We start from the raw sequence: 144179 nt of genomic DNA, 5'->3' as shown, positions 1-144179 counted from the left end.
CCCCCAAATTTTATATATATATATATATACATATATTTTTTTTTTTTTTTAATGAAAAGTTGTTAAATTTTCCCAAACAAAATGTAAGCATTGTACATTGTTCAGATCTCTTCAGGACCTAGCCTAGTTGAAGACCACTGGACTCTCACCTTCTGCATGTGATCACGTCACATGTTCTTTGCAAAAGTCCATTGTACACTCCATGAGAGAATGAGAGTGGAAAGAACCATGATACCTTAGAATTATTGTGGAAGTAGTCTTGACCTCATGGACCCCATGAAAGGATGAGGTCCCCAGACCGCACTATGAGAACCACTGCCGTAACCCAGCCCCAGCACACCTCTCCAGTCTAGCCCAGGAGTGCAGGATGGACTCCCCGTTTTTCCCCAATTATAACCAACATGTTTTCCCCTTGCACCATTGTACCTTCTTTCCTCCTGATCTCAGGGTCTGAAAAATAATGCCAGACACTTAACCTGGGCAGCCCTGAGAGGAGAGCATCCCACACAGAGCTCTGTCCGGGAGGCAGCCCTGCTCTCTCGCTCCCTCTTAGAGCTGCATGTAAGGCCCAGAACATGGCGGCTCAGGTCCCTGCTCCCTGCCCCGCCTTTCCGGGGCCCCTTTTGGAGTCGGGGCACTATCGTCCCCGAGGAATGGGAGCACACCAAGCTGAGAAGCTGAAGGCTTTAAGGCACTCTGCACTGCTCACAGTGGAGTCTCTGGAATTGGCACCTTCACCTCAATGCTCATCCGTGTGGGTACAGCAGGGCCAAGCCACCAGGAGCCTCCAGAACAGTGAGCTCACTGCTGTGTATTCTGACACCTTAAATATACTCTGATGGAGGGAGAAAATTCTGTGTTGGGTCCCTCTTGTTTGCATCGCTCGTGCTCCCTTGTTCAGCTCCATGAAGGCGTGGGCTGGCTCCACGGGGCAGCTCAGGAACCCATTGTCACAGGGTTTGTCACAGGCTCGTCACAGACTCCGTTGGTAGACATTTCAGGGTGGCATTTGCAGGGCTGACCGCTGCCTTTTTCCCAACACGCACCTTGGCTTCCACCCCCACTGCTGTGTGCTTTGCTCATTGAGGTTCATGCCCCTGCCTAGAACACATCCCTTTCCCCACCGCCCTCACATACCTGTCCTCACCTCCTTCGTTCAGGCCATAGACGTCTCCCACTCTGCTCAAAGCAGACATTTTTGTTGTATGCAGTAGGGTTGGTCATACCCTAAATCCTTCGGGCAGGAAACAACCGTATCCTGCTATGAACCACCCCTCCCCCGCTGGGATGCAGCTTCTGGCCTTTTGCACTTGGCAAGGCATCCTTTTAAGCTAAAATTGGATTGTAAGTAGAAAATGCCTCTGACTTTGCTTCCTTTCCTTCCAGGTTACTGCTGGACTGCCTCTCCCCAAGGCTTACATAGAGGAGGTAACTTCAGTCATTTCTAATCGCTTGTCCTAGAGGGCACCCCACCCTGAATCACCATTTCTCAACCCAGTCCGTGTGGACATGAGTGGGCGTGTGGCTGCTGGGGGCAAGGGCGCCAACAGGCCTGCAGTGTGCTGAAAAATTGCAGTGGATAAAGTTGGGAAGAAGTGCTTCATGAAACAGCCGCTCCACAGAGGCTGCCATGAAGCCGCTGCCCCAGACCAGTGGTTGGTTCTAGTCGGGGGACATTTGGCAATGTCTAGAGACATTTGTGATTGTTTCGACTTCAGGTAGAGAGAGCTGGTGCCGAGTAAAGGCCAGGGATGCTGCTAAACAGCCCACAGCCCACAGGACGGCCCCCATGACAGACTCATTTGGCCCCAAATGTCAGGAGTGCTGAGGTTAAGAAACCGTGCCCTAGACTAATGACGTTTCTTTCCATTGTTGTCCCTGCATTGGCTGCTTCATTACAAAATGCCAATTGAGTGTGAAGCAAATAGGGACTTTTTTTTTTTTGAAATGTCTTTTCTTCTGTAGATTTAAATCTATGTTAAAGGGCCAGTATACAGTCAGGATCCTGTTACTTTGCTAGCTAAGGTTTCCCTGATCTGATTTGGTAGATAGCAATCAAGGAGGAGCTCAAAGAAGAACCAGGAGCTTGAATCGTTTCATATTTAGATCATTTCCTCTCAAACATCGCTAGAGCCTGTTTGGCGTGGTTATGTGAGAGACAGACCCTCGCATGAGATGGTGAGGTCAGCTGCCGCCACTGTTCATTCCGTTTTTCGGCCTTTTTGGGGAGACTTTTAAATTGTCGGGCAATAGGGCGCCTGGGTGGCTCAATTGGTTAAGCGACTGCCTTCGGCTCAGGTCATGATCCTGGAGTCCCAGGATCGAGTCCCGCATCGGGCTCCCTGCTCAGCGGGGAGTCTGCTTCTCCCTCTGACCCTCCTCCCTCTCATGCTCTCTGTCTCTCATTCTCTCTCTCTCAAATAAATAAATAAAATCTTAAAAAAAAAAAAATTTAAATTGTCGGGCAATATAGTGCCACTGTTCAAGCCCTAAATGAAGTATTTCAGAAGCAGCTAGAAAAGAATTGTTGGTGCCTTGAGTCTGCCTGTCTTCTGAGTTATGATTTGCCTTTTATGGTCATTTGTCTGATTCACACGTAGGAGGGGAATTCACAGTTCTGGCCCTCCTGCCACCCCACAGCCTTTCCTGTGTCTAATTAGAGTTACTGCCCCTGACTGGCCCAGCTGGTGTCTTCATTTAAGAAATTCTCCTTTTTAAAAACTGTTCTCAATCAGTCTTACATATTAATTGGGTTTCATGTGATTAGAGGTAAAGAATTAGCAGGGCCTTTAGAATATCAATTAAATCCTAATTTTAGTTTTCAGCCATTAAGGGGAAAAAGGCGTAAGTCATGTTTATAATCTCAGTTGTTTTCTATCCTTATCTTATTACCCCCTTTTTCTGCTGTTTTATTGAGTCCACAGACCAAGGGCTGTTAACTGCTGGGGTTTGCTCATGATCCAGTGTATTTATTTTTATATAAGACTATTATATTTTTATCTTAAAAAGATTTAATGTATTTTTAAGCTTATAATAGTAACATCCTTTTTGTAAAAAAAAAGTTAGACAATGTAAGGATATAATACATGATTTGAGTCCCCTGAACAGTTTGGTAGATATTTTTCAACATTTAAAATATTTCCTGAATATATACATGTTTTTTTGTATTTGTCCAAAAATGGAATTAAGCTGTCCATAGTTTTGCAACTTTGGTACACTGTAGTACATCTTTGATAGGTTCCATGTTAATACAGATTATTTCACTTTTCGTAACGCCTGTATGATACGAATTTATTGAGTGTATATGTCATAATTCACTGGCCCCATCCCCCATTGAAGGAGGTTTGTGTTTGCAGTTTTCCAAGGCTGTGAGCAACGCTGCCATTAACATTTAACATATTTGAAGGTATGTTTCCTTCATTACTTTCCTTTAAATGTCTCAGTATTTGGTTCTTAAACATGGCATTTCTCTTGTTTTCTTTGTCCCCACTGAAGGCTCACGGTCGAGTTCCTTAGAACCTTTGAAAGCACCACTGATCACTGCATATTTTCCGACAGCACTTTGGCAGCTGTGTCATGCCCACCAGGCACTGTGCTAGGCGCGGTCTTCGGGCGGAAGGGTCCGAGCGCCGCTGTGTAGAGGCAGTTTATACCCTCGTACCATATGAGTACATAGAATCTACCGAACACAAGGTTGTCCGTATAATTTACTTAAGAGCAGCTAATCCCCTGCAGACAGCAAATACGCCATTAAGATGTGATGTGATGACAGCAGCCATACCAGCCCTCATGCCTTCAGTTCAGCCGGGAAGCTAGCCTGGCCCCACTGCAGCGCGGCTGCGGCGCGGCAGGCTGGTTCAGGGTCAGGGCCCCGCGGCGCTCCCTCACCACGGCGGGAGAGACGCATGCGCAGACCTGCCGTGGGCCGGTTCTGACAGTGAGGGACACGTTCCCTTTTAAGAACCTGCTGCTGACCTCGTGGACCCTTCCCTGTTGTTCTGACAGAACCTGGAGCTGGTTGAAAAAGGCTTCAGTAACTTAAGGAAACAAATTGAAAATGCCAGAATGTTTGGAGTCCCAGTGGTAGTGGCCGTGAACGCATTCAAGTAAGTACAAAGAGTAGGAGGCGGGGCAGGGGGCGGGGGGAGGACTGAAAAAGGGCCAGAAACCATCTCCCGGAGCTAACTGTGTAGCACTGCGGTTAGCTTTATTTTGTTCTTCGGTTACTGGTACTGGTTATTAAGCCTCTGCTGTGGCGAGAGCCTGCGGGGCGACAGGCACCACAGATGCCTCCGCAAAGCCGTCCCTTCTCCCGCCGAGGGCCCAGGGTCAGATGTGGCTCCCAAGGGCCCCCTTCGCCACTGGAGGACACACAGACCTGAAGTAAAATGTTCTTTTTTGTTCTCAAGAGGCCTTTTATGCTGACAGGAGGTCATAGCCCTACAGAGTTCCCTTATTTCCGTAGGTCTAGTGCGATGGTATCCTGACAAAGAGTCGAACATGTTGAGCCAGAAATGTTCATGAAAGAGAGAACTTGTATAGGTTGTTTAGGTATTGCAGTGCTGGTTTTGGTCTTGTTATAATGGCCAAACCATAGCAGAATGGGAGACAAAAGTTTTTTAAAAGCTAGTATTTATTGATTCCTGTGATGTGCCTGGAATGTTCAAGTATTTCGCATGTACTGGTCATCTAAGCCTCATGACTTCCCGGGAAGTAAGCGCTACGGTTATTCCCGTTTTACTACGTGGAAACCAAAGCACATAAGGATTCAATAACTGGCCAAGGGTCACCCAGATAGTAAGTTGTGGAGCCAGGAGTCAAACCCAGTCAGTATTATTGGATTTGTCTCCATTCATCAGTGACTAATTCACTAGAGTTCTCATGGCCAACATAAGACACAGTGTCCTCTGCGAACATCCTCATTGCTTTAACACGAATCGCTGCCTTTCCAGGACAGATTCGGAGGCCGAGCTGGACCTCGTCAGCCGCCTTGCCAAAGATCATGGGGCTTTTGATGCAGTGAAATGCACACACTGGGCAGAAGGGGGCAAGGGCGCCTTAGCCCTGGCTCAGGCCGTCCAGAGAGCAGCTCAGGCACCCAGCAGCTTCCAGCTCCTTTATGACCTCAAGGTGAGTTATTCTCTGTATGGAAAAAAAAACAAAACACAATGAGGTTTCTGTGTGGCTACCTCTCTTTAGAACCTGTATTTAGCATCTTCAGCCCTGTGGGTTGGATTCCCACGTAGGTGAGTTACACCACCACAGCCAGGGCTGTCAACCCCAGACAGCTGTCTTACCAACACACGTTGCTACTTACAGAGTGGCGGGTCCCCACAAGAACGCTCTGGGAGGTTGGCTCCCGGCCTCACTTTTGAAAAGACTCACGGTACATTCCCTTTGCCGGCAGGAGAAAGGGTTAAATGTAGGACCAGGAGTGTAAATCACCACAGCCTTGAATCCGAGGCACCAGCCTTGTTGTGGCAGATTGGCAAGGGGCTAGCTACAACAAGCCCAGAAAAGTTTTCTGACCACTTCCCAGTGACAGGGGAAAGCCTCATGCTCCTCAACTCACTTACTGGTTTGGGACTGCTTCAAGTTCAGAGAAGCTCTCGGGTGCAAAGCCAGAGCACCCCGGCAGGGCTTAGCATTCTTTCCATCACTGGGTAACTCTAAGAAGCACTGCTTATTCTGGGCTCTAGTAAAGTGAGTTTGGAGAGAGGTTGTTCTTACCGTAGGGTTGTATTTTGTTTTCAGTTCTCTGCGCATGCATTTCAGGATGTTGTTGGGCATTAAGTAAATATGCCCACAACAACTGGAAACTTCATTAGGAACATGGGACGAGTGTGGTATATAATTGTGCTTATATTTTCCAGACTGATTCGTGGCTTGGTTTCTAAAAGGTAAGCATAGACTTTCAAAATCAGCCATAAAAAGGTAGAAGGAGGAAACCCCAGTATTCTTGAATTAACGTTCTCTTGTTTCTGTTTGCCCTTTGCAGGTAAAATACACTGACATTTCGTTAACATTGTCCTATTGACAGTGACATTTTCTTATCGAGCTTTAGTTTTAGACTGGTTTGAATATCTCTTCAACGAATCATATTTTTAGGAAATGCCATAAACACAAATCTGCCCCCAAATGCAATGAAAGCATTTATAGGTGCTCTCTCTAAGCCCTGCCCATGGTGCCTGTGTTAGGAACCCCAGTCCTAGAAGGCCAGCAGGAGGCCCCAAGGAAGTGGCATCATGAGGACTTGATCTCTCATTTCTACTTGGAACTTTGCTCCGTTCCGACAAACAGGAGGCTGCCACTTTTTGTCTTGTTTAGCATCTGATGGTCTTCAGTCACCCCTCAACGGAAATACTTTCGCTTCAGAAGTTCTGAACGTGCCTTGGCATTTCTGAAGCTCCAGAGATAAGATGCACATGAAAGCAATCTCTGTCGCATTTTTATAAAACCATAGCTGAATAGACACTTTATTTTTGTCCATTATCCAAAGCTTCTTCATAAATTATCACTGTTTAGCTCAGAAGGGATCTTTATCTTTATAGATTGTTGCTCCTTTCAGAAAACAACATTCTCCCCATATGTCCTCTTGGCCTTAGTTGCTGGGGAGCTTAGAGGCAGATGTGTTGCCTAATTTCAGTACTTTGCTCATCCAAATAGCTTGCCTTCCCATTTCCCTTAGGCAGTCTCTCCTTATGCTGTTTGCTCTGCACCTTAGCGCCCCTCGGAGCAGCACATGGGGTGGAGACTCTCACTGGGCGGGACACCCCTGGCCTCCGTGCACTGTTTGCTTTTGTAGCCTTCCACAGCACTCCCCATGCTTGGTGATCACGGAAGTCACGGTTGGGTTTTTTTAATTATGTAGATGATTTATTTTTTATGACTATTTTTAAGCAACAGCAAACCGCAATCAATATGTTGTGTTAAAAATAACATCTGCCTCTCCTATACAAACGGAGGTTATTGGATGGATATTGGTTGTCTTCATCAGTAGTATCCCAGGTCTGGTTTGACATCATTCTGATCTCCAGCATTGGAACATTTCTTTGTATTTATGAGGAAATAATTCTTGGGTGGTCAGTAGTATTGTTGATGATGTACCTAAGGACGTCCTAAATATGCACGCATGTGTGCGTATACACACACACACACACACACACACACAATAACTTTACCTCTATGGGACAATTTCTACTTACAAAATCTGGAGCTTGGTATTTTTTTTTATTATGTTATATTAATCACCATACATTACATCATTAGTTTTTGATGTAGTGTTCCATGATTCATTGTTTGCAGAAAACACCCAGTGCTCCATGCAATACGTGCCCTCCTTAATACCCATCACCAGGCTAACCCATCCCCCCACTCCCCTCTCCTCTAGATCCCTCAGTTTGTTTCTCAGAGTCCATAGTCTCTCATGGTTTGTCTCCCCCCCCAATTCCCCCCCTTCCTTTTTCCCTTCCTCCTTTCTTTTTTTTTTTTTTTTTGTATTATATGTTTCAGAGGTACAGGTCTGTGATTCAACAGTCTTACAGAATTCACAGCACTCACCATAGCACATACTGTCCCCAATGTCTATCACCCAGCCACCCCATCCCTCCCACCCCCCCACCACTCCAGCAACCCTCAGTTTGTTTCCTGAGATTAAGAATTCCTCATATCGGGACACCTGGGTGGCTCAGTCGGTTAAGCGTCTGCCTTCAGCTCAGGTCATGATCCCAGGGTCCTGGGATTGAGTCCCGCATCAGGCTCCATGCTCAGCAGGGAGCCTGCTTCTCCCTCTGCTGTGCTCTCTCTCTCTCTGACAAATGAATAAATAAAAAATCTTTAAAAAAAAAAAAAGAATTCCTCATATCAGTGAGATCATATGATACATGTCTTTCTCTGATTGACTTATTTCGCTCAGCATAATACCCTCCAGGTCCATCCACGTCATTGCAAATGGCAAGATTTCATTCCTTTTGATGGCTGCATACTCCATTGTATATATATACCACATCTTCTTTATCCATTCATCTGTCGATGGACATCTTGGCTCTTTCCATTGTTTGGCTATTGTGGACGTTGCTGATATAAACATCGGGGTGCACATACCCCTTCATATCACTACATTTGTATCTCTGGGGTAGATACCCAGTAGTGCAATTACTGGGTCGTAGGGTAGCTCTATTTTCAACTTTTTGAGGAACCTCCGTACTGTTTTCCAGAGTGGCTGCACCAGCTTGCATTCCCACCAACAGTGTAGGAGGGTTCCCCTTTCTCTACATCCCCGCCAACATCTGTCATTTCCTAACTTGTTAATTTTAGCCATTCTGACTGGTGTGAGTTGGTATCTCATTGAGGTTTTGATTTGGATTTCCCTGATACCGAGCGATGTTGAACACTTTTTCATGTGTCTGTTGGCCATTTGGATGCCTTCTTTGGAAAAATGTCTGTTCATGTCTTCTGCCCATTTCTTGATTGGATTCTTTGTTCTTTGGGTGTTGAGTTTGATAAGGTCTTTATAGATTTTGGATACTAGCCCTTTATCTGATATGTCATTTGCAAATATCTTCTCCCATTCTGTCGGTTGTCTTTTGGTTTTGTTGACTGTTTCTGTTGCTGTGCAAAAGCTTTTTATCTTGATGAAGTCCCAATAGTTCATTTTTGCCCCTGCTTCCCTTGCCTTTGGTGATGTTTCTAGGAAGAAGTTGCTGCGGCTGAGGTCAAAGAGATTGCTGCGTGTGTTCTCCTTTAGGATTTGGATGGACTCCTTTCTCACATTGAGGTCTTTCAACCATTTTGAGTCTATTTTTGTGTGTGGTGTAAGGAAATGGTCCAGTTTCATTCTTCTGCATGTGGCTATCCAATTTTCCCAACACCATTTGTTGAAGAGACCGTCTTTTTTCCATTGGACATTTTTTCCTGCTTTGTCAAAGATTAGTTGACCATAGAGTTGAGAGTCCATTTCTGGACTCTCTATTCTGTTCCATTGATCTATGTGTCTGTTTTTGTGCCAGTACCATACTGTCTTAATGATGACAGCTTTGTAATAGAGCTTGAAGTCTGGAATTGTGATGCCGCCAGTTTTGCTTTTCTTTTTCAACATTCCTCTGGCTATTCAGGGTCTTTTCTGGTTCCATACAAATTTTAGGATAATTTGTTGCATTTCTTTAAAAGAAGTTGATGGTATTTTGATAGGGATTGCATTAAATGTGTAGATTGCTCTAGGTAGCATTGACATCTTCACAATATTTGTTTTTCAAATCCATGAGCATGGAACGTTTTTCCATTTCTTTGTGTCTTCCTCAATTTTTTCTGAGTACAGATTCTTTGCCTCTTTGTTGGATTTATTCCTAGGTATCTTATGGTTTTGGGTGCAATTGTAAATGGGATCGACTCCTTAATTTCTCTTTTTTTCTGTCTTGTTGTTGGTGTATAGGAATGCCACTGATTTCTGTGCATTGATTTTATATCCTGCCACTTTACTGAATTCCTGTATGAGTTCTAGCTGTTTTGGGATGGAGTCTTTTGGGTTTTCCACATAAAGTATCATATCATCTGCAAAGAGTGAGAGTTTGACTTCCTCTTTGCCAATTCAGATGCTTTTTATTTCTTTTTGTTGTCTGATTGCTGTGGCTAGGACTTCTAATACTATGTTGAATAGCAGTGGTGATAGTGGACATCCCTGCCGTGTTCCTGACCTTAGGGGGAAAGCTCTCGGTTTTTCCCCATTGAGAATGATATGCGCTGTGGGTTTTTCATAGATGGCTTTTATGATATTGAGGTATGTACCCTCTATCCCTATACTCTGAAGAGTTTTGATCAAGAAAGGATACTGTACTTTGTCAAATGCTTTTTCTGCATCTATTGAGAGGATCATATGGTTCTTGTTCTTTCTTTTATTAATGTATTGTATCACATTGATTGATTTGCGGATGTTGAACCAACCTTGCAGCCCAGGGATAAATCCCACTTGGTCGTGGTGAATAATCGTTTTAATGTACTGTTGGATCCTATTGGCTAGTATTTTGGTGAGAATTTTTGCATCCATGTTCATCAGGGATATTGGTCTGTAATTCTCCTTTTTGATGGGGTCTTTGGTTTGGGGATCAAGGTAATGGTGGCCTCATAAAATGAGTTTGGAAGTTTTCCTTCCATTTCTATCTTTTGGAACAGTTTCAGAAGAATAGGTATTAATTCTTCTTGAGATGTTTGGTAGAATTCCCCTAGGAAGCCCTCTGGCCCTGGGCTCTTGTTTGTTGGGAGATTTTTGATTACTGCTTCAGTTTCCTTAGTGGTTATAGGTCTGTTCAGGTTTTCTGTTTCTTCCTGGTTCAGTTTTGGTAGTTTATACATCTCTGGGAATGTATCTATTTCTTCCAGGTTATCTAATTTGCTGGCATATAGTTGCTCATAATATGTTCTTATAATTGTTTGTGTTTCTTTGGTGTTGGTTGTGATCTCTCCTCTTTCATTCATGATTTTATTTATTTGGATCATTTCTCTTTTCTTTTTGATAAGTCTGGCCAGGGGTTTATCCATCGTATTAATTCTTTCAGAGAACCAGCTCCTAGTTTTGTTGATCTGTTCTACTGTTCTTTTGGTTTCTATTTCATTGATTTCTGCTCTGATCTTTATTATTTCTCTTCTCCTGCTGGGTTTAGGTTTTATTTGCTGTTCTTTCTCTAGCTCCTTTAGGTGTAGGGTTAGGTTGTGTATTTGAGACCTTTTTTGTTTCTTGAGAAAGGCTTGTATTGCTATATACTTGCCTCTTAGGACTGCCTTTGCTGCATCCCAAAGATTTTAACAGTTGTGTTTTCATTTTCATTTGTTTCCATGAATTTTTTTAGTTCTTTAATTTCCTGGTTGACCCATTCATTCTTTAGTAGGATGCTCTTTAGCCTCCATGTATTTGAGTTCTTTCCGACTTTCCTCTTGTGATTGAGTTTCAAAGCATTGTGTCCGAAAATATGCAGGGAATGATCCCAGTCTTTTGGTACCGGTTGAGACCTGATTTGTGACCTAGGATGTGATCTATTCTGGAGAATGTTCCACGGGCACTAGAGAAGAATGTGTATTCTGTTGCTTTGGGATGGAATGTTCTGAATATATCTGTGAAGTCCATTTGGTCCAGAGTGTCATTTAAAGTCTTTATTTCCTTGCTGATCTTTTGCTTAGATGAACTATCCATTTCAGTGAGGGGGGTGTTAAAGTCCCCTACTATTATTGTATTGTTGTCGATGTGTTTCTTTGCTTTTGTTATTAATTGGCTTATATAATTGGCTGCTCCCATGTTAGGGGCATAGATATTTATAATTGTTAGATCTTCTTGTTGGATAGACCCTTTAAGTAGGATATAGTGTCCTTCCTCATCTCTTACTATCGTCTTTGTTTTAAAATCTAATTTGTCTAATATAAGGATTGCCACCCCAGCTTTCTTTTGGTGTCCATTAGCATGGTAAATGGTTTTCCACCCTCTCACTTTCAATCTGGAGGTGTCCTTGGGTCTAAAATAAGTCTCTTGCAGACAGCATATCGATGGGTCTTGTTTTTTTATCCAATCTGATAGTCTGTGTTTTGTTTGGGGCATTTAGCCCATTTACATTCAGGGTAACTATTGAAAGATATGAATTTAGTGCCATTGTATTGCCTGTAAGGTGACTGTTACTGTATATTGTCTCTGTTCCTTTCTGGTCTATGTTACTTTTAGGCTCTCTCTTTGCTTAGAGGAACCCTTTCAGTATTTCTTGTAGGGCTGGTTTTGTGTTTGCAAATTCCTTTAGTTTTTGTGTGTCCTGGAAGCTTTTTATCTCTCCTTCTATTTTCAATGACAGTCTAGCTGGATACAGTATTTTTGGTTGCATATTTTTCTCATTTAGTACTCTGAATATATCATACCAGTCCTTTCTGGCCTGCCAGGTCTCTGTTGATAGGTCTGTTGCCAATCTAATGTTTCTACCATTGTAGGTTTACAGATCTCTTCTCCCGAGCTGCTTCCAGGATTTTCTCTTTGTCTCTGAGACTTGTAAGTTTTACTATTAGATGTCAGGGGTATTTTTATTGATTTTGAGGGGGGTTCTCTGTGCCTCCTGGATTTTGATGCCTGTTTCCTTCTCAAAATTAGGGAAGTTCTCTGCTATAATTTGCTCCAATATACCTTCTGCCCCTCTCTCTCTTTCTTCTTCTTCTGGGATCCCAATTATTCTAATATTGTTTCATCTTATGGTATCACTTATCTCTTGAATTCTGTCCTTGTGATCCAGTAGTTGTTTCTTTTTCTCAGCTTCTTTATTTTCCATCATTTGGTCTTCTATATCACTGATTCTCTCTTCTGCCTCATTTATCCTAGCAGTTAGAACCTCCATTTTTTATTGCACCTCATTAATAGCCTTTTTGATTTCGACTTGGTTAGATTTTAGTTCTTTTATTTCTCCAGAAAGGGTTTGGTTTCTCTAATAACTTCCATGCTTTTTTCAAGCCCAGCTAGTATCTTTATAATCATCATTCTGAACTCTAGTTCCGAGATCTTACTAATGTCCGTATTGATTAGGTCCCTGGCAGTTGGTACTGCCTCTTGTTCTTTTTTTTGAGGGGATTTTTTCCGTGTTGTCATTTTGTCCAGAGGAGAATAGATGAATGAGAGAACAAAATGCTAACAGCATAACAACGACCCCAGAAAAATATACAGTAAACCAATCATTAGAGACTGAAACCGGGGGAAAAGAAAGGGAAAGAAAGAAAAAAGAAAAAAAAGAAAAAGATAATAAAGAAAAAAGAACATGATCAAATATGATCAGGCTGGTGAATAGATCAGTGCCATACACTAGATTTTGGGCGTATTTTGGACTGTTAGAAGAAACTGCCTCCCAAAATTTTACAGAAAGAAAAACGTATATATGTACAAAAATAAGGGTAAATACAATGAAGGGATGGAATATGACTGTAAAGATGAAAATTATAAAAGATTTTATAAAAGGAATTGATAAGTTGGTTGAAAAAAGAAAGAAGAGAAATTAAAAAAAAAAGGGGGGGAGGAGAAAAAATCAGGCAGGAGACTAGAACAAAGCCATACACTAGAGATTTAGGGTATATTTTGGTCTATTAGAAGAAACTGTATCCCAAAATTTTAAAGAGAGAACAACTTATATATATATGCCAAAAATAAGGTTAACTACAATGAAGGGATAGAATATGACTCTAAAAATGAAAAATAAAAAAGATTTTTTAAAAAGGGATTGATAAGATGTTGGTTGAAAAAGGAAAAAAGGATGGGGCGCCTGGGTGGCTCAGTTGGTTAAGCGACTGCCTTCGGCTCAGGTCATGATCCTGGAGTCCCGGGATCGAGTCCCGCATCGGGCTCCCTGCTCGGCAGGGAGCCTGCTTCTCCCTCTGACCCTCCCCCCTCTCGTGTGCTCTCTGTCTCTCTCATTCTCTCTGTCTCAAATAAATAAATAAAATCTTAAAAAAAAAAAGAAAAGAAAAAGGAAAATTAAAAAAAAAAAGAAAATTAAAAAAATTAACTTTGAAAGACTAAAGAATCATGGAAAAAAAGCCATGAATTCTATGTGCAGTATTCCCCTAGCGCTGGAGTTCTGCCGTTCTCATTGATCGGTAAACTTGGTCTTGGCTGGCTGTTCTCGCTGATCTTCTGGGGGAGGGGCCTGTTGCCGTGGTTCCCAAGTGTCTTTGCTGGAGGCGGAATTGCCCCGCCCTTGCCCGGTGCGGGCTAAGTAATCTGCTCGGGTTTGCTCTCGGGAGCTTTTGTTCCCTGCAAGCTTTCCGTACAGCTTTGGAGGATGGGAATGAAAATGGGGGCCTCCCAGTCTCCGCCCCGGAGGAGCCGAGAACTCAGGGCCCCACTCCTCAGTGTGCCCTCAGAGTAAAGCAGTCAGTCACTCCCGTCTCCCCCTCTCCTCTGGCCGCACTCCATGCTCACCCGGGCTGTGACCGAGCACTTCCATCTCTGGCACATGACCCCGTGTGGAGTCTCCAAACGTAGCAGATCCCTGCGGTGCGCTCCCACGCCGCTCCTCCCAGGGGAGGAACGTGAGTCTCCCCGGATCTGCCGCTTGTTGGGTCCCTGCTGGAAGAGCGGTGGCCCAGCTGTGCCGCGGATCACGGTTTATGGCAACCCCGAGCTGAGAGCCCACTCCTCGGCTCCTTCACTGCAGCCCGCTTCCCTGCTCCCATACCTGGGAGCTCTGCCGCACTCAGGCACCTCCGGTCTTTCTGTGACCCCAACAGACCTGTGACCACACTGCCCCGGCGAGGGTTCCACCCCCCGCTTAGCCACTGGAGTGACGTCCCTCAGCGGAGCCGACTTCTAAAAGTTCCGATTTTGTGCTCCGCGGCTCTATCACTTGCCAGAAGCGGCCGACAAAGGCCCCCCTCCCCGGCCATCTATCCTCCCAAATACCGCCTCGGATTCACTTCTCCGCACGTCCTACCTTCCAGAAAGTGGTCGCTTTTCTGTTCAGAGAGTTGCTGCTATTCTTTTCTTTGATCTCCTGTTGAGTTCGTAGGTGTTCAGAACGGTTTGATCCCTATCCAGCTGAATTCCTGGGACCAGACGAAATTTAGGTCTCCTACTCCTCCACCATCTTGCTCCTCCCCCTGGAGCTTGGTATTAAAAGAAAATGTTTCTAATCCAAATATACCTCAAACTATCTGCATATCTATTTGTGTATGTAGGGACGCCTGGGTGGCTCTGTCAGTTAAGCGTCTGCCTTCAGCTCAGGTCATGATCCCAGGGTCCTGGGATTGAGCCCCAGCCTGCTGCTCCTCTCCCTCTGCCTGCTGCTTCCCCTGCTTGTGTGAGCGCTCTTTCTCTCTCTGACAAATAAAATCTTTAAAAATGCGTGCGTGTGTGTGTGTGTAAAAGCATCTTCTCACCCTCTTGGGAACTCTGACCTGGAACGTGGCCCTGTCCCAGTTCAGCATCGTCATGTGCACCCAGTCATGGATTTCCCCTTCTCTCTGCTGTCTATTAGCTCCCTATTGAGGATAAAATCAGGATCATTGCGCAGAAGATCTATGGGGCTGATGACATTGAACTGCTTCCTGAAGCTCAACACAAAGTTGAAGTCTACACAAAACAGGTAGATATTCGGTTGTTCTGTCACTTCTTTACAGAGCAGCCTGGGAGCAGAGCCCCCGAGTTCTCCTAGCCCTGCTGGGTGCCCACTGCCTCGCTTTTCTGGGTATTAACCCTCTCCCCTCTGAATACTGTGTTTGGATGAGGTGGTCCAGGCCTTTATCGGCCCAGGGGTGGTATATGAATGTGTGGAAAAGCCAAGAAAAATAGGAGTGTCTTCCTCCCTATTTTTAATTGGTTATGTAGATGAAAATACAATACTCACTTTTGGAATATGGTTGTGGGTCCTTGCTTCTCTCACCCAACAGAGATTTGATTTTTTTTTTTTTTTTTGGATCTCTAATAACTGAGCTCGGGGTCAGTGAGGTCCAGGTGGGTATAAAGGGAATTGGATGTTTTAAATAAATGGAAGAATCGGTATCATCACAGTGCCCAGGTGCACTTGGTTGCACTGTCAGCTTTTCACTGGTCCTGCTTCTTCCCTTTTCTCCTCAGGGCTTTGGGCACCTGCCCATCTGCATGGCCAAGACACACTTGTCCTTGTCTCATAACCCAGAGCAGAAGGGTGTGCCCACAGGCTTTGTCCTGCCCATCCGTGACATCCGTGCCAGTGTTGGGGCCGGTTTTCTGTACCCCTTGGTAGGCACGGTAAGTGAGTGCTACAGGCGGAGAGCGGGCTGGTTCATTGGGGCTTCGCGTCTGAGATGGGCCACCAAAGCTGCCGGGCAAGCGCTGCCAGAGCGGAGCTCCTCACTGAGCAGCAAGCTGGCATCAGGCCCGTTAGGATTGGTCCTCTGGCTGTGGACCATCTGGGTGTCGGTTCAAGGATGAAGCCATGACTGCTTGTCACAAATAATAGTTCTGCTTCCCAGGAGCAGTATGACCTTGACTGAATCTGGGACGGGCCTCATTGATCATCTGCGATAGTGCTAACGGATAATCATGGCTGACATTCACTGGGCGCCTTTCGCAGATGAACTCAGTCCTGCCAAGCGTCCTTTGAAGTAGGGACAGAGGCTCTCCCTGTCCCGGGTCTTCTTGACAGGCCTGGAGCTTAGGCCTGAAACTCATTGGGAATTCATTGTTTCTGAATAAAGAAAATGCCCTTAAAATGCAAGTGAACCCTGTAGATGTGAAAAGTGAGGTCGCCTATTTCCACTTCAAGATGCATTCATTATCAGATGCTTCTTTATCTTAGGAATCGTATGCATATGGAGAGAGGAGCTGACCATCCCAGGTTAACAGCTGCCCTGTGCCTGGCTTACCCCCTTTGATACCCCCTTTGATCTGCCCGGTGTCCTACACCTGCAGCTTGTACTTACCTGCAGTACAAGACTGACCTATCAAACAGCCAATTCACGATGAAAAAGAAGCCAGTAGATCTCCTAATGGAGCTATATCCCTCTTTCAGGATTTTAAGAAAGTGGTAGGAAGCGGCATTTAGAGTCAAAAGTATGTAACGTGAAAGCCACATACAGTTTTCGCTGCTGGTTCTGGCCTTGGGCAAGTTATTAACGATCTGTGCCCTGCTCCCCTCAGCTCTCAGCGTGGGGCAATATCATCATGGAACAACAACGGTCAGACAAGTGCCAGTGTTTACGGCAGAGGGGACGGGGGGATTCCTCTTTGGGAAGGAGTAAAAATACGAAAATCTGAATCACTGTTTTGGGAGCCATCTCTAGGGTTTTCTACACCATGCACATCTGTGTCTGTATCAGTGGGCACACGCTCAGTATCTTTAATGTCATCTTCAGGCTTCTCTGCTAGGTCTCAGAAACAATCCCTTCCTTTTCCCCCTTCTTGTTCCCACACCCAGCACTTGCTTACAGAGTTCACGAATAGAGACTAATATCAGATCCCTGTAGAATGTTCTGGTAAGTTATAGTTAAGTTGTAGAAGTTGAGCTTAAATTCTCCTGTCTGGATCTGATTGGGAACTTGTATTTATTCGTTTTACAAGACACTGTTACAGGTGAAAGTGTACTGAGCTTTTACTTACAAGCCTTATGGATCTGCAGCTAAGTAGATATTTGTCAAAGCCCAGTCTTGAGAAAAGAAGTAAGTACAAATGTAATCTATGGCATTACAAGCTCAGTTTTAGAAGACCAAACTGGACCAGTCAGAATAGTGGTTATAAAGCTATCTAGACTTTGTACAGAAATGTCTTGGCCCAAGTTAAAGGACGCTAATTTCTAATGTGTTCCTGAAGCAAAATAATACAGGCATTGATGCAAGACTTGTTAAAACAAAATTAAAAAGCAGACAAGCCTTGTACCTCCTTTTGGTCTCATGAGAGGGGAGGAGGTGACTCAGCCTCTCCAGCCCCTCCCCTAGACCATGAAGGTGGAAGGACCTCCTGCTACTTCTTGTTACAACTGTCAGTGTGGAGGACGGTAGTGAAGCCTGGCATTTGGCGTGCTGAAGGACATGAGGGTTTCTCTTTGGGGTCATAACAGGATCAGTGACTTGGTTTTCAGTGTGTAACAAGAAGAGTACCAATTTATTTAAAACTATGAAATAATATTCTGTTTTGTGCCTCGGGCTTCTTATCTGAAGGGAAGGTGGAAACAAAGATCACTTTATTTTTCATGCTATTTCACATCTCCTAGATGAGCACGATGCCTGGACTCCCCACACGGCCCTGTTTCTATGATATTGATTTGGACCCTGAAACTGAACAGGTTAATGGGTTGTTCTAAAACAGGTGAGTTGTTACTGGTAAGAGTTTTGCTTTTTTCCTTTGGGGTATATTTATGAATTACGGGATTCCAGCAAAAGCTCTGAAAATGCAAATTCGAATGCTTTCAAAACTTTCTTTCCAAACATCATTGAGGGGAGAGTTGGCAGTAACCAATGAAGGAAATATTCCAATTTTGGAAGAAGAGCCTGGCTTGTTACGGAGCAGCGCAGGGGAGAAAGCCGCCGTCTAGTGAACTCTGGAGGGACTGCCACGGAGGCTGGGCTAAGGGTCTGTGTACTTTGAGTAGATAGCAGGCAGGAGTTGAGTAAATGTCCCTGAAAATAGAAAAGAAAAGGAAGCAGGACCAGTCCGGGAATACTTGGGATCTTAAGGGAAACATCCCCAAGTACTCTTCACAATGAACAAGCCTTCCCTAGACACATCCAGTTGAAATTTCAAAAACATTAAAAATGTAATTGTAAAAAGTCTTCTCCAGAAAAGAAAAAAATGGCTTGTCTATGAGAAAACGGGAATTAGAGTGAACACCTGTCTTCTTATCAGAGTAAGGGGCTTTTCGACAATGGAGGAACCCCCTCGAGCTGACTTTGCACCTGCACTTACACCCACCAGATCTTCCAAAGGCTTTCAGACGTGCAGGTTTGCCGCCCCACCTCGCTTCCTAGGAAGGTATTTAGCAGTGTCCTCCGGCAAGATGGGGAATCAACCAAGAAAAAGGAAGACATGGTTTTCAGGAAACCGAATCCTGATCTGGGCAGTCACGAAGGAGAATCCTGACAGCTGCAAGAGACCTAGAGTTATAAGTCTAGGAGGGAGGAATTGAGAACCGCTAGAAAAGACAAGGGTATCAGAGGGCAATAATGCAAAACTGAAGCTCTCACATTGTTTACCAAAGTAAAGGTCCAGGTGGAAGCAAACTAGTCCTCTTCTGAGCAACCAGAGGATGGCTGCTTACAGAAGTAACTGCTTACAGAGAAGAGACGGTGTGCTTGCTGCCCGGGAACACCGTTCTTCCTTCAGGAGGGCTTCTGTGACGCTGGGAGTGTCCCTCTGGCTCAGGCCTGGCCTGGCCTCGGACAGTCTTCACGTTGCCAGGATGCAAGTGCCGCATGTTGTTTTCAGGCCCTCGGGCCAGCCCGACAGAGGTGGTCGTGGAAAGGCTGGAAATGTCAGGGGCTTTGGCAGCACCAGAGGGGAGTGCTGCGGCGGGGCAGGGGAGAGGCGAGGTTTCAACTCTTCGAGGAACATTTACTTCTCGTTTCTTTTTCCTTCTAGATTGCCCCTCTTCAAGAAGCTGCTCCAAATATTTGGCCGGTGTCCATTCAGGCTGACTGTTGGTTAGGAAGTGTGGGGAAGTCGAGAGAAGTCAGCCCCTGCCCTGAAGATCTTAGGCAATCAAGAGCAGGCGTTTCCCCAGTAGCCTTCCTTTGGTCTTAATTCCCACCATCATGTATAAATTAACATAAATCATGCGCAAGTCTGCTTACTTTACTGAAGTTCCACAGAATAAAAGGAAATGGATTTTGCGATCTGGATGTTTAAACATAAATTCTAGCATTCACAGACGGTGCTGCAGTATGTCTGCCATCCTGTGGGAGCCCATTTTGCCGGCAGAGCCCAGGGCCGGAGACGCAAGTTGCGAGTTGTCCTTTATGACACTGTCATGTTTAAAGGGGTAAATGGTGCATGCTTGCAGATTTCTGGGAGGACACATCATCAGGAGACCTCCTGATAGGGTTGAGGGGGAAGTAGGGTATAGAGAATGTGCCTTTTTATCATACACCTTTCTATATTATTCCTTTTTTTTTTTTTTTAACCTGAGAAAGGATTGCTCATACAGGTTTTTGCCCTGAACTTCCCTGGAATTTCCATTTCTGTCACATCTTTAGCACCATTCATTTTTAAGTTCTCAGGAAAGATGGTCATAAAGCACTGACTATAGGCGAACCCTATCTGCTATGTTGGTTCAGCAGATATTTATGGAGCTGTGCCTGGGCTCCACCCCTCCCTCCGGAATGTTTTTTTTCCCCTGAAATGTTTTCCCTTTTCTCCTTGTTCTTTAGCTTCTGTCTCGGTTCCCCCTTGTCTTCCTGCACTGGATCCTTCCAGAAGATGTTGCGTCCCCACTGATGCCAGTGTAAACCCTGCTGGCATTGGCAGAGCAGTATTTTCCCTGGTGGCCTTGGTTTCATTATCTTTAAGTCCCTAGGTTCACATCAGTGTTGTAACACAGTTCTGCCATCCAGAGAAGTGATGGCGGTGCTTTGGGGGCATATTGCCAAGGAGTCATGCGCGCAGAGCCCCAGCTTCACCATGCTTTGTATGGCGCCTGGCACATTGTACACAATGATGTCGTCGGTTCCTGTTCCAAAGCATCATGCGGGTCCCGTCTGCTCAGAGTTCACGGTTTTTGATGATTTTTTTAAATGTCCTGTAAGACCTCATCTGGAATGGGACATAATGACTTAAAGATCATCTTAAAGGATTGAGGCTTCCTCATATCCCCAAAAGCCATGTGGGTTTACATCCTTAAGATTGATAGGAATATTGGGGCACCTTGGTGGCTCAGTCGTTAAGCATCTGCCTTCGGCTCGGGTCATGATCCCGGGGTCCTTGGGATCAAGCCCCGCATCGGGCTCCCTGCTCAGCAGGAAGCCTGCTTCTCCCTCTCCCACTCCCCCTGCTTGTGTTCCCTCTCTCGCTGTCCCTGTCTCTATCAAAAAATAAATAAAATCTTTAAGAAAAAAAAATATTGATAGGAATAGTGAACACAATTGGTCGGAGAGGGTGAGTGGAGTTTCATAAGCCAAAGATGATAAAGCCCTAATAAGGAATGCAAATTGTTTTTACCAGATATTGCTTGGAATGAATGGACTATCACTAATGCAAGAATTTTCTTAAGTAGGAGTAAAATATGTCTTCAGTAAAAATTCAAATGGTATAAGTTCCTTTTTTCCACCTGGCAGTATATCTTGATGATCTTACTACGTCAGCAGTTTGAGATTCACCTTGTTTGTTATCGCTGTGTAGTATTTAAATAGTCCTCTGTCGATGGACACTTACCATTGTTTCATGGGTTTTGCTATTACAAATGAGAGAGCACAGAATATTCTCTTATGTATCAATGCATTTTGTGTAGAAGCATCTGTTGGATAAATTGTTAGCAGTGGAATTGCTCAAAAGTGACTTTAGCTTCAAAATGAGAGCTGGCCTTTGGCTAGAAACGTGTAGAGAGAAATTATACAAGAACGAATTTGTAAATTAGGTTTATATCTCCATTTTTCAGAAAGGCAAACTTCAAAATTTCACTGCTGTTGCCTACCAGATGAACCTGTTAAAGTCCTCTGACTCTAAAGCCTTCTCTCTTTACCAGCATTCAGTCTATCAGAGCTGTTCCTAGAAGCCAGCCCCTGCCAGGCGACACAGAAATGGACTTCCTGTTTGTGACAGGCAGAAAGCTGTGCCCATTTCACTTCCCTCCAGAAGGAAGGGATGATAAAAGGTGGCAGAAACAGAGGGAAGAAATAAAGAGGTTAAGAACGCTGCTGAGCAATTATTGATAGCATGGGTTTTGTGGAATTGATTCTTCAGTGTGTGATTAAGAAGTGTGATAAAGAGGGGCACCTGGCTGGCTGAGTTGGTGGAGCATATGACTCTTGGTCTCAGGGTCAGGAGTTCGAGCCCCACATTGGGGGTAGAGATTACTTAAAAAAATAAAACTGATAAAAAGAGACAGCATGAAGGATTAAAAAAAAAAATTGGCAGGCCAGTTGAAGACGTGAATTCAAGACCTACAGAAGCATTAGTGCTTGGGGTACATATTAGTATGTATTGCCAGACAAGATCCAGTGCTTTACCTTGGGGCTAGGACCCCTTCCAGATATTGTTCTTAACCCTTCTCTGGGCCACTAATGCTTTCCCATCCCATATTTGTTTTTTGTTTTTTGGGTTTTTTTTTTTTAGATTTTATTTATTTGAGAGAGCATGAAAGGGGAGAGGGTCAGAGGGAGAAGCAGACTCCCCACTGAGCGGGGAGCCTGATGTGGGACTCAGTCCTGGGACTCCAGGATCATGACCTGAGCTGAAGGCAGTCACCTAACCAGCTGAGCCACCCAGGCGCCCTCCCATCCCATATTTGTAATGTTACTGATAAAACAGACTGGACCCGGGGCACCTGGGTAGCTCAGTTGGTTAAGCGACTGCCTTCAGCTCAGGTCATGATCCTGGAGTCCTGAGATCAAGTCCCGCATCGGGCTCCCTGCTCAATAGGGAGTCTGCTTCTCCCTCTGACCCTCCCCCATCTCATGCTCTCTCTCTATCTCATTCTCTCTCTCAAATAAATAAATCTTAAAAAAAAAAAAACCAGATTGGACCCTCTATTCTGCACTTCAGAGACTTGCCATGCACCAAAGATGTATGTATACTCCTAATTCAGAAGAGGCAGCATTTGTGTGCCGTCAAGCAAAGCAGATTACAACAGAACTACTGTTTGTGTTCACTGGTACAACCCTGATGGTGCCTAGAAACAAATCAGAATACCAGAAAACAAGCCACAGGTTCATTTAATGGTGCACCAGGAAAGGGGATGGAAGGCTTATTCCCAGAAGGTTTCTAAAATGTAAGAATTATTCCTAAGGAGTTATAAATCTTTTGGTAGCTATAGGCCCAGGCCATGGGTGGATGGGGACCAAGATGGAGAAATGCTATGATCAGTTGAGATTAGATAAATATGAGTTCAGACAAATATGCAAGCTATTCTATTGGCACACTGTGTCTGGTGATATTAACAAGATAAGCTGTAGGTAGAATAATTTCTCATCAGATTGGAGAAATATATTTATAGCCTGCTTCTCATTATATAATCAACAGCTACTAATGGAGTAGCAGACAGTGATATGGGTAATAGCTTACTGTCACTTAAGTGAGTTCAGGGATGACAGGTTTCTTTCATGCATGAAGTACTGGATACATTTCTTAAAACTCAGATGTGGCATCAGATTCTAGTCATCCTAAAGAAAAATCACAGTGCAGTATTTATAGTACTATATTCTTTGTGAGTGTGTGAGTGTGTGTGTGTGTGTGTGTGGTGGAGGTTGGGCATGAGTTTTTTGAAATACACCTTTAAAAAAATCTTCCCTTCAAATACAAAATCAATTTACCTCTTACCGCCCTTCAGTTCCCTTTCATTAGTACCCCCCCTTTTTTTAAGAAAAGTGGAATAAGATCTACAAGTCATTTAGGGGGCCTTTATTGTTTTAACCTATCCCTTGTCTCACTTCCACCTCCTTCTAATAAGACAGCTGTTCTACCCTGTCTTCATCTGGATAAGCTCATCTTTTTTTTTTTAAGATTTTATTTATTTATTTGACAGAGACACAGTGAGAGAGGGAACACAAGCAGGGGGAGTGGGAGAGGGAGAAGCAGGGTTTCCGCAGAGCATGGAGCCCGACCTGAAGCGGGGCTGGATCCCAGGACCCTGGGATCATGACCTGAGCAGAAGGCAGACGCTTAATGACTGAGCCACCCAGGCACCCCAAGCTCATCTTATTTTTGCTTGAAATTGTTGCAAACACCTAGATCTAGTAGATTTGGGAAAAGTTGGGTCTCAGCGAGTAATAGCATCTCAATTAGTAATGAGTGGCATGGATTTCTTTTGGTTTGTTTAAAGTTCAAAAGTGTCAGTAAGCAGGGTTAGCAGCCCATCTGGGGATATAAATACATTTTCACAGACTGGTGTTTGCTGACTGCACAAAGATAGACTGAATTCTTAATTACAACTAAGGCAGATGCTTAGGAATTTTCCTGTTTTACAGCTCTTGTCTCTAATTTTACCTGTAAATTTAAGACCCTGACAACTTAGATTCAGCTTTGCTATTGTGTCCTAATGGTTCTTTCTTAAGTCTCAGTGAGAGCTACAGAATCTTACAAAGGTAAAATATATTCCTGGAAAAACAACCAAAAGCAGATAACTGAGATTGACTTCCCTAAAGATCATGATCCTATCAAAGAAAGGAGGTAAGTACAACTGCTTTTCAGTAATTCTTTACTCCACCTTAATAGGGTCTTCATCTGGATGGTACACCTGGGAGGGCCCAGGAGGAGCCAACCCTCGGGAGGACCTCACAGCTGGAACTCCCAGCAATGCCTCGGTAGGTAATGTTAAATCCGTAGCATGTCACCTAAGCTCTCACAGGAACACCTTTCATTGGTTAATGAAACCAGTGCGTTATGTGTACAAATAAAATAAATGCTTGCGGTGCTTTTCACTAAGGCTAGCAACTTGTTTAGATAAAGACCCAGAAAATGTATGAAAATATGCAACCTAGGCATCCAGTCAGGCTGGAAGGTAGATGTTGCCTGTGCCCTTTGCTCTGATTGGGACTGGAATTGTGAGGGAAGCCATCTCCCGTTCCCCAGCCCCGCTTAACCGAGAGGGACAAGATTAAGCAGACATTGGAAATACATAAGGTGTAAAGGATGGGGCTGGGTTCCTGTGCCCTTCTGACCTCCTTCGCACGCATATCGGATCACCTCTATCTGCCGCCTAGACTAGGGAGACAAGGGTCTGCGGTCTTGGGCCTCTTGAGAGTATTTAGCAATGAACCATAACAACACCATTACACCCAAAGTCACTCCTAGGAAAGTTTTTTTTTTTCTGTTTCAATTCATATATGTAATTTTTTCCCCCAAACAAGCTTTCACTCTGCAGTTTTTAACCCTACTTTTTAAATGTAATATCCGCCGTGTCTTTAAATACTCGGTGTGTGTGTGTGGGGGGGTGCTTAAATGGAAGTGCCCCTCATTTAAAACCAAATGTTGCTACTTTGCGTCTCAGAAAATGCGGGGCTCACTCCCCCGTCCCCACCCCATCTGCCGCCGCGGGGACTCGCGCGGGGGCTGGGGGGCGGCCGCGGGGTCCAGGTGCGCTCCCACGCCGCTGGGCAAGCCGCTCGCAGGCGGAGCCCCCGCGCCCGCGCCCCCGCCGCCCGCCCCGCGCCCTGGCCCCGCCCCGCGCCCGCCCGCCCGCCCTCCAGGCGCGCATTGGAGCCGCGGGCTGTCGCTCCCCGCGCTCTGGGGAGGGGGCGCCGCGAGCTGCGGTCCCACGGCAGAGGGCTGCTCGCTGCTGGTGCGAGCCGGGCTTCCCCGCTGTCTGGGCGCCCGGCCCCGCGAGCGGCCCCCCCGACCTCGGCAGCAGCGTCGCCGGAAACCCCGGCGCCGTCGGTAAGTGAAGGAGGGCGAGGGGGTGGCGGGGACCGGGGCCGGGGCCCGTGTCAGGTCCGCTGGCCGCCTGCGCGGCGGGGTGGGCGGAAGGTCCCCGCTGGACACCCGCAGTCCCGGCCGGGGTAAGAACCGGGAGGGGTCGTTTGTCCGCCGGAGCCTCCAGCCAGCGCGATCCTCGTCAGCTGTGCCCGCCCACCCTCAGCTCATCCTGGCCGCATGGGTTGCGGGTACCGCTCTTCCGTCCTTACCCTTATTTGAGGGAACTGTGATTTCGGGTTCCTGGCCATTATAATTGTGCCGATAGCCTGAAGCTGGGCTCTCTGTTCCACGCCCCCGGCACTTCCCTTTTTGAGGACTTGGTCCTGCGCTCCGGCTCCGGCCGCGGGGCGCATCCAGTCGGAACGAGCCGCCTTCCTCCGGGTGGCGGGTCGGGGGTCCGCACCGGCCCTGAGAGAGAGTCACAGCTTTCCCCCCGAAGGGCTTGCTCTTGGCCTCCGGCTTCTCTGCTCAAGGGGAAAAGTGGCGTTAGACTTGCGATTCTGTCAGGAAATGACAACGGGGACTTGAAGATTACCGCGGCGATAAAAGTACCCTGCAGGTTAAGGAGAATCGTTTGCACACTAACATTCTGCGAAGTCTGAACGTCTCCAGATTGCATTTTCCCCATTTCAGTTAGGCTTTTATTTGGGTATTTGTTTGATTTCTACTGTAATATACATTCAAGTGAGCTTCATGGGCAGTTGTCTTTGGGCAATCCAGGTTAACTTCAAATTGTACCATCTTAAACATGATCTAATTTCAATACTTCTGTTGTACATCCTCTGGTTGGTAAAAACTCTCAGGTGCTGAGATCTCCAAGACGTGAGAGGACTTAAAGAGAGCTGTAGTCAGCTGTGGTTCTAGGGCTTATGGAAGCATTGTGTGAGGAGGGACACTGCACAATGTTCATATTTTAGTTCCATCGCTGTTCTAGGATGACTTTGTCTTTCTGTCAGGGACATAGAGTATGTAACTCCCAACCTAAGGGAATATTTACTTAGATCATAAACTGATTTCCTGAGTTCCAGTTCCTTTTGTGGTTCATAGACTCAAGAGCTACCCAAATAAACCATCAGTGCTGAAGGATTTACAGAAAAACAGTACAAGGAAAGAGTTCCCTTGCTTATTTTAGGACATCCATCAACAAAAATTAATACAGCTTTTGTCAGATCATCACCTCACATCTGTGTTCATTGGTGCTGTCATACATACTATTCTGTGGATTAATTTTATGTTTATATATAACTAATCAGTTTGCCAATTGCAGAGCCTATCAATTATATTTGGCTTTCAAATTAGTTCCAGAACCAAGAAAACAAAATATAAAGAATTTCAAAAGCTTGGGGCACCTGGGTGGCTCAGTCATTGGGTGTCTGCCTTTGGCTTGGGTCATGATCCCAGGGTCCTGGGATCGAGCCCCACATCGGGCTTCCTGCTCGGCGGGAAGCCTGCTTCTCCCTTTCCCACTCCCCCTGCTTGTGTTCCCTCTCTCACTGTGTCTCTCTCTGTCAAATAAATAAAATCTTTAGAAAAAAATTTTTTAAAAAGCTTGATTTTAAAATAGCAAGAATTAAGTCTAGTCTTGGTTCAATTATGAATTGATGGGCTGACTTATGGTTAAATAAAACAATTAAAAATTTTTTGACTAGTGAATCTAGCGCAGATTAGTATCTCCAAACAATTCATCTTTCGGATAAAACTCTAATGGCCCACCTTCCGAGCATGGGCTTCAGAAACAGGCAATCTGGTTGAATCTGATCTCTGTTACCTACTAGCTGTGTAATCTCAGGCAGATTGTTCAACTTCCTATGCCTCAGTTTCTTCCTCTGTAGATAGTGATACCACCACCTACTCATTTTGTAATGTGGGGAAGATTAGAGATGTATGTAAAAGGGCTTAGCGTATCCTAAAGCACAGAGTTGCTCAATAAATGTCAGCTATTATTATCATTCACTCTTACTGACCTTCGACTATGTGCTCATGATGGAAACATTTGAACAGTAGATACTTAGGGGGAAAAATGTCAAAATTATATAACTTAAATTTAAAAGGGGAGAATGACAGTGATGTTAAATTTCCCAAGAGTGTGTATGAAAAGTAGCACCTCTCCGATGGAACATACATTTTTAGAACAGAAACCTTATGGTATAATGGAAAGAACATTGGAGAGTCAGAGTCTTCAGTTCTAACTCTGGCTATGACCTTATCTAATGGTATGGCTTTCAGCACTCCAACTACCCACTCTGGAGCTCATTTTCTTCATCTGGCTGGACTTGAATGATCTCTAAAATCCTTTGCAGCTGCAGAATTCTTTATTGCATGTAATAAAAATTACCCTAGCTTTCTTATCACTTTGCCCTTCATTGTTTTGTTATTGTCATCTGTTAACTTGGATTTGAGTCATAAACATCCATAAAGATAGCACAACGAAAGAATTGATATCAGATCTGCAAATAATCCAAGTTGAAGTTTTAACAAAGAGAACAGAGCAGAATAGATTCACATTGTAATCTTTTTGGTACTTTTTATTCTCCAGTCATTTCAGAAGATTATTAGATGGGAAACGTGCCTGGTAGAATCATATACATTCAACTGAAATATTTCTATAGGAAACGATAGGCTGATGGTGAAATAAAATACCACTCTTTTTTCTCTCATCAGGTTGATCCTTAAATAAAACAAAAATCTATCCAGTAAAGGGCTTTCATGAAGAAATTAGAGAGAAATTACAAGTAAGAGAGAAACCAAGAATTATACACCAGAGAAACCACCTAAAACAACTGTATGGAGTAAGACAAAAGGAGTGAATACATCTGGAAGAAATATTACTTAGTATATTTTTGCCCACCTTTTTGTCCTAAAGGCTGCTAAGGAAGAGAGAATATAGTTTTCTAGAGAAAGAACGAGTGTGATATAAAAATGGAAACCACGGTTTCCGAAATTCAAGTTGAAAGCAAGGATGAGAAGAGACCCACAGAAGTTAGTCCTCAAGATGAGAGGCAGGAGGAAAGAGCATCGATGCTTTGCTTCAAGAGAAGAAAGAAAGCAAGCAAAGCAATGAAGCCCAAAGCTAGCTCTGAAGCTGCTGGTAGAGCAAGAAAGTGTCCCCCAGAAGCAGGAGCTTCTGAGCAGCCACGGCCCCCAGGGGGGGGCCTGGGCCTCAATCAAACGTCTTGTAACACGCAGGAAAAGGTCAGAATCTTCAAAGCAGCAAAAGCCCTTTGAGGCCAAAGTGCAACCTGAAATCAGTGCTGAGGATGCTGATCTTTCTAAGAAAAAGGCAAAATCCGGACTGAAGATTCCCTGCATAAAATTCTCAAAAGGAGAGAAACGAAGTAATCATTCCAAAATTATAGAAGACTCAGACTGCAGCATCAGAGTCCAGGGAGAGGCTGAACATTTGGATACAAAAGCTCCAGCCCAATCAGATGACCAGACAATAAAGACCAAGTTGCCCCAGGATATAAGTAAAGATGTCTCACGGAAAGTGGGTGATGAGGTCTGTGAACCAAATGTGAGCAACAGCACAACTACAGCTGGAGAAAAAGTGATTTCAGTAGAACTTGGGTTAGATACGGGGCATTCTGCCATTCACCCAGGAACACTAATCCTTGAAAGAGATACTGAAATGACTGAGGAAAAACAAAGTGTCCAACCCCAGGAAGCAAGCCCACTTGAAACTTCAGAAACAGAACATCAGCCACCAGTGGTTTCTGGTGTTCCTCCCTCACCTGCCATCCCAGATCAGCAAATTGTGGAAGAAGCCAGAAGCAATATCCTAGCAAGTGGACCAAACTGGGAAGAGCATGAAAGTAGAGAGATTGTAGCTGAAGAGAGTGAGCAGAAAGATACTGAATTGAGCCAGGAATCAGAGCTGAGAGAAAATGAGGTCACTGCAGAGAAACCCAAACCAGAAGAAAGCAAAAGAATGGAGCCAATTGCTATTATTATTACAGACACTGAAATCAGTGAATTTGATGTTAAGAAATCTAAAAATGTCCCTAAGCAATTCTTAATTTCAATTGAAAATGAGCAAGTAGGGGTTTTTGCTAATGATAGTGGTTTTGAGGGTAGAACTTCAGAACAATACGAAACACTCTTAATAGAAACAGCTTCTTCTCTTGTCAAGAATGCTATCCAATTGTCTATAGAACAGCTGGTTAATGAAATGGCCTCTGATGATAATAAAAAGAACAATCTTCTACAGTGACTTAATTTCCAGATCATGGAAGGAAAAAAAAAAAAAAAAGCTTCATGTTAAATTATTTTGCATATTTGTGGCATTTCTTATTCAGTTACAAATGAGAGGTTTATCATCCATGGAATTTACAGGTACAGTTCCAGCCCAGAAGTGCTAAAAATTTAGTTTATAAAACTCTCCTACCATTGAAATGCAGTCATTTCTGGATTTTGGAGGAAGGTAGTGCAGATCGCAATGCAAGTGACATACAGGGAATTGCTAAAATGACATGCGGAAGTTGGGGTGCTTGGGGGGAGGAAGCTGTATTTATTGAGCACTTATGGTATGCCAGAAACTCTTTAATATTCTCTGATGTCACAAAGCCTGGTTTCCTTTTGATAGTTCAATCCTGTGTATAGGTTAACATCACGTTCGATTTTCAAAAAAAATTTTTTACAGTGCACTTTTTTGTTTAAAATGGTGAATAAGGTGAGCTGTTTTTGTGAATGTGTGATTTACAGTTGTTACACTCATAGGCAGTAGTCTTACCTCAAAAAAAAATATTGCCTTTTCCTAATTTCAGCAGAATGTGCATATTTGAATTAAACATGAATGTTTTTCTCGTCTTGCTTAAATATCGTACAAAAGCCATTCACAATTTATTTCAAATAGGCAAATAATTACCAAGTGCGAGGGTGTGGAAATAGGCAATGCATTTTCCCTGTCCATCTTTTTTCTGCCTCAAACAGACCCGTCTAAACCCATTTCTGCATGGGGGTATCTGCTGAAAAGTGAGAAACAAAACCCAAAAAACTAAACAACAGCAACAGCAAAAACAAGAAGAGTGAAATACTGTGTTCCATCCAGGAGAAGGCAAACTGCCCAAGTAACAAATGATCACAGAAAACGTAGGACTCATCTTGCAGGATTGTGCCTCTAGAGACCACTTTCCTCCACCTCCCCCCAGAGAGGGAATTCACAGCCAGCCTGGCAGTAAAAGTCCCAGGAAATCGTAATAACTTACTGAACATATTACTCACTTTTGATCAAGAATGAGCCAAGTTCATGGTTGAATAGAAAGTGAAAAGTTATTGCTAAAGCACATTGTATTTTAAATGTCTGTATTCTCATTGTGCCTGTGTCAAGAGGCACTAGTAACAAACACTTTACATGGATTTTGAAAATTAACTTTTTCATCAGTATGTTCAATCCAGCTAATCCCTTACCAAAAAAAAAAAAAAAAAAAAAACTCAATGTAACGAGAAGGGCTTATCTGCATTTTATCTGGTTATTTAAATCGTCGATCTCATCAATAATTGCCATATTTTTTGAAAAAGTAATTCCATTTCAATCTTCCCTTGTGTGAAATGGCCATAATACTGCAACACACTTCCCTACCTCACAGGTAAAGGTCCAAATTGTATAGTCCCCACTGACTAAACTGAGGGACAGCGTTACTCTGACAGTAGATGAAGTATAAAGAGCTTTCCACTCGAGTTGCAAAGTATTTGTTAAAGAGGATTTGTACATTCCTGGAGAAAAGAGTGTACTTTAGATGAGTGTAAATGATCTGGTGACTTCTTGCATTATTTATGGCTTACGTATAGAAAGTATGTGCTAATTTGTCCTATAGAACCTTCTTTGTTTCTTGCTGTGAGTACATCTTGAGACCTCTGGCAGAAAAACCTAATCTGACATTGGAACTGAACCAAATAATGGATATTATTAGCAAGATTCTTTGCTGAAGTGCAAAATTATTCCCCCAGACTTTCTTACCTTCATGCCTGTAATCTTGAGAGGAGAAACCCACAAAAATCCTTCAATTTAGCAACACAAAAGTGGATTTTCAAAACATATGACCCAAGAAATGAATTTCTTTTAGTTGTACAATTTTTAAACATTAAAAAAAGACTGCTAAGTCATTCTCCCTAAAAATACTCTTTTTAATTCACTATATGTGGTGCTAATGGACTTGGATGGCTACCAGCGAATATCATATCATATTTAGAAGTAAACAATTTTTAAAAATCTGATCAAAGTTGGTGCATTTTACAGTGTTTTAAGGAATCCTGTCTTCATTTATTGCAAAAATAGCTCAAGCCAATATATACTTGCATTGCTAGGTTTTTTAGTAATCTCTAATGAATGAACACAAAGTATAACACCTACAAGTGATTGAAAATATTTTGGAAGGCTTAGGCATATTTGGGAGTTTTAAAAACAGGTATGAGGTAAATATGTGTAACTAATTATTTTTGTTAAGAAAATAACACTTCTCTAGTCCTGGGTTTCTACTTTTTTTTTTCCTACTATAGTTTGATATATATTTTTGGTTAGAATGTATTATAATTGATTGTTTTTGTGATAAGATGTGTACTCTACCTGCATCCATTCTTAAGTGGTTCCTCCTTAATCTTTTCTATTGAGAATATCTGGTGAATTAAATAAATAGGGTTCCAGTCTGAAAAATGAATCCAGAAATTAATTGGTCTCAATCTGAGTATACCTGCCACATGGCCAAATCGTATTAAAATGAATTCTAAGATGATCCAAATTGTTTTGTTATAGAAATAAGCAGGGATCAGATAACTTGGAAGTCTCTTATAAAATATGTTTCATTTCAATAGTATTTATTTTAAGCAATTGGACCTTATATGCAAGATATTAAATGTATATAAATAGGTCCCTATTCAGTTCATACCTACATTTGACGTGATTAAAATGATCATTTAGAAGACAATTTAATAATAGCACATTTTCATTTACATTTGCTGTGATAAATGCTGCTTTTAATGAACATTTTATTAATTAGCTGGGATTCAGTTTCCCTTTGAACTCAGAATTTTACAAGGTGGGTTGGTTTATTGGATACTTGTTAGTTTTTTCAGCATATTATCTTCTCCCTTTTAAGAGTCAAGTATTACTCACTTTGCTTTACAACCCAGTGAATATGAAAACCCTCTTCTATTTTATGTAGCACTATTCACTTAACATTTTCTCAAAGTGCTTTATAGGCTATAAAAATAGTACTGGGTAACATTTAAGTAAAGATAGCAGAAAACAAAAGAACTTTCAAACCGAAATTATGTTCCCTGACACCACCTCCACCTGAAAGAAGAATAAGCATGTGGCACAAATGGGATTCTTCAGAAAAGCTGCATAATTTTCTTTCAAGGTAATGCATTTGACAGCACGAAGTTTGTGACGATCTTAATTGGTGTACTATTTAGTGGAATCTAAGAAACTCTCTGATTTATTTCTGAGAGAGAATCTTATTTCACCAGTGTCTGTGAAAAGCCATACTGCTAAAGGTCAGGTTAGAGATGTGGGTCATGGGAGGGCACCAGCCAAATCTGGCTTCTGCATGCAATCCAGAGTTAACTTCATCAATGTGCTCTGCTGACTGGGGATTGGACAGACTTTACAATGACAAGTTGCCTTATTTTTTATGGTTAAAGAGTTAATTTGCAGGGGGTGGGGGGATAGAGCAGAATTTTTTAAATAATTGTTAGGCTTTAGAAAGATCCTTTTAATGTTAACTTTATTCAGATATGTGAAGTCTTCTAATTTCATCTGATACTCAGTACATCAGGGGTTGACTTTTCTGCCTGCCATTTCTACGTTTTTCACAAGTCCTTGTTTATGGTTTCAGGTTCTTTAGGTTCAAATTCCTGTGATGTTTTATTGTGTAACATAAAGTTTCTTATTATACAGAATTCAAAATTTCAGTCAATAGTACATTTTGTGGTACATTTTTGAAAAAAAGTTCTTGTAATCCTTATTTAGTTACAAAAATTAAACAGAAGGAAGCTACATAAAATTTAGATGTCCTGATTAAATTCAGTTTGGCTCAACATGTGTTGGGTATAACATATGCCCAACGCTGTAAAGGAGACAGGCTCCCAGCCCTCCAAAAGCTCAAGCTAGGGAACAGCAACCAGAGGAACTGGGACAGGGATTAAGGCAAAGAGCCACAGGCAAGGAACATCATGAGTGCCATAGACAAGAGAATAAAGAGAACGTGGTTAATTTGTCCAGTGTGGGGAGGTGGTCATCTAAATACAGGGACAGTTTGAAAGCCTTCCATTTCTAAATATTTAAACAGTTATATTCATTATGATTTGTGAACAGGTGCAGAAAAAAAGCCTGCATAATGTTACATATTTATAGTAGTTCTTTGTCTGTAAAAATGTTAAGTGGATGAGCTATTATGAAAGTAAAAATTCCATATTGTAATTTCTCGTTAAAATCAGTACTATAGGACTGTGGATCAGATGCTAATATTTAAGAAATACTCTGTAGAAAAAGGTTTCAACCTGAATTAATATATGTATGACTCTTAATATAGAATAAATGTTATAGTGGCTCATGTTTATTTTATTTACATCTCTTAAGAGAAAGGCAGTATATTATGTTTATTTCCTAAAAGTATAAAGATCACACTGATGGAACTGTTGAGTTAGCACTACCAAGAGTTGTGCTCTGGTGATTGGGAGGTGGACAGACTTTACAATGACAAGCCTAAAAGAGCCCACCTCCAGCACAGAGAAACACAAACACCTCGAACGTGAACTCAATTTCAGTGAACTCTCTATCCATCTAAAGGGCATATCTGACTTTGATGCCATCTGTAAATTTGACAAAAGTGTACTTGTTTCATCATCTCTTGCTATATTCATTAGTTGCCTTTTCTACATTATATTAACCTATGAATTGTTAATAATCTTCACGGCTTTCCAAATAAGCAATCTTGGTATGAAATGCTTCAATTATTCAGATGTTGCCTGCTAAAGCTGGGTGTTTCAAAAGCTAGGTTTATGAAGACACTGATCTTATTCCCCTAACATTAACAACGCTGTTTTTCCTAAAGCACAGAGCAATGGTAATAACTGGACTCTATGAAAGAATGTACTTTCCAAATCTCGGGACCAATTTAAAGTTGATAGTGTCTGGGGCACTTGTCTGGCTCAGTCAGTAGAGCATGCGGCTTTTGATCTTAGGCTTGTGAGTTTGTGCCCCACGTTGGGCGTGGAGATGACTTAAAAAAGAAAATAAACCGGATAGTGTCCTAAGACTAAAATTTGTTCCAAAGCAAACTGTTTTACTAATGTACAAACCCTGTACATAAGCTCATTTAATATTTCACATCTTGCAGAGTTTGAAAATTCTTATTAAATCACATCTTTCTAATAGATAACACTACCTTTTGCAAAACCTGTCCTCACAGACAGTTCTGCTAACCCTTTAGACCCACCATTACTGCTGAAGTCTGGAGTCCCTGACCCGCTGGTGAGTGCCTACTTTGTTTTTTCTCCAAAAGCTTGAGAACACCAGGGGTTGAGTTTCTGAGCTTAGGAAAGAGTGACCCCAGACAGTCCCCAACTTACAGTGTTCAACTAGTGATTTTTTGATTTTAGGATCGTGCGAAAGCAATATGCACTCAGTAGAAACTGTACTTGGAATTTGGGGTTTTGAGCTTTCCCAGACTCCCACTGTGCGGCACGATACCGTGTCCTGTGCTGAAGCAGTGTCAGCCGCGACAGCTCACGCAACCACGGGTCACCAGGGCAAGAATCGACATACTTACAACTGCTCCGGACGCACACAACCCTCTGTTCTTCACTTTCAGTACGGCAGTCAATAAATTACATGAAATGTTCAATACCTTACTATAAAATAGGCTTTGTGTTAGACGACTTTGCCCAGAATAGGCTAATGTAAGTGTTCTGAGCTATACTTAAAGTAGATAGGCTAAGCTATGATGTTCGGTGGATTAAGTGTCTTCAGTGCATTTTCAACTTACGATATTTTCATTATGCAATGGGTTTATTAGGACATAACCCCATCACAAATGGAGGGAGATTATCTGTGTTTGTACGTGGCAGGCAACACTACACATCCGCAGAAAATCCTCCGCGAAGCTGGACCCAGGTGCCATGAGCAATTAAGGGAAACCTAGGTAAGGGGAGGATGGTGTGCTGGCCCCAGCGTAGAAAAATCCCAAACTAAAAATGGTCTCTGTCAATTCCAACTCATCGTAACAGCAGTGGTAGCAGTGTTCAGTTTCTCCACATTAGCAAGATAAGATGCACTTTTCCTATGACTCATTTTGTGGCTAAATTCAAATAGGACTTTCAGCCTTGATTTTTATTACAGTGCAATTATGGGGTAGAGATTTAGCCTTTCACAGCTATCCTGTGGCCATAAAACCCAGACCTTCCACTTTGGCACTCCTGGAGATGGGGAGCCCAGGGTGACACAAAAGCAGGTGCAATGATTTGTATACTTGTCCTCGAAGCTTTTATTCCCAAATCCTTACTGTGACATGTGTACCTTCGGAGCACAGGAAGGTCTAGTCAGTATGGCTACAAGTGGGGTCTCTGGACCACGTCTGTGATGAGTCACAACGAATGCAGCTGCCGGCATGCACGCTCACATCAATCACACATGCTTGTACATAAATCACAGTGCAGAGGTTCCATGTAGAGCAGCTGTTTGTGACCTAAAAACTTGAATATTGCCTCTCTTTAAAGACATCATCCAAAACCGGAGTACTTCCATCCTCCTGATTGGAACTAGTTAGAGGGGCGCCTGGGTGGCTCAGTGGGTTAAGCATCTGCCTTCGGCTCAGGCCATGATCCCAGGGTCCTGGGATCGAGCCCTGCGTGGGGCTCCCGGCTCAGCAGAAAGTCTGCGTCTCCCTCTGCCCCTGCTTGTGTTCTCTCTCTCAAATAAATCAAATCTTTAAAAAAAAGAACTAGTTAGAACTGTCCTTGTACTCTGGGTAAGGCTGAGATGTACAGAATGCCAAAACAATTGGTCACCATTCAAGTGAAAAAAGTCAAGCTAACTTGGGTGCCTGGGTGGCTCAGTTGGTTAAGCGACTGCCTTCAGCTCAGGTCATGATCCTGGAGTCCCGGGATCGAGTCCCACATCGGGCTCCCTGCTCAGCAGGGAGTCTGCTTCTCCCTCTGACCCTCCCCCTCTCATGCTCTCTCTGTGCCTCATTCTTTCTCTCTCAAATAAATAAATAAAATCTTAAAAAAAAAAAAAAAGTCAAGCTAACTTTCTGATCTTTTATCCAGGTGTGCCACAGACAACCTTATCAGCAACTTCACTGATTTCAGAGTGAACTTACTTAGATTTATCTTTTTAGTTTTATGGGTTTCTCCTGTACCCTTAATGTCTGGCTGATGTGTTCTTTCTGACCTGTGGAGGTTTAATAGTGAATGATAATCATTATGGTTCATTAAACTCTAAGACTTTTTTATATCTAGGTGATCTTAACCTTTTTTAAAAATTAAGGTATAATTTATATACGGTAAAGTCCACCCTTTCCTGTCCACAGTTCTACAGATTTTGACAAACACATATAGTTGTGTCACCTAGGGAGTTTTTTCTTATTTTGATTTCATTATTCTCTATACCATCTGTGTATTTTAATTTCTTAATTGCATCAGTGAAAACTGCTACTTGTGCAGATATTTAAAATAAGGGCTTCTTAAATTCAACGTTTAAACCAGGAAGAAAAAACAAGGCTGCCATGCACAGCTGTGCAAACTGGACAGCCCAACTGCCGAAGTCTTCATGCGGGGAGTGGCGCCCCCTAGTGTTGATTGTGCGTAATCTGCATGGCCATCCGTGGCGGCTCTGAATATAGCCACCAGTTTGAGAGATATGCAAAACTGTGGTGGTGTTAACAGTGAAACAGGAGATGTTTAAAATAAAAAAAGGAGGCTTCCACTTATATGCCTTTCCTCCCACACTTTAAAAGATTGTGATGGAAAGAGAAGACAGGAACCACTGAGCTTAGAGCACCAGACTTTGCACATATGTGAAAGAAGGGCAGTTGCAAAATGAGAACTGGTCTGGTAAAAACAAAAAACAAAAAGACTTGGAGACTCTGCTGAAATCTCTAGTCTGCATTTTTTAATGTTTATTTTTTTAAAAGATGTATTTATTTATTTTTTATTTTTTTTACTTTTTAAAGATTTTATTTATTTGACAGAGATTGAACAAGTAGGTGGAGGGGCAGAGGGAGAAGGAGAAGCAGGCTCCATGCTGAGCAGGGAGCCTCATGCGGGGCTCGATCCCAGAACCCTGGGATCATGACCTGAGCCGAAGGCAGATGCTTAACGACTGAGCCACCCAGGCGCCCCAAAAAAGATGTATTTATTTGAGAGAGAGAGAGACACGCGTGCACACAGGGTGGGGGTGGGGCAAAGGGAGAGGGAGACAGAATCTCAAGGAGACTCCCCGCTAGACGGGGAGCCCAACGTGGAGCTTGAGCTCGATCTCAGGACCCTGAGATCATGACCTGAGCCAAAACCAAGAGTTGGACATTTAACCAACTGAGTCACCCAGGCGCCCCTCTGGTCTGCATTTTAAAACCTTTTCTCTCACCTTTGCAAATATTATATCCTTCTTCTAAAGAACCACTATAGGTTCTTTAGATATTCTTCCTTACAAGGCACTTAGAACAAATGCCAGTTGCCAAAAAAACCCTTTTTTTTTTTTTTTTAATATTTTATTTATTTGACAGAGAGACACAGTGAGAGAGGGAACACAAGCAGGGGGAGTGGGAGAGGGAGAAGCAGGCTTCCCTCCGAGTAGGGAGCCCGATGTGGGGCTCAGTCCCAGGACCCCGGGATCATGACCTGAGCCAAAGCAGACGCTTAACGACTGAGCCACCCAGGTGCCCCCCAAAGCCTCTTTTTTAATTAGATATTTCCCTACATATGGTTTGAACTAAGTCCCATACGGCTCCCACTACAGAAAAATGTGGCAAAACTAAATTCACAAGACTTCATTCTGCCAGGGCCTATTTGGTCCACACAAATCTAACATGGACCATCCAGAAATTCAAACCAGACAAGGAGTAACAACTACAGCTGATGAGGGCCTCCTTCTCAGGCTTCCTTCCCACACAAGTCTCTCTTCCAGTCCCCAAGAGAGCAAGGACCAATTCAGTTGTGCAGACAACTTTTCCCAGAGTACTACTATTCCTTCAGATTTCTGGCATGAAAGGACATCATAGTTTTCTAATAGTTAGGGGAAGGTATTTTATTTCTGTTATTTTGATACAATATCACCAAGTTGTTTCAATGAAAAAAGTTACAACGTTGTATAAACAATGGATGATAATTTATGTGAGAGGAGATGGGCTTATTCTCCACATTGGCTACTCAGCTATAAATGAATTTAAGAGAAGCATTTAGTGATTAGGTACAAAGTTCTAGGGTATTAATAATAATAATATTGCAAGCAGTGGGGCACCTGGGTGGCTCAGTTGGTTAAGCGGCTGCCTTTGGCTCAGGTCATGATCCCAGGATCCTGAGATGGAGCCCCTGCTCAGCGGGGAGTCTGCTTCTCCCTCTCCCTCTGTGCCCCCGCCCCCGCTCGTGGGCGTGCTCTCTTTCTCTCTCTCTCTCTCTCTCTCAAACAAATAAAATTTAAAAAAAAAAAAGAGGGATGTCAAAACACAGAGGTACCCAACACACTATGGAATTCTAGGAAAAATCTTGTCATGACTAAATAAAACAAGATCCAGGAGTAGCTAAGTACTAAATAAATAGTGAATTAAACAGTGATGCCAAATTTGAGCATATGTAAAATAGATTTTTAAAAGATACATTGGTGCCACCTTTTGGCCAGATTAAAAATTTACATGAATTATAACCTACGATCACATTTTAATTTCACAAGAGGATCTTGTTAGAGACACAGTTGTTAAATTCAAACATTATGTGAATAGATTTAAAACTTCCTTGCCGCTTAATACAGCTGATTTTTAATCCTATTTTTTATTTTTTAAGAGCTGGGATAGAAGATAATACAAATAGAGTTTAATTCTGAACTAACCCATCTCATACTCTGTATGTACTCCTTTAGCCCTTGACAACCATCACAAAACTTATTTTAAGCTTTTGGACCAGGATTAGTCAACTTTAGCACTACCGATGTTTTGGGCTGGATAATTCTTTCTTGTGGGCAGGGAAGGTGGGGGGACAGTCTCCTGCACTGTGAGATGTTTAGCAGCATCCCTGACCTCTACCCACTAGATGCCAGGAGCAACATTCCCCCCCGCCCCCGCCAGTTGTGACAACTGAAAACATCTGTGTTACAAAATGTCCCTATGGTGAGAGGGATCACCCTGTGTATGGTTAAGTGTCACCTGGCCACGGGTGCTCAGATATTTGGATAAACATTCTGGGTGTGACTGTGAAGGTGTTTTTGGATGAGATAAACATTTGTTTGAATCAGTAGACTGAGTAAAGCAGATTGCCCTCCCTAAAGTGAGTGGCCCTCATCCAATCAGTGGAAGGCCTGAATAGAACAAAAAGGCTGACCCTCTGAGAGCAAAGGGAACTCTTCCTGCCCTTGTGAGTCTTGAGCCTACTGGCTTTTGGACTGGAATTACACCATCAGCTCTCTTGGGTCTCCAGCTTGCCAGCTGTAGATCTTGGGACATTTCAGCCTCCATGTTTGTGTGAGCCAATTCCCTATAATCAATCAACCTCTCTGTGCACATACACACTGTTGGTTGTTTCTCTGGAGAACACTGACTAACATATGCTGGTTGAGAACCACTGTTGTTGATTACATTACAAGAGAAAATACAGTAAATAGGGAAGAAGAAAGCAAAGCAGGGAACTACTTGGCAGTGGCTAGATGTTACCTTTCTTTCCAGAGATGGCAGTTGGAAGGCACCTGAGTAGGAAGCCAATTTTCTATTCACACAGATTACGGTTGATAAGAACGGGCTCAGTGATGCATTTTTGCCTCACACGTCCAAGATGTTGCCTGGCACAGAGATGTACTGACCCCGGTGCTAGGAGGACAACATCGGGCAGACCCTGCTGTAAAATGAGAACACAGTCTATAAGCTGGACTAAAAAAAGGTTTTGTTTATAATCAAGTCACATTAATTTATTTGCCATGATAAAATACATGAAATGCACTGTTTTCATTCCAAACAGAGGATACCAAACTTTCTAAAATAATGTTTCTGAAGCAAACTCAAAGTCCATAAGGTGGAAGAGCTCAGCCATACAGTGCACTGCTCACCAGTCTCCGGATTCGCCATGTGTTACTTGTACGTGGAAGATTTCTTCACTGGGCCTTTTTTATTGCACACATTTTTGAAATCCAAGTTTCTCTGAAACGAGTTTAAGTTGATATCTGATCTAGTCTGACTAAATGACTTTATTTGGCACAAAACAGAAGAGTTGATGGCAGTTCATGTCCAATGCGTTGGAGCAGTATCTACTAAGTAATCGAATGTAGCACAGATGCACACTGACGCACAACAGATTCTTCCAGGTCTCGAAGACAGAAATCAGTCTGTGATTCCTTGTATTTAAGACATCCAGACTTGGGACTGTATAATCCTACCAGTTTTCAAAAAGTCCAACCATACAAACATGGCAATACAGCAGAGAACAATCAGTTCTAGGTTTCACTCGTAGAAATTTAAAAATTATAATAAAATACCACAGAGCTACATTTAGTTGAAAACATACAAAGACACAAATTACATTATAGAAACTCTTCATGTGGCTTATTTTACCTCAACTACTACTAAAAAATTACACTTATCAAGGATCTGGGTTACAAAGTAAGAATTTGCCTGTGCAGATAAACATTAATGGAATTGTACCATCTTCCAGACTCTCTTTTTCCATGATTAATATGTATTTCCTTCCGTTTAAAGTGAGACCTTTCCTCGGGTGCCTGGGTGGCTCAGTCGTTAAGTGTCTGCCTTTGGCTCAGGTCACGATCCCAGGGTCCTGGGATCGAGCCCTGCAACGGGCTCCCTGCTCAGCGGGAAGCCTGCTTCTCCCTCTCCCACTCCCCCTGCTTGTGTTCCCTCTCTCGCTCTGTCTCTGTCAAATAAATAAAATCTTTAAAAAAAATAAATAAAGTGAGGCCTTTCCATTATGAATTCCTTCCAATAATGAATCACTATGTTATTATCCCCACTCTATTTCTTGTCCCTATTTACTTTTTAGGTATCTACATCAAAGAAATGAAAACGATACTTTCTCCATTGCTTTTGTTCCTTTTCCCATATGTAAACAATATGTTTGGGGGAACTTTCCAGGAGGCTGAAACTGGCAAGGTTTTATTCCCTGTAATACCAAAGAACTAATATCCTTCTTCCTAAAGGCTAAAGAGAAGTACGGGTGGTTAAACTACAGTAGAAAAGGAATTCCAGCAACATTACTGTCTAAACAATATGTTTAGAATATTTCTAAAAAATAAGAATTGTGTCAATTAATTACTGAGTATTAAATAATATATGACTGCTTCTAAGACATTCTAGAGTTTACAGGTTGGAATCCTGAAGTTAATAGGCTTAGCTATAGAACACATATAGTTTTCTTTATATGGTTGGTTTTTATTGAGAATACTAAGAGAGGGGCACCTGGGTGGCTCAGTCGTTAAGCGTCTGCCTTCGGCTCAGGTCATGATCCCAGGGTCCTGGGATCGAGCCCCACATCGGGCTCTCTGCTCGGCAGGAGGCCTGCTTCTCCCCCTCCCACTCCCCCTGCTTATGTTCCCTCTCTCGCTGTGTCTCTTTTTGTCAAATAGATAAATAATAAAATCTTAAAAAAAAAATACTAAAGAGAACCTAACACAATTTTTTTGTTGTTAGAGAAGGGGGTAGAGGGGCAGGGGGAGAGGGAGAGAGAATCTTAAGCAGGCTCCACTCCCAGCATGGAGCCCAACGTGGGGCTCGATCTCAGGACCTTGATATCATAACCTGAGCTGAAATCAAGAGACGCACACCTAACCGAGCCACCCAGGTGCCCCAAACTTAACAAAATTTTAATACAAATCCTCACAACACCCCTGTGAGGTAGGTATTACTAATATCCACTTTACAAATGGGAAATCAGAAAAGCAGAGCATGAAATAATAATCTCAAGATACATAAATCAAGAAATTTTGGTTTTCGGGGCGCCTGGGTGGCTCAGATGGTTAAGCGTCTGCCTTTGGCTCAGGTCATGATCTCAGGGTCCTGGGATGGAGCCCCACATCCGGCTCCCTGCTCAGCAGGAAGCCTGCTTCTCCCTCTCCCTCTACTGCTCCCCCTGCTTGTACTCTCTCGCTCTCTCTGTTGAATAAATAAATAAAATCTTTAAGAAAAAAATAGCTTTATTAAAGAAAGTTTGGTTTTCTTATAAGGCAGACTTCACTTTATGAGTTCCAGAGTTGTGACAATATGCTAATAGTGACAAATACTGAAACAAGTCTGTTTTTCTCCAGAAAAGAACTATATGTAGGATCTGGAAAGAAGGGAAAATTCTAAGCTGATCCAAGAAGAAAATGCCTGTTTAGTATTTGCCTAATACATTGATTAAGGTGCATATAGCATTTCCCGTTTGAAGAGCTTGGTAACCATTATGCAAACTGTATTATATGGTTAAGATTTTGGCTCCATTTTGCAGATGACATGGTCAAAACTAAAGGGTTTAGCTGGAAGAAACTTTTTTTATCCAAAACAGATTTTCTTAGTAAGGAATCACGTCTTAAAAAAATACACTCAGGGCACAGCATTCATTAATCATATAACAGTTATTTTATTTTATTTTATTTTTAAGATTTTATTTATTTATTTGACAGAGAGAGATAGCAAGAGCAGGAACACAAGAGGGGCCGTGGGAGAGGGAGAGGCAGGCTCTCCGCGGAGCAGGGAGCCCGATGCGGGGCTCGATCCCAGGGTGCTGGAATTGAGCTCCACATCGGGCTCCCTGCTCAGAGTGGAGTCTGCTAGTCCCTCACCCACTGACCCTCCCTCCACTCGTGTTCCCTCTCTCTCTCAAAGAAATAAAATCTTAAAAAAAAAAAAGACTAAAGAAAGAAAATTTGCTTTGAACTTCTAATATCAAAAGGAACTATATGAATGATAATAAAAATACAGTTAACCATTACATTCTTAACACCCAACAAATGGAGGTATATTTCAGCTTTAAATTAATGTTGTCTGCCATGGCTAATCAGCCACAGCAAACTCTTAACAATTTCTTCAGACTCTGCCCTGAAGTGCTGCACTACCCCTCAACTCATATGCACCCTTAATCCACCCTTTAGCTACACATTTCCTGTGTCAAGGACTAACGACTGGGGAGGAAGGAAAGAACAGAGAAGAAAGAAATCAGAAAAATTGTTATCCTAATGAGAAAAATAAAATTTTACTTGAAGAAGGCTAGGGAATATATCCTGAATAGCCTAAAATACGAAATCAATGTTAATATTTGTGTTCATTCTATGAGATGAAATCTTTGAGGGTAGTGTAAATTTGAAAAATTGCTTAAATGACTTAAGACTAGATGAAGTTCTGTCCCCAAAGAGCAACACATTTGTTTTTAACCACTCCCAATATAATTGATCCTATATCAATAGCTAGTTAGATTTCTTTCTCAACACATTTCAATCTCGACCCCAGGAAGCTTTAGTCATTTGTCTGAGACGGAAACTCATCTGCCTTAGACAATGCCCAGTGGTTTCTTCATTCAGCCTTCAAGAAAAACTTATCATTTCATAATTCACCTAACCTCACTGTTTACCCACAGAAAACCTTTTGTGCCCTCAGAATGAGCTAGAGGCTCCCTTCTGACTGAACCCTGACACTGTCAGGAGGTGTCCTCAGAAGGACGCCGTCATAAAGGAGCTCAGAGTTTCTGTATACACTTAATTTCTAAGCCTCACAAACCAGATCTACTAACATGTCTGTGAGGCTTTGAACCGGGCAGCATACAAAAAAGATGGGGCTGTTTCAAAGCCTCTCTCTTTTGTTATTCTGGACTATCTAATCTTTGAAATGTAAACATTTCAGAAACAATTTAGGTCCATCCTTTGTGATGAAGTTTGACCAGCTCTCCCCCAGCTACAGAAAGAAGGAGAATCTATCGTTTAGTCCATCAGTTTTAATTTTTCTGATGTTATAGCTTTGTAAGTTTCACTGCTATAAAAGGGAGCTAAGTTTATTCACAAAGGGAAAGCTATCATGGATTTTAGACATACTTCAAGGACATTGACTGTATCTACTCTGCTAGCTATGGATCAGAAAGAAATGAAAACTGTGTCATTGAAGAATTACTTTTTCAAGTGACACTTAGAAAATCAACATCAACTTGGGCAGCCTAGAAAATCCTCTGACACTGAGAGTAGAAAGATAATTTATATTTTATCATTTTCTTTAAAAACTGATGTAAACCTCTGGTCATAAAAAAATCTCAAATTGTTCTTATGGTCTTTAAGAAAATGCTTTAGGTGAAGGTAACAACACTGGGTGTTGGTCAGTGTAGATCTATCTGGATCTGTCTCTATGTTTGTCTGCATATATGAATCTTCCTATTTCTCTCCGTAGGATTTTATTGTCTGAATCTTCTCCCTTTCTCTCTTTTCACTAGAATATTTTTTATTAAAAATGAGGTATGCTCAATATCAAAAAATAAAAGCCAGGTAAGATGTTGCAGAGCTAATAAGTGAAAAGTGATTTTAAGGTACGCCTGGGTGGCTCAGTCATTAGACGTCTGCCTTCGGCTCAGGTCATGATCCCGGGGTCCTGGGATGGAGCCCCACATCGGGCTCCCTGCTCAGTGGGAAGCCTGCTTCTCCCTCTCCCACTCCCCCTGCTTGTGTTCCCTCTCTTGTTATCTCTGTCAAAAAAAAAAAAATTTAAAAAAAAAGTGATTTTAAAACTACTTATGATTATAGCTATGCCTTAAAGCAAAATTTGTATAGATTATAACATATAGTTATGCATTAGAATAACTTTAACTTCCTATATGGCAGAAAATATTTTTAAATAGTCTTCATAGTGGCGTATTCATGTGAAAAATTAGCCAAAAGTGATAGTCTACAATGTTCTTTAAAAAATATTTCATTTACTTCATTTTCAATTTGGTTTTACTGATTCACTACAACTTAGAAATTCTATAAATATTTAAAGTTCCATAGTTCCTACATTGATTTCTGATTTCTAAATTGTGATTTACGAATGTTCATAGCTCTACTTAAAGGCTACACTTTAATAGCCATATGTATATCTTACAATAAGAAGACCTCATATATACAACCTTAAAACTGTGAATCAATGGTAAAGAAAAAAAGTTAATAGAAGTGGAGGAGGAAAATAATTCATGAATAAAAATGCATGTGAATTTTCTTTTTCCAAATGGGTATAAACATCATGAAGGAGAAACTGCTACTCCACAAGGATAGTGTCTGCATTTTCTTGCGTGAGCTCTGACTCTAAGGCACAAGGTGAATCTAACTGCTCTTGTGACAAGCGAGAACTTTTCAGGGGGACATCAGACCAACTGTCACAATATGGCTGAAATCTCTGGGCTAACGCATTGCCAAACCTTTGGCATCGGTTATATCTGTAAGATTTACCTTTGTGTGTATACATGTGTTCTAGCAACTGGCTTTTTCGGAGAAATTTATGACCACAGATGGAACAGCTGATTTTTCTTTTCCTTGAGAAAGAAAAATTACAGTTTAATTCTACTGGCTCTGTGTCTTTGGAGATCAAAGCCACTTGACTGATCTGCAGAGGCTCTGTGGCACCCTGGTTTGAGTGGTCACGCTGCTGCTCATTCTCCGTGACAATGAAGGAGCTGAGCCTGTGGCATTCAAGGGCCTCACTATTTTCATTAAGTGGATGCACTTCACCAAGGTCATTGCTTTCCAGAATGGAAGCAGGGACACCAAATGGGAGGGATCCAGACACATGGGTATGGAGATGTTGCCGTAGGTTACTACGGGAATCAAAACGTTCCCCACAGTAATGGCACAAGTGTGTTTTGATGCTGCTTTCAGTGAAAGTGGGGCCTGTCACCTCGGATGAGGGTGAGGGGTGGCTCTGGGAGAGCGCAGACTCTGGGTCATATGTCTCCTGCTTGATGGACACTGGGGGCTCCTGGCGCCCCTCCAAGGCCTGGGCGGCAGGACGGGCCCTCTGCTGTTCTGCAGTGCCGTCATCCAGCCCGATAGCCAGAGAGAGCTGCAACTGGTGGTGGTCACCCTGGACAGCAGCTCTGTTGCCACTGTTACTGGAAGGAGCTTCCTTGACCTCCAGCCCAGGCTTGACAGCTGTCTTTTGGGTCGTTGAGATCTGAATGCCATACAAATTTGAGGACTGCACAGTCTCTGGTGAGAACGCTTGATTCATTTCAGTCGCAATGTGAGAAAGGTAGTCGGCGTGAAGAAATCGAATCCCTTCCTCCAAACGACTGTGATCCACAATCTGTTTTGGCCCTTTCCCCGTGTACATAATGTGCAACAAATAGCTGAATATGTCAGGCTGGATGTCAGTTGGTTGTATTTTTATGCATTCACTGTTAAAAACAAACAAACAAAAAAAACAGACCCACACAAGATAAAATGACCAGTTGGTCTTTTGGTTAGCACTATACAGTCTTAGGCTAATGCAATTTCTTCCTAAGAAGTTCAGACTCAGCGATCTGCCTTGATGAAATACATCAACAGAAAATTAAACATTCACAGTACACCAGCTTTATGGCCCAGCAACAAGTCTTCACGTATTCAACCTACCGCCGAAAGCTGGGAAACACACACAGGTATTCTGGTTAGTTGAACAATTAGTGACTCCTAAGTGGTAGGCACTATACTAGGTGCCAGGGAGGAAAAACATAATGAATGAAACAGATACCTCCCGCTTAAGGAACTTAACAGTCTTTTGAATACATAACCAAAAGAACTGAAAACACGGACCCAAAAGACGCCTGTACGCCAGTGTTCATCACAGCATTACTCACATTAGCCCAAAGGTGGAAACAACCCAAGTGTCCATCAACAGATGAATGGATAAGCGAAGTGTGGCATATACATACAGTGGCATATTATTCAGCCAAAGAAAGGAATGAAGTTCTGAATGATGTTACAACATGGGTGAACCTGGAAAACGTTTGGTAAGTGAAATAAGCCAGACTCAAAAGGACAGATTTTGTATGGTGCCACTTATAATAGGCAAATTCATGGAGGCAGAAAGTAGAGTTTACCAGGAGCTTGGGGTCAGGTGGGGGAGATGAGGAGTTATTGCTTAATGGGTACAGAGTTGATGTTTAGGGTGACGCAAAATTTTGGAAATGGTTAAGTGGTGATGGTTGCACAACACTGTGAATGTACCTAACGCCAGTGAATTTTATGATTAAAATGGTCAAAATGGCAAATTTTATGTTGTACATATTTTACCAAAATAAAAAATATTTAAAATTTTAAAAGGATCTATTAAAATTGGTAATATTTAGAATTTAAATTATACTAATCTTATTTTGGCTTCCAAACTATAGTAATATATCTACTCTTCAAATCACAAATGAATATAGGTATAACTTTGAAAAACTTTAAAAATAACCGCAAGCTCAATTTTTAAATATGAATCTACAATTCAGATAATAGAAATAACAGCATAACAAGAAATCAGCAAACGCCCTGCAAAATTAGGATAAAGAGAACGTGAGGGAAGTGTTGGACGTCAGGGAACAATGGCTCCAGTCAATGGACTTACCTTCCCTGAAGCAAACGTTCCTGTCTGCTTCAGAATGCACAGGGTATCAGATGCTGGCAATCCATTTCTTTAATTCCCTTATCTCAGGATTCCCTCTTGGGTTTCAATCTTAGCTCTCACCCACCCACTTCCAGGGTCTGTGGCAGGGATTTTTTATATCAGCACAGAGCTGTTAACTGAGGATTTTTAGTTGCTCAACAGAGATACCACGTAGCAGGCCTGACACCTTTGTATCTCTTGGATTTAGTTTAGCATGGTGCCTGGCTCACAACAGGCGCTTTGGGAGCTGAACCAACTCATAGCTTTTAGACGAGACTGATGTGAAGGCACTGTTCCTAATCTAGTTTCTACATTGACACCACCCATTACATGTCCCCCACTCCAACCTCCTCCCCACTTTGTGTCATGCATTCCAACCATTCTGGTCTATTCTGTTTCCTGAATGTACTAGCCCGGTTCATATCTGCCTATGTTTTCACGCAATTTTCCCTCTGCCTGCAATGTACTTTCTTGCATTCCTTTACAATATCCAAAAAACTCCTCCTGATCCTTCAAGATCCAGGGCTTCTGTAAAGCCTATTCCAACCTCCTCAAAATAGGGCTGCTGACACTCCACTCTACCTTGTACAACACTTCTGTTATAGACGTATCACAGTAGTTATTGATAACAGTAGCTGACAGGGCAAAGCTCTGTTCTAAGCATTTTAATATTATTAATCCATTTAATCTTCTCAACACCATGGGGTGAGTATACATACTATGCCAGTGTTTTACAGAGAAGGAAACTGAGGCACAGACAGATCAATTACACCACAATTTTTTTCTTTACATGTGTTCTCTATTAAACTATGAACTAACTAACTCCTTGAGGATAGGGAGCATTACTAGCCTGTTACTGGGGTCTAATACAGTGCTTATATGTAAGTACCCAACAAATATTTAAATGAATGAACAGGTAAATGAAAATGTGTGATTGAGGCTAGACTACTAGGTATTTCATGCAAGGTCATTTAAAAAAAACAGAGAGAATTCTATCTCTTTCAACCTAGGGTGAATTAAAACTATTCTTTAAGAGCTCAGAATCTGAATACGACTTTCCTGCCCACTCCCTACATACCCATCATGTTGGGATAATCCACATTCAAAAAATCAAAACACTTTTTGAAAAAAAGTATTTGAAACAAATGTCTTCTGAACTGTAATATGGAATATAAGGTGTGTAGAATTATGACATTATACTCTTGTTATGAAAGTGTTATAGAATAGATATCAACAATTCAGTGAGTCAGAACATAGATCGTTAAAAGCACAGATCTGCATTTGAGGATAACTTACTAGCTGTATAATCCTGGATGGGCCAGTTACTTGACTCAGTCTCAGTTTCCTTTTCTCTAAAATAGTATGGATAATAGTAGAATGTACATTAGGTAAATACTTACGGGCTAAGCCTTCAGTAACTTTTAGCTATTATTGTTTTCATTTTTACCTTCCACCATGGATCCTACACACTGAGATGAATTACTGGATGTGTGTAAAAAAAAAAAAAAAAAAAAACATATATATATACTTCTTAAGGTGACCCCATAACAAAGAATCCCCCAAATGATGTTATAATAAGGCTTAGCTATATCACAACATTAAAAACTCTTCTGATTTACAAAAGCACATCCTTACCTTGTTTGGTGAATAAATATCATCTTGAAATAGTTAGAAAAAGCAGCAAGCACTGCTCTGTGGGCTTTGAAGTAAACATCTCCAATGGCAACTGTGCAATCACACAGAAAACCAAATTCTCGCTGCATGTTCAGCTGCTGCAGAAGGACAAGGCTATGGCTAGCTGTGTCCATTGTGGCTCTGAGAAAAAGGACAATTTTTTTTTTTTTTTTTTTTTACAAAATTAGCTACAGTTCACACAAACCTACAGAGTACAAGGAGGCCTAAATTTAAATGAGATTACTTAATAGTTTTTAATACTGTTAATTTCACCCCAAACCTAGCTAACATTAAATCCACTCATTAAAACTGCAAAATATGGTCTTCTTTCATCTAAGAAGGTAGCTTGGTATGAGTAACACAGAAGCAAAAGGAAGGCTGTCTTTTTTTATCTATGTGACCGTGCTTCTAGTCATACTGACCCCTTCCTCAGAGCTACAGGAGTTAAGTTATGTGAAAAGCACCTTGTAATGGAAACTGCTATTCAGGTGTTAGCTAGAACTGTCCATATCACTGTCCTGGCTGGGCTAGAGCTGTCAGTGCTCTGTAGGGAGCCCTGTGAGCTCAGGGGACACTGGCCCTCTAACTATCATACGGTACGTTTGGGAAACATGATCAGTCACAGTATGTGCAGGAGCCCTTAAAATAGATACCAAGCCACATCCTATGATTTACATGGGGCCCGGGAACCCAATGGAAAGAGCCTAAACCCTGATATTAACTGGATTCAGACACATACAAGCATGGAGGCTCCTGAAGGAACAATACAGAATGGGACCACTGGTCTTGGAAAAATCATGCACGAGGAAAAACATGCATAAGAATTATGGCAGAGAAGTCTAGTGTGAGCAGCAAGGGATTCAAAAGTGCCAGAGTTCCAGGCAGATTGGAGGCTCTGCTTCATCCCGACTGTGTAGACAGACCCGGTGCCTTAAGGAGAAGGCAGCTGTCGTATAAAGGGCATCACTGGCCAGCTGGGAGAACCTTCTCTAAAAGAGCAGTTTCTGAAGAAGAGAATGAAGTTTCCTCACTAGCCAGAGACCAAAGTCTAAGGAGGTCAGTGATGAGAGTGTGGAGTTAGCTGTCCGGAGACTGGCCACAGCTTGGGCAGCAGACAGCTGAGTGATCAATAATATAATAAAACTAGCCAACATTTACAGTGCTTCCTGTGTGTCAGGCACTTTTCACTCATTTAGCTCTCAATATGACTATACAAGAAAGGGAATATTCAGTGCATGTACAGATGAAGAAACTGAATCAGTACAAAGAGTTAATTTACTCAAGTCACACTGCTAATAAGTGGCAGAGCAGGGGATTCAAACCTGGTCACTGGGCTCCAGAACCCAAATGTCCTCCCTTTCCACCTCCCAGAGAGAACATGACCCACAAACTGGAGATGCCTAGGGAATGGTCAGGTTATACATCAAGATATCTCGGGAAGCCTCAAGAATGTTTGGAAAGGGAAACTAGGGAAAAACCCAGATTTCCTGCTGCTTAATTTGCTTACACAAATCTGATACAGAAACAAATACTTATTAATGGATAAAATCTAGGCTATAACTGGTAAACAAAAAAGGTAATTATTACTGATACAAAGTTAAATCTATTTTTATTAAAATTACGTATTTAATGGACTGATACGAAATAATCTCTAAGATATATTAAGTGAAAAAAAGCAAAGCACGAAACTGTACAGAGAAGACTACTATTTATGCAAAAGGGGATGGAGTGGTTATTTTAAAGGTAGGGGAGAAATTTATACAGAAATATTCTTGTTTATGTACACATCTCTGGAAAGATTCAAAGAAATGAGTGAAATGTTTGCTTCTGGGAGGGAAACAAGGGAGCAGGGTGGGGGAATTGTACTGTTTAAACTTAAATTCTTTTTTTTTTTTTCTTGAGAGAGAGAACGACCTTAAGCGAGCTGGGGGTGGGGAGCAGAGGGAGAGGGAGAGGATCTTAAGCAGACTCTGTGCTGAGCATGGAGCCTGATGTGGGGTTCCATCTCAGGACCCTGAGATCATAACCTGAGTTGAAATCGAGTCGGACACTTAACCAACTGAGCCACCCAGGCACCCTGAACTTAAATCTTTTTATTGAAGTTTAACATCATAAGTACATTCCAACATGTATTCCTTTTCCCCTCATTTTTAAAAATTATGAAGGGGGTGCCTGGGTGGCTCAGTCGTTGAGTGTCTGCCTTCGGCTCGGGTCATGATCCCAGGGCCCTGGGATCGAGCTCCGCATCGGGCTCCCTGCTCCATGGGAAGCCTGCTTCTCCTTCTCCCACTCCCCCTGCTTGTGTTCCCTCTCTCGCTGTGCCTCTCTGTCAAATAAATAAATTAAATATTAAAAAAAAATTATGAAGTATTTCAGATAGACAAATAGGTACAGAGATCAATGTGACAAACATGCGGCCAGCCAGCCACCCCTGAGCACATAAGGTAAACATTACAAATGTGGTAGAGACCCCCTACTATCTCTCCCTCATTCTAACTACCCATTACCTTGCCTCCAAAGGTAATCATCATCCAGACTTTGGTGTTTATGACTGTCTTGTAACATCATCATGTTCCTATTGCATCTGTATGTAACCCTTCAGAAGGTATGGTATTATTTTGCATGTTTTAAAATTTTATATAAATAATATTGTATTTTAAGAATCCTGCAACTTGCTTTTAATTCTATTCATACATTACTTTTAAAAATTATACTTACTCAAACATTAAGTTTCTCCCAAACCTCCCCCAATTAAAAAATAAATAAAAACAAAACTCTTACTCCTTACCATCTCATTTTAAAAGCCTTTAAGCAGTAATGAAATAAGAGGGAACAAAATAACAGGACCTACAGAGACCTGAGTGTAAACCAAACTCCAAATTGTGAGTATTGTTCCAAAAAGCCATTTAACTAAAAGTCACTATTTATTGTATTTGCCGCATTACCCGGATTCTAAAACACCACCGATTTATTAGAGAGAGATTTAAAAACCAAAATAAAACTGTATGCTGGAGATTTCACCATGTGAAAAACATGTGTCTTAGATTCAATGAAATGGTTCAAACTGAAGTAGTTTAAACTAGCTTGACAAATTATTAAAAAAAAAAACAAAACCTCAGATCATAAACATTTTCACCAGATCTATCTACATACATATATATATACACACACAGACATATATATATATATACATAGTGCATTAGTATAATGAACTACTGAACCACATGGAAATGAGAAAGGGCACACTAAAAAGCCACATATACAAAACTCTTGTGGTTAATGGTCTATGAGTAACAGTTAAATTCTTCGCTTACTGAACATTTTTTGAAGAGAAACTTTATAAAGAAAAAATTATTTGAAGGCATGCATTATACAAGGCCTAGGGACAGAAGAAAAATACTTACATGCTGCAACCAAGAAGACTGCAGGCTAACATGAACCCCAATGTTTATAGCAGCGATGTCCACAATTGCCAAAACATGGAAAGAGCCCAGATGTCCACCAACAGATAAATGGATAAGAAGATATGGTATATATACAATGGAATACTACTCAGCTATTGAAAGAATGGAATCTTGCCATTTGCAAGGATGTGGTTGGAGCTAGAGGGTATTATGCTAAGTGAAATAAGTCAGTCAGAGAAAGACAAATACCATATGATCTCACTCATATGTGGAATTTAAGAAACAAAACAGATGGACATAGGGGAAGGGAAGGAAAAATAAAATAAGAGGAAAATGGAGAGGGAGGCAAACCATAAGAAATTCTTAACTATGGGGAACAAACTGAGGGTTGCTGGAGGAGGGGATGGGGTAACAGTGTGATGGGCATTAAGGAGGGCACTTGAAGTAATGAGCACTGGGTGTTATATGCAACTGATGACACACTGAATTCTGCCTCTGAAACTAATAATATAGTACATATTAATTAAATTGAATTTAAATGTAAAAATTTTAAAAAGAAGATTGCAGGCTAAGAGGGGAGAGAAAACATAAAACATGGTAATTATGATATGAAGTAAAAGTGGCAAATGTCATAAGGAGCATTTCAGAGAACATGCTATGAAGGGGAGATCAATATCAGGCAACCCAATGAAAAATAAGCCATTTGAATTGGATTTAGATGAACAGGCAGAAGGTAAACATAGCATTCCAGGCAGGAAAAAATAGAATGAATAAAATTACAGGGAGCAGTATGAATATATAGGTAACTGAAGAACTCAGTTTGGCATAGAAAAACCAAAAGTAAGTGGGTAATAAGAGATGTGGTCAGCTCACACAGGGTACCGAATGTAAAACTGAAAGGTACTCCACTTGTGTTTGAAATGAATGATGTTAAGATGTTTTTGCAGGAGGGAGAACAGCATAGTAGTTAAAGCTTGGACTCTGGAATTAGACAGCTTGGATTAAAATTCCAATTCTGTCATTTAGCTGTGTGATCTTGAGAAGATGCTTAACTCTCTGGTCCTTGGTTTTACTTGTAAAATATGGATAATTACAGTATCTACCTCACAGGTTGTTACATAGATTTAATAAGATAATGCACATAAGCACATAGAAATAGTGAGGCCACAGTAAGTGTTCAGTAAATACCAATTACCATCATCATGATCATCATGATCATCATCATCAGGCCTTTGAGTCAAGATTGCTCTAGTAGCAATACATAAAAAAGATTAGCAAGGGAAAGGTATGGAAAAATAAAGACCAGCAAGAAGTCCACTGCAATATCCAAGTAATGGCAGTGGGAATGAAGGAATACAAGAGATACACCAGACATAGAACTGACATGACTTGGCAGCCAGACTGGATGTGGTCAGCCACAGGGAAGATAAAGTCAAAGGCAAGTCTCAGAATTCCAGCTTGGATAACTGGAAGAATTCATTCATCCCTTCAGGTCATATTTGCAGAGTAACTGTCATGTGTTAGGTATCAATATAAAGGCAGGGTCCCAGAATGCCAGAGAAGAGGCATAGAAACTGGCTTCATAAAAGAGAAGTTTCATTTTGGACACAGTGAGTTCAAGGTATTCACTCCAGGACATCTGAGTAGAAATGTTCAGTGATCAATGGAGACATTATGTAGGATTGGGACTCCAGAGATCAGGGCTAGACAGGGAGAGGAGGTCCTCTGTAATTACACAGCTGAAGCCACGAGTGGATGGGACTATTGAGTAAAATAGGAGGGGAAAAAAAGCTAAGAATGAATCCCCAAACAACACAAAAAAGACACAACAAGAAGAGGAGTAATAAGAAAACATATCAACATTGAGTGGGGGAAAAGGGGGGGGGGTGAAGGAAAGGCAAGAACCTGGGTGGGGAGTGCTCCACCAATGGTGGAAAGTACTGCAGAGAAACATGGGGATGAGGCCTATTACAAACACCCCAAGTGTGGTGACTAAGAGATTTCTAGTGACCTCTGACAATAGTCTGTGAAAGTAGCAAGAGCAAAATCTCTTCACTGCAAGGGAATGTTAGACAGCAAAGGCCATAAAGGGTAGGTACAGATAGGATAAGACATTGATGATGGGCACCTTCAGCTCAGAGAAGACTTTCAGGCTGAAGAGGGGTGGAATCTCCAGAAGCCAGAAGGAACACAAGCAAAAGTCTAAGTGTAGCAGTCAGCCATGGAGAAGAGATGGATTTCTTTCTGACAGTGGCAAGGAGATGGCTGAGGTGAGGAGAGAATCTCAGAGTACTCTGTAGATGGCTTCCATTCACACACTATGAAGGCAGTCCATATGCAGAGGGAAGAGCTGAGTTTAGATCTTGAAGGAAACCTAGAGGGGCACCTGGGTGGCTCAGTCCGTTAAGCGTCTGCCTTCGGCTAGGGTCATGATCCCAGGGTCCTGGGATCGAGCCCCGCATCAGGCTCCCTGCTCGGCGGGAGGCCTGCTTCTCCCTCTCCCACTCCCCCTGCTTGTGTTCCCTCTCTCGCTGTCTCTGTCAAATATATAAATAAAATCTTAAAAAAAAAAAAAAAAGAGAAACCTAGAGTAACAATCCCTGATGCTAATATATAGTGATGAAGTTTATATAGAACTTTCACATAAAATAATTTTTCTGTTTCAGGGGTGCCTGAGTGGCTCAGTCAGTTGAGGGTCTGGCTCTTGGTTTCTGCTCGGATTGTGATCTCAGGGTCATGGGATCAAGCCCCATGTCGGGCTCCATACTCCGCGCAGAGTCTGCTTGGGATTCTCTCTCTAAAATAGGTAAATGAAATCTTAAAAAATAAAAAAAAGCATAAAAAGATTTAAAAAATTTGTTTCAGATGAAATACTTTCTATTAAGCTACAAGTTCACGGACCATCATTTTTGTTAAACTCAGTGAATTTTTAATTTCAGATATTATATTTCCAGGTCTAAAATTTTCATCTCATTCCTTTTTAGTTTCTATTTCTCTGTTGAGATTTCCTATTTGTTGACACATTACCACTTTATTTTGCTTTACATTCTTGAGCATAGTTATAATAGCTGCTTTAAGTCTTCTCTGCCAAGCCCAAACTCTGGGTCATTTTGGAGTCAATCTCCATTAATTAGGGTGATAGTTTCCTGTTTCATTTTGGACAATATCCTAGACATTGTGATTACTGTGGTAAAGACTCTAGATTCTGTAATATTCTTCCAAAAAGTACTGATGTTTTTGCTTTGTTGTTACAATTAACTTGGCTGGACTTAAACTCCAAATTCTGCCTCCCTTTTGGTTCAGTTTTTTTAGTTGTTGGTGTGCTGTATGGAGGTTTGACATATGTGTAAGTTTAGGGGGTTGACAAGAGATTCAAGCTGAATTATACACAATATTTGGGGCCCCCCAGAATTCTTTCTAGGATTTTCCTTTTCTTTCCAGCTATGTGGTCACTCCGAACTCTGTCCTCTTTTCTTCAAGCAAGTAAGATTTCAGGTTATTAACCTAAGTTTGGCCGGCTCCTCCTGTCACCAATAGGAGCCTTCTCTCAGGATAAAAGCCATAAAAATGGAAACTCATCCACTGCTGTTCCCTTCTTCCAAGTATAGACTTCATTGCAGTTTCTGCCTGATTTCTGTCACTTTTAAATGCCATCTGATAGTTTCTAAAGCTTTTTTTCAAGTTACAGAGTTGACCCTTGAACCACATCAGTTTGAACTGCATGGGCCCACTTATATGCAGATTTTTTTGGATAAACACAGTACAGTACTGTACATGTATTTTCTCTTCCTTATGATTTTCTTTTCTTTTTTTTTAAAATAAGCTCTAGGCCCAACATGGGGCTTGAACTCACAACCCAGAGATCAAGAGTTTCACACTCTACAGAGCCAGCCAGGTGCCCCTTACGATTTTCTTAATAACATTTTCTTTTCTTTTCTCTAGCTTATTGTAAGAATACAGTATATAATACATGTAACATACAAAATATGTTAATTGACTGTTTATGCTATCAGTAAGGCTTGCAGTCAATAGTAGGCTATTATTAGTTAAGCGTGGGAGGCTAGGGGGGCAGGTAAGTTAAATGCAGATATTTGACTGTGCAGGGAGGTTGATGCCCCTAATTCCCACGCTGTTCAAGGGTCAAATGTAGTTTCTAGTTCAGAATTGTCCCAAGAGGAACTACTCAGCCATTATTACCCTTTATCAGTTCTAAAAAGTTCTGGCCTCGGGGCGCCTGGGTGGCTCAGTCGTTAAGCGTCTGCCTTCGGCTCGGGTCATGGTCCCAGGGTCCTGGGATCGAGCCCCACATCGGGCTCCCTGCTCGGCGGGAGGCCTGCTTCTCCCTCTCCCAGTCCCCCTGCTTGTGTTCCCTCTCTCGGTGTGTTTCTCTCTGCCAAATAAATAAATAAAATCTTTAAAAAAAAAAAAAGTTCTGGCCTCAAGATCCACTTACACTCTTAAGAGGAGCATTAGGGACTACAAAGAGCTGTTGCTTATGTGGGTTGTATTTATCAATATTTACCATATAAAAAATTAAAAGTGAGACATTTAAAATTTTTAATTCATTTAAAATAACAATAAATCCATTATATATTAACATAAATTTTCTTCTAAAAAATAACTACATATATTTTGTAAGTGGGAAGGGTAGCATCGTTTTATATCTTACAGTATTCTTTAATACCTGACTTTAAAAAATACAGCTGGGTTCTTTGCTTCTGTGCTCAATGTGTTGCCACAAGTTGTTTTGATTCAAGTAGATTAAGAGATCTTGCCCTTGCAAAAGCAAGATCCTTGTAGATCCTGAAAAGGTTTCAGGAACCTCTGGGGGGTCCCTGAGCCATACCATACTTTGAGAATCTCTGCCCCGTGCTATCTTTTTTTAATCCTATGAGGTAATAGAGCAGGTACAATACTAGTTCCATTTTATGGTTGAGGAACCATAGGCTTAGAGAAGGTGGGAGAGGTACCCAAAGTCAGACGACTAGCCATTAAATGGTGCTGGTAGTACTTCAAGTCTGACTTTTAACTCATCCCCTTTCTTCAAAACCCCCATCTGAAACTTTTAACATACATACTAATGGCAGATTTTGCAAATATATTGAATTGAATAAAGGGAAAATTTTTCCAAGTTTATAAAATGAAACGAATTCAGAAATGCTTAAAAGAAAAAAACACCACAACTTAGATACATAATAGGTTCACTCAAACTTCTTTGTATAGTAATAGACCTTTGACATTTTAAGGCAACACAACCAGATTTTATCTGTCAATAGAGCCAATCCAACACAAAGTTATTAAAAACATTTTCTAATACAACCTACTTTGTAAACTTATTAGCTAGGTTTTTCATATAGCCTTTGCTCATCCTTTCTTTTACCATCAATATTAGTTTATCTAGTATGTGGAATAGCTAAAGCTTCCTATGCATACAGAAAGATCTTAGAAGTTTTATTTAAGAATTTTGGGTGGAGGGGCACATGGGTGGCTCAGTTGGTTAAGCATCTGCCCTCGGCTCAGGTCATGATCCTGGGGTCCTGGGATGGAGCCCCACCTCTGGCTCCCTGCTCAGTGGGGAGCCTGCTTCTCCCTCTCCCTCCTGCTCGTGCTCTTTCTCTTGCTCTAATAAATAAATAACATCTTAAAAAAGGAAAGAAAAGAATTTTGGGTGGAAATTTTAAGATGTGAGAGAAGTTGCAAAAAAATAATTTATCATTTTATTACATTTACAAATACGAGAGCCCAAATGAAAGAGTGCTTTATCTTAAGATGCTGTATCTATTATCAAAGTGGTATTTATACTGTAATAATAGAATTAGTATTGATATTTGAGAGACTACAAAACCTTGTTTACTAACTAAATTGTAGTAACTCTGGATTAGCTCAAACTAAGTAGACTAGAACAGCTTTATACCAGTATCCATTTTTGTTTAATTCAAAGTTAACTTGAAATTTAACATCTTTTGATTTTTACTTATTTAAAAAAATCTTTTGTATTAGTCAGACTGGACTCTCAGATCTATGGTAGCCAGATGATATCTTGGAATATACAGCTTTTCATTCTCTCAGGCTGTAGAATCTTTAATAAAAACGGGACAAAAGGAGTAGGACATCTGTTCCTGTAGAAAATAAACAGTCTTAGATATTTTCTCTGTGGTTCCTACCACTGTGACTTTATTATTAAATTATCATAAGACAAGGAGACAGAAAAGTTGGCAGAGGAATATGTACAGCTTTTTTGAAATACTTACTCATGGCTATAAATACAAAGGTAAAAGCAGAAATATTCAAAGTGCCACGTGATAACAGACTTTATACAATGATTTTAACTTTTTAATGGTACTTTCACATGATGATTATGGAGGGATAACATTTTATAACCTAGAGAAAGAATGTTCGCAGAGATCATTTTATCATGAAATAGTAGCTCTTACCACTGACTGTACTGTGAAACTTTCAATGTAGAGTTGTAGTGATGCCTGCGTCCTACTCTAGACCAAGCCAAACAGAATTGCTGAGAGTGAGTCTCAGATCCTTTTTTAAAAAGCTCTTGTTCTAATATGATGCCTCAGTCAAGAACCACTGTGTTAGAAGGGAGCCAAGGAAACCGAAGAGAATATTTCACACTGTAAAATTACAGAGAAAAAGAAGCAATTTTACAAGAAGTGCTCAAAATGTGGGAATTATACCAATTACATTAAATGAACAAAAATCAACTATTATAATTCTAATTGTAATTTTAAACAAAAAAATTAACCAGATTCTAAGAAACAAAAGTGCTCTCAAACTAGTAAATTGGACACTGGGGGCAGAGGAGGAACATACTATTTTCAGACTTCTTCTAAAAAAGCATTTAGGAAAAAGAGGTATTTACTCTCATACACCATTATGCCCATTTTCATAACATCTGAAGATGATATGGAAATCGCAAATCTGAAAATATTGAGATAAATGTGCAGTAATTCTAGGCATCTGCTTACAATAATCACTGAAAATATTAGAGAAGAGGGTAAGAAGTAGACGTGGTAGATGACACAGGAAGAGCAGTTATGCTCTAGAAACCTTTAACGGAACAGGGAAACGTTAGTTTGGGGCCTGCCTGTTGCCAGACACAGCCAGCCTACTGTATCTCTAACCATCTAACCAACATGTGGGATGCCTGATAAAGCCACAGCACCAGGCAAACAAGAGTGCTAACACGGTAAGTGCAAATTGCTAGTGAACCTTAAAAAAATCAGAACCCTGTGAAGGAAAATAAACAATTCTTCTTAGTCCACTAAAAAAAAAAAAAAAAAAAAAAGACCGCATTTCTGAAAGAAAAAAATAAGGTACTCAAAGGACAGTAGGAAGCTGGATAACGACAATGCTAGTATAGACCTAGAATACAGTACAAACAAGAATAATTATAATTTCTGAATATAGGTGAACCAATACTTCCTTTGCCACAGAATGCTCCACAAACACGTTATCCAGATGGGTTAATGAAGCCCTTTGCTTAAAGTGCCTAGAGTTTTTCACAAGGAACAAAATGTCATTGTATGATTGATATGTATAGGGAAGAAATGATTTAGAAAATTTTCAAAAATAACTAACAATAATATAAACACTTTTTCTTCAGTTAAGATTAAAAAAAAGAAAAGAAAAAAATTCCCGCAAGCAAAGGGAAAGCAGATGTGTGAATAAATTCAATTACTAATCCTGAAACTGATGTTTATTTCAAATACTTTCCTCTTCCTCTACTCTCCCTAAGCAAGTTCAAGCAGCAATATCTTTCCTATCCTAGAGGGAATAATTCTGTTCTAGTTAAAATAGCTACTGTTATAATGAGTAAATACTACACGCAAGGCCTTGTGCTAAGTGCTCTATGTACATTCGTTTAGTCCTCACCTTGACTATGTGCTATTTTTATTTCTATTTTACAGATGAGGAAAAACGTGGGCTTAGAACACACAGCTAGCAGACAGTATAAAGTGGGGATCAAAAGCTAGGTCCGACTCCATAACCTGGGCTGTTACTATAAATTGGAGTAGTATTTTTCTTAGCATTCTTCTCTCGAAAGATTGAAGTTCACATGCAATTGGAATAAATAAGCAGAAAGGGGGCACAGGAAGTGGTGTACAAATACTTTATAATTTATCAAGATAAGAGCACCTGCACTCCTTTTTTAAGACAAGAAAAAAACCCTGCAAAAATATAAAACCCCCAACTCTGTTCTGGCCCTATTATTACAAAAAAGGACAAGTTTTTCTTTAACAAGATGGTCAAGCACCACCTACGGGCCACAGTAAATAAATCACTTTGGTTCAGTGGTGGGGAGGGCATTATGCAACACTTCCCAGCACTGCCCTGCCAGGATATTTTACGGCCAAGACTCTTGGGCCCCTCCTCCCCAGCTAGACAGCCTGGCTCCTGCGCATTCCCCTCAGGAGATAGGGTGGAAGCACACAGCTCCATTTTCTAAGGCAAAGAGGGCAGCTGAAAGTCCTGCTCAGCCTCTCTGGGCAACCACAGGCGCCAATAAATCAGCCACAGGCGATTCTCTCATCCCTTTCCTGGCTTGAAGTGGTAGCAAGATACAATGCAAAAGATCACTGACTGGACTTGGGAGATAAGTGATCTAGCCTTGAATTCTACAGCAAGTGACAGCATCACAGAAGTCAGGTAAATCTCTGACTGTTGTTTGTTAACATAGAGACAGTACTACTTCCTTTTTTGTCAAGTACTCAAAATTCATCTATGAAAGTGGCTAGCCACTGCAGGTGCTCAATAAACAGCCAACAACCCCAGCAGAATAAGACATTAAGGGAAGGGTTGGGCAAAAAGGTATATATAGCAAGTCATCTGAGGCCCCTCCCTGCTTTGTTGCTGACCATCCCTTTGATGTTCCACTCTTTCCTGATAACCTTCCAGCCATCAGAACGAATCTATTCCGAGTGCTATCCCAGGATCCTGCTCCCTATTAAGGAACTGATTTCTGATACTGGATAGTTAGTTTACCCTTAATCAAAACACATCTAGGTTCCTAAAGACAACTTTGATGCCTTAACCTAAGGAAGCAACCGGTGCTGCAAATGTTGGTTATTCTTACAGAGAATAGGACTGAATTTTGGAGGAGTCAGGCTTTGAGCCCCAAAATACATCATAGGCAATCTATTCCACCTAAAGATAATGCCAACCCCATTCCTTAAAATACCTGAGCCATCACACAACAGCCAAGCCTTGTTTCTCAATAATCTGAATCAAGCCAAGTATAATCACCTCTGGCAGACTGTCTCTACAGTGAGTGGGTTAAACTGGCACTGCGCTCCTGGTGTGGTGGAGACCCCAATAACCAAGGCCTGGAGCCCTGGAGTCCAGTTACTCAAAAAGTGTAGGGCTTCGATCAAGCTACACGTTCGTTAGGCCGGGTGTCTTCATCTGTAAAACAGAGGGATGAACTAGATTTCCTGTAAGACCCCTTTCAGCTTTAAAATCTGTCATCCTAAAGTGTACTTTACACACTTGACAAAATCCTGTGAGAATCAACAGTTTTGCCAAAAAACTTGAGTCTCAAGAGAATGAGTGCCAAATGTAATTTCCTGGGGGGAAATGGGCGTTACTTTATGAAACATGTTAGCTGCTGTCAAATTCCAAGTACAGCGCTAGGTGCTGCCTAAGTAGCTTGATTTCTCAAAATAACAAGTGATAGGGAAGCAGTTAACGATCGGGCAAACTTTAAAAAGAAAAACTGGATTTACTCAGAATGAGATTAATATAATCTGAAAAAAGGAAGAAATGAATTATGGAGGGGGAGGAACTTCCTGCCCTAGAAACGGGGTAATCACAAACGGGGGTGGGGAAGGGAGAGGACAGTGACCGCAGCGTCTCTCAATTTGCACCAGGAGACCCGCCCACTTGCGAGAAGGGTTCGCGCGGCCGCCCGGGGAACGCCGCGGGCCGGTCGGGGGTTCCCGCGCGGGGTCAGGCCCCGGCAGCCGCCTTCTGCGGGCGGCGAAAGGCGGCTCTGGGCATCCTCGGCCCAGTGCTCACTCGCGGGTGCCATTTTCCTCCAGTGCCCTGATTGACATGTCAAACGGACCAAAACACCCCTCTCCCCATCTACTTGCATCTGTCCCGCGACCGGCGCAGCTGCAGGCCGCCGCCCCGGGCGGCTCGCGGCGGGAGGGACTGAGCCCGGAGCAGCCCACAGGGGCCGGGCCGCGTCGCTTACCCAGACGCCGCCGCGGCGGCCAGCCGGCTCCTCCGTGCGGGAGGGGCGGCTCCCGCGCCGCGCACGTCACGCGGCGGCGCCGGTCACGCACCCTGCGGCCCGCTCTCGCGCGGCTTCCCGCGCCGGCCGCCCCGCGATGGGCCCACGTGACCGCGCGCCTGGTAGCCGGGGAGCGAGGGGCGCGGGGGCTGAAGTGTGTGTGCGCGCGTGCGTACGTGCGCGCCCGCCCGCCTACTCAAGTGGCCAGGCGGGGTTCGGCCTGCGCTCGGGGTACCTCCGCCACGGTCTTCAGTCGTGACTCTTCTAGGCGGAAGCGTGGAGACGAGCCTGAGCGTCACAGGCTCCCCACACACAACCGCGTGACCCGGGGACTTTCCCCAGGGTGTGCAAAAGCACAGCACTGCCTCACCTCGGGGGTGGGGGTGGGGGAAGGATGCGCCCGCGTGTTCGCGGGGAGAGGGGTGGGGGCGCTGGGCCAAGGAGGCTGAGCCGGTGGAGCCTGGGAGGGGAGGCGGGCTGGGTGGGGTGGGGCATGGCGGGGGAAGTGACTCAAGGCCAGAGGCGGACAGGCCCATGGCAGGCAGAGTGGGGGGGAGCGCGGGGAATGGGCGACCCCGGACCGGCTGGCGGCGCACGGGACAGGGCGAGGGTGCCGGCGCCCCCAGAACGCGGGGGACGAACCGAGAGGGAAGGCCTAGCTGCTGAGCCCTCCGGGGCAGGGGTCTGACATCTGGACGGAGTGGGAAAACAGCATCCTGCCCTTGGGGAGTCGGGAGGAGCCCAGTCCCATCCAGCTGTGCAAACAGGAGGAGGAGGAGGTCCCAAGCCTACCCTTGGGAGAGGGGCGAGAGGGGTGGTAAAGCCGCCGCCGCGCCGGCCCCCGCGGTGCGGGTTGCGCCAGCCTCCCCGGAGCCCGACGCAGAAACTTGTTGCAAACAAACAGGCGACCGCGGGTGCCCCTAGCAGCCAGCGGCGGAGTGGGTGGGCGGGCGAGAGGGAGGGGAAGGCTGGCGGACGCCGCAGCGAACTGGTGGGCAGACCCGGAGTCGCCGCGTAAGCGGGGCCGGCTCAGTGCGGTGCGGCAGGCGCGGCTGTGCGGCAGCGGAAGTCCTTTGTTGCAGCACAGTCCCTGGCAGAGCCAGAGCCTCTCCGCGCAGCCCAACCCGAACGCCGCGCGCCGCCGCCACTGCAGCTCGCGGCCCCTTCGCCTCCGCCCGCCTTTCCCGTGGCTGATTTGCCTTAAACTCCCTAAAACCTCCGCAGCCCCGGTTCCTGCTGCGGCCGGTGAGTATCTGCCAGTTGTGGGGCTATTTGCGCAACTTTGGCCCGGGCGGGAGGACGCGGGCCGCGGGCCTGGCGGAGTGCGGGGCCGGAGCGGTGCCGACCTGTGCGGGGATCCTGAGCGCGGAGGACGCGCCGCGAGGAGCCGGCGACGGGCGGCTGCCGGGCAGCCTGCTCGATCCCGCCGTTCGCCGGCGCGCTTGGTCTGGGACGTGCGGCCTCCCTGGGTCGGAGGCGAAGCCCCCGTGGAGACTAGTTCCCAAATTAGTTACCTTCTTTTACCTTTCTTTCTCAGTCTTTATTTTTTGGGGGGGGAGGGGAGGGGAGGTGTAGACGGGAGGCGGGAGGACTCGGTTGATTGACGTGCCTAGAGCCCGCTTCTCTCAACTTACAGCTGCGGCTCCTCGGCGGGTGGGAGGGGAAGTGTCCCGGAGCCCGAGGCCGCAGACTTGGGCGCGCTCCGAGGGAGGAGGCGTAAGAGCCGTGCAAATTCTTGCCACGCTCTTTTTCACCCCCTCTTGCCGGCACACACGCTTTTTGTTCAGTAAAAAGTAGTGGGTCTCGGGTTTGGGAATTTTCGGTGGAAAAGATGTTTCTTGGGAAGAACGTGCTTTCGAGTCCAATGGTGGGCGTTTGCTAGAAGTTCTGTTAGTGTTCGGCAAATGTGTTGGGTGTAGATCGGGAGTCGTTACCACTAAAATATGTAGGCTTGGGTCTGAGCTCAGCCACCCTCCCAGTCTTAGGTAAACTAAGCAACGAACGCGTCTGGAAGATCTGAAAGGTTGACATGACCTTTTCCAAATTGGGAGCGTCGGGGAGAGGTCCATGAAAGTCCTTGATGTTTTCTGGGGACAGGTATTTGTATGTGTGTAATAATAACGACTCCAGTCGAGCTTAAACGTGGTAGGTACGCGCAGATTCTCCACTGGCCTGAGTGTATTTCCGTACGGTATGTCTCACTGTCTCAGGGCAGGAAAACTTAACAGGAACGATTTTCTCAAACCCAAGGAGTGGTTCCAGCCTTTTTGAGGCGACTTAGAATCAGTTTCATGATTTGAAGTTCAAGGCACTTTGGAGCAGAAATGGTGAAGGATGCAGTTCTCATGTTAACCTCAAAGCAATCACTATCTTCTCCTTTGAAACGAAGAAATTCGATTCTATGAAATTTTGTCAGTGCAAATGGATATGATGGGGAGAATTGGGATACAAAAAAATGAAGCTTGAATGATGGCTGGCCATCACAACCTCAAAATTTTTGATTCACTTGCTGGCTTTCTAATAAAGTCTCAATAACTGAATGGCTTTGGGAGCTAGATGGGGGCTTCCTCATCTTAGAGAAAATTGAAACGTAGTGGACATGAAACTATTTTCAAAGATCAATAAAGACAGTCTGCAGTAGAGTCTTTAACATCTTACATTCATTTTAAGAGATTTCTCCATTACGACCAAATTTTCAGTGTAGAATAACTCAGGTTGAGTGGCCTTTCCTGAAGCCTTTCTATTCTTCCCATTCCAATGGGATGCCCTACTTTGGGGGAGTAGTGGGGGAGCCCTGGTGCATCATTGTCAGAAAAAAAGAAACCATATTTAACCAGGACTTTAGCAGGGCATGAGCACAGTCTCAGCCACTTGCTCTTGACCTTGTGTTTTGATTTCACATTAACAGTGCTAAATTTTTGTACTGTTTCTTTATTCTCCTCTTTTGCCAGGCTCTGGAGAAGATAAGTGCATAGAGCTTTTTAAGAGTGTCTCTGTGTTCCTTGGAGCACCATTTCCTATCCTAATGTGCAGGAGAAAAGAAGTGCCTGCTTTCAGGCCTCTCCTCCTCTAGCCAGGAAAGTGCTAAGCCTTTGCTATTAACCTCTGGCCCAAAGGGGAAACAACCATTTGGGATATAAAGGCAGAAAAGTTTCCGTAGATTTTTATTTTTAAGCTGTAATCTGTTGTCTTCCAAAAAAAATTGAGTTGTATTTGAAAAACATCTGCTTGAGAGGTCACTTCGGTCTCTATAGGATGTTTTCTCTTGATTTTTTTTTTCTTGTGCTAGTATATTTTACCCTGAAATATTGACATTGTTATATGCTTTTATGTGAACCAAATTAAAAGTGATTCATGTATATTCTTTTTTTTTCTCAAAATGGAAATACTTATAAAACCCATGCTCTATGTAAAAATTCAACCTATACTAGAGTACATAAAATACAAAAATGAAAATCATTCTGATTGCCACTTCCCAGAGATAACTGTTAGTAGTCAATACCTTGTTTAAAACAAGAAGAGGCAACATTTGATCATAACTGTGCTGTTGTATATGCCTCACCCTGCCTAAGGATGGTGTGTGATGATTCATGGCCTTATGTTCTCTATTCCCTATTCAGGTTGGTGAGAATTGACTAGGTGGAGAAAAGGAATGTTTTGCATTGGACTGGTTTAAAATTCGATGATCAAGTAACAGACGTGAGCGTTTAAATATAACAGGATTGCTATTTTAAGTTTGTCCTTATGAAGTATTTACCTCGGTGGTCTAGTTCTCACACTTTTTCGGGCTAATGATGATGTCCAGCCTCTGATGGGTTGATTTATACTGGCCAAACTCATTTAAAAAACCCAGAAGCTTCATATTTGTAGAGAGTTTCATAATTCCATAGTTGGGAGGCAAGGAGTGGCTATATTTGCCATGAAGATATCCCTGTGCTGATATTCCTGTGCTGATATGGGTGTGAAGGCTTCCCCTTGATCAGTATCTAGAGGATCTAGAGGTAGCAGCATGCCAAATGTCAAAGAAAGAGAATTCGAATGAAGAAGGGAATTAATGACTGTGCAGTTTTTAGATGTGGCATGGGAGGAGACGGCACATATTTCAGATAGATTTCTAACTATACTTACATTGTGGCTTGTATGGTAACTACAAGAGATCTTAGTCAAAGTACAGAATCATTTATTACTTAGCCTGGCAAGTAAGAAGAATGAGTGTGAAGTGGTTGATGATATTCTGAAAACAAAGCCCCAAAATAGTACATAGAAGTTTAATCACAGCATTATTTGATGTTCGGGACATGAGTTTTTTTACACTACTCTTGCATTGAGTTTAAAATCGTTTTCCAAATAATATTGGAAAATTAAAGAATTAAATCACCAACCAGATTTTTCATTTGTTATCTTTGTGAGGTACACATAATCCTTTTTTCAAGATAACTAAAGAGTTCCATCTCCACTTTACATCTTACAGTATTAGGGAAGGGCTTGTTCTGATAGGCCGTGGGAGTCAGCAGATGGAAGAGGAGATGGGGCGGGGGCAGGGCATTCCGCATGCAGTATGGGGCTGTGTGAGAGTGGGTGACTGGGAGGCTCAGGACGTTCCAAAGCAGCACTTCAGTTAATAGTCATTGCCAGGAAGAGTGTTGTCTGGCTTATAAAAGCTGAAACTCAGGGTTCTGAATCAAGACTCCAGAGTTCGAGTCCCATCTTCTACTTAGAAGATGAGCACTTCAGTATCAACCACTAAACTTATTCACAAAATGAGGATAATGAAAATACCTGTCTCAGGATTGTTGTGAGAATCGGTTGTTTAATGTATGGGAAATTGCTTTGTAAATTTTTGACCACTATGTAAAAGTTGCCATGACTGAAATCATGCAAAAAATTGAGTGCCTGGCAGGCTCATTCGGTGGAGCATGTGACTCTTGATCTCAGGGTCATGACTTTGAGCCCCTTGGTAGGTTGTAGAGATTACAAGGAAGGAAGGAAGGAATTGATAAGCAAAATAAAACACCTATTTCAACATTTATTCTTTCAAAATTGATCAAATGTCAACTAAATGCCAAGCAGTTGTTAAAGGTTCTGGGGGATACAGTGATGACTAAGACAATGCCTTGATCTCAAGGAGCTTCCAGCAAAGCAAGGGAGCCACATAATTATAATCCCTGCCAAGAGTGTGGTGATAGACACAACACTCAGTTTGGATGATACATTTTTTTGTCATCATATAGTTGTAGGTAGGGTCTGTTTTGGAAGCACAGAAGAGGGGCATCTGCATTATCCTGGGATCAGGGGAAAAAAAAAAAAAACACTTCCCAAAGAGAGTGAGCTGGACATCGAAAAGGTTCTAAGCAAAGGGAATAGCATAGCATATATGAAAGCATGCAGGCTTTTGCTGTGGTAGGTCCTGGGTATGAAGGGGAATCTTAAAATAGATTGAAGGCTTAAAAAATGAAGTTAAGCTTCTTAGAATGAACACACTTTTTTATGATACTCTTTTTATTGGTTTCAGTTTGTTGACTTTTAATTAGATAAGAGTGAAATTTCCAGGGTTTTGGTTGGAATTAAATAAGAAAAAGGTGGCTGTGATTGGAAAAATTGGAGACAATACAAATTAAAAAGATGTGTGTATCTGCTGAGGGAAGGAGCCTGGGTAGCACTTCCCATTGTCTTAGAGCTGCCTCACCAGCTGCTCCTTCAGGAGCATTGACTGAATACTTACTATATTGCACAGAAACAAGCTAACAGCCTTGCCTTCAGTTGGTCATAATCTAGTGGGGAGACCTATGGACAGACACATAGATAACTGTGGTAGCCAATTTTTATTTAGCATTTACTCCTTGACAGCCACTGCCTGTGATAACTCTAAACACTAGGAAGGATTATCATCCCCATTCTCAGTTGAGAGAATTGAGGCACAAATTGCTTATGCAGCCTGCTCAAGGTCACACACCTAATAAGTGGCAAAGCCAGAATTTGAACCCAGGCAATCTGGTTAGTCTGTGCTTTAACACCTACCTTATGTTACTGTTCTGATGATTAAAATATAGCGTAATAAGTGCAAAATAAAGAGATGATAAAGAGTAATATCAAAACCTAAAATAGTGGGAGAGGGAGGTATTACAGAAGGTTTTCTGGAGGAGGTGATAAACCGATTCTTAGATATGTGGGAGGTTCAGGCAGAAGAACCAGTCGGGAATGAATAAAAATAGAGGTAAGAAATACATTAAGTATTTCTTGGGGTGGGGCAGAGTGGAGAGGGCAAGCAGTTTTATGCTACTTGAACATGAAGTTTGAAGCAAGAAGTAGCCAAACATAAGACTAGATGGGTGGACACTGTTGGCTTTTGTATGCTTTGCTAAGGAGTTTGTACTTTAGCCTGAGGATATGTGAAGAGAACCATAGAAGGGTTTAAGCAGAATGATATGGTCTGTTTTTTGTTCTTTATTAATTGTTTGAGGGTGAAGGATAGATTTGAGGAATGAGTTAAGGAGCCTGTTGTAATAACGCAGGAGTGATGTTGAGGCCTCAGGAGGGCAGGGAAGGTAGGCATGGAATAGTGGGGCAGTTTTGAGAAATACTAGGAAATTGGTGAGACTTAATAGTTAACTATTAAGGGAGGGAGAAGTCCTAGGTGACTGCCAAGTAGCCTGGGTGATTGGTGCATGGCACTGCCTGCAGAGACAGAGAATAAAGGGGGAGGAGCAGATTTAGGTGGGTCCCGAAGTCACAGAGGCACTTTGGAATAGATGTGAGTTCCACAAAATGAACCCTAAGAATACCGAGAATACCAATGCCACGTGCAAAAAAAGTGACTTCCTGGTAAAGCTGCTTTTTGCTGAGAGAAGCCTACTGTTCACATGGTGCTCTCTAGTGGTCAGAAGATGCCATGTTGCCTCTTTAAGATGAACAGATCAAAATTTAGAGACTGCCTGGATTAAATACTTTTCTACTTCTTTTTTTCTTTAAGATTTATTTATTTATTTGACAGCGTGTCGAGCACGAGTGGGGGAAGGGGCAGAGGGAGAGAATTCTGAAGTGGAATCATGAGCACGGAGCCTGATGCAGCGCCCAATCCCAGGAGGACCCTGAGATCATGAGCTGAGTGAAACCAAGAGTCCGATGCTTAACCATTTGAGCCACCCAGGTGCTCCTTGCTTCTCCTTCTGGAGGGAGAGAGAAATATTCCAGAAGCCACTATGTTCACTTTGCTTTCTATGTGGATAAATTTATTTCCTAGACCTAGCTGCTTACCTATAGTAACAACTCACTTATTCAGAAGTTATTTGGTTGGCAACCTCAGCTATCCAGTCCCCTGGCCAGAAACAAGACTAAAGCAAATTAAAACAGCATGAAAGCAATTAAAACAGATGAAACAAAGTGCAGGAATTAAAATCTTATCTTACAGATCACTTCCCTAGGTCCTCTCAGAAAAATTATGTAAATTCAGCTTCAGTGAGTTTTTGTCTAATTTCATAACCCATAACAGATTGAAATGGTGGGCAGCGGGGGATCAGCACCCTTTTTAGAAGTGATAGCTGTTGGCTTGACAAGCAAGGAGGCAGAAAAATACTAACCAGCCAACAAACCACAAACTCCCAAAGCACAACAGTCTCAGGCCATTTTGTGTAGGTGCAAACAACCCTTGCCAATTTGAATAGCTCCTGTATTTCGGTAAAACACGATGCAGAGGAGAAAGCAGACAACCAGTTGGTTCTGTACTCAGGGACCAGGATTGAAGAGCCAAGGGCCTTTAGTCAGCCACTAAAACTGGAAGTGACCTTGAGCATGTCTCTGAACCTCTTAGGGCCTCTGTTTTCTCATCTATAAAGCATCGGGTTGAACTTGATCACTTTGTAAAATTCTATGAACTATGTTCGCAATGATGACATTAATACTTAAGGAAAATTGTATTATGCTTGACTAAAAAGGCAAGAAGAAATTGTTGTCTCTAATTGATATGAGAACTCTGAGGATTATGATTATCCTTATATTATAGATGAGAAAAGCGGGTTTAAAGAGGTAAAGATGTTTCCTCATAGCTAAATAAGTGGTAGAGTTGGTATCCAAATCTGTTGGTGCCTGCTTCCTGAGCTCTTTATAATACTTCCATTTGAACAAGCATGCATTGAGTGCCAACTATGTGGGCAGTGTGTGCTAGGCACAAGGGTCACAAAGGCCATTAAGTCTCATCCTTGCCCTTGACCTTTGGAGGTCAATGAGGTAGGCATTGCTGTATGATACCTCTGTTAGTACAAATGATAAAAGTCATGCTATAGCACTGTTAGGACTGATGTAAAGCTACATTAGGGTTTTAAAAGATTTTAGGGTGTGAGCATAGAACTGACTCACCATTTATAGCATTGTTTCTATGGGAATATGTGTTTCAAGTTTCAAATAACTAACTTAAAAATAAAGTTTTGGAACATAACCCAATTATAATTTCAGAACTTCCTGTGCTAAGTACTGAATTTACAGTCTAATAACCAGCCAGAATGCCTGTTCTAAAAAGTGAAAAAATTTTAACCTTGATTGTGTCTGTCATTTAAGTGCCTTGAAGCAAAAGTTTTTATCTTTAGGAGCATCTACAAAACTGGTTCTTCCTGGAAATTTCAAGGAGAAAACCTAAGGAACTTAACTAAGTTTAGACATTGGACCGTATACTCTGGAAAATCGTATTCTAGGAAATAATTTCGCCAGAGTGACCTTATTTTTATAGGTGACAAAATCACTGAGGCCATGATCTCAGGCTCAAGAGTCCTATTGCTTGTGTTCTAATCCCACCAAGTCCTCTGTGGCCTCACAGAAGTTATATAACATTGTGTACAAATACACGTTATATATACACACACACTCACACACACACACATATATATGTATGCATATGCACCCCTCCACACACACACACCTGCTTAGACTAGAGCCTGACCGTTGATAGTAAGGCTTAACAAATATTGGCTATTCCCATTATTGTTGTATTACAGTTGTCATTTACTCTACCTCCATCTACCAGTTCAGTAAAGCATATGTTTTCCCTCCCATTACATTTTCATGCTTTTGCTTATGCTGCTGTGTACCCCTCTCCCAGTTCTTTACCTACACGCTTATGCAGATACCTGAAATGCCTTTCCCCTTGCCTTCTGTTTTTCTCTATGCTACTTATTCATTAAGGTTTCACTCAAGTCCTACATCCTTCCTAAAGCCCACTGTTCTAGTACAATCATGCTTTTTCCCCCCTCTAACTCTTGCTGAACTTTATTCAGTATAATTTAATACTTAATTATTCTCAGATTGTTTCTTGGTTCAAAATTTAATCCTCGTATGTAATTGGCTCTATGTTTACCATCCTTCTCCACCCTCTACTTCAATGCTTTATGCAGTGTTAGGAACGTGTAGGTATTCAACACATTCTGATACTCTGATTTATTAACATAAGAGAATCCTTTCATTTCACTTGGGGCCTTTTTTTTTTTTTTTAATGTTACGTTAGTCACCATACAGTACATCATTAGTTTTTGATGTAGTGTTCCATGATTCATTATTTGCATATAACACCCAGTGCTCCATGCAACACGTGCCCTCCTTAATACCCATCATCTCGGGCCCTTTAAAAGGATAGTCTATAACCTTCAAATTAAATCCATATACCTATATCCAATCATATAAGGCACAGAAATAGGTATGAGAAAATGAATGTATATATCTAAATGATCTTTCAGATCCAAAGGTAATTGTTAGTAGTGCAGAGATTGGGGCACTGAATCAAGAGTGTAATGCTAGGCTCTGCTGCAGATTCTCACTGAGGCTATGCAAATTGTCCCCAGGAGAGCCTCCTTGGTCTTTGGCACACATTAAAAGGAGATTATTTGCTTTACAGAAGGAGTCACTCCAAAATTGTAACTGTAAGTTATTTCTTCATTCAGTTCATATGCTCATTTATAGGCCCTTCAGTTATCATTTGACTAAGGCAGAGGCAAAAGAAACTTTCAGCAAAGCTGTTTTTTCCAATTTAAGAGATTTATGAAGGAAACGTCTTTCTGATACTATGTCAGTGAGAAATTTACTGAAATAGCTTACACGGTGTAACTTAGGGAACACGTCTACTGAATAAGACTGGATGCACCTCTACAGATAAAACAGCATTGTAGGTAGAGTTCAGATGTGGGTAGGCGCTTATGGAAGAGCACCCGGCCAGTAAACCCTGTATTAAGGACTCCTGCCCAGTCTTAGCTGAGTGTTCTTTGCAGAAGGGCACATTACATAGTCCCAGGTGGTTCGTGCCCACCTGGGTGGTCAGGAGTCTGTCCTGTAATCCTAGTACCTACTTTACCACAGTTAACTATCCCCTTGATACACTGTTTAACAGTCTTAGATCTTTGCCCTTCTATGAAATAAGAATGTTGGACCAGATTAGATCTCTCTGAACTAAAAAATCTGTGGGTATCTGAATTAATATGCTGAATGCACTTGGCGGCTGTTTTTGAATGAGATGAAACTGTCAAACTAAAAATTTTAAAAATCAGTGTAAAATGTTTGGCATCACCTAACTCCTTTCTCTTCCGGGAGAACTGCCTGCATACAGATATCCTCCTGGCCTTAGAACCCTTGGCTTCGGATCACATTGGAAGTCCTACTCTCCTGCAGTCCTTGACTTCTAGCTGTAATAAACTTGTTTCACCAATGATACAGCTAGTAACACAAAAGCAATCACAGATTTCAGTTACAAAGACAAGAACAGCTAAACCCTGACGCGCTGTTGGTGGGGATGCAACCTGGTGCAGCCACTGTGAGAAACAGCATGGAGGTTCCTCAAAAAGTTAAAAATAGAACTACCCTATGACCCCTCAATTGCACTTCTGGGTGTTTACTCAAAGAATACAAAAAGACTAATTCTTTTTTTTAAGATTTTATTTATTTGAGAGAGAGAATGCACGAGCGGGGTAGGGTCAGAGGGAGAAGCAGGCTTCCCACTGAGCAGGGAGCCCGATGCGGGACTTGATCCCGGGACTCCAGGATCATGACCTGAGCTGAAGGCAGTTGCTTAACCACCTGAGCCACCCAGGCACCCCAAAAACACTAATTCAAAGGGAAATATGCACCCCTGTGATTAGAGCAGCATTACTTAGGATAACCAAGATATGGAAGCAGCCCAAGTGTCCATTAGTTGATAAATGGATAAAGAGGATGTGGTATATATACACAATGGAATATTATTCAACCATAAAAAAAGAATGAATTTTTGCCATTTGCAATGACATGGATGGCGCTAGAGAGTATAATGCTAAGTGAAATAAATCAGAGAAAGACAAATAACAGATGATTTTATTCATATGTGGAATTTAAGATACAAAACAAATGAGCAAAGGGGAAAAAAAGAGAGGCAAACCAAGAAACAGACTCTCAACTCTAGAGAACAAACTGATGGTTCCCAGAGGGGAGGTGGGTGGGGGGATGGGTGAAATAGGTGATGGGGATCAAGGAGCGCACTTGTGATGAGCACCAGGTGTTGTATGCAGGTGTTGAATCACACCTGAAACTAGTATAACACTTGTATGTTTACTGGAATTAAAACAAGAACAGCTAAAATATAAGCAATCCTTTTATTTAAAACGTTTGCAAGCTTTACTATAAGATAAAGTTAAGGTTTTTTTGGTAGGATTATTAAGGATATCAAAAAATTGAAAGGAGAAAACTGCTTTTGGAATTTGAGTGAAATTGTTTTTAATTAAGTGAATGAATTTTTAAAATTTTAATGCAAAAATTATTCCCAAGAGATAAGCTAAAAGTCTCACAGGAATTTAGATCCCTCACCCCTGGTTCCATGCCCTTCTTTTCCGTTTCTGGGGGTTTGTTTTGTTTTGTTTTGTGTTATTAGTAGGCCTTCTCCAGGCTTTTCTGAGTGAGGTGTAACAAGAACAAAGTTGTTGGCACTACTATGTGTAGGACTGCTATGAACAGTTACCCTACCTTTTAAAGTCCATTTTACTGGAACATGGATGTTTGCGTAATGAGGTCAGCCTAGAAGCTGTAGCGTTAGCATGAATTTTGTTCAGCCTCAAGCTCTGAGGGGAAGGTAGGGATGTAGACAGACATCTGAAGACAGTGGGATTCACACCCACGCCTTTCTGACCCAGAGCCCTTCTTCGTTCTCTCCACCAGAGCATGGTGCCTTCTTCCACAGAGGAGGTACTTTACTGAATACATGTTGACTGAAGTCACTGATGTAGAAAAAGTCAGGATTCTCCTCAGTGATGGCTCCTCGAGATCACAGAATACTGGTGCTATTGTCGATCCCTGGTACTTTATGTATAGCGTCTGGCATCCAGAGCACTCCGTGCATATTTGTTGCATTAACAGATGTGCATTAAAATGCCGTTGATGCTCCTGTTTTTGTGTTTTGCTTAGGTTAACACAGAATTTATTTTTACTGCCGTAATTGAATTGTGGCTACAGCTGTAGCAGTGCCTGTCACACTGGTGGTGTATGTCGTTGCACCAGGTTTGGTGGCTGGCCATAAAACTGCTTTCCATTAGATTAGAAGAGTTCTTGGAACTTTTAAGCTCTTTATGTCATTATTTTAAGCACAGGAGATTTAAAACCTGAAAGTCCTTACAGATTAACTGCTGGCTTTCTTCTACTGGACTCCTGCTTAGAAGGAAATTTTAAGGTTATCTAGTCAAACTTAGCTCCTGATGCTTGGATAAGCAACTGCCAGTCTTACTTCCATTAATTATCACATGTCAAGAACTGTATGTTTTACACATTGCTTCTACGAATCCTCATGTTTGATGTGTTATTTGACATATTATTATCCCCACTTTGACAGTTCAGGAAACTTGGGGTCAGTGAAGATAAATAAGGTGGCAAAGCCAGATTGGAACTCAGGTCTTTCAGATCCAAAGCCTGTGTTCTTTTCCTTCTATTATACTGTCCTCAGTGACATTTCATCCCTCTTCCATGCAGGGCATCCATTGTCCTCCAAAAGAGTTTGTTTCATTTTTTAACAACTCTTATTACTAAAAATTTTTTTTGAGATAACATCTATCCTTCTGCCTCTTTCTCTTTATTACCCATTAAAGTTCTCTCTGAATCCCACAGAATGACTGTAGACCTAGAAATTTCATCTTATATAAAATGGGTTTAGGGTCAGCATTTGTGTGTGTGTTTTTCTTTTTTTTTTTTTTCCCCACCCTTTAAGGTTTTGTTGTTTGGATTCGTTTTATATACTTTTTAAAGGCCACGTGATAGTGAATTTTAGGTAGTGGATTTACCTTGGTAAAGGTGGATTTACCTTGGCTCACTTACAACTCCCTTATTACCAGGCATTTCAATTTATAAATAACATATTGATGAGTATCTTTGTGCATATATTGCTTTTTGTATTTAGGTACATACTGAGCATGCTTCCTCATTGGGTACAGACATCTGATTTACAGAAGGTTGAAAAGGTTGAAAGATTGTACCTATTTGACATGCTTCACCTGGCTTACAAAAATGGTACAGTGGTTGCAATTTTAAGAAGGCAGTAGGTCTCATTATAGGCCACCTTCCTTTCTAGAGGCACATCCCTGGCTGTGCAACTCTCTGTCATTAGGCAGGAAGAACAGGAAGAAGGAGGTAGGATAGGTCTTCAGGTAGTGGGGAAAAGGGGTATGTAATCCACATGTGATTTGTGATGAACAGATAAAAAGCAAGTGGAAATAAGCTGTAGATACCTCTTAATTACCACTGCAGGGATTCAAGGATTTGGGCACTGAAGAGTGAACATTTTATTTCTCTGAACAGCTTGTTAAATGTTCTTTTTATGCTCAGTTTGTGTAGGAACTTGTTTTAGGTAGAAGATAGATTCTGAAGTTTTATGTATACAGATTAAAAATTGAGGCTAAAACTGGATCTTATTTTAGTTTTATAATATAACGGATAGGGCTTCTAATGCTTTTAATGTTTTCCTCTCCCTCTTTACCCAAAGTCAACTCACTACATTAATATTATTTATAATGTCTACCATATGTTCAGTGAAGAAAACTAGTTGCAGAAAGGTATATATAGAATGATACCATTTAGGGGGTGCCTGGCTGGCTCAGTTGGTTAAGCATCTGCCTTCAGCTTAGGTCATGATCCCAGAGTCCTGTGATCAAGCCCCGCGTCGGGTCGGGCTCCCTGCTCTGCGGGGAGCCTCCTTCTCCCTCTCCTTGTAGCTCCCCCAGCTTGTGCTCTCTCTCTGTCAAATAAATGAATAAAATCTTTAAAAAAAAAAAAAAAGGATGATACCATTTAGGTTAAGAAAAAACAGACACACACACTGCAAGAGCAAAAACTATGTACTTGGGCACATAATAGGTACTCAATATCTGTTGACTCTGTATGGATACATATAAACAGATCTGAAGATACACAATCCAGAGTGTTTGGAGACGTTACCTCTGGGAAGAGGTATGTGACCTAAGGTGTGTTTTTATTCTATTTATATATTTTAATTTTTTGCACATGTTACTTTGTATACTTTTTTTTAACAATTAAAAAATGAAGAAAAATTTACCATTTAAGGATAGACACCTCCTTCCCTAATGGATCCACTGCCTTGTTATACCCTAAAGTGCATGCCCAGCGATATAAGACATATTCTGACTCTACAGAATGACTGCTTCCCTAATAATCAAGAAAAAAGGCATTGATCAAACCTATTTGCTTGTGGCCATTTCCATATAATCTAATAAGCATTTTAAATAGAATTTTTTCTATGGAAATTTTCAAACATACAAAAATAGAATTATACCTGTCTCCCAGCCTCAGTAGTTATCAACATATGGCCAATCTTGTATCATCTATTGCCCCCACACCCACCTCACTGGATTATTTTCTAGTGTATTTTAATCTTTTTTTTTTTAAAGATTTTATTTATTTATTTGAAAGAGACACAGTGAGAGAAGGAACACAAGCAGGGGGAGTGGGAGAGGGAGAAGCAGGCTTCCCGCCGAGCAGGGAGCCCAACGTGGGGCTCGATCCCAGGACCCCGGGATCATGACCTGAGCCGAAGGCAGATAGATGCTCAATGACTGAGCCACCCAGGAGCCCCTCTAGTGTATTTTAGATTATATCATTTCATCTATAAATATGTCAGTATGTATATATAAAAGATAGGGACTCTTTTTAACACAACCAAAATACACTCATCACACTTAAAAAATGAGCAATAGTTCCTTAATATCAATTTTGTGAGAAGTTTTTAATACTCTGTAATTTAGTTATGTACTTTCAGTCTAAGTTGCTATTTTATTTACTTTCACTGTTTGTATCCTTCAGGTACTTTTAAACTTTTTCCTTTCACATTTAGCATATATTTTCCCCCATAGAGGTGTGATGAAACCAAAATGATGGTTTTTGCTTCGGATACTTTAGCTTGTGTTTTCTTAAAATCAAAATGAGAAGCTTGAATAAATGGCTGTGTTACCTTCATCTTCACATCTGAAAAATGATTCAGGTGTATATTACTGAGTTTTGCTACATTAGAATGGAGAGCCATTTATACCTTTATTGTGATAGCAAAATCACGCACGTCCCAGTGTCTGATCAAAGTGATTCTTCTTTTCAAGTGCTTTTCTAAAGATATCTTGTCTGACTTTAATGCTTTTGTTTCACATAGGTCTCTAAATAATAGAAGATGGCAAAGCCCAGCCACAGCAGCTACGTCCTCCAGCAGCTGAACAACCAGAGGGAGTGGGGTTTTCTCTGTGACTGTTGCATTGCCATCGACGACATTTACTTTCAAGCGCACAAAGCCGTTCTGGCTGCCTGTAGCTCCTACTTTAGAATGTTTTTCATGAACCACCAGCACAGCACCGCACAGCTGAATCTCAGCAACATGAAAATCAGTGCCGAGTGTTTTGATCTCATTTTGCAGTTTATGTACTTAGGAAAGATTATGACTGCACCCTCCAGTTTTGAGCAGTTTAAAGTGGCGATGAACTACCTGCAGCTGTACAACGTTCCCGACTGCTTAGAAGACATTCAGGATGCAGACTGTTCTAGTTCAAAATGTTCATCTTCTGCTTCCAGCAAACAGAACAGCAAAATGATATTTGGGGTAAGAATGTATGAAGACACAGTGGCTAGAAATGGCAGTGAAGCCAACAGGTGGTGTGCAGAGCCAAGTTCAACAGTAAATACACCACACAATAGAGAGCCTGATGAAGAGTCTTTACAGTTAGGCAATTTTCCCGAACCACTATTTGATGTATGTAAAAAAAGTTCTGTGTCCAAATTATCAGCTCCGAAAGAACGCGTGTCACGGCGCTTTGGACGGAGTTTTACCTGTGATAGTTGTGGATTTGGCTTTAGCTGTGAAAAATTGTTAGATGAGCATGTACTAACCTGTACTAACAGACATTCGTACCAAAACACAAGATCCTATCACAGAATAGTGGATATAAGAGATGGAAAAGATGGTACTATCAAAGCCGAATTTGGTGAAAAGGAATCTTCTAAAGCGTTTTCCACACAGACAGACAAATACAGAGGAGACACCAGCCAGGCTGCTGATGATTCGACTTCAACCACCGGAAGCCGAAAAAGTAGCACAGTGGAGTCTGAACTAGCCAACGAGGAAAAAAGCAGAGCTGCTGAGAGGAAAAGAATCATTATCAAGATGGAGCCGGAAGATATTCCCACAGATGAACTGAAAGACTTTAACATTATTAAAGTGACTGATAAAGACTGTAATGAGTCCACTGACAACGACGAATTAGAAGATGAACCTGAAGAGCCATTTTATAGATACTATGTGGAAGAAGATATCGGTATTAAGAAAAGTGGTAGGAAAACTCTAAAACCTCGAATGTCGATAAATGCTGATGAAAGGGGTGGTTTAGAAAATATAAGGCCCCCTAACAATAGCAGTCCAGTACAGGAGGATCCCGAAAATGCATCCTGTGAGCTCTGCGGACTCACAATAACGGAGGAGGACCTGTCCTCTCATTACTTAGCCAAACACATCGAAAATATCTGTGCATGTGGGAAATGTGGACAGATCCTCGTTAAGGGGAGGCAGCTTCAGGAACATGCTCAAAGATGTGGGGAACCCCAGGATCTGACAATGAACGGGTTAGGAAATACGGAGGAGAAGATGGACATGGAAGAGAATCCTGATGAGCAGTCAGAAATAAGAGATATGTTTGTGGAAATGTTGGATGATTTTAGGGACAATCATTTCCAGATAAACAGTATCCAAAAAAAGCAGTTATTTAAACATTCTGCCTGTCCTTTTCGATGTCCTAATTGTGGCCAGCGTTTTGAAACTGAAAATCTAGTGGTTGAACATATGTCTAGCTGCCTAGACCAGGATGTGTTTAAGAGTGCCATCATGGAAGAAAATGAAAGAGATCACAGACGAAAGCATTTTTGTAATCTCTGTGGAAAAGGATTTTATCAGCGGTGTCACTTAAGAGAACACTATACTGTTCATACTAAGGAAAAACAGTTTGTTTGTCAGACATGTGGAAAGCAGTTTTTAAGAGAACGTCAGTTGCGACTGCACAATGATATGCACAAAGGCATGGCCAGGTATGTCTGTTCCATTTGTGATCAAGGCAACTTCAGAAAACATGACCATGTACGGCATATGATTTCTCATTTATCTGCTGGTGAGACTATATGCCAGGTCTGCTTTCAGATATTCCCAAATAATGAACAGTTGGAACAGCACATGGATGTTCATCTGTATACATGTGGAATATGTGGAGCAAAGTTTAATTTGAGGAAAGATATGAGATCACATTATAATGCCAAGCATTTGAAAAGAACATAAGTGATCTTCTACTGTACTAATGTTTAGTTGATAGCAGACAAAACACCAAAGCAAAGGATATGAGCTATTTAGAAATTGATCTTATAAGATGAATTGTTGGGAAAAAATTTCAAGGCCCTTTTACCTTTAATATTTTTGTTTAGGATCTTAAGTATCTACATTTTAGGTGTTATTAAATGTTTATCATTTTTGTTATTTCTTAATAGAATTCTTTGATTTTAGTTTGTTTTAGCTATGATTAAAATTACTTTTCAATGTAGACTACAAGTGGTTGTTACCTCTTCAATGACTATTAAACTTTAGTTTTTTTAATCATAAGGTGATGACTTTACTATTTCTATGTGGGTTTTTTTTTTTTTTAAGGTTATCCTGTGAAATTTTAAATCCAACGTCATTGGCCATTCATGTTTATTTAAAAAACTTTTTTTAAGTAATTAGTTCTTTGAAACTATCTCATCTACTTTTAGCTTCTTTTTTTTTGTAAGTTGAACAGTGATTTAGCCACTGTTTATTCCCCCCTTCTTATCAATGAAATTCATATTCTTAAATTGACATGCTTATTAGGCAGGTTAGGTGCATTGACTCTAAACTTGAAGGTTGACATGGGCTCAAACTTGGCCTAAAAACATTGATGGACCTGAGGAAATTCCTATAAATGAATATTTCCTATAATTGATAAAATATTATCATTTAATAATCACATTTAAAACTTATATTAAGTGTAAAACCCAATGACTTTACCTCACTTGAGAAATTAGTGGGGACAAGTCATTTTGTTTTGTGATATGAAATTTAACTATGATAGTTAATTAAAAAGACATATCTTGTATTCATTTAAAATAATTTAAGATATTCTGATTTCTAAAGTGTGTTAGTTTATCAATTATTTTTGTTTATAAATAGACTTTAATAGCTCTCTAGGAATATGACATCTAAAGGAAAATGATTTTTCACCTTTAAAATTACATACTTTTGGAACTTACTTTGAGATTTGAGAAAGCTGCCATGTATATTGATAAATCAAATAAAATAAAGAAATCAATTACAAATCTGGTTGTTCTATAAAAGTAGACTGTGGAAAAAAATGTCTTGTGTTTTATACTAAAATTTGGAGGAAATGTGTTGTGGCAAATTGCAGTTTTATCACCATGCTCCTTTTTTTTTTTTCTGTAAAGGACTACAAAATTTGAGCACTATAAAATAATCACAGAGCATATAAGTGGAAATAGTTTATCACTTTTTCAAGTAGTATTGTTAGGTGTTGCTGACACAGGGTCTATATGAATTACATGTGAATTAAAACACTGGCAAAACTGACCCCACCAATAAACACATCTATTGAATAGAATGCCTTTTAATGTGAATTACTTGCATTGTAATACCCTTCTCATAATGAAAGGGATTTAAATAACATCTGTATTTAAAGTATAATTTTGTAATTATGAACAGTAACTTCACAACATTGCTCTTTTTGTTTACATTGGATTTTTAAGATATGCAAGTCATATTTTTCTATACAATTTGCATAAAAGAATACATTGCCAAGAGAATTGAGAGACATATTGACTAACATCTAGTTGAAAGAGAATAGAGCACAGTGTGAGCTCAGAGATTTGTGGGGATACACTGTGGTGTTAAGAAAAAATAGGAATAGTACAGGAGGTGTGTGGTATGAGAAAATAATGGGAAATGGAGATGGGGGAAATACACTAAAAGATAAATGAGAAGTAAGGAGTTTTTTTAAAAAGCCACATAGCAGGGGCGCCTTGGTGGCTCAGTCGTTAAGCGTCTGCCTTCAGCTCAGGTCATGATCCCAGGGTCCTGGGATCGAGCCCCACGTCGGGCTCCCTGCTTGGCGGGAAGCCTGCTTCTCCCTCTCCCACTCGCCTTGCTTGTGTTCCCTCTCTCGCTGTGTCTCTCTCTGTCAAATAAATAAATTAAATATCTTAAAAAAAAAAAAGCCACATAGCAGAAAAAGCAGGAAAAGTGATTCATCTTAGCCTTGGACACAGTAGTTTATCAAGGAATTCAATCTGAAATGACCTTAAATGAAATATGGTGTATACATTACTGATAGGAACCTGCTAAAAGTTCTGTAACAAACCCAGAGACCATCAGAGGCTTGTCTAAAGAGAGAAGATAAACTCACTCCAAATTTCTAAACTATTTATATAGTATCTTAGGTAGACATAATTTTTAGGGGGATCACTTTTTTCCATGACCCTCATGAAAATCTATTGCAATGGCTTCCCACCATTAAAGAATAGGGTTCTTTCTAAATACTACCATGCTGTAAAAAGGGTTATATGTTCCATTAGGAAAAGGGGGGAGGGATAATTTAGTGTTTTGACAGTACTAACAGTCAACAATTAGCAAGCAAATATATAAACATTGAACATGATCTAACTTTACATAACTGAGACGTTTATGGTTTCACAAAGCACCACCTCACCATGCTGTCTCCTCCCAGTTTCATATTACACAGGACACCTTGTGTCGTGTTTTGGAACTAGCTATAGGGCAGCACAGGCTTCTGTAAGTGTCATGTACAGGTTTTCCTTATGAAGGCAGAGAGTACATTTAAAGGGTTCTTGCCTCTTAAGGGGAATGAAAAATGTCTGACACCGCTCTCCAACCCAGTTTCCTCTGACTTTCTTCCTCTGCTGGGGTTACAGAGCTGTACCTCCTTGCTATTGCTTCTTGCCCTCCATGCTGGGAAGGCAATGAATCAACATTGTGGAAGCTGCCTTCTCAATTTATGTAATTAGGCTCCAAATCCAAAAAATGAAAGGAAAATCTAGACAGATCGATGAGGAAGCTTATGTCTTACAGAATCTTGCTTAAAGGGCCTGTTAGTTCTCCAGCAAGAAATCCTGGAGAAATGGAGTCAGAGCCTAAATAAGCTTGTCACTAGTTAGAGTGCAACTCAGAGGTTTATAATTCTTTAGTAACAGGACTAAAAATCTCAGATTAATAAAGCACAACAGGGCGGCAGTGGAGTAGGACTCAGAAATTTATCTTAATCTCTCCCATATTTTTAAAGTAAAAATATTTAGAGAAATGACTCTCATGCATAAAATGATACACGGCTAATGTTTAACGTATGAAGTTTGAATATGGACAAAACTTAGGAGAAAGTACGTAAGTATCCCAGGGGCTAGTTATAAAACTAAAAGAATTAAAATAAGGAGAGACTTGGCTAGGGCAGTCAGAGCATCAGTTAAAAGGAAAAACAATAGACTGAAATGAAAAATCATATTTAAGTACCGTAGTTGAGAACAAAAATGTAAAAGTTGAATAAAAAACATTTGGAATTGTCTAGGTGAGAGTAGAGATTTAAGTAATTTGAAAGGTTAAAATAATATTGATACATTAAAATAATTACAGCTATAAAATGCCTAATAAAACAATTGCTGTGAACATGCCAAGGATGTGCCTAAATACTAGAGATGATATACCAACTTTTATATTCTAAAAAACTGGGAAGAGAGACTGGTGGTGGTTGGCAGCTTTCTCCCTGGTTAAACAATACTTGTTCCTCTACACCCCTAGTTAAGGAACTTACATATTTAATAGATGCCTGGAAAATCCCCCCAAAGAACCAACTTAACAGTTAAAACTTGCCATCGTTAACAAAAAGGTAAACTAGTATCAATCGTAAGAAAAAACCTGAATGTGTATGTACACATTGAAAATAAAGAAATTTGGTGTATTTCTTAATTTTTAATGGGTTTTATGAGTTAACATTTTTTTTTTTCGCCATTAATCTACTTGATCAGTTCCTCATCTTTCCTCACCAGCCCCACCTCCTCTGTAACAAATGCTTCTAGAATGGTGATAAATGCCAGTGTTGTGCAGGCACCCTAACCTTAACAACGCCTAGGATTCCAGGGTGCCAAAAAGCTCTGTGAGGACATAGCCTTGGGAAAGGCCCCCCACCCCCATCTCCTTGATACTTGAGGTATAGTGCACAGGGTGACAGGGTCCATGCCACTGAACTGAAGCAAGTAGGGTTCTTTTGGGTGTTAAGAGCCTGAAGCTGCTGCCCAGATTTGGACGCCTGTGATCCGTCCATCCTAGAGCTCTCACTGAGTAAGCCTGGCATCCGTTTGGTAGTGTTCTTTAGGCTCTGCTAAGTGCTTTACAATACACAATGTTAATTAAATCTCACAGCTGTATGAGGTAAGTATTATTCTAATTTTCCAGATGGGGCACTGAGGTTGAGAGAGACTGGAGTATTTTTCCCAAGATCACACACAAATTAAACACTAGAGCTGGAGTTTGAGCCTAGACCTCTTTGATTTCCGTGTGCCTGTACTTAAGCACTAAGCCACATACCTCACCTCCCAAGAGGTACAAAGAAGGGCCTTTTCAGCCTAGGAACACAGGTTATCAAGCTCCTATGAAACTCTGTGCTCCATGTTCATCATCTGTGGTCTGCTGTGCCTGGTAAGGTAGTGGGTACCTAATGAACATGTTGGATAATGTGAAAATATATCAGTTGGAAACAAAACTATCTATTGGAATGGGTCACTCAGAATGATGTTTTAGAAATAAATACTAAATATTGACATGGTTTAATTTTCCTTTATTTAAACTTAAACCTTTAGTGGTATTATCAGCCATTTTGGAGGGCCCATTGTTAAGTGCTCAAAAAAAAACTTAGTTTGAATTCAACTTCTATATTTCTACCTCTGTGACTTTTTTCCCTTCTTGTTTTCCCTATTCCTGACCTTTATGTTTTAATCTCCAGCCAATCACCATTTTACTGATTATGAGACTGATGAGTTCAATCATTCAAATCATTTGAAAATATTCCCAAGAAAAACCAGGACCCCAGAATAACCAGTTTCCTCTTTTTGTCTTAATAGATGATGTTGATAAGAAAATTGTCATTTCTTTGGGTAAAAAAACAAAACAAAATCCCTAACTGCCATATTGTGATTGATTAAAGTTTATAATCTAAGTTTGTCTAAAAACAAAGGTTATTATTCTAGCTATTTATAATTCAAATACCAAAAATATTTAGTGTTAACTTATAAAGACAGTCTTACTCATAAAAGAAATGAAAGATAATTACAGGAAACAGCTGTTTATGCACCTTAACATAGCAGCAAACATGAACATTTAATGCTTTAAGTGAAACAATCCCCCTCCCAATCTAATCTGATTTTAACTTTATGCATCTATTGCCTGATTTCTAAAACCTATGCAATAGGTTTTACTACTGCTATATTAAATTTACTACTTTAATGGTCTTTCTACCATCTGCCAAATGTTATTTTTTAAGTGAAAACAGAAAAATAAGGTAATGAAGACTCCACAGATGATGTCTATATAATCACTTAGGTGGCCCACTTTCATTGCCTCTGTCAAACTCAAGGACATATTACTTGGTAACATATGGGTAGAGTCTCCTACTAAAACCAGATGAAATTTAGCTACTTACAAATTTATCTGCTGACAAAAGGCAAAGATGCAAGGATTCAAAATGCAAGGACTTTTGGGTCTGTGAGTATTAGTAAATATGAATATTAACTAAATGACAATAGCAGCTTGTGAACTCATGCTAATTTTGAACTAATTTAATACCACTTACATGTTTATATTCATATGCTTAGTTGACTTTAGCATTAAGAAGCTTAAGTCCTATTTATTTCCTTTTATTTAGGAGAACCAAATCATTGAGGTCCATTGGTAGTGACAGAATTGTTCATCCTTCCTATCAAAATCTACCACAGATCACTAGGGGGCAGAAGCCATTATAATTTCTCATTATCTTACTCATTTGCAGAAAAGATGGTGTGAAGATTACAATCCAGTACTTGGCTCCGAATTGAATGTATCAATATACTAATCACCATTTCAATAAGAAGGCACAAGAAACTCTAGGGCCAGGAGGATGACAAATATGTAAAAGACATTTCATTTCAGAATTAGGAATATTAACAATTTTATGTGAGAAAATTTGCATAACCCTCTGTACTTACCTATTTGAGAAAGGAATACAGTCAGGTAGACAGCCTATGAAGCCCCCAATTAAGCTTTATTTTGAAAGTTACTATGTTGTTTTTAGGATACTTAAACCAATTGCTTATACCAGTCAGAATCAGCCGAGCTCATTTTTAGATGACAGAAATATAATTCCGTCCAGATTATGAAAGTCATCTTTTCTTTCAAATACTTATGCATTCCCTGATGTGGGACAAAATATTTTAAAACACAATCACTTTGTTAAAAAAAAAAACTAGGGCAAAGCGTTGTTGCAAAAAATATAATTCTACCCAGAATCACTGGGGCAGTTTAGGAGAGTTATGATCTTAGGAACTGGAAGGAAAACTCCTCGGTGTGTGTATGTGTGTACTTCATTTTCATTTGCAGAGTGTACAACATTTAATATTTGAAGAAAACAATGTTAGCTTGATGGGTGAAGGCACTCAGTAAAAAGAACATGAACTTTTAAATTTGTTGGATCTATCTTTCAACCAGAGATTTACCATTAACAAGTTGAAGTACATTGAGGGGCACCTGGCTGATTCAGTTGGTAGAGCATGTGGTGCTTGATCTTGGGCTCATGAGTTCAAGCCCCACCTTGGGTGTAGAGATTATTTACATAAGTAAACTTAAAAAAAAAGTTAAAGTACATTGTATGTAAAACTATTTGATTTGAAGGAAGACACTTCCTAACTGCTTCCTTCCTCCCTACTTTCCTCTACCTGGCTGACCTCCTATCTTTTCATATGGCATGTGTCCTACCCATTCTAGCTTAAATCATGCAAGAAAACAGAAAGTGCCCTTAAAGCTGAAGAATTATATTAGTAATAGGAACACCTTATATTTGAAGGGTACGATGAGTTACATTAAGGAAGAAATTAAATAAATTTAAGTCCCAGGAACTATGCTTTCATTCCCATTCTTTGTTGTAGTAATGCTGTGCTGGCCTGGTGCCAAAAGCCATGAAATTCTGACCTAAGAATTATGTTGTATCTTGTAAAGCAGTCAACTTGTAATACTATTTTTCTTGAGAGTTTTGTCTTTTTCTGTGTGGCAGTGGTGAAATAGGGCCTTCTAAACCTCTGGAGAAGTGAGATCTGAATTTGGAGAGGACATGGGGAAGAATCAATCTTCAACAGATAATCTTTAAGTCCAGACCCAGGAATATCAGATCTGAAGTGACACCATCTTTTCTGTCTTCCTGACAAACCTCATCAATCCCAAAAGTTCCAGTTTCAAGGATCCAAGAAAACTCAGTAAAGATCACTTTGGAATCACTTTGCTGTGACAAAATTGATTCATGGTGACTCTCCTAGTATTTGTGGAAAATCTGCTCAAGAAAAGTAACTAAAATATTCTTATGACATCAGTGGTTAAAGCTACACTAAGATGAAACTCTATATGCTAATTATCTTCCATGGTCCCTTCTAAAATAAAAGGGCTTACTAGGCAATAAATATATTATAAAAAGATAATAACATATCTGTGTAACACATATAATCCTAAACTTAAAATAATCTGAATCACAGTTTATATATTATGAAATGTAGTTAGACAATTAAAAAAATTATACCCCAGAATCTGTAGTTTAGAGTATAAATAAAAAGATGTGGGTACAGAGAAAAAAAATGTGAGACCAATATTTTAACAAGATAATGTAGTTATTACTCATTGTAATGTAACATTTGCCCTTCCTCTTTTTCACTGTATATATCAGTCACAAACTTGATTATTAATATTAATGAAGTTCCCTTTTAAGACTGTTAACTTGAAGGAAAAACAGAAGTGGTTATTACTTCAATAGTGGTAGATTTTCATAAATCACAGACAACAAAAAGAATGTATCTTAAGACACATTATTTTCTTCTGAACTTAGCAATATAATCTAATAATGTAGAATGAGTTTCTGTTAAATATTTATTCTTGGTGTTAATGTATAATACCGTTATTTCTCAGCTTTCAAATTTCAAGATAAAACTCAACCGAGTATTGAGTGAAACAATGATTTCTGTGTTTTTAAAAACCTTTCCCTAGGAAATGAAATGTTTGATGAGATTTTAACCTGGCTTCAAATAATTTGTTTTATAAATATATGCTCATAAACACGTTTCTTAACCATATGACTCTTATAGCCATATTATTTCCTTATTGTGAATATACTTGTAGTTTTACTTTTGGTTAACTGTCTATCCAATTCATTATTATTATTATTTTGTTTCTTATGCAGTATCATGTTATATATTTTCAGAAATGCTTATTTTGTTTTTATATCTATTTCTTCAAATGTTTTAATAAGGAGTTACACAAAGAAATCTAACTTAGAGTATACATAATAGTATATGCAGACGTAAAGTCATTTAAAATCTCTAGCTATAAAGTGGGATGATAACTTAAATATTCATTCTACTAATCAGACTAACAAAAAATTAGATAAAGTTAGTTAGAATGTGATAGTGGGTATAGGGGCCTGAAGGGAGAAGAGAAATCCACTAAAGACTTCAAATTCATATGAGTTCAACTGCTTCAAGAGAAATAAGTTTAGAAAAGTGTTAGATTATACAAAACAAAAACAAAATAAAAAACTATAGCTAATCTCTTGGGAACCATATAAAACGGCAGACTTCTAACAAGTAGGAAACAGACAAGATAAAAGATTACTGATAATTAAAGGTACCAGATCAATATAGCAGAGATTCAACAAATAATTTTTGACTGACTGGTAAAAGTAGATTCAGAAAAGGAATATGAATTGAATTTTGACTGTACTAAACTACAAATGTAATGAATTACAATAATTATACGTGATATAAATGCATTCTATAATGTGATTATTTTCTGTATATCAGTATAAAATGGAGTTACTGAGTTATATGGGAAATTTGTTACATTTTTTCAATCCATTGCTTTTACCTAATAAAATTTCCTCCTCTATGTTCAGAAGTCAAACTGTCTGTATATTACTTTTATTTATACTGTTTTTTTTTTCAACCTGGCTCTTTTATAAAATTATTTGTCTGAAAAGTTAATATCAACTCCTTCCATTCTCTAATACAAAAACAATAAAATATCTGATACAGCTAATTTTGGTGTTCCTGAGCAGCTTAAGAAGTATACAAAACAGGGGTACCTGGGTGGCTCACTCTTGATCTCAGCTCAGGTTTTGATTTCAGGGTTTTGAGTTCAAGTCCCATGTTGGGCTCCACACTGTGGTATGGAGCCTACTTAAAAATAAGAAAAAAAAAAATTTTTTTTACGTGCACAAAACAAATTAACTAAAATTCCTATTGCTAAATCCTGGTTTCTTCTATATGGAATGATTGAAAAAGTACTCTCTCATGGCAAACATAGATGGCAACAAATTAATTAGGTTTCCTCATAATATGAAAAGAAATATTTATAAAAAATCCGCTGACATAGTATTTCAGAGGGTTAATTTTCAAAATAACAATTTACTCAGAGAAATAACTTCCTTCTCAATATAATTCATTTTATTTTCAGGTTAAGAGTTTAATAAGTTGCCCCCCTCCAAAGTGATCAGCAAAGAGTATTCTCTTCATTTCAGTCCAGTCCCCAAAGATGATTGAGATAATTGCACAGAATTTAGTAAGTATTAACAATTACGACAATATTGGGTCAGACTATTCCATAAGAGTCTATCCTCGAAGTTAATGCTGTACAGAACTGAAGTAGGCACCATTAGTGTTATTTTCACAGATTCACTTCTCTTTTGGAAAAGCCTCTCTTCTAGGTTCAGGTCTTAGCCTTCCATACCAGGAAGTGTCCCACTGCAAGGCCACTGTTTGAAAATTTGAAAGCTGAGAAATAACGGTATTATACATTAACCAAGAATAAATATTTAACAGAAACTCATTCTACATTATTAGATTATATTGCTAAGTTACAGTTTCACTGTAACTTTTAAAGACTGAGTTTTTCAAGACTAAAAGAAACAATGGTGAAATTTTTCCTATAGTGACAGGTGACTGGAGAAATATTTTGGAACAAATATAAGATGGCAGTATTTATAGAGATCTTAAATAACTACTTCAAATCCAGTTTGCTCATAGGCCCTCAAATTATAGGCTGCTACTTACTTCTCTTCAGGCCAACATTACTTCCTCAAAACAATCCACAACCTTTTCTGTTGTTGTTGTTGTTGTTTAAAGATTTTATTTATTCATTTGAGACACAGAGATACAGAGAGAGAGAGAGAAAGCATGAGCAGGGAGAGAGGCAGAGGGAGAGGGAGAAGCAGGCTCCTCGCTGAGCCAGGAGCCCGATGTGGGGCTCAATCCCAGAACCCTGGGATCATGACCTGAGCCGAAGGCAGACACTTAACCATCTGAGCCACCCAGGCGCCCCTGTTGTTTTGTTTTTAATCCACATCCTTTATAAAGAATGTGTCCAGGTAGGAATTGAGAGGATTCCAGAAAATCCATAAATTTTTTCCCTGGTAATTCTGGAAAAACTTATTCTTAGTCTCTTTAGGGTAGGCCTGATTACCCAGGCACATACTTTTAGACCTCATCTTACTCATCTTTGTATCTCTAGTACAAGTATTTTCAGATGTGAGTTTGTTTCAACCTTTAGTCTCTGAAGTATTATTTAATACAGAAATATAAGAGATAGGCAGAGAATTTTCACCTTATACAGGAAAAAAATGAAATTATTAGTTCCAGTTGTTTGGTTAAATAATGTGCTTCAGACCACTTTTAATAAACACTGAGCTTATTAATCACTACTGTGTTCCAGGTACTTTTCTGGGTGCTGGGGATTAGAGGGTTTGACATATGTTAAAGCTCTTGTTTCTTCCAGACTGTGTGGAACTTTAGTCTTCGGATTTTTTTTTTTTTAAAGATTTTATTTATTTATTTGACAGAGAGAGACAGTGAGAGAGGGAACACAAGCAGGGGGAGTGGGAGAGGGAGAAGCAGGCTTCCCGCCGAGCAGGGAGCCTGATGCGGGGCTTGATCCCAGGACCCTGGGATCATGACCTGAGCCGAAGGCAGATGCTTAACGACTGAGCCACCCAGGCGCCCCTAGTCTTTGGATTTTAAAAATATTTTGAAACACCCTACTATTTATAATCTGCCAAAGAGATTTCCCTTGTTGAAAGTCAGTAGTAATTTCTATGTAAATATTAGATTAGCAAACTTTGTTTCAATTGTATGTTAATAGTCAAGCGTTAAAAATCATTGTAAAAGTACAAGAAAATTTAGAAAAATTACTGATAATCCTACCATCTAGAGATAATCAATTTTGACCCAGTTTTTGGATCCACTTTTAATATATGGAAGATTATCCTACATATAAAATAAGATACAAAAGTCTTATATCTTATTTTCCCACTTAATTATACCAGGAACTTTTCCTATGTCATTAAAAATTCGCGTACACAATGTTATGGCTACATAATAATTCATCATAGGAATGTATTATACTTTATGTTATCATTTTCTTATTGCCAGATATTTAAGCCATTTCCCTTTTATTATTGTTGTTATTATAAATAATATACCTGTATGTTCTATTATTTCCTTAGGATGAATCCCTCAAAGAGTAACGCTAAGTGGAGGGTATAATCATATTTAAGGTAAAGAAAAAATATTATCACATTGCCCTCCAGAAAGACTGTACTAATTTATATTCCCACCAGTAGGATTTACCTATTTTGCTACACCATTGCTGGCATTGATGAATATTATTTGATCATAAATTCACTAATTTGATCATTTTTAATGGGCTATGTTTTAAATGAATTACGAGTCACAATCATCAAAAAGAACAAATTTAAAAAATATATAAATAAGAAACAATATAAAAATTCCAAGAATGGTCAGTATATGACAGTGTTCTAGGGCTGCAGATGTTTATTTCATATAAAATTAAAATGCAAACACTGTCTTTTTGGGAAAAACTAAGATGCCATTTAATGTATAAAACATATAGGGGCACCTGGCTGGTTCAGTAGATACAGCATGTGACTCTTGATCTCATGATCCTGAGTTCAAGCCCCCTGTCGGGGGTAGAGTTTACTTTTAAAAAAAGTATGAAACATCAATTTACTAGGTAAAAAGAGCAGATATATATGTAATGAAATATATATAATGAAATATATATAATGAAAATGCAGATAAAATTGCTATTGTGATTTCAGAAAGCAATGTTAAAGATGAATGTGGTGGTTAGACTGCAAGATTTATTTGTAATAACTATGCATTTAGTACATAGTTATTACACAAACCTCTCCCTTCTGAAGCTGTAATTTTTTATTTTTTTAAAGATTTTTTATTTATTTATTTGAGAGAGAGAGAGAGAGAGCACATGAGAGGGGGAGGGCCAGAGGGAGAAGCAGACTCCCCACTGAGCAGGGAGCCCGATGCGGGACTCAATCCCGGAACTCCAGGATCATGACCTGAGCCGAAGGCAGTCGCTTAACCAACTGAGCCACCCAGGCGCCCTGAAGCTGTAATTTTAGTGTTTGTAAGAACTAGCATGTTTGCTTTTATGCAATCTTGCTTTGCTTGAAGTAATGCATGAGGGCTGTCTGAATACAGGAGATCTGATGAGTTTGTTTCTCACTGTTTTTCTGCTTTCACAGTTGTAGCTGAGACCCTGTCTCTAAATTACACTGTATCATCAGTTCTACAAAGAATTTGTATTGCTCTCCAGCCTGCTAATCCCTTTTCCTTTTTTAACTATATAAAAAGCAAAAATTTCCAAGAATAAAATCAAGAGATCTGTACTCACAATTTAAGACAACTTTAATAGGAACTTCTTGGTTTTATCTTTGTTTCCCTCATATTTTCTTTAAAAGGTTTCCTAGTCCAAATTTTTTGAACTTCTTTTTTTTTTTAAGTCCTTTTTTTTTTTCCCCCGAGGCTCCTGAGTGGCTCAGATGGTTAAGTGTCTGCCTTTGGCTCGGGTCATGATCCCAGGCTCCTGGGAAGGAGCCCCAGCATTGGGCTCCCTGCTCTGGGCGGGAGCCTGCTTCTCCCTCTCCCTTTACTGCTCCCCCTGCTTGTGCTCTCTCACGCTCTCTGTCAAATAAATAAATAAAATCTTAAAAAAATAAAGATTTTATTTATTTATTTGAGAGAGAGGGAGAGCATGGGTGGGAGGGGCAGAGGGAAAGGGAGAGGGAGAAGCAGGCTTCCCAATGAGCCGGGAGCCGGGACCCAGGACCATGACCTGAGCCGAGGGCAGGCGCTTTACCGACTGAGCTACTCAGTGTCCCATCTTTAGCTTCTTTCATAGAAAAAGAGATGGGAATCGTGGTTAAAGCCAATACTATTTAACCAATGAGATTAACAAATTAATAGCAAATGTGTTTTTAAAAATTAGAAATGACAGACACAACTAGATAAAAGAAACTTAAATTATTCATTGATTTTACAGGATTCTTTCAACATTACTTCTTGGACACAGATAGCTTGTGTGTTTCTTGGACAAAAACTTTTCTCCAGCACTGTCTCACACAAGTCTGACATGGGCCATACATTATTAATTATTAGCCTCCTTCAAAAGATGGTTCCCCCCTCCCATAGCCTCAGGAAAAAATCATGACACCTAAAGCTCTTAGTCGTATCCTGTCCACCTGAAGTGTCCCTCTCCTCGTTGAGACACTAATCTGTACAGAACTTGTATTTGCCTCAGCACACACTGTTCTTATCCTTGCTCACGCTACAGTCCACAGAAAGAATGCCTTTCCTCCCCTCTTCCCTGGACACTTCAGCGCCTGGCTCACGTGTGCCCTCGCTCCCAGGAAGCCTTCACCCCTGTCTGGATGTTCCCCTTCTTTGTGTTCCCACAGCACTTCTCTCAGATTACCTTTATCTTTTTATTAGAGTCTTAACCTCATAAAAACTGACCATTTTTTACGCTCACATAATAGGTACCTGTTAAAAGCTCGCTGAGTGAAAGTCTCCAGCTTTCCCCCATAATGTGAAGTGTTATCGCTGTTTTTGTCACAGCAATTTTGTTGTCGTCTTCCTGCAGGAGTCCAAATATAGGGGTTTGCTTCGACCTCCTCTCAGCTGGTGCCAGATAGTACTTCCAGACCTATTCTCATCGTCTTCTTAAACATACTAGAATGAGTTACGCTCCTTTTCATCTACCTACTCTGAGGGTTTCTGTCTTTAACGTAACTTCAGCATAGTTAAAGAAAACAATCTCTTCACTTGAGCTTAGTCATAAAACATGACTCGGTCATAAACACGAGCGCGTGAGCGCATGCTGGGGATGAGAGAATCGGGCCGGGCGTGAGCCTGGGTTATTTCACGGTGCTTCAACGAGCAGGTTTTGATTAATTTCTAGATTTTCCAGTGAAGAACTCAAAACGGGGAATAAAGCACTTGAAACGGAAAATAAGGAAAGCAGTGGAGAGAACAGGGAGACGAAATCGGGAAGCTTAAAATGGCATGACAAGCAGGGAAAATGGAGAGCGAGGTGGAGAAAGTTTAAACCCTGGGACGACGACTCGCAGTCGCTTCCCGGTCTCCACAGTTTTGCAGGCCGTCCGCGCGGCGCAGAAAAACCGCCGGCCTCTCTGGGCGCTCCCCCGGGCTCCTGTGGTCCCCACCCCACCAGGCGGTTTTTATCGAGCGCTCACACCCACAGAGACGCTGCAAAGCACGCGAAGTAAAATTCCAGGAGGCCGACGTCCCGTCCTAGGAACTTCAAAGTCATTTCTTTTTTGTCCCCGCCCGGGGGGGGGGGGAGCCGCCCTCACGCCCAGGCCACGCCAACTCCCAGTCCCTTCCGTTTGAAGGGTGCGGACGGAAGAAAAAAAGCTGGCTCTGGCCCTATTTCCTCGGCGCAGCCAACTCTGAAGGAACCGGCCCGCCCCTGCGTGCTAGGTTAGTTGGGACACTTGGCTTTGAACTGCATTTAAGGTCTTAGGAACTGAGCGAACCGCTCAGGTGGTTCCCCTCTCCGAGCTCCCCTCCCACGTCTCCTCCCTGCACCACGCCCCAGCCTTCCCTTCCCCACCCACTTGGGAGTCCGCGCTGCTCATTGGTTGCGTGTCCTGCCAATCCAGGAGACGTGGCCGAATCCCGCCTTATGAGAAGCAAAGATCCTGCTAAAGCGTTTACACCTGGCGGGAGGCGCGCGAGCCTCACGCCGCTGAGGGGCAAGAGGAGCGCGAGGTTGGGCGGTCGGAGGCAGCCGGGGAGACTTGGGGGGACCCTCATTTGCATAACGTCCGCCCCTCGCGTCTGAGCACGGGCCGGAGTCCCGCCCCTCACCCAACTAGAAATCTGTTGGGCTACGGGCGGGTCACTCCGACCCAGGCAAGCCTGTGGCGGGCGGTCCTGGGAGCGGATTGGCTCCGGGAGTTTCCAGAAGGCGGCAGGGAGGCGGCTATAAGAGCCGGGAGCCGCGCAGGGGGAGCGGGAGATCTTGTTTGCGCTCGCGGTGTCTGGTACGAGGCGACCGTTAGTTGACGCCGCAGATTTTCGGTCCTAGGTGTTGTCGCCTAACGTCGCTTGCCTTATCTTTAAGTCAGGATGTCTGCCCGCGGCCCGGCTATCGGCATCGACCTGGGCACCACCTACTCGTGCGTGGGGGTCTTCCAACATGGCAAGGTGGAGATAATCGCCAACGACCAGGGCAACCGTACCACCCCCAGCTACGTGGCCTTCACCGACACCGAGCGCCTCATCGGCGACGCCGCCAAGAACCAGGTGGCCATGAACCCCACCAACACCATCTTCGATGCCAAGAGGCTGATCGGACGGAAGTTCGAGGACGCCACAGTGCAGTCGGACATGAAACACTGGCCGTTCCGGGTGGTGAGCGAGGGAGGGAAGCCCAAGGTGCAGGTGGAGTACAAGGGAGAGATCAAGACCTTCTTCCCAGAGGAGATCTCCTCCATGGTCCTCACTAAGATGAAGGAGATCGCCGAAGCCTACCTGGGGGGCAAGGTGCAGAGCGCGGTCATCACGGTCCCGGCCTATTTCAATGACTCACAGCGCCAGGCCACCAAGGACGCGGGCACCATCACGGGCCTCAACGTGCTGCGCATCATCAACGAACCCACCGCGGCGGCCATTGCCTACGGCCTGGACAAGAAGGGCTGCGCCGGCGGCGAGAAGAATGTGCTCATCTTTGACCTGGGCGGCGGCACCTTCGACGTGTCCATCCTGACCATCGAGGACGGCATCTTTGAGGTGAAGTCCACGGCCGGGGACACCCACCTGGGCGGCGAGGACTTCGACAACCGCATGGTGAGCCACTTGGCGGAGGAGTTCAAGCGCAAGCACAAGAAGGACATTGGGCCCAACAAGCGCGCAGTGCGGCGACTGCGCACCGCCTGCGAACGAGCCAAGCGCACCTTGAGCTCGTCTACGCAGGCGAGCATCGAGATCGACTCGCTGTACGAGGGCGTAGACTTCTACACGTCCATCACCCGCGCCCGCTTCGAGGAGCTCAACGCTGACCTATTCCGCGGAACCCTGGAGCCGGTGGAGAAGGCGCTGCGTGACGCCAAGCTGGACAAGGGCCAGATCCAGGAGATCGTGCTGGTGGGCGGCTCCACCCGCATCCCCAAGATCCAGAAGCTGTTGCAGGATTTCTTCAACGGCAAGGAGCTGAACAAGAGCATCAACCCCGACGAGGCGGTGGCCTACGGAGCCGCGGTGCAGGCGGCCATCCTCATCGGGGACAAGTCAGAGAACGTGCAGGATCTGCTGCTGCTCGACGTGACCCCGTTGTCGCTGGGCATTGAGACGGCTGGCGGCGTCATGACCCCACTCATCAAGAGGAATACCACGATCCCTACCAAGCAGACGCAGACCTTCACCACCTACTCAGACAACCAGAGCAGCGTGCTGGTGCAGGTGTACGAGGGCGAACGGGCCATGACCAAGGACAATAACCTGCTGGGCAAGTTCGACCTGACCGGGATTCCCCCGGCGCCCCGCGGGGTCCCCCAGATCGAGGTCACCTTCGACATCGACGCCAATGGCATCCTCAACGTCACCGCCGCCGACAAGAGCACCGGTAAAGAAAACAAAATCACCATTACCAACGACAAGGGTCGTCTGAGCAAGGACGACATTGACCGGATGGTGCAGGAGGCAGAGCGGTACAAGTCGGAAGATGAGGCCAATCGCGACCGCGTCGCCGCCAAAAACGCGGTGGAGTCCTATACCTACAACATCAAGCAGACGGTGGAAGACGAGAAACTGAGGGGCAAGATTAGCGAGCAGGACAAAAGCAAGATCCTCGACAAGTGTCAGGAGGTGATCAACTGGCTCGACCGAAACCAAATGGCAGAGAAAGATGAGTATGAACACAAGCAGAAAGAGCTCGAAAGAGTGTGCAACCCCATCATCAGCAAACTTTACCAAGGCGGCCCTGGCGGCGGCGGCAGTTCTGGAGCCTCCGGGGGACCGACCATCGAGGAAGTGGACTAAGCTTGCACTCGAGTCAGCGTAAACCTCTTTTCCTTTCTCTCTCTCTCTTTCTTTTGTTTGTGTTTCTTTGAAATGCCTTTGTGCCAAGTATGAGATCTGTTGTTGGAAGTCTTTCCCTGGGTGTGTGCATAGGAAAGGAAGGGTGCAACATGCAACAACTTAGTTCAATTATAAAAGGTTAGTTCTGAAGTTTGATTTTTAAAACCATTATTTGAGGTTTCTCTTTAATGCGTTTTGGGTGTTTGCTGACTTGAGTATTTTTGAGTAGCTTAGTTTGTGCATGGAGGTTTGTTTGAGATGGGAAACCTGAAGTTTGCACACAAGTTCTGTGGAAGCTTGGTGACAATAAAATATATAGAAGCTTGAATTGTTTATTTTTATGTACTACTTTAAGACTAAAATGAACATTGCAGTAATGTTAAGGACAGGCACATTTTTTTGCAAACAGATGCATAAATACAGATTTAAAGTAAAGCTGAAATTGATCTCAAAATCACGGTCTTGGGAGTTTTCAATTTTCCCTTCTCATAGTTTTACCCATGTTGGTCTTTAAGATATTAGTATGAGGTGAAATGTACCTAACTCAGTCTTGTCTAATTCTCAGATGAGATTCCTGCTTTGAATTGCCAACAACTTTTCAAGGGAGAAGATCTGGGTAAACTTTCCCCCTCCTTTCAATAAACCAGACAGGTCTGCCAGAGTACCCAAACTCCTAACGCTTGGTTAAGTGAAAATCCACCTGAATATTTCAGCAAGATGCAAGCTATATTCTGGGGTTAAGTATAAAATGATTCTTTCTCTAAACTGGAGCGGGAGTTGTCCTCTGATAATAGCCTGACACAGTATGAAACAAATTGCTTTTTGGGGCATGCGGGTGCCTGAAACAAGAGCCAGCAGGGCAAACTTTAAAGCCACTTAATATTAAGAGTCCAATTTAGTCAAACTTGTTTTAACTTTAATTTTCTAGTGAAACATCTTAACTGCTGAGCTTATCCAAATTCCATTAAGGATAGGTTTTCAACAGTTAACAATTACTTGGGAGATAGAGGGAGATAATTTTTTTTTCTGATTTGAGAATCATGCTTTTGCAATACTTGCCTTAAATCACTAAAATAGATTTTCTTTTTTTTCTTTTTACTTTTTTAATATTTGTTTTAAAAGTGATTTATTTTAGGGGGGAGGGGCAAATGGAGAGGCGAGGCAAACCCAAGAAGACTGTGCTAAGCAGAGCCCGTTGTGGGATTCGATCTCATCACCCTGAGATCAGACATGAACTGAAACCAAGGGTCAGCCACTTAACCAACTGTGCCAGACAGGCGCACCAGTTTCCTTTTCTAAAAGACAAAACTGCAAGATAGTCCTGTATTTTGTAATATACAACTTGGTCCATTTTCCTATGTATCTGATTTGAAATTGTTACAGATAAGAATATTGCAACCCTGAACCATGAGAGACTATGGACTCTGAGAAACAAACAGGGTTTTAGAGGGGAGGGGGGTGGGGGGATGGGTTAGACTGGTGATGGGTATTAAGGAGGGCACGTACTGCATGGAGCACTGGGTGTTATACGAAAACAATGGATCGTGGATCACCACATCAAAAACCAATGAGGTATGGTGACTAACATAACATAATTAAAAAAAAAAAAAAAAGAATATTGCAACCCTTTGGGATCCACTGTCCTGGGCTTAAGCTTTAAAATCCACACCCTTGGGGCGCCTGGGTGGCTCAGTCGTTAAGCGTCTGCCTTCGGGTCAGGTCACGATCCCAGAGTCCTGGGATCGAGCCCCGCATCAGGCTCCCTGCTCAGCAGGAAGCCTGCTTCTCCCTCTCCCACTCCCCCTGCTTGTGTTCCCTCTCTCGCTGTGTCTCTGTTAAATAAATAAATAAAATCTTTAAAAAAATAAAAAAATAAAAAATAAAATCCACACCCTTAGGAGAAGGGGGTTCTTATTTATATTTTTTAGTGGAATGACATCTCTACTTTGTTCTGATTTATTCTCTTTAAGGGGAACTTAGGAGAAATTGAGTAAAGCTGATTGGAAAATGGCAGCCTGTTTTTACCACATACAGACATTTCAATATCTCTATTCAATGTAGCTTTGCTTCATGTTGTTCATAAGATAACAGTGCATTATAGATGCTATATTTTTAGTAGTGGACCCTTCTGTATCATGCAGAGAGATTAATTTTTGAAATAATACAAAAACTAGAGAACAAATTAGCCTAAAAATATTGAGCTTTGTAATGACCCTCTCACACAAGAGCTGACTCTTACATAACATAAGTTTTTTATTTTTTAAGCAGAGTCATTTGGGTGGGTGGGAGTGAGATAAAACGGCAGTTTTGAAGTTGTTTCAAAATTTAAAAAAGTTTTAAGGTAACTGCTTTTTACACTCTGAAAAGCTGATAACTTTTTTCAGTGCTAGTGCCACTTTGGTGGAAAGTTTTCAGCAAGGAGGCATTAAGGGTGTTTAATTAACTACAGATAGCATCACATAAATACTTGACAAACTACCTTAGTATTAACAGAATCTGGTGAATACTAGCTTTAAAGTGATGTCTAACATGAATTTTTACCATGACAATGCTCATTCTAGTAACCTTTTATTAGTCCTTTATTTGTTGAAAGCATTTATCCCTTGCTCTAACTTCAAAATGTAATGGAATCTTTCTGCAAGTGCAATTTGGTATTAGTATGACTCATTTTAGACCTTTGTTTAGAAGAGATTAGTTTCTAAAGTATCAGAAAAATGACCAGTGGTAGTCTCTTTGACTATCCTATGGCCTGGCCTTGGGTAACTTGCTATAACACGAATATCAATTTATGTAGATACTTCATTTTCTGTTATTCTGAAAAGTAATTTGTAAAACTCCTAGCCTTCTTGAGTGTTTTTAATTTAATTTTGTCTTCTCAAATTTATCTAGATCTGAATATTGTGAAGATAATGCCACCAAAGTAGCCATTCAGTGTTTCCAGGGTCAGTTGAAACTGGTAATCGGATAACTCCTGGGAACTCCTTAGCAGATGTTAGATCAGACATAGTCAAATGACAATGGAAAAAGTACTTGATATTAGGATGAGGGTAAATTACAGTTTAAGGAATAATTAGCATCACTTGAACTTGAAAGTAGTGTTACACTAGGGACTAGTGGTCTGGACTAAAGCTAATGCAATACATATAGAATGCTAAGGGGTTAAAAAGAACACTTCTCAGGATGGGCACTTAAATACTTACCTGAATGTCTAATATAGTTGTCCCTGTTTTGAGGCAATAAATCCTAAACACCTGTCAAAATAAGACCTAACAAAGTTTTCATAGTATTTGAGATGCATGAAATTTCAAAACAAGCTTACTCTAAATTTTTTATGGTATTAGTTTGATGTGTATAGTGGTAATTCATTTAACATTTGTTCATGAGGAGATATTAATGCTGTTCACATCTTTAAACTTAGCATAAACAAAGGTTATTTAATGTGTCATCTGTACAATATGTTAAGGAGACTTAACGAGAATTTCTTTATCCTATGCATTGAATGTAGTTTATAGAAGTTGTGCTGTGAGGCATGTTCCCCTTGCTTTTGAACACTGGAATTGAAGTTTTAAAGAATCTCAAATCCATACATCACAAGACAATTGCTAAGGCAATATATATGTTTAGGTTAAGGAACAACAGGCATATTTAATTGCTTCTGTATAATGTCTAAATAGAAATGAGTTTTGAAGGATTATCCTTAAGCATTACAATTAGATACAGAAAAATTGATACATTCCTTAAAAATTACAGATCTTTGGAGATAGCTCTTGGAATACTTAAGGGTATATGCAGTCCTGAAATTTAATAGGGTGATACTTAGTGTTGAAATGTCTTTACCTTAGAACAAATCAAGAAGCCATAGGGTCTTTCCTCTTTCAGTATAGGTTAGATGGAGAGTAGATGAATGGAGTTGATAATTCAAATACTGGCATTGCCATTTTCTTACATGTTAGTTTTTAAAGGTAGAATTATAATACTTTGAAAATCTGTTATGACTTTTTCATAGTATAAGCATACATTATATTCAGTTAATGTCTTGGGCCTAAAATCTGAGACCAGCAACTTAGTTTTATGTTAAGATGCTCTTAGTTATATGAACTTAAGAAGTTTCTATTACTTAGGCAAAAAAAAAAAAAAAATCTTTCTCACACAGGACACTTGAAGTTGTTAAATATTTAGATAGTACCGTTATCCCTACTTTATAACATCATGAATTGTTTTTTAAAGGGAAAGTTATATTTCCATTTTAGATTATGAGATTCTGATATCACTAAAAAAATCTAACTGGTAAAAAAAAATCTAACCTAAGAAATGAATAGTTCACTTTTTTTTTTAAGATTTTTTTTTTTTTTAATTTATTTACTTGACAGAGAGGGCACAAGCAGGGGGCGCGGCAGGGAGAGGGAGAGGGAAAAGCAGACTCCCTGCTGAGCAGGGAGCCTGATGTGGACTCGATCCCAGGACCCTGGATCATGACCCGAGCTGGAGGCGGATGCCCAACTGACTGAGCCACCCAGGTGCCCCAACAGTATTGGTCACTTTTTAAATAAATAATGATTTAGAGCCATAAAAACAATCTTTTATTCCCTTTTTTGTTAGGGTCTGGTAATACAGAAGTATAAGATGGCCCCTTCAGAGTTATCCAAGTTCTCCTATAAATATTTATGTCCCTCTAGCGCAGGTGAAATAACTTGTCATGTAACTTTTATGTAGATCATTGTTTTCAGGTCTCACCTCTTATTTTTTACCTTAGTTTTGTACATTAGACAGCCTGAAGTTAAACTATGGTGAAGTATAAAAGATCTTTGGTTTTCTATTAGCATTTCTTCACTCACTGGGATAAACTGAAGAAGTTGAAGTGTGGTCTTCCTGACATTGGTGGTGAGGTGAACGGATTCTATCTGGAGTCCTTGGTCTTTCTCAGGCCTTTGTGGAGCGTTAACTCATAATTTCTCCCTGTCCTCCCCACCCCAAGTTATATACATTGTTAGGTGAAAAACTCTTGGTGACTGAAATATTCTTAACTCCTATTTCAAGTGAGTAATCTCATATAATGAGCCAATCCTGAGGCCACGGCCTCAAAGCCCCACTGCCAGTGTATAGGTGGGTTTCCATATTATCTGAACAGCAGTGGACTGAGTGGAACATGAATCCAGCTGATTAGTTTTATACTAATTATGTGTTACCCAGTAGTGAGACTGGGGGTGGGGGTGGGGGCTGGGGCAGTAAGGGGAAGCAGTGGGATGCCAATTGTCATATGTTTAAAATTGATGGGAATATAAATAGTTACTATTTACTGAGCATCTCTTAACCTAATTAAACTGGGGATAAAACAGGCAGAATATATTAGGCATTCTCAATTGGTATCTAGCATTGCTGACATCAGTGTTGGAAGGAAAAATATCAACAAAAGTCAGTTGCAAGAAGGAATTCGAAGACAGGATTTAAAAAGTGAAAAGCATAAATGTAAAAATATTATTGAATACTCACACAAAACAAGTTTCTTTGCTTTAAGCAACACTAATTTTGAGTAGGGTGGTGCTTTACACACATTACTCCTTTAAAAACCTCATAACCCCTGACTTGGGTATCTTCAGGAGGATGAGTTGTCTTGCCCTGGGTAGCACATCTAGTTATGCAGCAGAACCAAGTTACAAAAACCTTATTTCCACGCATCCTCCCCTAAACCTCCACCAACCCCCCCCCCATCGACCTAATCCGGACCTGGATTTGAAATTAATTTAGTGCTATTAAATTTTGGGACAAAAGGATCTTCCCTATGGAATTGAATCTTGTTACTCCAATTAAGAACAAAAAACATCTAAGTGGTTTACTTCACGGTTGGAAGGCCATGAAGAATTGACTTGTACAGAACTAACCCCCGGGCAGCTTTACTCCGCGTACGCCTATAAGCCACCAGAGGTAGCCAGAAAGTGGACGGAGCCCCGCGGGAACGGGAACCCGGCCGAGGCGTGCCACGCCCGGGCTGGGCAGCGCCGCCGTTCGCCAGCCCGCCGGCGCAGTCGGCGCAGCCCGCGGCGGAAGCAGGGTCCCCGGCCCCCCCCGCGGCGGCTCGCGGGCCGCGGTTGCCCGCGCCGGCGGGCAGCTGCCTGGGCGACCATGTTTGGCGGGCTGCGAGAGGACAGGCATCCGGTACCGGAGTTTTATTCCCGGAGAAGGCGGTGGGACGGGCAGGCCGCTTCCCTGCCGGAGGTAAGTGCAGCTTTGGTCGCCCCCACCCCCGAGGCCGCAGCAGGCCTGCCCTGCCGCCCCCTCTCTGACCCCGCGGCTCCCGGGGCGGCTCCCCCTGCCGCGGCCCTGCCCTCAGCCCCGGGCGAGCGGCTCTCCGAGAGACGTGGCCCTATTTGCCTACAAAACCAAGACTAGAGAGGTGTACTCGGCCAAAGGTCAGAATTGAATTCTGGCTTCCTACCCAGATATTTAGATGTTTCTGAAAGTTCCTCCTCAGCATCTCTAATTTGGTTGGTTGCAAAATAAATAGCCCTCCTGCGCAGAAAGCAGTCCTGCTCCGGGCGCGATCCCCGGGAAGGAAAGGCAGGTGGCTTGGTAGCTACCACTACTGAAAAGGTATGCTTGTCCTTTGCCTCCTTCCCCTGAAGGGGGGGGTCGGTGTTAGAGCACGCTCCCTGTTTTGAATGTCTTATCTCCTCTCCTCCGCTGAGGCTCCCCTGGGCATCAGTTTATTGTGGTCTGAGTCCCAATTCATAAATTGCTCTGATGAGCCTCGGGACAGTAGTGCAGACTAAGTGAAATGTCCTTCCTTCCCTTCCTTTTCTTCCTCCCCCTCTCCCTCCCTCTCTTCCTTCTTTTCTACTGAAACTACACCTGAACACAAAAATGATAAAATCCTGGCTTCAGTTAAAACAAAACAAAACAAAACCCCACAACACAACATTTGAAGATTCTACATCTTTACTGAATAAAGAGCAACAAGTGGCAATTGTTAAAAGTTCATTGTGAGATGTGTATTGTAAATTGAATTTTTAATATTTGCTGCAATCATTTCATTTTACAGCAGTTGGGATTGCGATTGGGGATGTGGTACTGGAAGGATGAAACCAGAACTCTTGAATTCAGAAGGTAAATTTTATTAAAACTTTATTTTAGCTTTTATAAAAATTACATGTGCTTGGGGTAAAAAAAAAAATCAAGCGACATACAAGAGTATAGCAAGCAAAATAAATATCTGCTGAAATCCCACCATCTAGAGAAAACCATTTTGGTGAGCGGCCTTCCAGATACCACTTTCTGATAACATTTATCAGCTGCTTCCTATGTAGCAGACACTGTGCTAATCAGTTTGCCAACCCTTTGAAAAAGCTGCGTGTTCATCCACTTACAGATGAAGAAACTAAACTCAAAGGGTTAAGCAATTTAAAGAAAACTAAGTGACTTAGCCAAATAACACAGCTCACAGGTGACTAAGATGATTGAAATCTAGGTCTTTTTGGCTCAGACTCCATATATTTTTTTTAAGACTTTATTTATTTGAGAGAGAGCACGGAGCAGTGGGAAGGGGCAGAAGGAGAGGGAGAAGCAGACTCTGTGCTGAGCAGGGAGCCGAATGCGGGGCTTGATCCCAGGACCCTGACCCTGGGATCATGACATGAGTCGAAGGCAAATGCTTAACGGGCTGAGCCACCCAGGTGCCCCCAGAGTCCATATTCTTAACTACTTTATAAAATTGCCTCTTTGAGTTACAGAAATACAGTTTTACATGAATGAGGCTGTATTTTACTTGCTGCATAATAGACAGTTCTCCAAGGTAAAATTACTAAATTAGAAAAAAACGATTTTAATCTCCATTGAGAAAATACTGACTCTATTAAAAGTGCATAACTTGGGTCACCTGGGTGGCTCAGTCTGTTGAGAGGGGTCGGTGTTAGAGCACGTTTCCCTGTTTTGAGGCTCAGGTCATGATCCCAGGGTCCTGGGATCAAGCGCCGCATCGAGCCCTGCATCGGGCCCCCTGCTCCTCAGAGAGCCTGCTTCTCCCTCTCCTCCCCGCTTGTGCTCTCTGTTGCTATCTCTGTCTCTCTCAAATAAATAAATAAAATCTCAAAAAAATTAATAAAAAGTGCATAACTAAACAAACAGTACTAGCCGCTATCTGCTGTGTACCTGTTATGTGCCAGACATTTGCATGTTTTCTGATTCTTAAACAGCCATGGAAAGTGAGAATTAATACCTCCATTTTCTTTTATTTATTTTTTTAAAGATTTTTTTTTTTTAATTTATTCATTTGAGACACAGAGATACAGAGAGAGAGAGAATGAGCAGGGGGAGAGGCAGAGGGAGAGGGAGAAGCAGGCTCTCTGCTGAGCAGGGAGCCCGATGCAGGACTCGAGCCCAGGACCCTGGGATCATGACCTGAGCCGAAGGCAGACACTTAACCATCTGAGCCACCCGGGCGCCCATTTTATAGATGAAGAAACAAGGCTCAGGGAGATTAAGCAACTGACCCAAAGTCATACAGTCAGTAAGTAGCAAAACTGACATTTTGAACCAGGGTTTGTCTGTTGCCAAAGCCCTTCCCACCATATACACTGTCTCCCTCCTTTAGACTGTAAGTCCCTCAGTGGCAGGAGCTGTCTTACTCATGTTTGTGTCCCTAGGATATGTCTACAGAACTTCACAGAGTACACCCTCACCAGGTGTTTATTGAATATTTCCGTAAACCAACTAGATTCAAGTAGAGGAAGGCCAGAGGCAGGGGACCAGTTAAAAAGCTAGTTATGGGAGGAACACAGATGGCTGTAGGGGTACAGAACCGTGAGTCGGCTTGAAGTCTTGTAGTAGGAGGAACAGAGAAGGGTGCAGGACTGTGAAATACTTCAGAGTTGGAACTGACAGGATTTTGGGTAGAATTGATAAGATGTGAAGGGAGAGGGAGAAGAGAGGCTCACGCCGATTCCCAGTGTCAGGCTTGGGTGATTGCGTAGCTGGGACTGCCCTTCACCTATATACAGAATAACAGACAAAACTGGTGATGTGCTTGAGGTTACTGTGACATATTCACAATGGTCTCTTAGGCCGTTGGATAAATGGGCCTGGAGATCAGGAAAGGCTAAGCAAATGTACTTTATAGTTACATTATAAATATAATGATATTTGATGTCCAACAGTTTAAAGGCTAAGCATTATTTTAGAGTCAAAATCAAAAGTTTACATTTCATAGAATATTTGTTTCAATATTTCTGAGTTGTTTGTCATTTCCAAAGTGGTGATTGATTTCAGTTTTTTGTTTGTAGATGTGTCGCAGAAAATTCTGTCGTGTAGCTCCTGAAATATCACACTCAGTGAGTGTGAGATCGACAGTGAGAAAGAAAGAGCTTTGGGGGCGCCTGGGTGGCTCAGTTGGTTAAGCGACTGCCTTCGGCTCAGGTCATGATCCTGGAGTCCCTGGATCGAGTCCCGCATCGGGCTCCCTGCTCGGCGGGGAGCCTGCTTCTCCCTCTGACCCTCCCCCCTCTCATGTGCTCTCTCTCTCTCATTCTCTCTGTCTCAAATAAAAAAAAAAAAAAAATCTTAAAAAAAAAAGAAAGAGCTTTGGGATTAGACAGCCAAGATAAACACAGGAGTCAAAGTACAAGTTAAATGCATGTTAAAATACCAGAAAATGTGGATATAAATTTTAAGTGCCAACATTTTCATTTTTCAGTCTTCATGTATATTTAAAGGCCATCTCAATCCTCTCTCTCTCTCTCTCTCTCTCTTTGAGAGAGAGAGAAAGAAAGCAGGCATGCGTGGGGGTGGGCGGAGAGGGAGAGAATCTCAAGCAGGCTCCATGTCCAGCACAGAGCCGAGCAGGGCTCGATCTCACAACGCTGAGATCATGACCTGAGCTGAAATGAAGAGTTGGATGCTTAACCAACTGAGCCACCCAGGTGCCTCTCAATCCTCTCTTCCTATGGTGAAAGTTGGACCATACTTTTCACTTACTGACCTTTGTAAATGAAATTAATTTGCAGTATATTTCAAACTAATTTTCAGTGCTAATTTAATGGTAACCCACCTAAGTGTCACTGTTTCCTGTATGCGCCTACTAATAAATTCACAGATTATCAATTTCACACTGACTTTCTTACTCATAAAATATTCATATTCATAAACTAGTTTCTTTTGGTTTATTACCAAATTATTCTTTAAAAAATGGCTTGATTGATTTCCACTAATTTTGGAGAATATATGTATGATGGTGTGATTTAAAATGTAGATTATATGACATAATGTTGAAAGGCCAGACACAAAAATGTAAATCTATAATTCCATTTATATAAAAGTTTAAAATAACAGGCAAAAAAAGAACTGTGATGATAGAGGTCAGAATAGTGGTTACCTTCGGGACATTATCAACTGACAGGGGGTGGGGAAATGTATAAGAGAACCTTCCAAGGTGCTGGAAGTGGACTATATATCGATCTGGGTGGTGGTTACATGGGTATATACATAGTAAAAAATTCATCAAGCTGTCCACTTAAGATTTATGTACTTTACTACATGTTAAATTATACCACAATTTTTTTTAAGGTTTTATTTATTTATTGACAGAGACACAGCGAGAGAGGGAACACAAGCAGGGGGAGTGGGAGAGGGAGAAGGAGGCTTCCCGCTGAGCAGGGAGCCGGATGTGGGGCTCGATCCCAGGACCCTGGGATCATGACCTGAGCTGAAGGCAGATGCCTAACAGTTGAACCACCCAGGCGCCCCTATACCACAGTTTTAAAAAGCAAAAAACCAAACCAAACCAAAACAACACACGAAGTCCAGACTGTGGAGTACACAAAATGGGAGCAGTTAGGAGAGAGAGGGAAAAGAATGCCATGAGGAGTAGATGGGTGACCGCTGTTTTGTGGTGGAGCTGCTCTATGTTTCAGTAACTCAGCATGGCAAATCTCAGCGTATCAGGATTCCCTTGGGACTCCAGCTGCTAAGGACAATCCTAAGGAAGAGGAAAGCAGACCTTTGTATGTTTTAGGCCAGAGTTAGTGTTTGGATTTGATGGAAGTGCAGGTACTGATTCGCTTTTAGAGTCTAAGCATATCCCATCACAAATTAAAATGTGAGAGGACTCATGAGCCGGAACATGCTCTTTTTTTTTCCTGAAACTGTGTTTCAGAGACTTATGTCACCCCAGTTACTGGTGATGGTACAGGGCAGAGGCAGGGGAGGCTAAGAGGAGCCGGTGGTAGGGGTGGGAGCAGTGGAGGCAGAGGGAAGGCCTGTTCAGTCACTGCACTCAGACCTGGTTCTGTTTAGTATGCTCCATCAACCTTGACTGAGCATGTATAGTAGGCAGATGTATCATTTGGTAAGTCTGCAGAAAGAGCTGAACCTTCACTATAAAATTGTCAGTTATCGACAAAGGCTCCTAGGTTGAAGCAGTTTCAGGAGGCCAGTAAGGTGGAAATCAGATAACAGTAGTTTGAAGAGAACATCTGAGATAAATTTCAAGAACCTAGCAAAAATAGAGTACTCTTATTGGTGACTTTATCTGTGAAGAAAGAAAGAGATAGTAGGCTTTTGGGGATCCAGTGCTAAGGGAAGGGGATTTTTGTTGGTTTTGTTTTCAAGGTAGGAAAATCTCAAGTTTGTTTTGGGGAAAAAAAGAAATGCAACAGAAGAGAAGGAGTGGGGAATGGGGTCAAGAGCACAGAAAAGATAGCAGCGCCTTCCCACTGAGTACGGTGGAAGGGAGGTGACACAGACAGGAGGACTGGGACAGTTTGAAGGGGTGGTTGGGTATCTATGCTGCCCTTCTTACTGAAAATAAACCAGACCCTTCCAGGCTCCTGTTAGAAGGGGAATCTCTTGGTAGCAGTGCTATGACCCTAACTCTTTCCCCTGAGATTGCTGCTCTCCTTAGGGCCCATTCATTAGTTACAATCACCACTGCCACCACTGGGCTAGGGCCAGGGCTGAGGAAAACTGCATTCAGCCAAGTACCTTGACCCAGTCCCCAAATAGGGCCATTTTCTGAAACCCAGGGGAGGTGGGGGCAGGGAAGGCTTCCCAGGGGAGGTGATATCTAAGCCAAGACCTGAAGAGGAGTAAGGGATTGGCAAGGCAAAGGGAGATTTGGTTGGGGAGGAAGAGAGTGCATTCCAGGCAGAAGGCCCAGCATGTGCAAAGGCCCAGTCCTGAGAGGGCCCAGGGCATATTTGAGACTGCAGGTAGTTCAGGAAGCTGGATATAGGGTTCCAGACAGGTGTGAGTAGAAGATTTAAACCAGGGTAAGATCATGAAAGGTCTTGCATGCAATGTTGAGGAATCTGAACCTCACAGGGGAGCCACTGGGAGGGTTGTTTTTTTTTTTTAATTTTTAAAACTTTTTAATATATTTTTTAAAGATTTACTTTTGAGAGTGTGTGTGCGAGCAGGGGGAGGGGCAGAAGGAGAGGGAGACAGAGAATCTTAAGCAGACTCCCCGGGAGCAGGAGATCAGTTAAGAAGTAGTTGCAAGGCGCCTGGGTGGCTCAGAGGGTTGAGCATCTGCCTTCGGCTCGGGTCATGATCCCTGGGTCCTGGGATCAAGTCCCGAATTGGGCTCCCTGCTTCTTGGGGAGCCTGCTTCTCCCTCTGTCTCTCTCTGTCTCTCATGAATAAATAAATAAAAATCTTAAAAAAAAAAAGCAGTTGCAGACATTCTGTTGACAGATGATGGTGGCTAAAATTAGGAAGGTGGCAATGGGAAGAGAGGGAAGTAGACAAATTCGAGATGTATTTAAGGATTAAGTGGTTAGTGGGCTGCAAGGGCACAGGTGATGGAGAAACCAAGGATGACACCATTTTGCAGCTTGGCCACCTGGTGGGTGGTGGTGCCCATTTGCTGAGATGGGGGAGTAGTAGGGAGTACAAGTTAAAGGGGAATGAGTTCAGCTCATACGGAGTTTGAGATGTCTGTAGGATGCCCAAGCGAAGGTGTCCAGTAGGCAGATGTATCATTTTATAAGTCTGCAGAAAGAGCTGAACCTTCACTATAAAATTGTCAGTTATCCATGTCAGTGGAGTAGATGAGATTACTCCAAGGAAGTGAGAAGAGGAAAGAGATGGAACCCTGAGAAAGGCTCTCATTTAGGGAACATGTCCAGGAAAAGGAATAGGAGCTTTAAAAGGAGACTAAAGAAAGAACAGCCAGCAGTGGGGAAGAAAATTTGAAGTGTTATGAATCCAAATAATTTGCTTTTGCATAGTAACAGCTTGATCTCAGGGACATTCGGTTTTTAACCCGTCAATTTCAAACCCTGGGAATCCCTTCTGGAGTTTTAGTCTTCTTTCACATGGGGTAGGCCACCTTTTTACACCCACTAGCACAGACTTCTAGGTATTCTTGAGTTCAGAGAAGATGATCCCTTTCCTCTTCCCAGCCTTTCAGGTCTTCACCTCTTTCCTGAATGAGTGACAATGGAAATCTTACCCTTCAGAGAAGACCTAGCTAGCTCCCTATGTCACAGGCAGATCTTGCCTTATATTTGCAGATTATACCCTGAGAGGGATAACTGTATCAGAATATAATATACCCATAACCTCCACACAAGAAATGGACACACACTAATGGGCAGGAAAGGATGGTCATTCTTTCTTTTCTTTTTTTTTTTTTAATGTTTTATTTATTTATTTGACAGAGACACAGCAAGAGAGGGAACACAAGCAGGGAGAGTGGGAGAGGGAGAAGCAGGCTTCCCGCGGAGCAGGGAGCCCGATGCCCTCTATCCCAGGACCCTGGGAGCAGGACCTGCGCCGAAGGCAGGCTCTTAACAACTGAGCCACCCAGGCCCTCCGGTCATTCTCTCTTTTTTTTTTTTTTTTAAAGATTTTATTTATTTATTTGACAGAGAGAGACATAGCGAGAGAGGGAACACAGCAGGGGGAGTGGGAGAGGGAGAAGCAGGCTTCCCCGCGGAACAGGGAGCCTGATGTGGGGCTCGATCCCAGGACCCTGGGATCACGACCCGAGCCGAAGGCAGACGCTTAACGACTGAGCCACCCAGGCGCCCCATCTGGTCATTATTTCTTAATAGGCAGTTAAGGAAGAGACTTTGAAGGGGGACCTGAAAGTTCAAAGACCTAGGGTTCAAATCCTACGTCTCTCACTGACTAGGTGGTTATATTTGTCAGGTTACTTAGCTTCGCTGATGATCAGTTCCCTCATCTATAAAATGGAATAATAATGCTTTGTGAGGCGTAAATGAGGGTGTTGCATAATTCACCAGCATGCATGCCCATTTCTTATTTGTTAAAGAGGGAATACCTTTCTTCACAGGCCACCTCTGGGTTGGCCCATGAGGCAGGCTTCCTTCTAACACAGTGTCAGCTGTCCTACTCTTTCTTGTTTCAAGAGCCCCTCCTCACAGCTGGGAGAGAGTCAGCAGCCCGCCTGAGTCTTTGCCAAGGTCATTGACTCCCCTGAGGATATACAGCTGAGGAAACTCAACCTCCAGGAGCTCCAAACTCCTCTTGTCTTTCCTTGGGGCCTGAGAGAAGACTCTAATAACCACTGAGGAGCTCTAACTTGTGTGAAAGCCAAGAGTGGTCCAGCCCTCTGCATTTTAGGGATGGGTTCTAGGGGAAAATATGATTCTTTTCCTCATTTATTTCAGGGCAAAGGGAAACGACATGATTATGTTGTAATACTGGGAATGTAACAAAATGTGGTCTGAGAAAGGCCCAGATTCTAAAGGGGTTGCCAGATGGAGGGGGAAATGGAGACTGCAGGAGGGCACAGAACTAGCTCAGACTGCGGTTTGGGAGCCAATCAGAGGTACGATTCTAGCTTTCAGTTATTACCGAAATAGCTTTCAGTTATTACTAGTGATGCTTTGTAGTGATTTCAAATGCACTGTGAGCATAGTCCGCCTGTAGAGCTACAGCAGGGCACTCACAGGGAGAAATCCTCCTCACCAGGCAAGCTAGAGAATGACTTGACTCAAGGGAACAGCCGCTCAGAATAGCGGGAAGTAGAGAAGGCATGTCTGAAGGTCAGAGAATAAGGACTAGAAGCTTAGCAGTAAATGTCAGACTATTGGCTAAGGACAGGCACTTAGTGTCTTATTTTAAGGCTCTCTCATCTCAAATCATCTCAGGCAAATAGGGCAAGACACTTTGAATGATAGGGATAGGACTGAGAAGAGGGTAGGAGACAGCAGTTTCATTTGGCAGTCACTAAGATTGGGTGTATCTATCTTCTCTTGTCTTCTAGAGAAAGAGAAAAGAAATCCTGGGAGAGCTGGTGACCTGTGACTTCCTTAGCCTGGGGTAGGAAAGTTAACAGCCAGTGGCTCGTAAGTGGCCAAAACAGTGTGATGATCTGAGGAGAAATGGGAAAACAATTTTGTGTTCTTTTTTTAGGATGGTTATATGAAGGAATCTGCACAAGGCATCTAGCAAGGAGAAATGGCTTCAGAGAGCCATTAGAAAATGTCTGGGGGGCCCCTGGAGGGCTTAGTCGGTTAAGCATCTGACTCTTGATCTCAGCTCCGGTCTTGGTCTAAGGGTCGTGAGTTTGAGCCCTGCGTTGGGCTCCATGCTGGGTGTAGAGCCTACTTAAAAAAAAAAAAAAAAGTCTGGATGTTTGGGAGATTTGATTATTTTGTTAAAGGCTGTCCAAATGGTCTGTCAATATAACATATCAACCATATAGTGTTTTCTTTCTATGTGTCTCTATCAACTTTTTCTTAGTGATGCAGGAAATAAATCAATATATTCTTATTATTAAAAAGAAACACCTCAAAATGGAAGTACACAGATTGGAAGATAGATCTCTTTATCACCATTTCACCTCTCTGCCCCATCTGATCCCCCGTCTCTCTTTGGCAGTAGCCGTCATCAACATTTGGTATTCTTCCATTTCTTTTTTTTCCCCACCCACCCCCTCAGTATTTCAGCATACCCACCCCCTCAGTATTTCAGCATACTCTCCCCACTAAATACCCAATCCTTGGAGGCATCAGAAAGAATGAAAAGCTTAGAAATCATCCACTGACCAACGTGGTGCCAATGACCTTAAAAAAAAAAAGAGTTGAAAAATGCAAAGGATCATTTCCTTGCGGTGACATGATGTACATGCTTTTAGGAGCTAACTTATTCTACAACCTGAATACTGCTAGGAGGTTGGCAAAAACTAGAGGAAGAAAGAACCAAACTGATTAACTTTATTATTCCCATGGGAAAGTATTTCTCTGAAATGATTACTTTGTGGGTAACATCAATCAAAGAAAATTTTCAAAGGAAGTTGTTTCAAAACTGTTGTGTCAAAAAAAAAAAAACCTGTTAAAATACACAAAACTATTGTGCTGGCAAGGAGATGAAGAGAGTAGACATGATTGATATCCGTCTTTAGAAAATGAGTAAAGTCTGGGGGAATGTGCTTCTATTACTACACCTGCACTTAAGCTTAGCAGAGAGACATCAAACTGTGGGCAGAAATTAAGCTTCTGGGTCGTGTTACCACTGTGGCATTGTTTCAGACAGAAAAAGTGAAAATCATAATCCACGGTGGGTTTCGAAACCAATGTATTTGGTAGACATCCCAGTTTTCCCAGAAAATGTACTCTCTGTAAAGGCAGCTACCACATTCTGCTGGTCTTCAAAATGTTTTTCTTGGCTTTTCTGTTAAGCATTTGCTGATATTCCCGAGAGGTTGTGCGTGGACTCGAACAGACACCATTTTCTTTTCCTGTCAGAGCAATGTGTGACACAGAGTATGGCCTCAATATCTGTGTGTTTGTTGCTTAGTCATGGTCCCTTCTTAGCCCCATTACTGCTTAGTAAATGTTTGTATGACCTTAGAATTTAAGAAACCCTGAGTTAAAGAAAGGGTCCTGAAACCTTCCGTGAGATAGTCAAGAGTCCAGCGCAGCGACAACGAAGATGGCAGCTCAGGAGGCAGGACTGCCTGGTGGGTACGCCCATGGCTCTGCGTTGAGAGATCCTGGACCCCAATCCTGGCTCCGACACGGGCTCAGTGATCTTGGTCACGTTACTTATCTCTTTCTAAGCTTCGGTTTTTCCGTGTGTAAAAATGGCCATACTAGTAATATTTTCCTCGTAGAGGCACTGTGATTGAACAAGATTGTGCCTAAAAGCACTTGGTGCGTAACAAGCGCTCAGTAAATAAAAACATCTCTCCAGACCTCTCATGAGCTTTGTTTCTTGTGAAGCTACTATGACATTTTCAGATGGAAATGTTTTGTGTATGGTGGTGTTCTGGAGACCGCGGGTATGTAGAGGCTGAACGTAAAGCCTGAAACGTTCATCTCTTTCTAGATGGTTGTTCCATATGTAAATAATGTGACTCGAGTACCGCGGTACCTCAGATTCCCCTCAGGCGCCACTCATAACATCTGCAAGTCCTAAGATGCCATGAGCTACTGTCCTGATAGGATCAGTCTTCCCCCCCCCCGGGGAGAGGTTAGGGTCCTAATTTTCTCCTCTCTATTACAGTTTTACACCTGCAATAGAACTGAAGGAGAAAGGAAAGAAAGGCAAAGCAATACACTTTGCTGAAACTGACGGTCCCACTTCAGACAGGTACCTTCACTTCCCAACTGTGGCAGTGCTGCTGACCGCTCTCAGCAGAACAGCTCAAGTTGTCACAAATTCTTTTTTTTTTAAGATTTTATTTATTTATTTGACAGAGAGAGACACAGCAAGAGAGGGAACACAAGCAGGGGGAGTGGGAGAGGGAGAAGCAGGCTCGCCCCGAGCAGGGAGCCCGATGGGGGCTTGATCCCAGGACCCTGGGATCATGACCTGAGCCGAAGGCAGACGCTTAACGACTGGGCCACCCAGGCGCCCCCACAAATTCTAGAAAATATCATTCCCATTATCTGAGGTTGATATGCAGATACCTTTTAAGGAAAGAACATGCACTGTTTCTCAATTATGGGAGGTGTTACAATAGTCCCTGCAGATGTATCCCTGTGATAATTTGGCTCATAGCAAATTTTCAACGTTTTATACTTTTTAAAAAAATCTGAAAATGGTAGCTACACCATGAATGGATTATCTAAATAGATGATTAATTGGTGATTTAAATGATCTGTTTTGGATGGAATTGGTATTTACGTTTTATATCAGGCTTTTCTCCTACCCCTAGCCTGGTAAATCTAATGTTTAATAAAATGCATTCCAGAATTCTCCTCCATTAAACAAAACCCTTTTTTGGGTTTTGACACTCATGCTCTCCTTACTTTATAGTAAAAGTCTCATGTACCTCAGGATCAATTAAATACAACTGAAACCTTTCAAACCACCACTAGAGACTGTTCTATTCTAAAATAGGTTGACAGATAAAAAATTTGCTTCAAGAGACGATAAGTCACCTAAAGCCTTAGAGAAACGAGGTCAGCAGGGCAACGTGACACTACATGATGCTAAATGTGAGTAACTGTTTCGTCATCTTCACATATCCTATCTGGAATGAATCTCTGACACAGCCCTTTGTCCCTCTCTCAATTGTCCATCTTCTCTCCTTTCAGTTGTTGCTTTGTTTTTGCTACAAGATACTGAGATGCAGCGGATCTGTTCTTTTACAACATTTATGAGGTATGTAATGCTCATGAGACATTTTAGACCTTTTATCCTTAATTTGAAGCAATTTTAACTGATAAATGATGACAAATCTGGTTTTTGGAGAAAGGACATGGGACTGGCTTTATGCAAGCCATCCCCTCAGGACTCAGTCCCCAAGACTCAGACCAAAGACAGGAAGCCAGAAGTCACAGGAGCCAAAAAGAAAGCCCCAGGGCAAGGAGTATGGAGAGCACGTTGTCAAAGTCCCATAAAGACTACATTATATTTATATAGGGCGCCTGGGTGGCGCCTTCGGCTCAGGTCATGATCCCGGGGTCCTGGGATCGAGTCCCACATCGGGCTCCCTGCTCGGCGGGAAGCCTGCCTCTCCCTCTCCCACTCCCCCTGCTTGTGTTCCTGCTCTAGCTATCTCTCTCTCTCTGTCACATAAATAAATAAAATCTTAAAAAAAAAAAAGACTACATTATATTTATATAATGGTTAGAGGGTAGACTCACTTACTGAAGATCAGTTTTCTCCATGTTTGGAGCCCCCGCAAGTACTAGATGTATGACTCTGGGTGAGCTTCTTGACCTTTCTAAGCCTGTTTCCTCAGATACAAAATCGGAAGTAATTGTGTCTCGGTCTGGCTGAGGGTCGGTGTTCAATGAGAACTGGGTACCCAAGATTGGCAGCCCTCCCACATTCCCTCAGCATTCAGCGAAGGCTGCTTGTGGCAAGCACCTGAAGCTTTATTCCACAGCAGGAGCACACTCAGCCTGACCACAGGGCAAGCTGGGAGCACTGTCAGTGTCCCAGAAGTAGCCTTCAGCCAGAGTTGTGCTAGATGGAGAGTTGGTACAAAGATATCCCAGCTTCCTTCTGTCAGGATAACTCTGAGAATTTCTGCACTGTCTCCCAGAGCCCCCCACAGGACTGAGCTGCATTTATCCACAGGGATAATGAACTTGTTAACACCCGCTGTGTGGGCTTCCTTCCCTTTCCTGTCTTGCTTCCCCAACCCGCTACTCACGTTTCCTGTGAGCACTTCCTAAGTAAACTACTGACTCTCACATCTTTGTCTCAGAGTCTGTTTCTGAGAGAACCCAGCCCAGGACAGGTAGTTACTAACGTTGTGAAAAAAAAATCTGCAATGCTCATCTTCATCCGGTTGTCAAGGTATAGTTGAAGAAAGAATGCCAGTAAGAATTTGCATTTGCTAGAAAGGAAGCAGCAAAAATCTTATAAGAATACTTAGATAGAAGACTTTCTAAGAAGGCTTCTAGTTTTAAAAGAAATGAGATGGGATTGTGAATCAATGCAACCTTTTCCGAGAGCAAAACTGTGAAACTTTAATATGCTGTACACCATGCCCTAGCAATTTCACTCCTAGGAAGTTACTCAGAGACGTGGCCACAAGGATAATTACTGCAGCAATGTCAATAGTATTTTTAAAAGAACTACATATCCATCAATAGAGGACTAGTTAAATAAAATACGAGCTATAGAAAACTTTATCCAGCTTTTAAAAGAATGAGGAAAATTGATACATAGTATCATGCAAAGGGGTCCATGCTAAGCAGTTAAGTGAAAAAAAGCAAGTTGCAAAGACTTGTATATATATAGCATTATCTTCTTTGTTACCAAAGAAAATTTTAAGGCATATATTCATGCATATGTATGTGCGTTGGTGGGGGAGGACCTTATATGTAATTGTCTATGCTTTGAAAAGTTTAGGAAGGATTCATTCCACTCTTAGCCGTGGCTGTCGCTTGGAAGTAGGATGGTAGCAAAGAAGTGAGAGGACTTTTTACTTTACACATTTGTGTACATTTTTTAAACAGTGGAAAATATTATTTGTATAATGAGACCTTCTTAAAAATTAAAACTAATTGATAAACAAAACTGTAATTTAGTATGTGACCCCCTAAAAAGTTTGGTTACAAAAATCAGATTTCTTACATCTTCAATAGTATAGTAGATAGAATTTTAAATGGTAAATTAGTTGTGTGATAGGCATGATAACGTGTATTTCTACTTATTTTTATGTCATGTGCCCACATATTCTTATACAAAGTTTTATGTTTGAAATATGTTTATACTATATGTTAACTCATTAGAATTTAAATAAAAATTTGAAGAAAAAATAAATATGTTAGCATTCATTTCTTTCTTCTATTTTTTTTTTTTAATTCTTCCCTTAGGAATAAAAATCTTGACAATTTCCTCATGGCATTGTTGTACTATTTATCTCATTACTTGGAAAAAAACTCACTGGAAAAGAAACCCCAAAGCTATATGGTGTAAGTAGGATTTTGTAGTGCACTTTAAAGTTTTATTATTGCCAGTATGAAAACTAAGGTAAAGAGATGATGGAAATTTTTAAATTTTTGGAGTATACGAAAACAAACATTTTACATGGGAGGAGTTCATCAGTTTTTAAAGCTCACTGAATAATTCAAATGGTTTTTCTAGCAACAAAATATTCCAGATAATATAGACCAGCACTGCCCAATAGAAATATAATGAGAGCCACATATGTAACTTAAAATTTTTCAGTAGCTATATTTAAAAAAATGTAAAAGAAAGGTGAAATTAATTTTAATAATGTGTTTTATTTAATGCAATGACTCAAAAATGTTACTGCAACATGTAGTCAGTATTAGAAAGTTATTGATGACATACTTTACTTTTTTTTTTGTAGTAAGTCTTTGAAATCTGATATCTATATTACACTTAACAATATACCTCAATTCATACTAACCACTCAGTAGCCACCTGTGGCTTCATGGTTACCATATTGGACAGTGCAGATATAGATATTGGTTCTATGCTTTTTATGCTTATGAAATTCTTGCTAGGGCTTTTGTAAGCGTCTAATGAAAAAAACGAAGAATTAAAAAAATTAATAGATATGACCAAAATGATATTCCATATCACAGAAGAAAATAAGATTTCTTAGGCTACATAGGAAGAATTTAACTGCTTTAGGCAGAGGTGGCTCAGAGCTGTACAGGGCAAGAATCTGGGAACTCAGAGTCCAGAGCAGAACAATGCCTCTCAGGCTTGGTGACCTTTGGCAAGCCATGGAACTTTCCAAGTGCCCAGGCTGCCCTCCCCGGTACGTGTGGAACTGATCCAATGATTCAGCTGTTAGAAATGCTGTCAGAGTCATCAATTTGTTGCTTTGGAATGTTTTTAAAATGCACAATCCTTGTGTACGACCAAGCAGTTTGAAAAACATTTTATGGATAGATAAACGTATCTGGACAGCAGTATCGTAAAGAACTGGATAAATAGTTCAGACGTTGCTACTCCAGTGAAGCCATCACGGTATACCGCATCGGTGTACGTCGGCGCTGCGTTCACGGCAGGGCAGCCCGAGATCCTGAAGTGCCTCTGTGCTGGCAAGCACAAGGGCTCAGCCAGCTGGAGGCTCTGAAGGTTTGAGGCGTCTAATCATCCCCCCAGAAAGAACTGATTAGACTTTGGTGGCAGCACACGAGCTTGTATTTTATGTGGTGTTTTCTACTTTTTTTTTTTTTAAGATTTTATTTATTTATTTGAGAGAGAGAATGAGATAGAGCATGAGAGGGGGGAGGGTCAGAGGGAGAAGCAGACTCCCTGTCGAGCAGGGAGCCTGATGCGGGACTCGATCCCGGGACTCCAGGATCACGACCTGAGCCAAAGGCAGTCGCTCAACCAACTGAGCCACCCAGGCGCCCTGGTGTTTTCTAATTCTGAGGGTTACTGCTAATCTAGCAGAGACATTTGTTTCATTTCTTAATTTAGAGGAATAGATAACAGAGAAGAAGGTTTCTTAGTTGTTTTTGAAATACACTAACACTTGTTAGAGCACAGTGGTATAAGGTGGACTTTCTTAGAAGGAAATCAGTTACGGAATGACAGAAAAATCCAAGTCTTAAAATGATTGGTTCTATGGTGTGATTTTTTTTTTTTTAAGATTTTATTTATTTATTTGACAGAGAGAGAGACAGCGAGAGAGGGAATACAAGCAGGGGGAGTTGGAGAGGGAGAAGCAGGCCTCCTGCTGAGCAAGGAGCCCAATGTAGGACTCGATCCCAGGACCTTGGGATTATGACCTGAGCCGAAGGCAGATGCTTAATGGCTGAGCCACCCAGGCGTCCCCTCTGGTGTGATTCTAAAAGAATAAGACTAACGTTTCGCTTTCAGGGTTCCAGTGGTCAATTAGTGTACTTATTAATAGAAATAAATATAGGTTATATTGAGATATCTGGACTTAAATAACTTTAAGAAAAAAATTGATTTCAGTCAAACTAGTGAGGTAGAACAGGGATAATAGTAGTATCTACTTTACAGAGTTATCATCCAGATTAGATGAGATAATCCATATTAATGCAGAGGTTGCCGCTTGGGAGGAAAGCCTACAACTTGTGAGAGGAGAGCTGGAAGGGGTACAGAGGTACACGGTGGTGGTTTTAGATGATTAAAAGCCCTAATTCCGGAAGAAGAAGCCTTATCCCGATTTTACAGAAGCAGCAGCTGAGGCTCAGAGAGGTTAAGGAGCTGACCAGAGAAGACTTGTCTAGTTAGTGGTGGAGCTGAGATGGGAGCCCAGATCCATCTAACTCCCCAGCCTCTCAGCCTCTGTGCAGCGTGTTCGCCACCTGGTCCCAGTCAGCTGAGCCCTCTTATACAGAGTTTATCCATTTGTAATTAGGATTTGTAGCTTCTGTACAAAAGCAAAATTATGCAGTTTTTAAAACATAAGTATTTTTCAAGTTATTACATCTTCACAATTATAATTTTTAATGGTGGCGTAACTTTCCGTCAGGCTAATGTGTGTTAATGGACTAATTGACTTACCTATTAAGAGGCAGTATAGTACGTACTGTGCTTAAGGGTGTGGACTTTGGTGCTGGAATAAATCCTATAGGGACTCAAATATTAAGTTAATAAATGTCAAGTCCTTAAACAGTATTTGGCTGTATTACTACAGCCTGCATTACTACTCCTTTTTCCCCTCCATTTTATATATTTTTGGGAGTTGCCAGTTTTCCTGATAGACAAGTAGGTAATAACTGAATATTATTGAATATCTTCATGCATTAGATTTCCCCCTTAATTTTGGATAATTTATTTTAAGAAGGATAAATTTCCAGGAGAGATTATTGGACCCAAGTTTATGGTCAGTTGTATGGCACTTGAAATTATTATCAAGTTTTCCCCAAAGGATTATACTTGTTTTAAATGCCAGGGTCTACGCAGACCTACTGAATCAAGATCTTGGAGAGGGGGTGGCACTAGGAATCTGCACTTTTAGCGAGTATCCCAGGCAATTCTTAACATATATTTAAACTTAGGAGCCAGTGGCCTAAAAGTTTCAAGGCATTTTTTCCTTGTTTTGTTTTCAACAGCAAAAGAGACGTATTGACTGCTGGCAGCTCTGGCAACACAGGGGTGAGGAATAAGAGAGGGTGGAGGTTGCTGAAGGAAACAGGGAGACAGGCATAGTGATGGGGTTTGGGGTGCAGATGGATGCAGATATTTGGGTTATATGAAATTTGGGCTTTTAAAATTGGAACTCACTTTATCTATTCCAGAAACTTATTTTATTCCAGTGACTCACAAGCCTTCTCACTGCATGTGGTAACATTTTGTGCTTTGAAATATCTCTATTATCCTTAAGCCCCTTCCTCCACAGCATATCCTCGTGTGGTCAGTCTAGAGGTTAACATCAGAAGGGGCAGTAATTTGTCCCTGTTGTTTAAAGTGCATTTCATGGGGTTTAAATCTTTCTGAAAATTAAAAGGCAGATAAAAAGCCAATGACACTTCACTTTTCTTTTTTTTTTTTTTTAAAGATTTATTTATTTATTTATTTGAGACAGAGAGCATGAGAGGGAGGAGGGTCAGAGGGAGAAGCAGACTCCCTGCCGAGCAGGGAGCCTGATGCGGGACTCGATCCCGGGACTCCAGGATCATGACCTGAGCCGAAGGCAGTCGCTTAACCAACTGAGCCACCCAGGCACCTGACACTTCACTTTTCAATAGCAGTCACTGGAATGTATTGTTAGCAATATTGTTTCCTACTATACTGTACTGCAAAAACTCTAAAATTTGGCTCCAGACACGCTGTAACCTATGAACAGGTTGTCTTTTGGAAAGTTCATTTGCAATTTATTTGGAACTGGGGCAGTGTTTTCGCCGGGAAGCAAGGTTATTATAATTGATGCCAAAGTTCCCAGAGGAGTGGTCCACACATGCTTCCTCAGCAAACACAGAACTGGGAGTAGGGAAGCATTGAGGAGGTCGAACATTGAGCCTTCAAACTTAGTAGTAACATCAGGAACCCAGGGGAAGCTGAAGGGAGAGAGTCTCCATGGCTCTTTTAATAAAACAGCAGGGAAATGGGCTGCTAGCTGCCTCAGAAACCAGTGTAGGTAATTTGTCAGTTGAGCTGTCCTATATAAATTAGGACAGCCTATATGTAAAATTAAGGACACATACTACAAAGAATCTATAAAAAAGTGAAAATTCACCATAAACTCAAGATGCTGATTACAATGATAACTATCAAAGGGCTTGGAGGCCCTCCCTTTGCCATAGCTCAAATTGAATAAAAGAAAGATAAGTGAGATGTGTTGACTCACTCGTATTTCTTTCAAAATAGTTTACACTTCTGACTTTTTGCTAATTAGTATTGGCATTTGCCCAAATGAACCCAAATGATCATTTTCTTTTCAGGGGCCTTGTAGAGAAGAAAGAGACGGAATTGGTTATAAGTAAGTTAGAAGCGGCGCAGAAATACTTGGCCCAGAAGTACTGCATCCTCGTCCTGGGCTTGGCCATGCCTGATAAGCATCACATGTGCTGCGGAAAGTAAGTGCACACTTCACAGTTTCATGAGATCTTCACTTGTTTATGTATTCATATCTAGAAGACCCTTAAATTTGACTTTTGGTGCCCTTGTGAAAGTTTCCATTTTGGTTGTAGAGAATAATTGGGCTCAGGTGAGACTCTGCCCCAAACACATGTGGTGTCTTGTTTGAGAAAGCCGAGTATGGGAAGAATCCCAGAATCTACACTGCTTAAGTTTAAAAGACTTTCCCCTCAGGATATACTGGCTCAGTGGAATCTTGCTCTCAACCGGGAAGGCTTCCTGCTTCCAGGGCCAGGGCCCCACGGCTGCCTAGGGCAGGAGGCCTGGTGATGGGCCAGTGTCAAAGGGGGCGTTGGGTGTGTCCCCTGCCCTTCTGCTGCTCATTGTGCAGCAACAAGAGCTGTGGGTACAAGCTAGTAAGGTGGGGGTGAAAAGATGACGTTTGTGTGGAGATAATCTTTGCCTTAGAATGATAGTTTATATATTACTGTAATTAAGTTTTAAGTGTCTTGTGGGGCACCTGGCTGGCTCAGTCAGTACAGCATGCACCTCTTGATCTCTGGGTTGTGAGTTCGAGCCCCACATTGGGTGTAGAGATTACTTTAAAATCTTTTAAAAAAATAATGTGTCGTATCACAGGAGGGTTTGGAGACATTGAGGGAAAGCTCTGATCCTTAAATCACGCACTGCCCCCCACCCCGCCAATCTCCTTCTCAAAGTGTTTTTACAACAGGCTCAAGAGCCACACCAAAGCTGTGGTCAGAGCTCTTATTTTTAACTTCATAGAAAAAGAACAGAATTCATGGTTTCTCTCCACATTCCCCACATTTTCAAAATACAGATATTTCCATATGCTCTGTTTATGTTCTACATTTTCTGTGTACCTTATTCTGTTATTCTGCTTACAGAATCTCATCTACCACTTTTTTTTTTTTAAGATTTTATTTATTTATTTGAGTGAGAGAGAATGAGAGACAGAGAGCATGAGAGGGAGGAGGGTCAGAGGGAGAAGCAGACTCCCTGCCGAGGAGGGAGCCCGATGCGGGACTCGATCCCGGGACTCCAGGATCATGACCTGAGCCGAAGGCAGTCGCTTAACCAACTGAGCCACCCAGGCGCCCTAGTTAAATATTTTTGATAGCTTAAAGTTGTAAAAAAAAAAAAAAAGCTTAAAGCTATTTCATTTGACTTTCAATATCTTTCATGACTGTGGGGGTCTGTGCTCTTTTTCTGTATAAAATAATTTATTGCCTGTTATATTAATATTATTATTAAAATTAATTACTGCCTCATCTAGTTTTAACCATTTATCAACCAGAAAGTGGGTATTTGTATAATTTATGTTTCATATAGCAAGGCTTGGCTATTTGTTTTTCTAGTTTGTTGCTTTCCTTTGATGTTTATGTTTTTACACATTATGAAAGTGTTAAAAATCTTTATTTGAACACTTCTACCTTGTTTCTGATGCTATTCAGTAGTCATATAAGTTCATCATCAGCTTCACAGTTTCCTATTCAGTCACTTTAAAATTACTTTTTCTCAGGGGTGCCTCGGTGGCTCAGTCATTTAAGTGTCCTGACCTTGATTTCGGCTCAGGTCATGATCTCAGGGTCATGAAATCGAGCCCCAAGTCGGGCTCCATGCTGGGCATGGAGCCTGCTTGGGATTCTCTCTCCCTCTCTCTCTGCCCTTGCCTCCCCTTAAAAAAATTACTTTTTCTCAACTTAACATTACTCTAATTTCTTCTGTCTTCTAAGCGTCACTTCAAATTGAGAAAGCTAGAATTTGAGGTTTGTATTAGTCAGCTTGGGCTGCCATAACAAACTACCACAATCTGAATGGCGTAAACAGCAGAATTTATTTTCTCATAGTTCTGAAGCCTAGAAGTCTAAGATCAGGAGGCCGGCATTGTGAGTTTTGGTGAGGGCCCTCTTCCTGGCTTGCAGACAGCTGCCTTCTCACTGGGTCCCTCCATGATGGAAAGAGAAAGTCCTAGTCTCTCTCTTTCTGTTCTTAAAAGGACCCTAATCCCATCATGGGGGCGCCACACTCATGACCTCATCTGAACCTAATTACCCCCACCTGCAAATGTTTTATCATCATAGTGGTTGTTAAGGCTTCAACATATGAATTTGGGATGGGACTAGGGGGACACAAACATTCGGTCCACAACAAGGTTAAAAAAAAAACCTACTCGGGGCGCCTGGGTGGCTCAGTCGTTAAGCGTCTGCCTTCGGCTCAGGTCATGATCCCAGGGTCCTGGGATCGAGCCCCGCATCGGGCTCCCTGCTCCACGGGAGGCCTGCTTCTCCCTCTCCTACTCCCCCTGCTTGTGTTCCCTCTCTCGCTGTCTCTCTCTCTCTCTGTCAAATAAATAAATAAAATCTTTAAAAAAAAAAAAAAAAAAACCTACTCTAGGGCCCCTGGGTGGCTCTGTCGGGTCATGATCCTGGGGTCCTGGGATCGAGTCCGGTTTTGAGTTCCCCGCTCAATGGGGAGCCTGCTTCTCCCTCTCCATTTTCCCCTCCCCACTGCTCATGCTCTCTCTCTCAAATAAATAAATAAAATCTTTATTTAAAAGAAACCTACTCTAAGAAAAACAAACACAAAACAGAAAAATACCTACTCTTAAAAAATAATTATATTGGCAATATTTAATGTTTAATTTTTTTTTTAAGATTTTATTTGTTTATTGACAGAGAGAGACACAGGGAGAGAAGGGACACAAGCAGGGGGAGAGGGAGGGGGAGAAGCAGGCTCCTCGCTGAGCAGGGAGCCCGATGTGGGGCTTGATCCCAGGACCCTGGGACCATGACCTGAGCCGAAGGCAGATGCTTAACGACTGAGCCACCCAGGCGCCCCTAATGTTTAATTTTTAAAGATTTTTATTTTTAAGTAATCTCTACACCCAGCGTGGGGCTGGAACTCACAACCCTGAGACCAAGAGTTGCATGCTCTACTGACTGAGCCAGCCAGGTGCTCCTTAATGGTTAATCTTTAAAAGCACATGTACAGGGGCGCCTGGCGTGTGGCCCCACTGGTTAAGCTTCGGACTCTTGATTTTGGCTCAGGTCATGATCTCAGGGTTTGTGGGATTTAGTGCCTCAGGCTCAGCGGGGAGTCTGCTTGAGATTCTCTCCCTCTCCCTCTGTGTCTCCCTTCCACTCATGCGTGCGCACTCTCTCTCTCCCTCTCTCAAATAAATAAATCTTTAAAAACATTAAAAATAAAAGCACATGTGCGGTGCAGACTAATTTTGAGATTTAAAAAACCCAAGCTATGAATAATTATATCATAATTAGAGATTTTATTATATCTTTTAGTTCTCTGGATATAGAACCTACACACACATTATTATACTTTTAGCAGTACATTTTTATTACAATGTAATTTTTTTTTTAAAGATTTTTTATTTATTTATCTGAGAGAGAGAATGAGAGACAGAGAGCATGAGAGGGAGGAGGGTCAGAGGGAGAAGCAGACTCCCTGCTGAGCAGGGAGCCTGATGTGGGACTCGATCCCGGGACTCCAGGATCATGACCTGAGCCGAAGGCAGTCACTTAACCAACTGAGCCACCCAGGCGCCCCTACAATGTAATTTTTATACAAACTTTTAAAGAACTCATTATGTTTGAAAGATGAGGATTGCCTCAGTTTAGTACTGGCTCATCTCCAGGAGGTGCTGGTCTTTTTGTCATTATATGCAGCATCACCTGCTTTTCTCTGCCTATTGGATAGCAGTTTGGAACAAAGAATCAGTTTAGAGCTCACCACCCACCACTCACATAACAAATTCCATACGGGTCATAGAACCAAACAAAGGATATCAAAGAAAACAGATTACAGCATGTTTTTTGCCAATAAAAGTTGTTAATTGGCCATGGGCGTTGATTAAGAGTTTATATTGTTCTTTTGGCTATTTTTATCTAGAAGGTGAGGACAGTTTTTTTTGCCAGTTAGGAGTGATTACCTGATTTTAATATATCGTTCTGTCACTTCCAATGTGAATAAGCTAATATTCCCATGAGAACATTCTCATGTATTTTCTGACTTTTCTCATATATACACACTTAATATTGGACTAGGACTGCCTTACGCTATTTGTCTCTGGAGTTAAATTAGAGATTTCAGAAAAACCAGCAATTTGGGGGCTGTTAATTTAGTGCTTTCATGTTTCTTGAAAAGTAGGAGGACATGCTTTTCTATTCTAAATACATCTGTAAAATCCTGATATCGCAAAAGCTTTGGCACGATTTTGATGAACGTGTTCAGTAAAAGATCTCTGTGTTTTCCAGGGTAGATAAGAAAACCTCTTCATGGCACATGCTATAGAATTAGATCTGTTCTTCGGTTATGGCCAATTCGGGCTCCACCCCTGCCTCTATCCTAGGATTTCTACCCTCCTCCTTTGCTCTCAGTGCAAGCTGTCGCCTGATGGGTGACCAGAGAGGCTGGCATAGGGATGAGCATACAGAGAAAGGGGTCTCTTTGAAGCTCAGTTTTATAAATCATCCTTAAGCCCCATTCCCCATCCCCACCCTTCTAGTCATGGTCAGTAAGGCCTCTTTCCCCTCCCCCAAACACATTCCTTTGATACTCTGTTCCTTTGTGCAGAGTAGGCCTTGACCTTCATTTAAACCTGATTTCCATCCAAAGCAGCAGGGGGTAAGTGGGAGCAAACTTTTTTTCTCTAGGGCCTCAGGACCCCTTGGGCCTGGCTTTTTTTTTTTCCAGGAATGACTAAAAATATGATATACTTTACTCATTTTGGTTTAGAGGTAAGAGTCTAATGTAGCAAGAAGGAATAACAAAGCGTCATAACAGGGCCACCTGGGTGGCTCAGACAGTTAAGCGTCTGCCTTCAGCTCAGGTCGTGATCCCAGGGTCCTGGAATCGAGCCCCGCATCGGGCTCCCTGCTCTGCGGGAAGCCTGCTTCTCCCTCTCCCTCTGGCTGCTGCTTCCCCTGCTTGTACACTCTCTCTGTCAAAAATAAATAAAATCTAAAAAAAAAAAAAGAAAGCATCATAATAGGTCACTGAACATCTCTGCGTTTGCCACCAGGCTGGCTTTCCCCCCTTTTCTTTGGAGTTTGCCCTCACAGGTGAAATGTGCAGCATTTTCGCTGACTAGCGTGGTAGCCGCTTGCTACATGTGGCTAGTGAGCACTTGGAATGCAGCTGGTCCATATTTAAATGTGCTATAGATGTAAAATATACCCTATACAAACAAGTTTACAAATGAACAAAATATCTCATTAATCATTCTAAAATGTTGATTACGTATTAAAATGATAATATTTCAGGGTTTGGATACAATAAGTATATTATTAAAATTAATTTCACCTGTTTCTTTTTACTGTGGCCACCAGAAATGTTAAAATTACACTTGTGGCTCACATTATATTTCCATTGGATTTTGCTATTATAAAGTCTATTTGAATTTGGAGTGTTTAAATTTGTTATTGATGCTCAGTAGATCTTTAAATTTATAGTCAGTTTATAATTATTATGTACTTAATATAAAAATTATAAAGTAAAACTAAAAAGAAGAAAAATGACCCAAAATTCACTGAGAGAGGAATTTGCAGATTTAAACTAGGAGGTTCCCAAATGTGCTCATTCTCTGCCTCCATTTCCTTGACTCATTTCAGGTTCATATACAGAGCTAAATCAGAATGGTAAGAAGAAACCCACCGCCTTCTGTACTTGATTTCTGTGGGGTAGGCTCCATCAGTTTGCTTTGAGCTTTAAGGGAGAAAGAAGTCTCAGTTTTATGGCAACTTGAGGGGAAGGGGAAGAGGTTCATGGTACCTTCTCTTCTAACGTTTAAAAAGAGAAGAGAGGCACCTGGCTGGCTCACGTGGAAGAGCATGTGACTCTTGATCTCGGGGTCATGAGTTGAAGCCCCATGTTAGGTGTAGAGATTACTTAAATAAAATAAAACTTAAAAAAAAAAAAAGGGACGCCTAGGTGGCTCAGTCAGTTTAGCGTCTGACTCTTGATTTCAGCTCAGGTTATGATCTCAGGTTATGATCTCAGCCCCACAAGGGGTTCTGCACTGGGCGTGGAGCCTGCTTAATATTCTCTCTTTCCCTCTCCCCACCCCTCCCCATGCCCACTTTGGAGTGTGCACATGCACTCTCTCTCTAAAAAAAAAGAAGAGAGAGAGAGATAAGAGAAAAGAGGAGGGGCGTCTGGGTGGTCAGTGGGTTGAGCATCTGCCTTCCCGTCAGGTCGTGGTCTCCGTGTCCTGGGATCCAGCCCCACATGGGCTTCCTGCTCAGCAGGGTGTCTGCTTCTCTCTCTCTCTCCTTTTGTCCCTCCCCACCACTCATTCTCTCTCTCTCTCAAATAAATAAATAAAATCTTAAAAAGAAAAGAGGAGAGGAGAAAATGTGTGTTTCCTGCGCACCCTGTCATTTCAAAACCTCGCTAAGATGGTGCTGGTTTGAGTTGTATAAACCTCTGGTTTGAGTTGTATAACCCTAAGTGCTGGTCTAAATCTTCTCCCAGAAGGCAGGCTGACTTGGTGTTCCAAATACCGAGTTTGGTTGGTTTTTGCTTCAGCTTGGCAGGTCTGCGTGGTGTCTAGTGTCAGCTGATAGAGGCCATGGAAGAGGGCAAATGCCACATAAGTGCTCTGGTCGGGTGGAGGCTGCAGGTGGTATAGAAGGACACAGAGGCTTGTCCTGAAAGCTTCTGCTGGGCCTGTAGTTTAATGTTTTCCATCTGCAAACTAATCTAAAGGAAGAGCTTGTTTCCCTAGCATTCTGGTTGCAGGGACAGATGTGGGGTCTGACAGGCCCAAGTTTTAGTACAGACTCTGTCCCTAATTACATGTCTTTGAACTTCAGTCTCCTCAGCTGTAAAGTGGGAATAATGATGCTGACTACATCATAGAGATCTTATGAGGACTAAATACGGTCATGTAAAGGGCTTAGCATACTTGGCACGGGGTCTGTACTTAGTAAATGTGCACTGTAATGATTGCCTTACTTCCTTGTTGAAGACTTGCACACAAGGAAACCAGTGTATGAATGAAGAGGCTGCAGGAAGGGAGGGATCTGCCCCAGTAAAAGCTGAATCAGTGCTTCCATGTTCCCCCCAAAGGGAGGGCTAATTTGGGCCTACACAGATCATGAAGTCCCTGAGGGGTTTGCGTCATCTTCCCCAGACCACTGGAGTTCAGGATGGTTCTTGAAAGCCTGATAACAAGGGCCAATCCTGGGAGTCTGTTACTCAGAGGAAGTCCCAAGCAAAACCAGAAGCACATCCAGGATCAGCCTTGGAGTGCCTGGGTCTAGCCTTGGCCCCCTTGAGTGATCAGGTGATTGCAGGTGCACAGCCCTCTCCATCAGTTCTCAAGTGCTCTGCAGGCCATGGCTGCTCTCCTAAGGCCAGGAATCAGAACTAGAATGGCCTGTGTTGGGGAGGGGGGCCAAGTTCAGTAAGTGTGCCCATGCCTGTACAGTATCCTTAACACTGAATTTGTGTTGCAAGGACTCCTGAGCAGGTGCCTGCCTTTGAGAGACAAGGCTCAGTGTATGTAACACATCTAGAAGGAAGAGCACACTGCTGACTCCAGTGAACTGCAGCTTTTATTTAAAGATTTTTTTTTAATCTTTCTAAGATTTTAAGATGTTTATTCTTTGTCTTTTTCTCCATTGTAGACTTCCCCTTAATTTCCTGTTTCCCTACCTGTTAACACGCCATGTTACCTCTTTACCACCTTTCCACTCTCCTTCCTCCCCAACCCTCACATCACCAAAAACATTCATAAGAATACAGTTCCTGCTGGCTTGTGTATCCTGAATTTATATTGATTAACTTTTGACCAAACACTCTAGTAGGGGTTTTGATCTGGATAACCTGAGAAGTTGAAGAAAAAGATATCAGGACTCATCAATGCCTTTTGACAGCATTTACGTAGCTAAATAGCCTTGGGGCCACAGGTAATGATCCTGCCAAGAGGCCTTTGAAGATAGGGGCTTGCCTAGATCACTGAAAGATTGAACTTCCCTCTCAACCTATAGTTGTGATTTGTTATATTGCAGGGAGAAAATATCAGATACACAGAAAGACTGGAAATTCTTTGAGGTGAGTCTTTGGGGCTTTTCTCTTTCGTATGAAACATGAAGTACACCAATAACCAATAGCCATTTGTCAGGCACTTATTTTTAGTGATTATCTTTTCTTAAAAGGATGCTAACAAGCTGTATGCCATACCTTAAATTTTTGGTCTCATTTTCCTCCTGCAAAGGTGAGTACGTGTGTAATTTTCCACAGCTTTTCAGGAATGTGGAGAAATGGGGTCATCTGGGTTTGTGTCTGATTAGCAGCGTTATATAGACAGGTGGGAGTTTTTACTGTCATAGCCGTGGTCATGATTCTTGTCTGTTTTCCGTCGTAGTCCTTTTATACTTTCTGTACATATGTAGCTTGGATTGTCTTCCGACGTCAACACTTCACAGAGATTGAGGAAGAAATAGGGAGGCTCTTTCGTACCAATATGTTCAACATTCCTCGGAGGAAGCGCAAGGATGAAGAATCAGGAGGGGAAAAGAAACGCATGACTTTTGTACAATTTAGGTATGATCTTTTGACTTTCCAAAGCTCAGGGACATTTCTAGAAAACAGGATGATGTAACCTAAATGTCACCCCTCCCCACCCCAGGAGAATGATGGCAGAACGCCCAGCGATTAAAAAAGCCATCAACATGCGCTCTCCAGTCATGTCTACTCTGCTGCCATCTCTCAGAGAAAAAGCTCAGAATGTCTTTGAGAAAAAGAATCATCAAGGAGGCATCAGACTCCCAGCCCCGATGCAAGAGCACATGGACAGTCTGGGCTCTGTGCCCATGCCCACGTAAGTGGCCCAAGGAGAGAGAAAAGAGAGCCTCGGGTCATGTCCTAGGTTGGGCCAGGAGGGGCAGGGGCTCAGACACCGTGCCTTGTCCAGAAAGTTGAACAAAGATGAAAGCCGCCTTCTTACCCACCCCCCTCCACTCCACCTGTTTCCTTTCCCAAGCAGCTCTTGGTATACCTGGCTAGACTAGAAACCATTGCTAGAAAGTTATGCTGGACTTCAAATAGCTCTAATTTGGAGGAGGGAGTAACCAACTTTATAAGGCTGAAGTTTCTCCATTAGAAGAACCAGCTCTGGGAAATGTGGGAAGGCCAGTTACAAAATCTTACTGGGGGCTGAGTTTTTGGACCCACACTTAAGACCACAGTGGGGGTTCATGGAAACAGGGAAAACTTAAAAGAAAAAAAAAAAAAATATATATATATAGGGGTGTGTGTGTGTCTGTGTAGCTTTGGTGTGTACACACACACACGCAAGCACAGCCACAACCATACACCTTATTCTTTGGCCTCACTGCTTCAGCTCTACCAATAATCCTTTTCACAGAGTTGGCATCTTGGGGGAGCCTCGATGTCTCTTCAACCCCCATACCCTTCTGCCCCTTGAACGAGAAGAAAACACGAAACCGGATGGGAGACATTCTTCCCTGATAGAAAGAAATAACATGAAGATCCAGGATACACTGAACTTAGTCATGAGAACACTGTCCTCTCAAACAACATTCCCTAAATAATCGGGTACATTCCATTTCTGTAATTAAGTCCCTGTATTTGAAGTAAACTACTTTGACTTAATCACTTTATATAGGACTAATATTTATTTTTATTAAACTTTTTAAGTTCAAATTATTATGTTAAAAGTTCAACAATAGACAATTAAAGAATCCCAGAAAGCTTTTGAAAAACTCATTTTCCTGTATTTACTAGTTTGCTGTGTTATTTATTTACTTCCTTGGCTTCTCTGTGACTATTTAGGGTAATATATTAGGACATTTAGCCAGTGTTCAATGGACTAGTGAAAAAACATCCTGTGTAATTGTTCCTAAGTTCATTTTTACTATATGAGAGAGTATGTTTGGGACTTTTGAAAACTAAATTTTATAAAAAGGGAAATTAAAATGTTTTTAAAATGAAATATTTTTCTATGGCTATATTATTATTGGCATTGAGATATAAAGTATATCTGATTCATTTAAAAGCCTTTTAGCATATATGTTTTATTCATTCTTTCATTTACCCATTCAACGACAAACATGTATTAAGCCTCTGATCCATCCAAAGCCGTGCACTGGGTTATGTAGGGAAAAGGGTTCATCAGGACAGAGACCATATCCTCAGATGTGGGTAGTAGAGAAGATAAACAAAATACACACCTGCTCACAAGACAATATTGAATGTGTTTAGAGGCCATAAAAGAGGTAAAAACCAAGGCCCCTAAGAGGACAGAGCAGAAGAGCAATCACTTCTAGGGGGACCAGGAGCGTTTGGACTTGAATTTGGCTTTGGGGGGATCGGTTGGCACTAAAGCGGGACTTCCAGTCAGAGGAAGAATGTGTGCAAAGGCCCAGAGATGGAAAAATATGCCCTGTGACCGAGGAAAGGCAAGAGCATGATGCCTGCGAAGGGAGCAGTCGAGGAGCAGGTTGGAAAGGACAGCTGAATGTCCAGCTATGGAGTGAGTTGGATGTTACTTGGCAGGAGGTGATGATTAAGAATCACAAAGGAGAGGCGCCTGGATGGCTCAGTTGGTTAAGCAGCTATCTACGGTTCAGGTCATGATCCTGGGGTCCTGGGGTCAAATCCCATGTCAGGCTCCCTGCTCTGCAGGGAGTCTGCTTCTCCCTCTGCCTGCCGCTCCCCCTGCTCGTGTTCTCTCTGTCTCTGTCTCTCTCTCAAATAAGTAAATACAATCTTAAAAAAAAAAAAAATACAAAAAAAAAAACTGCAAAGTTTTTATCAAAATCATGTACTATGAGCTAACCTTTGTTGGACTTTTAATTTATGTAGAGAATTTGGTTATAATGTACTCTGTCATAACAAATTTCTATCTAGAATATGTTGACATGGTTTTATTTTTGGTTTTTGTTTTTATTTTTTGATATTTTAAAATAAAGCCCGAGAATTAAGAGACTTTTATAACTATCTTTACGAGGGCACTGGGCTTTTCTCTACCTCCTTTCTGAACGGCGAGGCTTTGGGATACTTCATTTACTAATTCCTTCATTTGTTTATTCATTTTTTCATTCTATAATTAGTATATCCCCACTCTGTGCTGGGCACCATGTTTGGTGCTAGGAATTCAGTGTAGAAAAAATACAGCCAACTCTGACTTGGAACTGACAAGTCTTAGGGAGTAACAGATGGGAAGCAAATACCATGATAATGAACTAATTGCAGTGGTGATGAATGCATAAGAGAAGGAGAGAATGCCAAGAGTGTGGAACCAGAGACTTGCTGGGGTGTGCAGGATGGGCAGGGGGAAGAGAGTTCACCCCTGAGGAAGTGAAATTTAAATCTGAGACTTGAGGGGCGCCTGGCTGGCTCAGTCGGTGGAGCCTGCGACTCTTGATCTCAGGGTTGTGAGTTCAAGCCTCACGTTGGTTGTAGTGATTACTTTAAAAAATAAAATCTTAAAATAAAATCTTAAAAAAAATAAAATAAAATCTTAAAAAAGAATAACCAACTGAGCCTGGATGGCTCAGTTGGTTAAGCATCCAACTTGATTTCGGTTCAGGTCTTGATCTCAGGGTTGTGAGTTCAATCTCTGCATCCATGCCCAGCACGGAGCCTACTTAAAAAATAATAAGTAAGTAAATAAATAAATCTGAGACTTGAAGACACATGGGATTAGAGTGGTAGAAAGTGAGGAGTGGAATGCTCCTAACCGTATTAATCTACTGCTGTGAAACAAATTACCCCAAAACAGTAACATTTATTATCTCACAGTTTCTGTGGGTCAGGCACTGGCATGCAGCTTAGCTTGAATCTTCTGACTCCTGTCTCTCATAAAGGTTTCAACCAATGTGTCAACCAGGGCTGAAGTCATCTGAAGGCTCAACTGGGGTTTGATCTGCTTTCAAAATGACTCAGGTGGTTGTTGGCAGGATTAAATTCCTCATAGACTATTGGACTGAGGCTGCAGCCCCTCAGAAGCTATTGGCCCAAAGTCTCCTTCTGTTCCCTGCTATACGAGTCTGTGTCTCAGTAGCTTACAATAAATCAGTAGGCTTCGTCAGAGTGAACAAGTAAGAAGGGAAGAGAAAGTGTGCAAGATAGAAGTTAGTAATTTACCTACTATTGGAACTGCCATTCCATCAGTTTGCTGTATTCTGTTCTTTAGAAGCAAGTCACAAGGTTCAGCCTACTCTCAATGGGAGGAGACCATACAGGGTCATGAATACCAAGAGGTGAGGATCACTGGGGGCCATGTTAGAAGTCAGCCTGCCACAATGGCTATGAAAATCTTGAGGCTGGAAGCAAAGCCTTTTCAAGTTGTTGCGATAAGGCTTTTGTGGGTATAGAGAGAAAGGATAGAAGGATGAGATGTGGCAAGAGAATAGGCAAGAGCCTATCATGGAAGGTTCTGTAAGTGTATTAAGGATACACTTAAGATCAATGGGGTTGTTACAATGTGATTACCCAGTTTGTGGCTTGCACAAGGGCACCAGTCAAGGGGATGGATGGGGGCTGAAATCCAAATACACATCTTTACTTGGCTCTAGATCTTTCCAGAGAGAGTCCCTTTAGTAATTTACAAAGCAACAAACTTAAATGGGTACCCTTTGATGTTTTTTAAGCAGGTGCATTGTTAAAGCTTACCAAAGAATTTTTTTGTTTTTTGTTTTTTTAAATATTTGGCAATTAAGTGAATGAAAAGGCAAGCTCCCAACTGGGAGAAAATACCTGCAAAACTCATATCTGATAGAGGACTTGAATGCAAAATATACATGAACTCTTAAAAATCAACAATAAGAAAACAATCCAATGAAAAAATGGGCAAAAATCTTACATAAGGGGCGCCTGGGTGGCTCAGTTGTTAAGCGTCTGCCTTTGGCTCAGGTCATGATCCCAGCGTCCTGAGATCGAGCCCCATGCGGGGCTCCCTGCTCAGTGGGAAGCCTGCTTCTCCCTCTCTCACTCCCCTTGCTTGTGTTCCCTCTCTCGCTGTGTCTCTCTCTGTCAAATAAGTAAATAAAATTTACTTATTTGACAGATAGAGAGCACAAGCAGGCAGAGCGGCAGGCAGAGGGAGAGGGAGAAGCAGGCTTCCCGCGGAGCAGGGAGCCCGATGCAGGGCTCGATCCCAGGACTCTGGGATCATGACCTGAGCGGAAGGCAGACGCTTAACTGACTGAGTCATCCAGGTGCCCCAAGTAAATAAAATCTTAAAAAACAAACAAAACAAAACAAAACTTACGTAAGAAGACACCTTACCAAAGAAAATATACACATGGCAAATAAGCATATGAAGAGATGTTCACAATTATTAGGGAAGGCAAATTTAGAAAGTTATGAGATATACTACACACCTATTAACATGGCTAAAATCCAAAGAACTGACAATACCAAATGCTGGTTAGGTTGCAGAGCAAAGGAACTCTTATTCACTGCTGGCGGGGGGTGGGGAATAAAAATGATGCAGCCACCTTAGACTATGATTCAGAAACTTCTTTCTCTATGTTTCTTACTTTTAAGTTTCTTTTTTTTTTAAAGTTTTTTATTTATTTATCTGAGAGAGAATGGGAGACAGCATGAGGGGGGGGGGATCAGAGGGAGAAGCAGACTCCCCGCCGAGCAGGGAGCCCGATGCGGGACTCGATCCCGGGACTCCAGGATCATGACCTGAGCCGAAGGCAGTCGCTTAACCAACTGAGCCACCCAGGCGCCCCACTTTTAAGTTTCTTAAGATTCATATGAAAATGTAAGAGATCCAGATAAGCAAAACAATCTTGCAAAAGAACAAAGCTGGAAGACTAACACATTCTGATTTCAAAATTTAACTCAAAAGGGATCATAGACCTAAATGTAAGAGCTAAAACTAGGAAAGTCTTAGAAGAAAATGTTGAAGTAAATCTTGATGGTCTTGGGTTAGGTGTTGGTTTCTTAAATATGAATGACACCAAAAACATAAGCAAGAAAAGGAAAGATTGATAAATTGGATTTCATCAAAATTAATAACTTTTGTACTTCAAAGGACACTATCAAGGAAATGAGGGTGATGGTTGTTCAACTCTGAATATACTAAAAATAATTAAATTTTACACTTTAATGGTGAATTGTATGGCATGTTTATGTCTCAATAAAGTTGTTATAATTGAAAACAATCCACAGAATGGGAGAAAATATTTGCACATCATATATGTGATAAAGGTCGGTATTTAGAATATATAATGAATTCTTACAACTCCACAATAAAAAATAAATACTCCAATTTTTATTTTATTAAGTTTTTATTTTAATCACCTGGTGCTTATCATGAGACATGCACTCCTGAATCCCTATCACCTATTTCACCCACCCCCCACCCACCTCCCCTCTGGTAACCATCAGTTTGTTCTCCAGAGTTAAGAGTTTTTCTTGATTTGTCTCTTTCCCCCTTTTTTTTCCCCTTTACTCATTTGTTTCTTAAATTGCACATGTGAAATCATATAGTATTTATCTTGCTCTGACTTAGCATTATACTGTCTAGATCCATCCATGTCATTGCAAATGGCAAGATTTCATTCTTTTTTATGGCTGAATAATATTCCATTGTATATATATATATACCACATTTTTATCCATTTGTCAATCGATGGGCATGGGCTGCTTCCATATCTTGGCTCTTGTAAATAATGCTATAAACATGGGGAAGCATGTGTCCCTTTGAATTAGTGTTTTTATATTCCTTGAGTAAATACCCAGTAGTGTGATTGCTGGATCTTAGGGTAGTTCTATTTTTAAGTTTCTGAGGAACCTCTATATTTTTTGAGCCACCCACAGTGGCTGCACTGTTTGCATCCCCACCATCATTATAAGAGGGTTCCTTTTTCTCCACATCCTTGCCAACACCTGTTGTTTCTTGTGTTGATTTTAGCCATTCTGACAGGTGTGAGGTGATAGCTCATCGTAGTTTTGATTTGTATTTCCCTGATGCTAAGTCATGATGAGCATCCTTTCATGTGTCTGTCGGCCATCTGTATGTCTTCATTGGAGAAATGTCTGTTCGTGTCTTCTGCCTATTTTTAAATTGGATTATCTGTTTTTTGGGTATTAAGTTGTATAACTTCTTTATATATTTTGAATACTAATGCTTTGTTGGATATGTCATTTGCAAATATCTTCTCCCATTCCATAAGTTGCCATTTAGTTTTGTTGATTATTTCCTTCACTGTGCAGATTTTTATTTTGATGTAGTCCCAATAGTTCATTTATGCTTTTGTTTCCCTTGCCTCAGAAGACATATCTAGAAAAAAGTTGCTATGGCCAACGTCAGAGAAATTACTCCCTATGTTCTCTTCTAAGATTTTTATGGTTTCAGGTCTCATATTTAGGTCTTTAATCTATTTTGAACTGATTTTTGTGTATGGTGTAAGAAAGTGATCTAGCTTCATTTTTTTGCATGTTGCTGTCCAGTTTTCCCAACACCATTTATTGAAGAGACTGTCTTTTTCTCATTGGATATTGGATATTGGATATTTCACTCCTCCTTTGTCAAAGATTAATTGACCATATAATTGTGGGTTTAGTTCTGGATTTTCTATTCTGTTCTATTGATCTATGTGTCCATTTTTGTGCCAGTACCATGCTGTTTTGATCACCACAGCTTTGTAATATAACTGCAAGTCTAGAATTGTGAAGCCTCCAGCTTGCTTTTCTTTTCCAGGATTACTTTGGCTCTTTGGTGTCTTTTGTGGTTCCATACAAATTTTAGGATTGTTTGTTCTAGCTCTGTGAAAAATGCTGTTGGTATTTTGATAGAGATTGCATTAAATGTGTAGATTGCTTTGGGTAGTACATACATTTTAACAATATTTGTTCCTCTGATCCATGAGCGTGGAATGTCTTTCTATTTCTTGGTCTCTTCAATTTCTCTCATGAATTTTTTTTTAAGATTTTATTTACTGACAGAGAGAGAGTGAGCACAAGCAGGGGGAGCAGAGGGAGAAGCAGGCTCCTCGAAGAGCATGGACCCCAATGTAGGGCTCCATCCCAGGACCCTGGGATCATGACCTGAGCCGAAGGCAGACGCTTAACCGACTGAGCCACCCAGATGCCCCCATGAATGTTTTATAGTTTTCAGAGTACAGGTCATTCACTTCTTTAGTTAGGTTTATTCCTAGGTATCTTATTATTTTTGGTGCTATTGTAAATGGGATTGTTTTCTGAATTTCTCCTTAAGCTGCTCCATTATTGGTGTATAGAAATGCAACAGATTCTTGTAGATTAATTTTGTATCCTGCAACTTTACTGAATTCATTTATCAGTTCTAGCAGTTTTTTGGTGGAGTCTTCTGGGTTTTCTGCATATGGTATCATGTCATCTGCAAATAGTGAAAGTTTTACTTCTCCTTGCTGATTTGGATACCTTTTACTTCTTTTTGTTGTCTGACTACTGTGGCTAGGGCTTCCAGTACTATGTTGAATGAAAGTGGTGAAAGTGGACTTCTTGTCCTGTTCCTGACCTTAGGGAAAAGGCTCTCAGTTTTTCCCCATTGAGGATGATGTTAACTGCAGGTTTTCATACATGGCCTTTATTATATTGAAGTATGTTCCCTCTAAAATCTACTTTGTTGAAGGTTTTTATCATGAATGGATGTTCTACTTTGTCAAATGCCCTTTCTGCATCTATTGAAATGATGCAGAAAGAACAGAATAAAGGATATTCTTTTTTTTTTTTTAAGATTTTATTTATTTATTTGACAGAGACACAGCGAGAGAGGGAACACAAGCAGGGGGAGTGGGAGAGGGAGAAGCAGGCTTCCTGCTGAGCAGGGAGCCTGATGCGGGGCTTGATTCCAGGACTCTGGGATCATGACCTGAGCCAAAGGCAGACACTTAATGACTGAGCCACCCAGGCGCCCCAAGAATACTCTTTATAAATAAAATAAAATAAGAACTTTCTCTATTATTCATGTGATGTATCACATTGATTGATTTTTGAATATTGAATATTGAACCACCTTTGCAACCCAGGAATAACTATCACTTGATTATGGTGAATAACTTTTTATTTTTTTATTTTTATTTTTTTAAAGATTTTATTTATTTATTTGAGAGAGAATGAGAGAGAGCACATGAGAGGGGTGAGGGTCAGAGGGAGAAGCAGACTCCCTGCCGAGCAGGGAGCCCGATGCGGGACTCGATCCAGGGACTCCAGGATCATGACCTGAGCCGAAGGCAGTCGCTTAACCAACTGAGCCACCCAGGCGCCCTGAATAACTTTTTAAATGTTTTGTTGGATTTGGTTTGCTAGTGTTTTGTTGGGGATTTATGTGTCTACATTCATCAGGGATATTGGCCTGAAATTCTTTTTTGTGTGTGTGTGTGTGTGGTATCTTTATCTGATTTTGGTATCAGGGTAATGCTGGCCTCATAGAATGAATTTGGAAGTTTTCCTTCCTTTTCTTTTCTTTTTCTTTTTTTTTTTTTTGAATAGTTTGAAAAGAATAGGCTTTAACTCTTCTTTAAATGTTTGGTAGAATTTGCCTATGAAGCCATCTGGTCCTGGACTTTTGTTTGTGGGAGTTTTCAGTTACTGGTTCAGTTTCTTTGCTGGTAATCAGTCCGTTCAAATTTTCTATTTCTTCCTGTTTCAGTTTTGGTAGGGTATATGTTTCTAGGGATTTACCCATTTCTTCTAGATTGTCCAATTTGTTGGCATATAGTTTTTCATATTATTGTCTTATAACTGTTTATATTTCTGTGGTATTGGTTGTTATTTCTTATTTGTGATTTTATTTATTTGAGTTCTTTCTCCTTTTTTCTTCACAAGTCTGGATAGAGTTTTATCAATTTTATTGATGTTTTCAAAGCACGAGCTCCTGGTTTCATTGATTTGTTTTATTGGTTTTTTTTAGTTTCTATACCATTTATTTCTGCCCTAATCTTTATTATTTCCTTCTTTCTTCTGGTTTTAAGTTTTGTTTGTTTTTCTTTTTCTAGCTCCTTTAGGTGTAAGGTTAGGTTGTTTATTTGAGCTTTTTCTTGTTTCTTGAGGTAGGCCTGTCTGGCTATAAAGCATCCCTCTTAGAACTGCTTTTGCCACATCCCAAAGGTTTTGAACCATTGTGTTTTCATTTTCATTTGTTTTCATGTAGCTTTTAATTTCTTCTTTTATTTCCTGTTTTACTTATTCATTGTTGAGTAGCATGTTATTTAACCTCTATGTATTTGTGGTCTTTCCAGATTTTTTCTTGTGGTTGACTTCTAGTTTCTAGTGATGCATGTCAGAAAAGATGCATGGTATGACCACAGTCTTTTTGAATTGTTGAGGCTTTTTTTTTTTTTAACATTTTATTTATTTATTTGACAAAAAGAACCCATCCTTTACTCCTCTCCTCCCCATGTTTTAGGTATATGATACCATATTTTACATCTTTTTGTTTTGTGAGTTCCTTGACTGATTTTTTTTTACAGAAATATTCATTTTTACTGCTTTTGTGTTTCCTACCTTCGTACTGTCATTTTTGGTCTTTCCTTTCCACTCAGAGTCCCCTTTAATATTTCTTTGAACTGCTTTAGTTTTTGTTTGGAAAACTATTTATTGCTCCTTCTATTCTGAGTGATAGCCTTGCTGGACAGAGTACTCTTGGCTGCTGGTTTTTCCCATTCATCACTTTGAATATATCATACTGCCTTTCGGGCTTGGAAAGTTTCTGCTGAAAAATGTGCTCATAGCCTTATGGGGTTTCCTTTGTATATAACTGTCTTCTATCTTGCTGCTTTTAACATTCTTTCTTTATCAGTGTATTTTGTCATTTTAATTACAATATGTCTTGGTGTGGATCTTCTTTTGTTGATTTTCTTGGGAGTTCTCTGTGCTTCCTGGATCCGGATATCTGTTTCCTTCCCCAGATTTGGGAAGTTTTCAGCTATTATTTCTTCAGATAAATTCTCTGCCCTCTTTTCTTTCTCTTCTTTTTCTGGGACTCCTATAAATGAATATTATTACATTTGATGGAGTCACTGGGTTCCCTAAGTCTATTTTTGTTTTGCATAATTCTTTTTTCTGTCTTTGGTTCAGCTTGATTACTTTCCATTACTCTGTCTTCTATGTCATTAATTCATTCCTCTGCCTCTTTCAGCCTGCTGTTCATTCTGTCAAGCATGTTTGATCAAATTTTTAAATGGGCAAAGAATTTGAACAGATATTATTCCAAGGAGATATAAAATTGGCCATACGCACATGAAAAAAATGCTCAACATCATTAGTCAATACAGAAATGCAAATCAAAACCACAATGAAATACCACTGCATACCCACTAGGATGGCCATGAACAAAAGACAGACAAGAACAAGGGTTGATGTGGATGCGGAGTAATCAGAACCTTCACAACATTGTTGGTGGGAATGTAAAATGATGTAGCCACTTTGGAAAAAAGTTTGTCAGTTCCTCAAAAAGTTAAGTATAGAATTACCCTATGACCTAGCAATTCCACTTTTAGACATATACCCAGGAGAACTGAAAACATGTTTACACAAACACTTGTACACAAATGTTCATAGAAACATTATTCATAATAGATAAAAAATGGCACAACCCAGGGTGCCTGGGTGGCTCAGTCAGTTAAGCATCTGCCTTCAGTTCAGGTCATGATCTCAGGGTCCTGGGATCAAGCCCCGCATTGGGGCTTCTGCTGAGCAGGGAGCCTACTTCTCCCTCTCCCACTTCTCCTGCTTGTGCTTGCTCTCTCTCGGTCAAATAAATAAATAAATAAAATCTTTAAGAAAATGGAACAACCCAAATGTCCAACAATTGATGAATGGATAAACAAAATGTATATCCATACAATGGCATATTATGCAGCCTTAAAAAAAGAATGAAGCACTAATTCATTGCTACAATGTGAATAAAGCTTAAAAACATCGTGCTAAATGAAAGAAGTCAGACACAAAAGGCCACATGTTCTATGATTCCAATTGTATGAAATGTCCAGAATAGAGAAACCCATAAGACAAGTTGCTTAGTGGTTGCCAGAGGCTGAGAGGAAGAGGGAATGGGGTGTGACTGCTAACAGGTACAGAATTTGCTTTTGGGGTGATAAAAAATGTGCAGTAGATAGTGCTAATGGTTACACATTGTGAATATACTATCACTGAATTGTACATTTTAAGAGAGTGGATTTTATAATAAGTGAATTATATTTCAATTAAAAAAAAAAAGGAAATTCCGAGAAACTGCCACATGACTAAATGTAATGTAGTATCCTGGAAAGGATCCTGAAATAGGAAAAGGACATTAGGAAGAAATTAAGGAAATCTTAATAAAGTGTGGATTGTAGTTAATAGTAATGTACCAATATTGGCTCATTAACTGTGGCAAATGT

At 41.5% G+C, this 144179-nt stretch overlaps 6 protein-coding genes and 1 non-coding gene across 10 annotated transcripts in view; 5 read left to right on the top strand and 2 right to left on the bottom strand.

Moving 5' to 3' along the window:
- The window catches only part of MTHFD1 (methylenetetrahydrofolate dehydrogenase, cyclohydrolase and formyltetrahydrofolate synthetase 1), a 63432-nt gene extending 44121 nt beyond the window's left edge, over positions 1 to 19311 (top strand). Inside the window, exons 22-27 of one of the 2 annotated variants that reach the window (XM_044918007.1) lie at positions 1387 to 1428; positions 4006 to 4106; positions 4953 to 5130; positions 14982 to 15089; positions 15581 to 15733; positions 19058 to 19311. In XM_044918007.1, the coding sequence (XP_044773942.1) occupies positions 1387 to 1428; positions 4006 to 4106; positions 4953 to 5130; positions 14982 to 15089; positions 15581 to 15733; positions 19058 to 19219 (744 nt within the window). In that variant the 3' untranslated portion in view covers positions 19220 to 19311. Of the gene's footprint in view, positions 1 to 1386; positions 1429 to 4005; positions 4107 to 4952; positions 5131 to 14981; positions 15090 to 15580; positions 15734 to 17693 lie in introns of both variants that reach the window. The other variant, XM_044918008.1, reaches the window with a different exon arrangement.
- An 8650-nt stretch (positions 19312 to 27961) lies between these two features.
- AKAP5 (A-kinase anchoring protein 5) lies at positions 27962 to 29252 on the top strand. Its single transcript, XM_021701421.2, is given in 2 exon segments — positions 27962 to 28180; positions 28182 to 29252. Coding segments are annotated over 2 exon segments (1290 nt in total).
- Positions 29253 to 45048: 15796 nt separating this feature from the next.
- Positions 45049 to 63113, bottom strand: ZBTB25 (zinc finger and BTB domain containing 25). Its single transcript, XM_021701420.2, has 3 exons — positions 63094 to 63113; positions 49441 to 49620; positions 45049 to 46573 (listed from the first exon to the last, which is right to left on the bottom strand). The coding sequence occupies exons 2-3, from the start codon at positions 49611 to 49613 to the stop codon at positions 45439 to 45441; spliced, it is 1308 nt and encodes a 435-aa protein (XP_021557095.1). The 5' UTR covers positions 49614 to 49620; positions 63094 to 63113; the 3' UTR covers positions 45049 to 45438.
- An 87-nt stretch (positions 63114 to 63200) lies between these two features.
- Positions 63201 to 88102, top strand: ZBTB1 (zinc finger and BTB domain containing 1). 3 transcript variants are annotated; one of them, XM_021701339.1, is made up of 3 exons: positions 64099 to 64377; positions 78776 to 80691; positions 87987 to 88102. In XM_021701339.1, the coding sequence occupies exons 2-3, from the start codon at positions 78794 to 78796 to the stop codon at positions 88021 to 88023; spliced, it is 1935 nt and encodes a 644-aa protein (XP_021557014.1). In that variant the 5' UTR covers positions 64099 to 64377; positions 78776 to 78793; the 3' UTR covers positions 88024 to 88102. The 3 variants fall into 3 exon arrangements, with proteins under 3 accessions (XP_021557013.1, XP_021557014.1, XP_021557012.1); XM_021701338.1 differs by lacking the exons at positions 64099 to 64377; positions 87987 to 88102 and adding an exon at positions 63201 to 63254 and having other exon boundaries at positions 78776 to 82298; XM_021701337.1 differs by lacking the exon at positions 87987 to 88102 and having other exon boundaries at positions 78776 to 82298.
- A 2355-nt stretch (positions 88103 to 90457) lies between these two features.
- Positions 90458 to 90526, bottom strand: LOC123325960. Its single transcript, XR_006540793.1, has one exon. It is a non-coding gene; the product is annotated as a small nucleolar RNA SNORD2 (small nucleolar RNA).
- Positions 90527 to 96335: 5809 nt separating this feature from the next.
- Positions 96336 to 99522, top strand: HSPA2 (heat shock protein family A (Hsp70) member 2). Its single transcript, XM_021701309.1, has 2 exons — positions 96336 to 98361; positions 98954 to 99522. Exon 1 carries the CDS (start codon positions 96439 to 96441, stop codon positions 98347 to 98349), a length of 1911 nt encoding a protein of 636 aa, XP_021556984.1. The 5' UTR covers positions 96336 to 96438; the 3' UTR covers positions 98350 to 98361; positions 98954 to 99522.
- A 4986-nt stretch (positions 99523 to 104508) lies between these two features.
- Positions 104509 to 133687, top strand: PPP1R36 (protein phosphatase 1 regulatory subunit 36). The gene is given in 12 exon segments (XM_021701501.2): positions 104509 to 104601; positions 105425 to 105489; positions 107661 to 107708; positions 115852 to 115938; positions 116692 to 116789; positions 116889 to 116955; positions 119127 to 119225; positions 123651 to 123785; positions 131841 to 131883; positions 132197 to 132375; positions 132461 to 132652; positions 133199 to 133687. Coding segments are annotated over 12 exon segments (1293 nt in total). The 3' UTR covers positions 133386 to 133687.
- The last annotated feature ends 10492 nt before the right edge of the window (positions 133688 to 144179 follow it).

The sequence above is a fragment of the Neomonachus schauinslandi genome, chromosome 9, assembly GCF_002201575.2.
Source record: "Neomonachus schauinslandi chromosome 9, ASM220157v2, whole genome shotgun sequence".
Classification (NCBI taxonomy): Eukaryota; Metazoa; Chordata; class Mammalia; order Carnivora; family Phocidae; genus Neomonachus; species Neomonachus schauinslandi.
Note: the sequence above shows the minus strand (reverse complement) of the source record. Positions and strands in the feature narration are given on the sequence as shown.

Bases quoted from the DNA above. Each gene is read 5' to 3' on its own strand.
- ZBTB25 (XM_021701420.2), bottom strand. From the start codon at position 49,613: ATGGACACAGCTAGCCATAGCCTTGTCCTTCTGCAGCAGCTGAACATG. The intron at 46,574-49,440 runs GTAAGGATGTGC...TGTTTTTAACAG, and splicing joins ATATTTATTCACCAAACAAG to TGAATGCATAAAAATACAAC.
- ZBTB1 (XM_021701338.1), top strand. From the start codon at position 78,794: ATGGCAAAGCCCAGCCACAGCAGCTACGTCCTCCAGCAGCTGAACAAC.
- HSPA2 (XM_021701309.1), top strand. From the start codon at position 96,439: ATGTCTGCCCGCGGCCCGGCTATCGGCATCGACCTGGGCACCACCTAC.